General features: G+C 41.3%; 2 protein-coding genes across 7 annotated transcripts in view; both read right to left on the reverse strand.

Moving 5' to 3' along the window:
• Positions 1-11096: 11096 nt before the first annotated feature.
• Positions 11097-110544, reverse strand: LPAR3 (lysophosphatidic acid receptor 3). 2 transcript variants are annotated; one of them, XM_060202267.1, is made up of 3 exons: positions 110386-110544; positions 72384-73140; positions 11097-11476 (listed from the first exon to the last, which is right to left on the reverse strand). In XM_060202267.1, the coding sequence occupies exons 2-3, from the start codon at positions 73117-73119 to the stop codon at positions 11142-11144; spliced, it is 1071 nt and encodes a 356-aa protein (XP_060058250.1). In that variant the 5' UTR covers positions 73120-73140; positions 110386-110544; the 3' UTR covers positions 11097-11141. The 2 variants fall into 2 exon arrangements, with proteins under 2 accessions (XP_060058250.1, XP_060058251.1); XM_060202268.1 differs by having other exon boundaries at positions 110229-110544.
• Positions 110545-140507: 29963 nt separating this feature from the next.
• Positions 140508-144179, reverse strand: part of MCOLN2 (mucolipin TRP cation channel 2) — a 75637-nt gene continuing 71965 nt past the window's right edge. For all 5 annotated transcript variants that reach the window (XM_060202264.1, XM_060202262.1, XM_060202263.1 and 2 more), the window contains one exon: positions 140508-141657. In XM_060202264.1, coding sequence (XP_060058247.1) covers positions 141621-141657 — 37 coding nt within the window. In that variant the 3' untranslated portion in view covers positions 140508-141620. The remainder of the gene's footprint in view (positions 141658-144179) is intronic.

The raw sequence follows: 144179 nt of genomic DNA on the forward strand, positions 1-144179 counted from the left end.
TACCGCAGTAACTTGAGGAGGGCTGAGATTTAAGCAGGTTTGGAGAGAACATGGCTAGAGAGATACTCAAGGAGGTTTTCTGTGTGAGTTTAGTTTCAACAAGATCAAGAGGTCTTGAGTATAGTGTGCATTTGGGAGTTTTTATTATGTAGATAGTATTCAGAGCCATGTGATTGGATAGGAGTTGAAGATGGAAAAAAAGAGCAGAGCCTTCCAGCACTAGAAGTAAATAAGAAGAGCAAAACCAGAGAGACTAAGAAAGGGCCAGTCAAGAGAATGTGGTGGGGCTGGGTGGTGGTGCACCTGGTTGAGCGCAAATGTTACAATGCTGAAGACCCGAGTTCGAGCCCCTGGTCCCCACCTGCAGGGAGAAAACTTTGTGAGTGATGAAGCAGGGCTTCAGGTGTCTCTATGTCTCTCTCCCTCTCTATCTCCCCCATACCCTCTCAATTTCTGACTGTCTCTATCCAATAAATAAAGATAATAAAAAAGAAATTAAAGAGAGAGAGAGAGAGAGAGAGAGAGAGAGAATGTGGTATCCCTGAAGCCAGAGTTATATCCTCCATGTTGCTGAAGCCAGTGCATTGAACACTAGGAATATCCCCTGTGTGATGACAGTGAGTTCTCAGTAGCTCAGCTTTCCCTTGACATAGCCCTCCCACTGTACCCTTGGTCTTTGGCTAAAAATCTTTTGCCTTCTGTATAGACTTGGGCATGGGAACGCATGACTTTGAGTGACTTAAAGATAGTAAAAGAGGGGCCAGATGGTGGTGCACCTGGTTGACTGCACAAGGACCCAGATTCAAGCCCCCGGTCTCCACTTGTAAGGGGGTAGGGCGAGGCAGACTTCACCAGTGGTGAAGTAGTGTTGCAAGTGTCTCACTTTCTCCTACCTCTCTCCCACTCAGTTTCTCTTTGTCTCTATCCGAAATCAGTTGATCAATAAAAATACTTTCAAAAAATAATTGCTGTAGTTCCTGATTATTAAACAATCTGGTCTGCTTTATATCTTTTTAAAAATTTTATTTATTTATTCCCTTTTGTTGCCCTTGTTTTATTGTTGTAGTCGTTATTGTTGTTGTTGGATAGAACAGAAAGAAATGGAGAGAGGTGGGGAAGACAGAGAGGGGGAGAGAAAGATAGACACCTGCAGACCTGCTTCACCTTCACCGTTTGTGAAGCGACCCCCCTTCAGGTGGAGATCCGGGCCTAACAGGGATCCTTACGCAGGTCCTTGCACTTTGTGCCATGTGCTCTTAACCCGCTGTGCTACTGTGAGACTCCCTGATTTATATCTAAATGCTTCTCAGTCACCAAGTTGCAGATATGACAGTGACGCCAACCTGACTTCCCTGGGCAGACAATCTCACCAAGGTGTCCTGGGACCTCATCTCTCCAGATCCTTACCCAGCTAGGGAAAGATGAGAACAGGCCGGAGGTATGGATCAGCTTGTCAACGGCCATGTTTAGCGGAGAAGCAATCATAGAAGCCAGACTTTCCACCCTCCTGCACTCCATAAAGTTCTTTGGTCCATACTTCTAGAAGGATAAAGAATAGGGAAACTTCCAATGGAAGGGATGGGACACGGAACTCTGCTGGTGGGAATGTATGGAATTGTACCCTCCCTCTTGTCCCACAGTCTTGTCTATCATTACTTACTAACTAAGAAAAAACAGCAACAGGTAATAGAAATCAAGAAATACACTTCAAGATTACAATCATAATCTTGCAAAAAATTATCTCTGTAAATCACCTACTTTACATAAAATCTGTGCATAGCTAGGTGGTGAAGCAGGCCTGAAGGTGTCTATCTTTCTCTCCCTTTCTCTGTCTTCCCCTCCTCTCTCCATTTCTCTCTGTCCTATCCAACAATGACAACATCAATAACAGCAACAATAATAATAACTACAACAATAAAACAACAAGGGCCGTAAAAAGGAAAATAAATGAATATTTATAAAAAAATAATAGAGGGAGTCGGGCGGTAGCACAGCGGGTTAAGCACACATGGCACTAAGTACAAGGACCTGTGTAAGGATCCTGGTTCAAGCCCCCTTCTCCCCACCTGCAGGGGAGACATTTCACAGGCAGTGAAGCAGGTCTGCAGGTGTCTGTTTTTCTCTCCCCCTCTCTGTCTTCCCCTCCTCTCTCCATTTCTCTCTGTCCTATCTAATAACAATGACATCAGCAACAACAATAATGACTACAACTATAAAAAAACAAGGGCAACAAAAGGGAAAATAAATAAATTAAAAAAAAAAACATCAAAAAAAAGAAATTGCAGTCAAATGCTCTACCACTGGGGAAAAAAAAGAAATTTCCTTCTGTTTTTTTAATTTATTGCATACGTTTAATTAATCCTCCTTTCTCAACATACTCAGAAGTGTGTGTGTTTCTCACCCCAGAGCAAGCAAAATACGACCTGATTTAAACCTCATTTATTTGCCAAAGGAACAGGCAAGCAGAGAAAGGGAGAGATTCAAACTTTCTAATCAGTGGCACTCTGAAGGACAGAAGCTATTTTATTTCCTGTAGCTCTGTTTTTTTTTTTCCTGCTATCACTTCAGGATTATGAATTTTCTATCTTCTCAATGTAAAGAAGAAAAATCCGTGCAGAGGGAAACGAGCCAATCCCATCACTGAGTGTGCCACACTGGAGTGTCAGAGAAGCTGTATCACTGGCCAAAGAGAAATAAAGTAGAGTCACTCTTGAAAACTAATCCAAAGGACCATTTCCATGAGACGTCACCTTATTAGATGTGCAATCAGCAGTCTACCTGGGGCCTCTTTCTGTGGGAGAAGTGGGAGAGATAAAGACTCATTTTGTCAGTGTGTTCTAGTTTTTCATATGATTCTTTGCTGTCTCCAGAATTTTTTTTTCAGCACTCAAACAGACGCTATAAAATTGATTGGCTTGAAAGCCAAATAAAATAAAACACAGTAGCCTACTTTATCATTTACTACCAGCTATTTATTATGAGCAGTGCTGTGCTGGGATATCGACCCCGAGATTAAAGCAGGAGAAATATAGATTCTGAGATTCTGTAGACACATAAAGCTCCCCAGCCACGGTGACAGATGATAATGAAATTATACTCAGAGGCCATCTTTTATCTCAGTGGAGCCCAACAGCTATCATTTTTTAAAAATAATGAATTGTACAAACAGTGCAGGGAGCATTTGCTTAGCAGTTCTGCAATGCAGCTTCCTTGGCCCCAAGTACATTGGCAGGCTGCCCAGCTGTCTGGTCATTGAGGACAAACACTCCTCAATTCATTTATTTGTTGGTTGATTGGTTGAATCACTCATTCCTTTATTTACTTCAGCTCACCTGGCCGTGGGACTTGTCCTTCTCCCCAGGTACTCCCTGTATTCATTTTGTTCCATGCCTCCCTCCCCCAGCCAGTATCTTACCTCCCAAGCTGGAAAGCTCTTTTGCATCTCCAAAAGCAAAATCTCAGTCCTTCTTCTGCACACAGCTCAAACCTCACATCTCTCACAAAATCTTAAGCCAAAACTTGTGAGGAAATTGGCCAGGATCCAAATCCTGGCTTTATTCCTTAATAGCAGTAAAGCTGAAATCCCACTTGACCTCACCTGAGTTTGAATTTATTTACTATTAAGTGAGGCTAAAATAATTCTCTCCAAGTTTCTTAGCTCATCCAGGGACTAAGGACATAAAGTGCACAGCACAATTCTGAAATCATACTACGCTCTCTCAGTGAATAGTGAGTCTCTCTCTCTCTCTTTTTTGATATTTATTTCCTTTTTTTTTGCCCTTTTTATTGTTGTAGTTATTATTATTGTTGTATAGGACAGAGAAAAATGGAGAGAGGAGGGGAAGACAGAGAGCAAGAGAGAAAGATAGACACCTGCAGACCTGCTTCACTACCTGTGAAGTGACTCTCCTGCAGGTGGGGCAGCGGGGGCTCGAACTGGGATCTTTATGTGGGTCCTTGCACTTTGTGCCATGTGTGCTTAACCCGCTGTGCTACCTCCCGGCTCCCTGAGTCTCTCTTTATTGACTCCTCAGTTAAATTCACAGCTTGCCTCTTAGTAATTAAATAGAGAGTGAGGGCTGGAAAGCTAGCAGCATAATGGTTATGCAAAAAACAAAACAAAACCTTTCAAACCTGAGGCACCAAAAGGTCCAGGTTCAATTCCCAGCCCCACCATAAGCCAGAGTTGAGCAGTGCTCTGATAAACAATAAGTAAATAAATAAATATTTAGTTTTTCACAGCTGAATTCTCAGAATCTCAGACTCCTGGGTTTCCTTCTTCTTGCTTTAACTCACAGTGTTTAACCCTGGTGGTAGGGAGTGTGGTCACCACTGTGATATCTACCTCCAACTCCCCATGGCTCCCTGCTGCAGATGTGGAATGCTTACTGATAAGAGGAAAATAATAAACATACCCCCCTTTGTATATCTTGCAGTGCCCCATACACACCCCTCCTGCCCTCCTGTTGCTAAGGATGGTCTGTCCCTGTTGCTATGGCCCTTCACTCACACCCTGCAGCCCATTCCTTCCAGCAACCATCACTTATCTCCTCTCTACTGGATCATTCCCACAAGCAACGAATAGACTGCAATACCTCCTATCTTGAAATTACCCCCAGGCCCTTGACCTCACATGCCCCTCCAGCTACAGTTCCATTTCTCTAGCCCCCCTTTAGGGAAAGAAACCCAAGGAGCACTTTAAAATGGCCTTCATTGTCTCCAGTCCTCTCCTGACCTCCCTTAAACCCCCTCCAGTCAGGCATTATTCCCACCACTACACTAAACCGGCTTTGTCAAGGTCACCAAAAACCTCTAAGACTAAATCAACCGTCAAATTCTCAGGCTTCAAATTGCAGTGTATGTCACAGTGAATACTGCTGTCTCCCCTGGCCCTTGGTTTTGCTCTGTCAGTCTTTTCAACTGATTCTTCATTACTCCTTCGAACACTGCAGATCTCTAGGGTTCAGGTCTTGCTGACATTTTCTCTATCTGAGCTCTTTGTCCATATGATTTAGTTTAGTCTTATGACATTAGATATCATTAATATATTCACAACTTCAAGATTAATCTCTCTCTCTCTCTCCCTGCCCCCCTCTCCCCGCCTCCAGAGTTATTGCTTGGGCTAGGTACCAACACGACAAATGCAACCTTTTTTTTTTTTTTAATTAGATAGGACAGAAATTGAGAGAGGGAAGAAAGACAAGATTCCTGCAGGCCTGCTTCACTGCTCACTCGTGAAGCGCCCCCTTACAGGTGCAGGTGGGGAGCGGGGACTTGAACCTAGATCCTTGCACATAGTACTGTGTGCACCTAACCAGGTGAAACACTTCCTGCTACCCCAAGATTAATAATAGCTCTAGCCTCAGATTTACCCTCTGAACTACAGATCTGTTATCTAGATTCACTCCCAACATCTGTATCAGGTTGTGTTTGGAACACAAAAACCGACTTCTTGATTCCCACACACCCAGAGATCTGTTTCTACTGTCTTCTCTAGCTTGCTAATAATAAATTTCACTTTGGGGCGGGGGGAGGACAGAGAAATAGCTCACTAGAGTGGAGTGCCTACCTTGCCAGGCAAGCAAAGCTGGTTTTAGTCATGGTACACCATATGGGGAGTGTGAGACTGGCAGAGGGTGGGGGTATAGTGATATGCTGTCTCTCACATAGGTGTGTGTGCATGTGCGTGAGCGTGTGTGTGTGTGTGTGTGTGTGTGTGCGTGTTCGTGTGTGTGTGTGTGTGTGTGTGTGTAAGTCAGCCTGGTGTGGTGAATTTGTAACCATGCATGAGGCCCTATGTAACAAAAACAACAAAACAAAACAAAGCAAACAACCCTCTAGAAAGTCATCTTAAGATACATTTCAGGTTGTCTGGGAGGTCGCACAGTGGATAAAGCATTGGACTCTGAAGTGTGAGGTCCTAAGTTCAGTCCTCCGCAGCACATGTACCAGAGTGATGTCTGGTTCTTGCTCTCCTCCAAATTTCTCATTCATAAATAAAATCTTTAAAAAAAAAAGAGATACATTTCAGGATACCACATCCAGCCCATTAGCAAATCTACATCATGTGTATGTGTAAATTTTCAATATTATTAGGCTATGTATACTCCTAATTTTAAATTGTTAAATAAAATTCTGTCACTAACTACACAATCCCATTGCCCAGTACTGTTCTAAGTGTTTGACAGATAACTTACTTAACCTCCACAACAAGCTTAGATGAGGTAAGTAAAATTGTTACTCCCATTTTTTTTTTTTAGCTAAAAAACTTAAGCCCTTTGAAGAACTTGCTCTGAGTTAGATTGCCTGTAAGTGAAAGGAAATAGTGAAGCTATATATCTAGGTGATTTTGTTCCAAAGCCCCTGTGTTTTACACTTCTCTTTTGCTTGAATGTTAACACTGTTTAGAAAACTTTAGTGTTTGTTTTGACATTTGTGTATAAATCTTTTCCCTAATGTAGACAGAAATATTTCTCTAGCTTGTGTTCTCAGAAGTTGAATTATTCAACGAGCATAACCATTCCTAATCCTTAAGACGGTTCATCTGTTACTGTATTAGCAAATGCTGGTTCTTGGAAATCTGTAGTTACATTCCCTTTTTGAGAAAAGTGATAAACAGAAGCGTTTTTTTTTTTTTTCTTCTAAATTTCTTTACTGGGGTATTAATGGTTTAAGTTGACAGTAAAATACAATAGTCTGTATGTGCATAACATTTCCCTGTTTTCCATATATAAATACAAATATAACAATACAGCCCCCACTAGGTCCTCCTCTGCCATCATGCTCTAGGAACTGAATGCTCCCCTGCCCATCCCGCCCCAGGGTCTTTGACTTTGGTGCAATACAGCAACTCCAATACAAGTTCTGCTTCGTGTTTTCTCTTCTGATCTTATTTTTCAACTTCTGCCTATGAATGAGATCATCCCATATTCATCCTTCTTTTTCTGACTTAACTCACTTAACATGATTCCTTCAAGCTCTATCCAAGATGGAGTAAAGAAGGTGAATTTACTATTTTTCATAACTGAGTAGGGTTCCATTGTTTATATAGACCACAACTTGCTCAGCCACTCATCTGTTGTTGGACATCTGGGTTGCTTCCAGGTTTTGGCTATTACAAATTTTGTGCTGCTATGAACATAGGTATACACAAATCTTTTGGGATGGGTGTGTTGGGTTCATTAGGATATATCCCCAGGAGAGGAATTGCAGGATCATAGGGTAGGTGCATTTCTAGCCTTCTGAGAGTTCTCCAGACTGTTCTCCACAGAGAATTGGTTGGACCAATTGACATTCCCACCAGCAATGTAGGAGGGTTCCTTTGATCCCACAACCTCTCCAGCATTTGCTGCTGTTACCTTTTCTGATGTATGATATTCTCACAGGAGTGAAGTGGTATCTCATTGTTGTATTTATTTGCATTTCTCTGACAATCAGAGACTTGGAGCATTTTTTCATGTTTCTCTCGGCTTTTTAGATCTCTTCTGTGGTGAATACTCTGTCCATTTCCTCTCCCCTTTTTTGGATGGGGTCATTTGTTTTCTTGTTGTTGAGTTTGGTGAGCTCTTTATGTATTTTGTTTATTAGCCTCTTGTCTGATGTATGACATGTAAAGATCTTCTCTCATTCTGTGGGAGTTCTCTTTGTTTGGGTAGTAGTTTCTTTTGCTGTGCAGAAGCTTTTTTTTTTAATTTCTTTATTGGGGAATTAATATTTTACATTCGACAGTAAATACAATAGTTTGTACATGCATAACACTTCCTAGTTTTCTATATAACAATACAACACCCACTAGGTCCTCTTTCTGGACCTGTATTCTTCCCCCATCCCACCCCAGAGTCCTTTACTTTGGTACAACATGCCAATTCCAGTTCAGGTTCTACTTGTGTTTTCTCTTCTGATCTTGTTTTTCAACTTCTTCCTGAGAGTGAGATCATCCCATACTCATCCTTTGTGCAGTAGCTTTTTGATTTGATGTAGTCCCACTGGATAGACAGAAGATTAAAGAACTCATATAGCTAATAAATCTGATCCTTGATTTAGTGTCTTAAATACTCATTCACTGATGTAGTCTTCAGTTTCCTCCTCATACAAGCCAGGTAAACTCCACATTATGGTTTGTTTAAAAAAATTTTGTGTGTGTGTGTGTGTGTGTGCGTGTGTGTGTGTGTGTGTGTGTGTGTGTGTGTGTGTGTGTGTGTGATTAATAGCAGATTACAAGATTGCAAGATTACAATGTATAATTCCATTACCCACCCACCACCAAGTTCTCTATCCCCACTCTCCTTCCTCCCAAAGATAACCATTTTAATTTTCACAAAGCTTAGAAACAGTTTGCTTGCTTCTATTTCTTTTTTCAAGTGCATGTGTATCAGATCTCTAGACTTCACATTCAAGTGAAATCATCAGGTAAGTTGTCTTACATCTCTTTAACCATTTTGCAAAAACACAGTCACCTCCAGTTTTATTCATTTTGTCCCACAGGACAATTTCTATGGCAATTCTTGGCCTTCTGTTGTTTCACACAAATATTTGGACCAGTTGGTCAATTTGCTTAAAAAAAATGCCATTGGAATTTTTATAGAAGTTGCATTGAAATTGCAGGTAGCTTTTGATAGAATGGCCATTCTAATAATGTTTATTCTTCCAATGCAGGAACAAGAAATGTTCTTCCACTTCTGTGTGTCCTTCTCTATTTCTAGTAATGTCCTAATAGTTTTCATTGTAAAGGTCCTTTACCTCCTTTGTGAGATTTACGCCAAGGTATTTCAATGGTTTATTTCAAACAATTCTCTCTAAACAAGCAATCTCCACATAGAACTGAATTCTCCCACCAAATCAGTTTATCAGAACATTTCAAAGTATGTTACAAAGCTAAAAAATTAAATTGTGTTTGACTAGAGGTCAGAGATGGTCTGAAAACACAAAATTTGTAAAAGTCATTATCTCAATAATAATTTCAGAATTCTAGGATTCGAGAAGAGACTTTTTCCCTTCCAATTAAGATGGACTTCTATATCCTGGGTGAGTTTGTGACTGCTGAAATGTGTCACTTCTGAATATACAGAATGTCTGCCTTCACACCATCACTGAAGTGTGTGTGTGTGTGTGTGTGTGTGTGTGTGCATAAAAACAATACATTTCCACCCGAGTTTCCACACTTGGATTCCCTCCAGATACCATTCCAAATATGAAGCCCTGCTGCAGGGTACTAAAAATGGTGCTTTCCTCAAAATAAAAATCCCTTAGTAGCTATTTGGGGATTGGAATTCAATTTCAATTCCCCACCCTTTGGCCAGCTGTAGATTCAAAATGCTTACAGAAAACGTTAAGAGCATGTACTTCATGGCAAATCTTATTTTTCTTCTACAGTAAAAGTGTGTGCTATAGTTACCACAAGCTATACTTTTTATTTAGAAAATACACAAAGCAATAATGCATCTCAGCAAGAGACCAGATTTTTTTTTAAAAAAATTTATTGTATAGGTAGTTTTGATATAAGCTTAAGCAAGACCAACTATTACATAAGAGTTTTTGATATTTACACTTTCAAATCATAATACTTCTATTTAGGCCATTATATCTAAAAGCATAACTTATAAAATTTTCATATCACAAGTAGTTCTTGCACATAAATGTTATACAATAGCAAAAAAATGTAAACGCCTTTTGCAAACTACATAAATACCATATATTTATCTTGAAGTTATTCTTGTATTAAAGTTAGAATATACTCTAAATATTTTATGGAGAGAATGTTGGTCAGCAGCCTATGTATATGAAACATTTTTTTTTTTTTACTTTTGTCTTTCATGTTGCCTACTCAAGGTTTTGAAGGAGAAATGTCTTTTTCTTTTATTTCTTTAAAGATTTTATTATTTATTAATGTGAGAGAGAAAGAGAGAGACAGAGAGAGAAGACACCAGAGCATCACTCTGGCATATGCACTACTCGGAATCCTACTCAGTATTCCACATTGTGCAAGTTCTGTGCTGCTAAAAGAGAAAAAAATATTAATAGAACCCAGCTCAAAATTTAGTCTGTAAGTAAGATCAAGTAGCATAGGTATATCAGTAACCAAGGACGACACATGAGAGCTGGCAGCCTAGGAGCTGACTCAGCACTGGACTTGCAAGCATGAGGTCCTGAGTTCTAATCCCAACTTCACATATATTCCAGAGTAACACTCTGGTTCTCTTCTCCTCTTTCATATCAACCAATAAATAAATCTTCCAAAATACTTTAAACATATTTGATGTGAACAAATCGGACAAACCCCCCGTAATATGGAGGTAACTAAAAATGAAGACTTGAGTGAAGTTCATATATTACCCCATATGGAAGGAAGTTAGTGTACTTTCACCAGATTTTTTACTTCACTAATATCTTTTTTTTTTTTAATCATCTCGTGTGTGTGTGTGTGTGTGTGTGTGTATGTGTATGTGTTTGTGTGTGTACACGCACAGAGACTATATATACAGTTTGAGTCCTGGAATAGCAATTTATTTCACCATCACTGTTACTGGTGTCTTTAAAAGCAAAATGGAAATGTACATATGCAGACACAGGCACACAAGGAACTCTCTCTCTCTTATTTTGTGGTTCAGAGTAAGTTTTTGATGTTTACCTTACTTTAAATTCTTTTCCTCAGAATGCTGTCTCTGTCAAACATCTAGTTTCATTTGCAGTCCTCATGGATCTGTTATTCTGAGATTCCACCTAACTACTGGCCATGGCTTCTTTGAGTACAAAAATATCATTGCTGAAGCATCTAGCAAAAAAAAAAAATTAAATGAACGTAGAAAGAACAACACAGGCTTTCCAAGCAGCTACATAAAGTGGCTCAAGTAACATTGTTATTTATTCTGTTTGGCCTCAGGACTTTAACATCCTTGTAAAGCAGGAATCTCCTGTCCTGCTCATTCTCTTTAAACGCATTGCGATGTATTCCCTTCACTGCATACACTTTTAAATCATGTAAAACTTAAAAACAAAAATCTAGCATTGACGAATTCAGATGTCAAGTAACACTGTATGTGGGCTTTGTTAGAGGCAGGTAACCATTCTTAAAAGCTCTTTTTTTCTCTTCCTTCCTTTCTTCCTTTCTTTCTTTCAGAGCAGGCTAGAAGGGACGCCACAGTTCAGGAACCATTCGGGCTCTTGTTACAGCTCACGCCTTGGGAGATACTATCCTCCATATACTGGCTGCCAGTGTCGCTCCTGCTAAGGACTGTGGAGGGGATGCCGGAGGAGCGCCTCTCTGGGTTCTTCTCCTGAGAGAAGCAGCAAACCATCTTCTTCATCGTGCTGTACATGTCCTCATCCTTGTAGGAATAGATGATGGGGTTCATGACAGAATTGAACAGCGCCAGCAGCAGGAACCACCGTTTCACGTGCTGCACGCCGCACTGCTTGCAGTTCAGTCCATCCAGCAGCAGCACCACCAGGCCAGGGGTCCAGCACACGACAAAGGCTCCTGGAAAAAAAAACAAAGAAGGTACTCAGACTCCGGCTGCTTATTTATTTAGTTTTCTTCTACCTTTCCTCTTGTTAGTGGCATCTGAGGAGCTTAAAGATCTGGTTTTTTTTTTTTACAAGCTTTTTTAAAAAACATATTTATTTATTCCCTTCTATTGCCCTTGTTTTATTGTTGTAGTTATTGTTGTTGTTGTTGTTGGATAGGACAGAGAGAAATGGAGAGAGGAGGGGAAGACAGAGAGAAGGAGAGAAAGATAGACATCTGCAGACCTGCCTCACCGCTTGTGAAGCAACCCCCCGCAAGTAGGGAGCCTGGGGCTCAAACTGGGAGCCTCATGCTGGCCCTTGTGCTTTGCACCACCTGCACTTAACCTGCTGTGCTACCGCTGGACTCCCAGGATCTGTTTTGACAAATAAAAAGCCAACTTCCACCTTTCATCTGAGCATGTGATATCTGGGCTTGTTAGGGGGCAAATTGTTGATGGCTTCCTTGATCATTATCTACATACTACTGCACCTGCCTATATGCTTGCCCAGGTCTCCTAATTAGGGGCTTACCTTCACCTCCTGCTTATTAAGCACCACAGTTAGCTCCACTTCAGTTAGTTTTCCAGATCCCAGTAGGAGGCTGCTGTGGTCATTGTCTACAATTATTCCTCCAAAAACCCAGGCCTAATTCCAGTGACATATGTGGGGAGGCCTTCAGTACTTAACGCTGCCCTCTGCCATTCTCTTAATCAGACTTTCTAAATACTTCCTGAAAAATAAACCACTTTGCATCTATGGAATTCTAGTCTTTTCACTAAATCATCTGGTCAAAAGTGTTACTCAGTATAAATTCATATTGATGTTTAGTAAATATTAAATTCATTTTGACATATTTATTCATAGATCATCTGCTTAGCAGTCTGTTTTAGATTTAGGCTATTATTTTTGGTGCAGTTTAATGGTTTTGGACAGTCTTTTTTTTTTTTCCTTGTCTTTATTTTAGCAAATGAATAGAATGAAACTGAATAGCTAAGGGAAATCCTGTTTTGTGAACATTTTGTTTCCATTTTACCTACTGTATCTTTGTGTATGTTGACATATGCATGAAGTAAAATATTTCTCACTATAGGACTTAGTTAAAAAGTTTAAGAATTAATAGTTTAGGTAATCTCAAACACTCTACCCAACTCCAGTATTCTGTAGTTCCTATAATATTAACACCTTTGTCCTCTCTGGTATTCCCAGGGCATGGTTGTTGTCAAGAAAGAACTAAAAAAACCAGGAAGTCAGGTGGTAGCGCAACGGGATAAGTGCATGTGACGCAAAGCACAAGGACCAGCGCAAGGATCCCACTTTGAGCCCCGGCTCCCCACCTGCAGGGGGATTGCTTCACAAGCGGTGAAGCAGGTCTGTAGGTGTCTATCTTTCTCTCCCCCTTTTTGTCTTCCCCTCCTCTCTCCATTTCTTTGTCCTATACAACAACAACAACAATAACTACAACTAGGGCAACAAAAGAGAATAAATAAATATTAAAAAAAGAAGAAGAAAAAGGGGACCTTCCATACGACCCAGTAATTTTTCTCCTAGGGATATATCCTAAAGATTCCATAACACTGAACCAAAAAAAAAAAAAAAAGATAGAACTAGACAAATCAGACATCAAAAGCTTTAGCTACCAACTTTGATGTGAAGAGTTTTTTGGTGTGGAATTATTTAATTCCAGGCGTGCCTCAAGGTACTTGTGCCAATGGGAAGGGGGGGAGATATTGATCAACTTTACATTTTGTTAAACACACACACGTCACAATTTTATAGAATATTTAAATTCTTCAATCTCCAGAAAGAGAAATCATGGATCTGAGGGAAGGAATAAAATGAAAAGAAAAGGAGGACCTCTTCAAAGTGAAACTTAAAAAAAGTGGAGCAAGTAAAAAACAACATAAGATGCTACAAATGAATCCAAATATGCTGATAATCAAGCTGATGCTAATGTAGTCGTGTTTTTTGAATAAACAGGCAAATCTAAAGATTTGAGATTTAACAATACATTATATGTAACAAACTGTGAAGGTGACTATCATGAAAAGTATTAGATAACTATTTTTGAAAGAGAAAGGTTACTGGAATAGGGTACAAAGTAGATTACAAGGTATAGGTGGGGGGCAGGTGGTAGCACACCGGGTTAAGTGCACATAGTGTGAAGCACAAGGACCTGTTCAGGGATCCCGGTTCAAACCCCCAGCTCCCCACCTGCAGGTGGGGTTACTTCACAAGCAGTGAGGCAGGTCTGCAGGTGTCTATCTTTCTCTCCCCCTCTCTGTCTTCCCCTCCTCTCTCCATTTCTCTTTGTCCTATCCAACAACAGCAACAACAACAGAGAAAAAAAAATGACTGCCAGGAGCAGTGGATTTGTAGTGTAGGCGTCAAGCCCCAGCAACAATCTTGGAGGAGGGAAATATATATAAAGTCCTATGAAACTGGGTGAGAATGCAGGCAAGATAGTCACCAGATTAGTATGCTAGCTTTGTCATATAAGTGGCCTAGGTTCAAGCCTGGTCCTGATAAACTGGGCAGCAAGTTCACAAGTATCATTTTACTTTAAATTTTATTCTTTAAATTCCACATATATCTTGGGAGCTGGGGAGACAGTATAGCAGTTATACAAAAATGACTTTCATGTCTGAGGGTCCAAGATCCCAGGTTCAATCCCTAGCACCACCACCATAAGCCAGAGCAGTGCTCTGGAAAAAAATAAGACCCACATATATCTTAATTTTGTTTGAATATATATATTATATATAATATATATGTGTGAAGACAAGATTAGAATAAATGCTAAATATCTTCCTTAAAAATTCTTCTTAAAAGTAGAATATTATTTTATCATTAAAAAGAATAGCCAATGTAAAATTTTAGTTTGGTTTGGTAAGGAAACTTAAAGATTCTAGAGAAATATTTGAATTGGTGTTCTGTTTTTTAAAATGAAGTCATTTGTACATATTTCCCCTTTGCTCAGATTTACATAAAATAATCCATTCAGTCAACATTGCTCAGTTGATTATGTGCCAGGTGTTTTTCTAAACATTTTATGTGTCTTAGTCATTTAATCTGCATAGCAATTCTTTTTCATATAAATTTTTAAGTGATTTAATACTGATTTACAGAATTATGAGATAACAGGGATGTAATTCCACATTGTTCCCATTACCAGAGTTCTGTATCCCTACCCCCTTCATTGGAAACTGCAGTAGTTCTCCCAAGGCTACAGATATGGGTTGACTATTATTTCTATAACTATCTATCTGTCTGTCTGTCTGTCTGTCTATCTATCTATATATGAAATGGCCAAGCCATTTTTTTTTCCTATAGTACTGCCTTCTCTTCCTAAGTCACACCCACCCCTGCACCCCTGTTACTTCAGAATCTCATTATTTTTTTCCTCATCTCTCTCTGGGTCTTGATGGAATTGGAGTTCAGAGATCTCTGGTCACCTTTCCCTAACATTTCTTCCGCTCTGAGAGTATGGGCCAAAATTCTTTTCAGGGAGCGGAAGGTGGAAGGTTTGACAGAAATTGCTTCTCTGCTGAATATGGACATTGGCAGGTTTATCCCAGCCTGTTTCTATCTTTCCCTAGTAGGGTAGGGCCCTGGAGTGGTGAGGTTTCAGGACACATCAGTGTGGTCATCTGCCCACAGAGGTTAGGATGGACCCATAGTAGCATCTGAAAGGCAGTAAGATAAAAAGCAGAACAATATGATTAATAAACAAGAACCAAATGGGAGAAATAGAGCCAGATGAGAATAAGGATCTTAGGGTGGAAAGAAGCTAGGAAGTCTGTGTTAGGTATGTTCCAAGAGGCCGATGTCTTTAGTATAATTTTCGCTTGAGTTTGACAGGTAACTGCATAGCAATTCTTGGCATGAAGTACAACTACTACCATCATTTTAAAAGAAACTGGAATGCAGAGAACTTAAGGTAACGTGCTCTGAGCGCCACAACTGATTAAGTAGAAGAGCCAGGTTTGGAACTTAGGCAGGATATCCACTTGCTACATTGCTGGTTATTAGTGACCCGAAAAGATCTTTATTACCAAAGTGAGTGATGGGGAAAGGGGGTACTGGTTTTTAGAGTCTTCTTCATAGTATGCTATATACACTTTTGAAGTCTCAAATATTGTAATTAAGTCATATTTTTTATTTTTCTAGCAGAAAGATTTTCCATCTAGCAAAGGAAGGAAGGAAGGAAAGATAGACTAGAAAAGGAAGTAAGGGAAAGGGATGAAAGGAAAAGGAAAACAAACAAGGAAAACATGACTGGCCAAGGGGGTGAGCAAAGCAACATGCATCTGATGACCTTATCTTTATACTGTTTCCAAGAACAACAAATGACAAGTCTTCTTTGATAGAGCTGCCCACACACATTATGCAGTTAAACTAGAGAAGGTTGCTTAGTTGATACTGTGTAAGGTAATGATCACACCAGGGCAGTAACACTGGGGAACATCCTTCATAGAACTCTACACATGACCAAGTTCTCCCTCAAACTCTCCTCAGAGAGGATGCAATGTGTCAAACAGTTCATTCTTGGGAGGTAGGAGTTACTGTGTGTTAACTCCCTAGACATGAGGTCCTAAAATATGCTGTAACAGGAATATGTCAGGAACAGTTTTGGCCTTGGGAACTAGTATCATGGAGAATTCTTTTGAGACTGTGGGAGATGTCAGACACATTGCAAAACAGAGGAGCAGATAACGAGCCCTGAGAAATAAGTAGTCTGTTCCCTATACATTTCTAGGAAAAAAAAATAAATACCAAGCCCTAAGATGTGTTTTGAGTAATTAGACCTAATGCTCAGACTTTGACATATAGTAACAAGCAGAATGTTTAGAGTTCAAGACACCCTGAATCATTATTTTTTTCCCTCCTTTTAGAGCAGGCACAGTGACCATTCCCTTCTCTGAAGCCTGTGGCATTTTCCACTTGGAACACCCACATGCGTGGGTATGTTCTCTGATGAATTCCACTCTGACATCTCATGAGAGCCCTGGGGCAAACTGGGCACCTCTTAATTCAAACCAGTACCCAGGCAGGGGCCATTCTTTGTTGTTGTTGTTGCCACTGGGACTTCATTACTCCATGCTGAGTTTTTCAGATAGCAAGGCAGAAACAGAGACAGAGAGAAAGATGCCACAGCACCAATATATCTTCAGTGTGGTTAGGGGGCTGGGCTCACATCTAAGCTGTGTATATGACAAAGCAATTGCACTAAGTGCGCTCTCTTGTTGGCCTGAAGTGCTACTCTTAATTGTCACCCCACTTTTACACATGACAGCTCACAGGCATTCTAGTGAAGCTTTGGCATAGCCCCTCAAGCCAAAAAATTCAAGAGTTCTAACCTGGCAGCAGGCCCAACTGTACCATACAAACTCTTAAGCATGGTGTTCTACAGAGGCCAGTTTTAAATCTTATTTATTTTCATTTTTTATTCTGAAGTATACTTGCTTCTATTTTTCTTTTGAACAGTTTTAATTCTTTAAAATTTTTTTTTGTGATTAATATTAGGTTAAGACCCAGAGAGACACCTGTAGGCCTGCTTCACCACTCCTGAAACTTTCTCCCCTACAGGCAGGGACCATGGGCTTGAACCTTGGTCCTTGTGCACTATAGTGTGTGTGCTTAACCAGACACAATATCATCTATTTTGACTTCAGAGTAGTAGTCTATGGAATATACACTCCATAAGTTTTTAGCCAGTGACTGTAGAGATTCCTTAAATCTAAAAAATTGAACCTACCATATGATCTAGTTATTCTTCTCATAATTATCTATACACACTTCCAAATAGATCTAGTTCTTCACATCATGGTCATGGCAGTGCTATTTGTAATAACTCCAATTTGGAAGTAATTCTAATGTCCAAGGACAGATGAGAGGTTAAGGAAGCATACACACACAGCTACGCAGCAGTAAAATTTTTTTAAAATTATATTTATTTATTTATTTATTTATTATTTTTAAAATTATCTTTATTTATTTATTAGATAGAGACAGCCAGAGACCCAGAGGAAAGGAGAGGATAAAGAGGAAGAGAGACAGAGAGACACCTGATGCACTGCCTCACCACTCATGAAGCTTTCCCCTTGCAAGTGGGGACTGGGGACTCAAACCTGGATCCTTGTGCATTGTAACATGTGCGCTCAACCAGGTGTGCTATCACCTGGCCCCATGAAGTCTTCTCTTTAGCTACTACTTGGATGGAACTTGAAGGAATTGTTGTCTATTGCAGCAAACCAAAAGACTTTCAAAGAAAGATGTGGAAAACATTGAAAAATGGGATGGGGACCCAGTGTCCTATAATGAGGAATTGAGAAGCTGATGAAAGGTGTGGTGTGCTTAGACCTATCATCGGGAGATGTGAAATTGTACACATTTGACAACAATCTTATAAATCAACACCTTCACAATAAGGTGACCTGTTTTTTTTTTTTTTTTTTTTAACTAATGCTTTAGAACAGTGGCTATTTTAAGATTAAAATATATTATATGAGCAAGAGAAAGAAAAATACTACTCTGCTTTGGCATGTGGTACCAGGAATCAAACCCATGATTCTCCTGTTTGTTAGTCCTATACCCTATCTGTTTAGCCACACTCTCATCTTCACTTTGAAGACTTACTCGGGGACTTGTGTAAGTCTACTGTTTCAGCAAGAAGCTTTGAGTGATCAAATACCTCTAGTATTTGAAGTTTGAAATGTTTCCACATACATAGAAATCTACTGGGGTGATGGTGGTGGGGAGACAGCATAATGGTTATGCACAAAAACCTCTCATACCTAAGTTAGGTCCCAGGTTCTATCCTTAGCACCACCATAAGCCAGAGATGAGTGATATTCTGGTTTCTCTCTCTCTCTCTGTGTGTCTTTCTTTCATAAATAACTAAAATATTGAAAGAAATGTCTTCGGTGGAAAAATTTGGGGGCCAGGTGGTAGTCTGCCTGGCTGAGTACACACATTACAGTGCAAGAGGACCCTGGTTCAAGCCCCTGGCCCAACCTACAGGAGGGAAGCTTCACAAGTAGTGAAGCAGGGCTACAGGTGTCTCTCTTTCTCTCTCCTTATCTCTCCATCCTTTCTCAACTTCTGTCTTGATCCCCTCCCAAGAATAATTTAAGAAAACTTTTAATAATAAAAAAAGAAATCTCCTAGGGTGCCTGATTAAAATTTGGGATTCCACCTACATCTGCCAGATAAGAAACTGATGAAGGATATGGACATATTGAGGTATTTATTGGACTATTATTAGAGACATCAGAAGAATGTTTTAGTAAAACGTGAGAACCACTGGCTTAGACAGAGGAACTCATCCAAGATCTGGAAATGTGGGTCAGACTCTGATAGCTCCAAACTGAAATATTGGCTTGGGAGTCATCAACATTAAGTGAGAATTGAAGCCATATGCCTTCCATAAAGAGATATTTACTAAGCAATCACATACCATGTGTCAGCTATGAATTTCTTACTGGTGCATATGTTTGAACACTCCTAACTTCTTTTCATTGTCAAGTGACAGGCTAGTTATGTCTTTGGGAAGGTGGGGCCACAGAACGTTGATGGTGGGCACAATGTAGAACTACACCCTGTAATCCTACAATCTTGTAAGTCACCGCGAATCACAAATAGAGTTTTAAAATAAGTCATCTTCTATGTTCTTTCACTACATGTTTAAGAAACTCAGAAACAGTCTAATTAAGGTATAACTGAATTTTTCCCCTAGAAATTAAATGAATTGGAGTATTACACCAAAGTAAAAGACTCTGGGGTGGGTGGGTGGGTGGGGAGAATACAGGTCCATGAAAGATGATGAATGACCTGGTGGGGGTTGTATTGTTAAATGGGAATCTGGGGAATGTTATGCATGTACAAACTATTGTATTTACTGTTGAATGTAAAACATTAATTCCCCAATAAAGAAATAAATTATAAATTATATAAAAAAAAAGAGATAGGAGAGAAAGAGAACCAGGCACAGCTCTGGTACATGCACTGCGAGGGATCAAACTCCAGACCTCATGCTTGAGAGTCCAATATTTTATCCACTGTTCCACCTCCTAGACTGCTTTAAGATTTATTATTATTGGAGATGGGTGGTAATGTGTGCACTCGGTTGAGTACACAGATTACCATGTATAAGGACCTGGGTTCAAGTCCCTGGTCCCCACCTGTAGGGGGCACATTTCACAATCAATAATGCTACAAGTAATTTTTTTTTCTTCCCTCTCTTCCTATCTCCCTTCCCTCAATTTCCCTGTCCTATCCAAAATAGATGTTCTTTAAAAGATTATTTATAAAAAAAAAAGAAATTAAATGAACTAGTTTTAGTACTACATTCAAAACCAATATCATGAGCTCAGTGTTAATTTTAAAGTACAGTGAATTATATATGAGAATATTCAATTACAGTGCTGAAATGATTTTAATGACTGCAATTTAAGGTAATCAGAACCCTCAAATTAAGCAATGTTTAGTACTTTGGAAGATGTAATTACAAATGAAAATATTTGTGACAAGTAAAATAAAACTCTTTCAAGGTCCCTAACAGACATTTTGTTTAAACACTTCATATAACAGCTCTCCCCACTTATTTAGAAATCTTCAGGATATCTTAAATAATAGTCTAGTAAATACCTCATATCCACATTGTAGGAAATTAGAAAGGAGAATAGGTGTGCATCTATAAGAAGGACCCTTCATTGGAATGCATGTTAAGTAGTTTAGTATTTGAATGGGAAGGATTTCCAACCAATAATACTGTACCCAGCTAGAGGTGCACTCGCATTTGAAGAAGCATGGCTTTTCAGACTGACAGACAGACAGAAGTTAATGAAATTCATCTCATTAAACTGATCTTACAAAAATTTATATATACTACAGATACTTTCATAAAATGAAAATAATTCCCACTTGGGAGCAGCAGGTACCAAAAATTTAAGTGTAGAGGGAAGAAAGTAATAATGGGATTTTTACAATGGGTTTAAGATTAACTTGCTTTCAATACCTTGTAAAGTATAAGCATATAATCCCAGATGTAGATTTCATGTGAACACAGATGTAACCTCAAAACAAAAATACTTAGAAGAAGCAGTGTAGCATTCTTGAGGTTTTTGGAGACAGACAGGATGTGTAGATGATTGAGACTTCAAGTTGCTTGAAATATGCTCTTCAGAACACATTTCTATTCTATTGAGTTAGACTTGTAGCCATATTTTGTCCATTTTAAAATTTACATATGCAATTAAAAATCTTGACATGTGAATGGTACATAAATAAAACTTCTAAAACAATAAAAGCAATTTCTCACACAGAAAAGTCTCATGCTGGCACACTGACTACTCATTTTATCAAACAGGAGCCTATATTTTAACTATGTTCCATCTATGATTCTTTGCTTTTAGTCCAGGAAAAAGTGGCAGGGCACAAGCAATAATACTAACCTAGTCAGCCACAGTACCGTCTGAAATAGAAAATTTTAACTCCACATAAAAGTCAGGTTTTGAACCTCATCTTAGGGAAGCTCTCTTTTTATTTGAAAAGAAAAAACCTAAGTGAGGGAAGATGGTGAACTGAGAATCTGCTAGTGGCTTGAGTTCTGACCACATCTTCTAGAAATGGTAGGATTTTCTGCCTTTAGTAGGCCAGTCAATAAGGGGTCCTAGCAGTGACACCAAAGAGATGACTATAACTTAATTTGGGTTAAAAAAAAAGAGTAGAAAAAAAGGGGAAAATTTTTTCTTTCTTTTAAATTATTAAGCACACCTTCTTCCCCTTACCCTCCATAACCAGTCCCTGGGGACCAGCTCCTAGCAGGCTCCCCTGCTAATTATTAAGCACACCTTCTTCCCCTTACCCTCCATAACCAGTCCCTGGGGACCAGCTCCTAGCAGGCTCCCCTGCTGAGCCTCTTTCTTTACCAAGATTCCTGTCCCACCAGGGAGTATCATTCATTCTAAGTCTATACCCTTCTGAAACCTCTGGCCTTTTAGACTTAGAATGAATGATACTCCCTGGTGGGACAGGAATCTTGGTAAAGAAAGAGGCTCAGCAGGGGAGCCTGCTAGGAGCTGGTCCCCAGGGTAGTGGGCATCTTATCTATTGTGGGAGGAACTTACTCCTACCTCCTCTACAGGCTCTCCTCTCCCTCCTCCTCCTAGCTAATTAAAAAAATTAAATTAAATTAAATGAAAAATAAAGTAATAAAAAAACTTTCCTTTCACTGCTCTTTAATTACAGCTCTTTTTCTTATCTTTCCTCTTTTCTCTCTCTTGTTTCTTTTTTCTTTTTTTTTTTTTATCTTGTCATACACTTCTTCCTTCCTTTTTCTTTGCCTTTCTGAATTTGTGAATTATTTTGGGGAAGAAATCTGACTCAGAGTGGACTCTCTATGTGTGTATCTCTGCTCTACTTCCTTTTCCCCTCTTGTTACCCCTAGAATATACAGTGGATAGTAGATTCGCATAACTGTCTATTCTTGCTATCGCTTCTTTCTTTTCTCTTTCTTATTCACTGGGATTTGGTTACTATTTTTTCATGGGCTGGAGAAATTGTTTGGCTAACTGGTAGTGATTAAACTGCTTCAATACTTGTTTCAGTTGCTATTTTAATTCCTGAGGTTGGTGAGTGCAATTATCATAAAGGTATTTAGTGCAGTGTTGCTTGTGCTCAAGACACAACAACTGAGGAACAACAGAGCATAAAAAAAAGAAACACATAAATCAAAAAAATGGGTAGATCAAAAACAAATAAAACTGCTACTCCAATGAATGAAGACAAGAGCCCAGAAGAAACTACAAATCAGCCAGAAGTAACCATAGATAAGAAAAGTATGCAAGCAATAATAAACTTATTAATCACAGAAATGAAAACAACATTGGAGGAAAGGAATGGCAGTATTAGGGAAATAACAGTTGAGACCCCCAAGGAAAATACTGATTATCTTGAGGCAATTAGAGAACTGAAAGCTGAAATAGCTATAATGAAGAAAGAAGCTGAGGCAAGGGAAAGCAGACTAACAGAAGCAGAAAACAGAATTAGCTAGACAGAGGATGAGCTAGAGTAAACTAAGAAAGAAGTGAAAGAGCTTAAAAAGAGATTGACAGATACTGAAAACAACAACAGAGACATATGGGATGATCTCAAAAAAAGTAACATTCGCATAATTGGCCTGCCAGAGGAAGAAAGAGAGGAAGGGGAAGCAAACATTCTAGAGGAAATAATAAAAGAAAACTTCCCAGACCTGAATAACAGAAAGGACATCAAGATTCAAGAGGCCCAGAGAGTACCAAACAGAATCAACCCAAATCTGAAGACACCAAGACACATCATAGTCACAATGAGAAGAAGTAAGGATAAAGAAAGGATCCTAAAGGCTGCAAGAGAGAAACAAAAAGTCACATACAAGGGAAAATCCATAAGATTATCTGCAGACTTCTCCACTCAAACTCTAAAAGCCAGAAGAGAATGGCAAGATATCTATCGAGCCCTGAATGAAAAAGGGTTTCAACCAAGGATAATATATCTTGCTAGACTTTCATTCAAACTAGATGGAGGGATCAACAACAGTTAAAGGAGGCAACCATCACCAAACCGGCCCTGAAAGAGGTTCTAAGAGACCTCTTATAAACAAGAACATCACTATAATACTGGCAACATATCAGAGCAAACAACAACGAAAAATTTTTTTTGAACAATGGCACTACAATACATTAAATCCATAATATCAATAAATGTCAATGGCTTAAACTCACCCATCAAAAGGCACAGAGTTGGGGGATGGATCAGAAAACATAATCCAACCATATGCTGCTTGCAAGAATCCCATCTGTCACAACAAGATAAACACAGACTTAAAGTGAAAGGATGGAAAAATATCATACAGGCTAACGGACCACAAAAAAGGGTAAGAACAGCCATTCTCATCTCAGACACAATAGATTGTAAGTTAAATAAAGTAATAAAAGATAGGCAAGGACATTACATAATGATTAGAGGATCAATCAGCCAAGAAGACTTAACAATCATTAACATCTATGCACCCAATGAGGGACCATCTAAATACATCAAGCACTTACTGAAAGAATTTCAAAAATACATCAATAGTAATACAATAATTGTGGGAGACTTCATTTCCCCACTCTCACACTTAGACAGATCAACAAAGCAGAGACCCAACAAAGATACAAGAGAACTGAATGAAGAGATTGACAGACTAGACCACTTGGACATTTTCAGAGTCCTTCACCCCAAAAAACTGGAATACATCTTCTTTTCAAATCCACATAACTCATACTCAAGGTTAGACCACATGTTAGGCCACAAAGACAGCATCAATAAATTCAAGAGCATTGAAATCATCCCAAGTATCTTCTCAGAACACAGTGGAGTAAAACTAACATTTAACAACAAACAGAAAACTATTACAAGTCACAGAATTTGGAAACTAAACAACATACTCCTTAAGAACCACTGGGTCAGAGATTCACTCAAGCAGGAAATGCAAATGTTCCTGGAAACAAATGAAAATGAAGACACAACCTATCAAAATATTTGGGACACAGCTAAAGCAGTACTGAGAGGGAAACTGATAGCCATGCAATCACATATTAAACAACAAGAAGAAGCTCAAATGAACGACCTTGCTGCACACCTCAGGACTTAGAGGAAGAGGAACAAAGGAACCCTAAAGCAACCAAAAGGACAGAAATCACTAAAGTTAGAGCAGAAATAAACAACATTGAAAATAAAAGAACTATACAAAAGATCAATGAAGCCAAATGTTGGTTCTTTGAAAGATTAAACAAAATTGACAAACCCCTAGCCAGACTCACCAAACAAGAGAGAAGACTCAAATTAATAGAATTGTAAATGAGGGAGGAGATATCACAACTGACACCACAGAAATCCAGAGAATCCTGCAAAACTTCTTTAAAGAACTATACGCCACCAAGCTAGAGAATCTGGAAGAAACAGAACAATTCCTAGAAGCATATGCCCTTCCAAAACTGAACCAAGAAGAACTACAAAATCTGAATGCATCAATTATGGACAAAGAAATTGAAACCGTTATTAAGAACCTCCCCAACAAGAAAAGTCCTGGACCAGATGGCTTCACAAATGAATTCTACAAAACTTTCAGGAAAAGCTAGTACCCATACTTCTTAAGCTTTTACATAAGATTGAAGAAACAGGAATACTCCCTTCTACCTTCTATGAAGCCAACATCACGCTGATACCAAAAGCTGACAAGGACAGAACAAAAAAGGAAAACTACAGACCAATATCTCTGATGAACATAGATGCCAAAATATTAAACAAGATCTTGGCCAACCGGATACAGCAACATATCAAAAAGATTGTTCATCACGACCAAGTGGGATTCATCTCAGGAATGCAAGGCTGGTTCAACATCCATAAGTCAATCAATGTCATTCACCACATCAATAAAAGCAAAGCCAAAAACCACATGATTATCTCAATAGATGCAGAGAAAGCCTTTGACAAAATCCAACACCCATTCATGCTCAAAACTCTACAAAAAATGGGAATAGATGGGAAATTCCTCAAGAGAGTGGAGTCTATATATAGCAAACCTATAGCCAACATCATACTCAATGGACAGAAGCTGAAAGCATTCCCCCTCAGATCGGGGACTAGACAGGGCTGTCCACTGTCACCATTACTCTTCAACATAGTATTGGAAGTTCTTGCCATAGCAATCAGGCAAGAGAAAGGAATCAAAGGAATACAGATTGGAAGGGAAGAAGTTAAGCTCTCACTATTTGCAGATGATATGAAAGTATACATAGAAAAACCTAAAGAATCCAGCAGAAAACTACTGGAAGTTATTAGGCAATATAGCAAGGTATCAGGCTACAAAATCAATGTACAAAAATCAGTGGCATTTCTTTATGCAAACACTAAATCTGAAGAAGAAGACATCCAGAAATCACTCCCATTTACTGTTTCAGCAAAATCAGTCAAATACCTAGGAATAAAGTTTACCAAAGAAGTGAAATACTTATATACTGAAAACTGTGAGTCGCTACTCAAGGAAATAGAAACTGATACCAAGAAGTGGAAAGATATCCCATGCTCATGGATTGGAAGAATAAATATCATCAAAATGAATATTCTCCCCAGAGCCATATACAAATTTAATGCAATACCCATCAAAGTTCCACCAAGCTTCTTTAAGAGAATAGAACAAACACTACAATCATTTATCTGGAACCTGAAAACACCTAGAATTGCCAAAACTATCTTAAGGAAAAGAAACAGAAATGGAGGCATCACACTCCCAGACCTTAAACTATATTATAAAGCCATCATCATCAAAACAGCATGGTACTGGAACAAAAATAGGCACACAGACCAGTGGAACAGAATTGAAAGCCCAGAACTAAATCTCCACACCTATGGACATCTAATCTTTGATAAGGGGGCCCAAAGGATTAAATGGAAAAAAGAGGCTCTCTTCAATAAATGTTGCTGGGAAACCTGGGTTCATGCAGAAGAATGAAATTGAACCGCTTTATCTCACCAGAAACAAAAAATCAACTCCAAATGGATCAAAGACCTAGATGTCAGACCAGAAACAATCAAATACTTAGAGGAAAACATTGGTAAAACACTTTCCCACCTACACCTCAAGGACATCTTTGATGAATCAAATCCAATTGCAAGGAAGACTAAAGCAGAAACAAACCAGTGGGACTACATCAAATTGAAACGCTTATGCACATCCAAATAAACTATTAAACAAACAAAGAGACCCCTCACAGAATGGGAGAAGATCTTCACATGCCATACATCATGTGAAGACAAGAAACTAATCACGAAAATATATAAAGAGCTCAGCAAACTTAGCACCAAAAAAGCAAATGACCCCATCCTAAAATGGGCAGAGGATATGAACAAAACATTCACTACAGAGGAGATCCAAAAGGCTAACAAACATATGAAAAACTGCTCTAGGTCACTGATTGTCAGAGAAATGCAAATTAAGACAACACTAAGATACCACCTCACTCCTGTAAGAATGGCATACATCAAAAAGGACAGCAGCAACAAATGCTGGAGAGGTTGTGGGCACAGAGGAACCCTTTTACATTGCTGGTGGGAATGTAAATTGGTACAGCCTCTGTGGAGAGCAGTCTGGAAAACTCTCAGAAGGCTAGACATGGACCTTCCATATGATCCAGTAATTCCTCTCCTGGGGTTATACCCCAAGGACTCCTTAACACCCAACCAAAAAGAGGAGTGTACTCCTATGTTCATAGCAGCACAATTCATAATACCTAAATCCTGGAAGCAACCCAGGTGCCCAACAACAGATGAGTGACTGAGAAAGCTGTGGTATATATACACAATGGAATACTATGCAGCTATCAAGAACAATGAACCCACCTTCTCTGACCCATCTTGGACAGAGCTAGAAGGAATTATGTTAAGTGAGCTAAGTCAGAAAGATAAAGATGAGTATGGGATGATCCCACTCATAAACAGAAGTTGAAGAAGAAGATCTGAAAGGGAAACTAAAAGCAGGACCTGACCAAATTGTAAGTAGGGCACCAAAGTAAAAACCCTGTGGTGAGGGGTAGACATGCAGCTTCCTGGGCCAGTGGGGGGTGGGAGTGGGTGGGAGGGATGGGTCACAGTCTTTTGGTGGTGGGAATGGTGTTTATGTACACTCCTAGTGAAATGTAGTCATATAAATCACTAGTTAATTAATATGAGAGGGGGAAAATTAATTGTATATCTCGAAGTTTTTCAAAACACAAACTGAATCTTTTTAATATATAGGCTGTGTAATTGATATGCAGACTCTCTCAAAAGCCTAGACCAAGTAGATCAGAAGCAACCAATAGCACAGCTATATACAGGATACTGGGTACTGTAGAGCAAACCCTAACAAAAGGACTTTTCAAAGTTAACCCAATTACCAAATAATCTGACAATAACATTAACTATCGATTGTCTTTTTGAACCCTACGACAGCAGGAACCTCACTTCTCCAGTATAGAGCCTCTACTTCCTCCATTCCTGGAACCATTGGATAGGGCCCACTTTCCTGTATGCCTCTCCCAATCCATATCAAATAATATTGCATCTGCCGATCACAACCTAACCAACACAATGATTGCCACCTCAACATGCTTCACTTCAGACTGTGTCCAGAGACTTCACATGTGGAATGACAACCCTTCAGCTTCATTACTCGGGTGAGACCTTTCCTTTCATAGTATACTCAAATTTCATCTCAGGTGGTTCACTTTCTAACAAAGTCCCAAAACCTAGATATACACCAGTTTCTGTGAGAGAGAGCATATGTTCACATGTATCTGTAAACTACTGCAAAATATATACCTGAAAGCAGAAGTACACTATAGTTTGCAGTGAGTACCCCCCTAACACTTCCTCTCCACTATTCCAAGCTTTGGGTCCATGATTGCTCAACAATTTGTTTGGCTTTGTATGTTAACTCTCTTTTCAGTCACCAGGTTCCAGATGTCATCAGGATGCCGGCCATGCTTCCCTAGACTGAAGACCCCACCAATGTGTCCTGGAGCTCAGCTTCCCCAGAGTCCCACCCTACTAAGGAAAGAGAGAGGCAGACTGGGAGTATGGACTGACCAGTCAACGCCCATATTCAGTGGGGAAGCAATTACAGAAGCCAGACCTTCTACCTTCTGCACCCCACAATGACCCTGGGTCCATGCTCCCAGAGGGCTAGAGAATGGGAAAGCTATCAGGGGAGGGGGTGGGATATGGAGATTGGGTGGTGGGAATTGTGTGGAATTGTACCCCTCCTACCCTATGGTTTTGTTAATTAATCCTTTCTTAAATAAAAAAGAAAAAAAAAAACCTAAGTGAAAAAACATTTTACTTGTTGCTGTAGACATCTTCAACCCATCTCTTGGGCTTCACACTTGCAGGATTTCATTGCTCATGGTAGTAGTCTCTCTCTCTCTCTCTCTCTTGATAGTAAGAGATAGAGAAAGAAAGACAACATTATCCCTGCTGCATTGCTTGCAAAGCTTCCCCTTTGTGTGATCCTCCCTTGTGGTGGCCGGGGGCTTGAACTTGGGTCCTTGCACATGACAAAGTGTACATTCTACCAGATGAGGTATTTATTAACCCCCTAAGTAAAAATTTTAAGTCACTTAAGTTATTCTTGATTAGAAGCATGTCTAAGTCAACAGACTACTAAAGTGAAAATACTCTTACAATATTAGAGAAAGCACTCAACAAGTTAAATACAACACTTCCAGATGTGGTTTACATTCATATTCATTTACCCACAGTATTTTAGTAATCTGGTAATACAGAAAATACACCATCACATTTGTGACAGGAATGAAAATACAGTTAACTTAGTTTGTATTTGATTTCTTTTCATGGCAGACATTAAGAAAACACTATGGTACTTCAAATAGATGCTGAGCAGTTAAATAGTCCACAGATGATTTTTACTACTATGGAATCTCTTGTCTCTGTACTGGTTTTAGACACTTGTTTCAAATTTGTGACCAGCTTTGGGAACTTGAAAATCTTGGTGCAAAGGGATTCTAAGATAAAATTTAAACAGAGGCCTGCCAGCTAGAACCACAGCCCAAACTTAATTCTAGTGTTGGACTCTGGCTAACAGCTGGAAGTCATAAACGGCATAAATAAGAAAACACCATCTCCACCCCCAGATTCTTCTTGCAGCCTTCTATCTACAGACAACACCACCACCTCAGTACCTCACTATTACATCAGGGGCTTTGTATTTTTGTTTTGTCACTAGGGTTATCGCTGAAGTCCAGTGCCTGTACAACAACTCCACCATTCCTGGTGGCCACTTCTTTCCCATGTTTCTCTGTTTCCTTTTTCTCCTTTTCCGACAGTGACAGAAATAAAGAAGGAGAGGGAGACAGCTGGAGTACTGTTCCACAGCTCACAAAGCTTTTCCTCTTCAGTTGGGGTGAGGGGGTGAGCCTACATCAGTTGCTACAGTACTGTATGTGCTCCACACAAGGCTTCTCTAGCATCTAAGGAATAGTTTTAAGTGTATGAATTGGTGTCTAGCTGAATCTTACAAGCCTTTTAAAGAGGACTCTTTTCTTCTTTTCTGGTGATGTGAAGCCCACTGATGACACCTTTGCTTTCTGTTGGTAACTGTCTTCACCCTGAGATTCCGCTCCACCAGAATGGGTGACTTCACAGGCCAGCTGCCTCTCACTGGAACTGTCTTTATGAAGGCCACCAGCTACCTATAGTCCACAGTCCCTGTCCTCTAACAAGCTCTTCTGCCCATCAGTTCACTGCTTTTCGTGTGGGCTTAGAGAGCAAACGACCACGTTCAATAAAAACCACAGTTGAATAAATTCAATAGAGTTCTGGGAAATGGACATTAATAAGCTTACAAACAACTATTTTGTGTTCATGGGACATCTTTTGAGGTAGGTGCTAGGATTTTATTTTATTTTATTATTTTATTTGCTTCCAGGGTTATCACTGGGCCTCAGTGTCTGCACTATGAATTCCCTGGTCCTGGCTGTAATTTTTTTTTTCTAAAAAATTTTTTCCCAAAAAATTGTGGGGACTCAACCCAGATCCTTGCACTTGGGACTATGTGTGCTTAACCAGGTGTGCCACCACCACCTGGTCCCCAGTGGTAGGGATTATTTTTTAAAGATTAAATGAATTTAGAGACTCCAATAAAACATAGTTTTTTTCATTTTAAGAATTTTTCTCTTTCCCATCATACATGAAAATTAGCTCTCCTATCAAGGGAGGGGATTGGATATGGAGCTCTGGAGGTGGGCATTGTGTAGAAATGTACCCCTCTTCTATAGTCTTGTCAATATTTCCATTTTATAAATAAATAAAAGAAAATTAGCTCTCCACCACTATTTTTTTTAAGCAAGCAAGCAAACAAAATATAACTTAGCAAGCTTAGTTTCAAAGTTTCATCTGGAAATTAACACCAGGACATAGGAAAAGAGATTCACCCACCCCCATCCCAAGGTTTCATGATGAAAGCAGACTAAGTACTTATTGGTCATATATATGCAGACAAAGAGCTACTGTATGTGACTACTTCTTAAATAGCCAGCTTCTCCAGTAATGCAAAAGTATTTTGCAAATGCAAAATGATTTTCATTTGCAAAAAACTGCAAAGTAATGGGCCTGCTTTGCATTTTTTTTTATAATCCTTTCTGCTGACAAGAGGGGCAAAAAGGGAGAGGAAAAGGAACATCTGTAGTTTTTTTTTTTAAGTTTTTAAAAAAAATTTTTTTTATTCCCTTTTGTTGCCCTTGTTGTTTTATTGTTGTAGTTATTATTGATGTCATTGTTGTTGGATAGGACAGAGAGAAATGGAGAGAGGAGGGGAAGACAGAGAGGGAGAGAGAAAGACAGACACCTGCAGACCTGCTTCACCGCCTGTGAAGGGACCTGCCTGCACGTGGGGAGCCGGGGGCTCAAACCGGGATCCTGACGCCGGTCCTTGAGCTTAGCGCCACCTGCGATTAACCCGCTGCGCTACAGCCCGACTCCCCGAACATCTGTAGTTTTAACTTGACAAGAATAAGGTTCAGAGCACCACTCAAATTCTGTTGAAATACCTTACACTTAATTACTTCTAATTTGATATAACCTTTACGAAGTTGTTAGAATTGATATTTATGCTATTCTGTCTAAAGTGACACCATCTTTGTTTTCTAAAGGCATTTAAAAAGTTTGTGAGGAAAGTCATGGCCCCTTAGAATATGTCTAAAACAGACAGACTTCCTAGCTTCTCCCAGCATGAAGATCCCCAAATCCCACCTGTTAGATTCTTATCTTTAGGTTCCTGATTATTAAGCAATTGGTTCTGCTTTATATCTTTTTAAAACAAGTTCTTCATTGGGGGATCAGTGGTTTATAGTTGACAGTAGAATACAATAGTTTGTACATGCACAACATTTCCTAATTTCCCACATAACAATTCAAACCCCCCCCCCCATTAGTTCCTCCTCTGCCATCATGGTCCAGGACCTGAATACCAACACCCCCCTACACACACACCCCAGGGCCTTTTACTTTGGTGCAATACATCTACTCCAGTCCAAGTTCTGCTTAGTGTTTTCCCTTCTAATCTTGTTTTTCAACTTCTGTCTATGAGTGAGATCATCTCATATTTATTATTTTGTTTCTGACTTCTTTCACTTATCATGATTTCTTCTAAGTTCATAGCAGCACAAAACCTGGAAGCTTACAGCCAAAACCTGGAAGCAACCCAGGTGTCCAACAACAGATGAATGACTCAGTTGTGGTATATCTATATCTATATTTATATATCTCAACAGATGAGTGACTAGATTGTGATATATCTAGCTATCCATATCTATATCTATCTATCTATCTATCTATCTATCTATCTATCTCAACAGAGGAGTGACTAAGTTGTGGTATATATATATCTATATATATATCAACAGATGAATATATATATATATATATATACATATACATATACACACATACGTCAGGTTTTTTAAAATGGTAAATTCACCATCTACTTTATATCTTAATGCTTTTACCACCAAGTTGCAGATGTTACATGGTGCTTCCTGGGGCAGATGACCTCACCAATGTGTCCTGGAACCCCACCTCCCCAGAACCCTGCCCAACTAGGGGAAGATAGAAACAGGCTGGGGGTATGGATTGAACTGCCAATGCCCATGTTCAATGAAGAAGCAATTACAGAAGCCAGACCTCCCACTTTCTGCACCCCATAAAGATCTTTGGTCCATACTCCCAGAGAGATAAATAATAGAGAATCTTCCAATGGAGAGGATGGGATACAGAATTCTAGTGGTGGGAATTACATGGACTTGCACCCATCTTATCCTAAAATCTTGTTGGTCATTATTAAATCTCTAATAAAAATATGTTTGCTTTGTAATATATAAACCAATGCCAGTATGAGCATACTACTTATGAACCAAGATTATAGCAATAATTAATGACTATTATTTTATTTTTGCCACCAGGATCATTGCTGGGGCTTGGTCACCACACAACTCCACTGCTCCCAGCAGCCATTTTTTGTATTCTTTCTTTACTGATATAAACGGAGAGAAATGGTGAGAGAGGGTGAAGGAAACAGGAGAAGAGACACCTGCAGCACTGCTCCACTGCCTGTGGGACTTCCCCTACAGGTGGGAACTGGGGCTCTATTGCATAGTAGCATGTGTACTCCACCACTTACATTACCACCTGACCCCAGTGACCAGCCTTTTAATAATCAGTATATTGAGTGTAGAGGCTCAGTCAAGAAGTTGTTCTCTTACTCTCTCTTTAAAAAAAAAAATTCTTCTTTTCTATCTTTAGTTATTTATTGGGTAGAGACAGAAATCCAGAGGGAAAGGGGAGACAGGGAGAGAGACAGAGATATACTTGTAGCCCTGCTTCACCACTCACAAATCTTTCCCCCTGTAGCTGGGGGCCAGGGGCTTGAACTCAGATATTACACATTATAACATATGTGCTCAACTAGGTGTGCCACCACCCGGCCCTGCTTTCGCATTTTCTTCATTCCTCAACTTCTTACCTGCCCCACTGCCATGTCTCTTTCCTCTCCACCTAACTTGGTAGCCATGTCAAACTTAAACAGCACTTATATGCCTAATCTTATTCAGGTTCAAGGAAAGACACTTCTGCCCCAGGACATCATGTACCATCCACCAAGTATGTACTGAGCCCCTGTGCAGGGCCAATGATAGTGCCGCAGAGGACAGTGAGGTAAACAAAACACGAGTTATTTCCCAGTTCCTGTCTTCACCAACTCCTTCCAATCATTTAGGTCTTAGATCCAAAAGTGTTCATCGCACACGTGTGTTCATTGACCAACCCAGCCATTCCCTAAAATACTCTGCTTGACTTCCTTGTCACATTTGTTTTGTTGGTGGTTGGTTAGTTGACTGACTAGTTGATTCACTTATTGTCCGTCGCCTGGGCTCTAGACCAGCTTTTGGAATTACAACCTCCACAAAAGAAGTAGAAAGCATTGTACACATGCAAGGCGTCTGCAGGTGAAATAAATACACGAAATGCCACCCAGCGTTTACTTTTTTTTTTAACCCATGCATACATGATCTCACCATTCCTGAACCAGCTTTTTCATGCAGATAAAGTTAGAAAAACAGAAGAGACACCACAGTACTTTCCCCCAGTGTCATGATAGTAGCATGTGGTTTTGGGTTCTACCTAGGCAAATGCTTGGAAAGATACGTGCCCCTAGAAATAGGGGGCTATTTCTCCAGAGAGAAGGGGTAGGAATGGGGGCAAACTAATCTTTTTATTGCTTTATTCTCATTATTGAAAGCCGGTTGATTTGTTACTTCCTCTGGGACTCTTCTCCAGGTGGAGACTCCCTCCAAGATAGGCTCAAATGTTTCTTTTTCATTTCCAACCGACACTCTTCATACTGTTATTGCCAATTCAGACACAATCAGTGGACTATCACTCTGTCAAGAGCACTAAACAGAGAGGGCAGAAATGAAGTCATGTTTACCTTGAATTCTCAACATCTTATTGGGATTGGGTGCTTAGTAGATGCCCAATTTCAAGAGAACAAGACAAGAAATTTGGAATGTCACAGACAGCAGGTCCAAAGGTAGAAAAATAAATGTGTCCCCTCTCAGATTTAATTTCGCACGATCATTTCAATGCCCTGGCTTCAGACAATATTTCTAGAACAACTGGTCCTGATTATTTTCCTATGAAATCAAGGTAATTAACAGTTCACAAACTTTGCAAGCTAGTTGGTTGGAATTCAAAATATACTTTGTTGTAAGCACAACTAACGCATGTATTTCATACCTCTCTCACAGATATATGTGGTTCATAAGCCTCCCCCCTTCCCCAGATAGTTAATTACTTTAAAAAGGAGTTCTGGACTAACAGCAATTAGATTTGCAGTGATTTTGTACAGAGGTATTCATGGCCAGTAGACCCTTCTGATCTTGTTAACTGTTGAAAGGATTTCTAGCAGTCTCCCTCCAAACTGTGAGCATCACCTTGTACAATTCCCTACCAGTTCCTGTAAGAGGTGGTATTTCTTCTAGATCCCTCTGTCACTTCCCACAACTCTACATAGCACTTACACCTCTATATTTGAAAATAAAGTAAATTAGAGGCTAGGGAGGTAGCTTACTGGCACAGAACACAGGGCTGGCATGTACCCGAGGTTCTAAGTTTGAGCCCTGTCATCACATGCACTGAGGTAGTGCATTGGCTCCCCTGCCCTAGTTGAATTCTGTCTTATATGGAAAACACAAAAATAATACTTAAAAAAGAAGCTAAATCAAATCTTAAAACACACAAGCAAATATTCCATTTATCTAGTACAACACCACCTGTGTGCAAACATAAATGTACATTTAAGATATTTACTTGCTTTATACTGTATGTAAATATTTAAGTCAAAGTCGATAACAAGGAATATTGGTTTAAAAAATCATTTAGAAGAAGTCGGGCGGTAGCCAGTGGGTTAAGCGCATGTGGTGCAAAGCCCAAGGACCGGTAAGGATCCTGGTTCAAGCCCCCGACTCCCCACCTTCAGGGGAGTTGCTTCCCAGGCGGTGAAGCAGGTCTACAGGTGTCTGTCTTTCTCTCCCCCTCTCTGTCTTTTCCTCCTCTCTCCATTTCTGTCTGTCCTATCCAACAACAACGACATCAATAACAACAATAATAACTACAAGAACAATAAAAAAGGGCAACAAAAGGGAAAAATAAGAAAACAATCATTTAGAGACAAATTGAATATTCCAGACCCTTGAGTGAGAACATCCCTTTTAAGACATTGCGTCTATGGAAAGTCAGACTATATTTAGACCCATCACTTTGTCCTGGAAAGCATGTGTCCAGTTTAACTATGAGGGCTACCGTGGTAACAGGGCTGTATTGTCCAGCATTCACTCCTTTCATGGGTAAGTATGGTCATAGTTTCAGCCTGTGCTGTCATCATAAATATGCACCCTCTCTAAGAACTCTGATACAAAAAATTAATGTTCTTTTTTGTTGTTTGTTCCCAAAATTATCAACACATTGACTAATCTTTGTAATAAATGTTAAGAAAACAAGACAGTTGAAAAGGCAATTATTGTCGTCAAGGTAGGGCAAGATGGAGTATACAAGGAAGTAACTATAACTATGGTACTGTATGGACTACAGTGATGGAATAAAACCCCATCAAGATAGGCTTTGAGCAGGCTCACGGGGGAAATATAGAAATCGAATTAGCAGGGAGAAAGAATACACCACTTATCCCCCAATCCAATGACTAAATGAATAACAAAGAAATAAGCCAAACAGTTTTGTGGTCAAACATCATGTCTTGGTACTGTCACTAGAGCTAGGATATTTTAATTCAGAGCAAATGTAAACCATGTTCTCTCTTTCTTTCTCTCTCTCTCTTTCTTTCTTTCTTTCTTTCTTTCTTTCTTTCTTTCTTTCTTTCTTTCTTTCTTTCTTTCTTTCTTTCTTTCTTTCTTCTTACAGGCACCCAAGAAGCCTCCTCTTGTGATTTAAAATGAAATATTGTAATCTGGGACAGAAGCGTAGGAAGTTCTTATTATAATCCACTTCTTTCCGCACTTGGGTTTTATAAAACATTTAAGCCACATTACATCATAGTTTGCAACAATGCTCTGTTTAAAAGTTATTTGTATATACAAGTACTCAAATGAGATTCGTAAGATAAAATGTGTAAACAACAATAAATAATTTGTAAATTGTTATTCATTGAAGAAGAAACATCTAAGTCAAATAAATTTAAACATTGAGAAAGTTCCTTCAGAATTGAAAAGAGTTAACTTTGAATTAGAGACCACCTACCTACCATTCAGGATAGAGGTAGGAAAATTAGCCTAAGATCAATAAACAGCAAACAACACCAACAAAGCCGGAGATATATGTCAACTACATTGAGGAACTAAAGGCAGTGCCATACTCAAAAACAAACAACCAAAAAAGCAAACAAAAAAACTAATCTTTTCATCCCTTAGGCCCTCCCCAACCCCCAACAGGAAAACATTAAATATTTCCTTTTTCAAAACACAGCTTTTTAATTTTCTTGTAGCAAATGTGTTTACTGTTTCGTAAATGACTAATTAACTCAATGATATACATATACTGAAGGATTTACGAGTTAGGTAAACTTAGGTCACTGACCTAAACTCTCAAAGCCATATGTTTTCATCTGTAAAACACAATAAAACGTACCTCTTGCGATTGGTGAGGCCCAAGCGGGAAAACAGTGCAGGGTTAGCATAGAGTCACCATCATCATCCTGTCCTTTCGTGATCTGATGCTAAGAAAACTTAAAAGGGCACTTGGGAGAATGGCACAGTGACACAATGTTTCAACAACAGTTTAACCTGTAGAACTAGACTACTGGGTTCCAATCCCAGGTCTCCCATTTGCTTTTGGGTTCCTGCATCATTTACCCATTTGAAACATGCCACATTCTGCCATACCATAGCTATGTCCATTTATACTCCATCTTGCCCTATTAGGAGATCAGCACCTCGGGGACAAGAACTGCCTCTTAAACGGTCCTGTTTTCCTAGAATATTCATAATCTTCCACAAAGTGTTCATAAAGGGATTTATAATTCTAAAATTCAAAATTGACTATATTTTTTCTTTTCTTTTCTTTCTTTTTTTTTTTTTTTGAGAGAGGAGGGGGAGATAAAGAGGACAATAGAAGGACACCAGCAGACCTGCTTCACCTGCTTCACTGATCTGACTCCCCGTGAGGGCTTGAGCCGAGAACCTGGTGTGAGACTTTGCACTTCATATGTGAACTTAACCTCAGTGCGCTATCACCTGTCCCCTGGTCACCATATTTTTAAAAAGTATATACACTGCCGGGCTGTAGTGCAGCGGGTTAAGCGCAGGTGGCGCAAAGCACAAGGACTGGCATAAGGATCCCGGTTCGAACCCCAGCTCCCCACCTGCAGGGGAGTCGCTTCACAGGCGGTGAAGCAGGTCCTCAGGTGTCTATCTTTCTCTCCTCCTCTCTGTCTTCCCCTCCTCTCTCCATTTCTCTCTGTCCTATCCAACAACAACAACAATAAAACAAGGGCAACAAAAGGGAATAAATAAATAAAATAAATATTTAAAAAAAAAAAAAGTATATACACTGCCTTCTGTGCTCTGGGGATGATTACTAACATTTCATTTTCAGGCAACTATACTAGCACAGTAGCCTGTTTCTGGGTTTACAGAGTTAATTTAGAAAATTAGAACAATTTTAAAATCATAGGTCTGGATTCTGCAGAATGAAGGTCACCAAAGGGTGAAATAAAGACAAAGAAAGATACAAGAATGGGCGACATCCAGAAATTTGATGGATGGAGGGGAACACCCTCACGTAGGTACAATCAACAAGTAATATTGAGCCAATAACCTTAATAATTCTATAACCTATTTCTGTCTTTCTAACCACCCTATAACTCCTCCGATCAGCTCGTCATCATCACTAGTCTGTGTAATTTAATAGCTTCCCAAATGGCTTCCTGCCTCACTCTCATGCACACTCTAAAGTGTGATCAGTGATCTCCAAATAAGGCAAGTCTGATGATGCTGCCTCCCAGTTTTAATGTCTTCAGGGCAAGGTCCAAAGACTGCAGACAGACAGGCAGACCCTTCATGACTGACCTGTCAGCTTCTTTGTTCTTTGTCTTCTCTGTTATCTGAAATACCTGCAGTGCCAAGGTATTTTGTCTTGCTTACCTTTCTCCTCTCCTCTCCTCTCCTCTCCTCTCCTCTCCTCTCCTCTCCTCTCCTCTCCTCTCCTCTCCTCTCCTCTCCTCTCCTCTCCTCTCCTCTCCTCTCCTCTCCTCTCCTCTCCCCTCCCCTCCCCTCCCCTCCCCTCCCCTCTCCCCTCTCCTCCCCTCTCCCCTCCCCTCCCCTCTCCCCTCTCCTCTCCCCTCCCCTCTTCCCTTCCCTCTCTTCTCCCCTCCCCCTCCCCTCCCCTCTCCTCTCTCCTCCCCTCCCCTCTCCTCTCCTCTCCCCTCCCCTCTTCCCTTCCCTCTCTTCTCCCCTCCCCCTCCCCTCCCCTCTCCTCTCTCCTCCCCTCCCCTCTCCTCTCCTCTCCCCTCCCCTCTCCTCCCCTCTCCTCTCCCCTCCCCTCCCCTCCCCTCCCCTCCCCTCCCCTGTCCCCTCCCCTCCCCTTCTCTGGTTTCTTTTTCTTTTTTCTTTCTTCTCCCTTTCCTTTTCCTCTTCCCTTTCATTTTTTTCTTCCTTTCATTCATTAATTTTGTATATAGATACTGAAAGGAAAGGGAAAAATAAAGAAGGGGGGATCAGGTGGTACCACACCCAAGAGTTCACATGGTACCATGTGCAAGGACCTGGGTTCAAGCTCTTGGTCCCCACCCGCAAAAGGAAAGCTTCACAAGGTAAAACTGTGTTGCAGGGGTCCCTCTTTGTCTCTCCATCTCATCTCCCCCTTTCCTCGCAACATCTTTCTCTGTCCATCAAGGGAATAAAAATATGTTTTAAAAGAGAGAAAGTTAGAGACAATTGTAGCACTACTTCACTGCTTCTGAAGTTTCCTCCCCTCAGAAAGATCAAGAGCTTGAATCCAAGTCCTTGTGCATTGCAACACGTTTGCTCTTCTGGGGTACATCACCACCACCACCACCACCACCACCACCACCACCACCCCCAGGGTGTCTTCTTTGCTGGGTCTTTGTCTCTGCCTCCAACAAGCTTTATGAATTCACAGCCCAGCTCCTTACACAACTCCACAGCTTCCAGCTCTTGGTTAAATAACAATAGCAGCTGACATTTAATATAAGTGTTCTTTTATGTATTCAGTCACTTAATTCTTATCATTTAATTCTTCTACCAGCCCACGGAAGGAGGCAGCATTATGTCCCTCTTTTCCAGATGAGCTTGTAGGATTCCCCAAAGCTGGGTTCTATGCTTTTTTTAAGTGCTTCTGATTTATTATAAAAGTCACAATGTTCTGTTTTCCGAATCCTATGTTCTATAGAATGTAGGTCCTGAAGAGGAAAGACATATCTGACTTTTGGTAGTTTTCTAAAGGAAGCACAATGTTTGTGGAAGAAATAAATGGTGACAGAATTCTACAATGTAGCAGGAGAATTAGGAGTTTGCCTTAGAGAACCAATCTGCTTGCATTCAAGTCTCAGCTCTTTCTAACTGTGTGACCTTGAGCAAGTGATTTAGCTCCTAGTGGGGTTGAGGATTATACATGCTTTATGTAGGAGTTCAATCAGTTAGTATCTGTAGAGAGCTCTGATGAGTTTCTGGTACAGATAAGGACTAAGTGTTTGCTATTATTAGCACTAGTGTTAATGAAGATACTAAAAGTACTTATAAAAGGCAATGAATATCATTATCTCAATGTTCCAGGCAAGAGAAACTAAGATAAAGTGATAATCCTCAAACATATGCTGGTCCTAGAAGTTAATATCATTGTTGAAAAAGTTGATGCAAAGCAATAAATAAATAACTTGAGGGTTTCTTTTTAAATATAAATTTCCTTTATTTATTTGTTATCCATTTATTTTATTTTATTTTATTTTATTTAACCAGAGCACTGTTTAAAATAAGCTTTAGCTTATGGTGGTATGAGGGATTGAACCTGGAATTTTGGAACCTCAGGCATGAGAGTCTGTTTGCATAGTCATTATGCTGTCTACCCTCTGCGGAGGGTTCCTTTTATAATATCCTACCCTGGGGGTCGGGCGGTAGTGCAACAGGTTAAGCATATGTGGTGTGATGTTAAGCATATGTGGTGTGAAGCCCAAGGACTGGCATAAGGATCTCGGTTCGAGTCCCCACCTGCAGGGGAGTCACTTCACAAGCAGTGAAGCAGGTCTGCAGGTATCTATCTTTCTCTCCCCCTGTCTTTCCCTCCTCTCTCTATTTCTCTCTGTCCTATCTAACAACGATGACATCAAAAACAACAACAATAATAACTACAATGACAATAAAACAAGGGGGAAAATAAAATAGAATAAAATAATAAAATATTCTACCCTTAGAGATTTAAACCAAACAGGGGTGCCTAGGTAGCGGCAAACCTGGCTGAGTGCACATGTTATCATGCACAAGGATACAGGTTTAGGTTCCCACTCCCTACCTGCAGGAAAGAGGGGTGAAGCAGGTGTGCGGTTGTCTCTCTGTCTCTCTTCTTTTTTTAATTTATTTTATTTATTTATTCCCTTTTGTTGCCCTTGTTGTTTTATTGTTGTAGTTATTATTGTTGTTGTCGTTGTTGGATAGGACAGAGAGAAATGGAGAGAGGAGGGGAAGACAGAGAGGAGGACAGAAAGATAGACACCTGCAGACCTGCTTCACCGCCTGTGAAGCGACTCCCCTGCAGGTGGGGAGCTGGGGTTCGAACCGGGATCCTTATGCCGGTCCTTGTGCTTTGCGCCCTGTCTCTCTTCTTTATCTTCACATCCTCTCTCAATTTATCTCTGTCCCATCAAATAAACAAACAAAAAAACCCACATTTTTTTTAAAGGTCAATAGGCCACAGGAAGTGGTGGATTTCTGGTGCAGGCACCAAGCCCCAACGATAATCCCAGTGGAGAATAAGACATGTGAAACAGTAGAGAAATGAGTAGGGTCTCTACCATCTATAAGAACAAATGATCCAGAAAGTTCAGAGCACGCTACCTATTCTACTTACTTGAAGGATAGACTTTTATACAGGAGAATCAAATCTGTAGTGAAAGTTACAAGGAACTGTTTCCAAAGACCAACAAGTCAGCTTTGGATTTGAAAGAATGTTTAGGCTCAAAAAATTTCATTTTAGGGGGCCAGGTAGTGACACACCTGGTTGAGCACATATGTTAGAATGCACAAGTCCTCACCTGCGGGGGTTGGGGGTGGGGAAGCTTCACAAGTGGCGAAGCAGGTCTGCAGGTGTCTTTCTCCACTCTCTGTCTCCCCTTCCCTCTCAAGCTTTGGCTATCTCTGTCCAATAACTCAATGAAAATAATTTAACAAATATAAGAAATTTTATAAGGAAAATTTTATTTTATAAGGAAATTTTATTCTATTTTCTAAGGAAAATTTCCTAAACTATTTACTTAATGAGGGTGAAAGAAATTGTACTCTTACACTTCAACAAGGGAGTCAGTTACATGATTCTAAAAAGCACAGTGGCTGTTTTACTAAACTAACATCATTGTTTAAGAAAAATACAATCAAGGCATGAACTCTACACTAGGATTTTGTGGTGTAATTAAATACCGCACCCCTCACTAGGAAGACTGACTTCAGCTCAGAGAATATTGGAATGGAGATACCATCTGCTGAAAGTGATAACTGGTTTTCACCAAAGGACCCACAAAAACAGAAAAGTCTCATTCAGTGTTGACCCTCTATTGAGCAGTTCAAAGCCTTGGTTTCCACACCTGTGACCTATTTTACTGTTCACTGGAATTCCCAGTGTGAAAGAAAACAGCAATCAGACTTTTCTTTTGCCTCTTTCTCTTCATTCCTTCTCTTCTGCTTAGCTCTCCTTCCTACTCCCTCCTTTTCTTTTTCTTCTTTCTCCCTCCCTCCTCCTCCTTTCCCCCCTTTTCTCCTTCCTCCTCTTCCTCCTTCTTCCTGTCTGTCTTTTTTCCAGGGTTTACCCTGGAGCAAGGTGACTGCACTACTCCTGGAGGCATTTTTTCCCTTCATTATTTTGGCAGACACTGAGAGAAACCGGAGAGGAGAAGGAGAGAGAGGGAGAGAGAGACAAAGACACCTGAAGCATTGCTTCAACACTTGTAGAATTTCTCATTCCCTCAGAGGGGGGCTGGGGGCTTGAACCTGGATCCTTGAATGCTGTAACATGTGTGCTCTACTGGTCACACCACTGCCCAGTCCCAATTGATCTGTATTTTTAAGAAACACACACACACACACACAGAGAGAGAGAGAGAGAGAGAGACCAGAGTGTCAGAGAGACCAGAGTGTCAGCTGGCTCTGGCCTATGTGGTATCAGGGAATGAAGTTGGAACCTAATGTCAGTTAGTCCTGTTCTCTGCCAACAACTATTTCTGTCATTCTGTGATAGACTGAATTCTACTTAAAATCCAGGGTAATGACAGAAATAGTTGTAAAGACAAAAATAGTTGCAAAGACAGCCAATGTCTCCCTACAGTAATAATGTTTATTTCAGTTACTAATTGATAAAACAAAACCCCATTACAACAACAACAACAAAAAAAAAACCTAGAAACGCCTTGAATTTCACTGATGTGGAGTTTGTACTTTGCAAAGGAAAAATCAGTCAAGGCCCCACAGAGGCCTAGGAAGTCTTCACTGTTCCTGTCATTCCTCCGGCACCCACCTCTACACTGCAGCCATTTGATGTGACTTCCTGTGTGGGGGTTAAAATCTCAAAACTTCCATCTTCTCTGGTGACTCCTTCTATCTGCACACGTTCTCTTCAAGTCTCTTTTGTCTCTCATCTCTCTTTCAGATCTGGAGACATTATATATTGCATCCTTGTGTCTAACTTATCTCTGGTTCTCATTCTTTATTTTTTTATTAACATTATTTATTTATTTATTGGATAGAGATAGCCAGAAATCAAGAGGGAAGGGGGGGATAGAGAGGAAGAGAGATAGAAAGACACCTGAAGCTCTGTTTCACCACTCGTGAAGTTTTCCCTCTGCAGGTGGGAATCGGGGACTCAAACCTGGGTCCTGGCGCATTGTAACATGTGTGTTCAACCAGGTGCGTCACCACCCAGCCTCCCCCCCCCGTTCTCATTTTCTTTCTCCCTTTCTCTATCTATCTATCTATCTATCTATCTATCTATCTATCTATCTATCTATCTATCTATCTATCCGTCTATCTCTCTGGTCTCTGGAGCTATTGCTGAGACTCGGTGCCTACACCACGAATCCACTGCTCCTGGAGCCCATTTTTTCCTATTTGTTGCCATTGTTGTTGTTGAATAGGACAGAGAAAAATTGAGAGAGGAGGGGAAGGCAGAGAAGGGGAGAGAAAGACAAGCACCTGCAGACCTGCTTCACCTCCAAGAAGCAACCCCCCTGCAGGTGGGGAGCCGGGGCCTCCAACCAGGATCCTTGAGCCCCTTGCATTTTGCGCCATATGCGCTTAACCTGCTTCACTACCACACCACACCACACCACACCACACCACACCACACCACACCACACCACACCACACCACACCACGCCACACCACACCCCCTTCTTCCTTCCTTCCTTTTTTCTTCCCCCCCCCCCCTGGTTTTTATTTTCTCCTTTCTTTTCTTCGTTTCTTTTCTTTTTCTTTTTCCCCGAAGGCTATTGCTGGGCTTGGTGCCTGCATGACAGGAACCCATTGCTCTTGGTAATCATTTTTTTCTTTCCTTTTTTCTTTTATTCTCATAGAGACAGAGAGAGCTGGGGGAAAGAAGGGGATAGTGAAGGAGAGAGAGAGAGAGACCCGCAGCACTGCTTCACCACTCTTCACCCACCTACACACACACAGGTGGGGACCAGGGACTTGAACTCAGGTTCTTGCATATGCTAACTTCTGCACTTTACCAGTGTGCCACTGTCCAGCCCCACTTTCATTTTCTTTCTGTCTGTCTCACACACATTTTCTAGCTACATACACAGCTGAGCCACCTGGCACGCCTGAGTCTACACTTAACCGAATTAAAAGTTTTTTTTTTTTTTTAATATATATACCTGGCCTACACAGGTTCAATCAAACTCCCCTCTCCAGACCCTAACCTCTTACCAAATATGAATGGGTTGAGGGTTGATGTCTTACTACAATATGAGTCAGTGGAGTCCTTTTGAGAGGATTTGCAAGCGAGAAAAATGAAAAAGGCAGAAAGAGAGAACTTTGATATATGCACATAGGAACTACTGGCTCGTATTTTACATAATATAAACAGGAGTAACAGAGGAAAATAAAGCAGTTTGCACAAGGAGACAAGATTAAGCATTTGAAGAGAAATGCTACAGAGAGCTGAATAAAATTTGATGGATAACAAAAGACTTTCCAATGCCTGGCTCCAGGCTGTTCCTTGGGCTGGTCCTCCCCTCCCCCCGCTCCAGAGTTATCACTGGGGTTCAGCAATCCATTGTTCCTGGCAGATATTTTTTCCATTTTATTGGGTTTGACAGAGAGAAATTGAGAGTGGAGAATAGAGAGGAAGATAGACACCTGCTGACTTGCTTCTCCCCTTGTGTAGCATCCCTGCTGAAGGTGTATATGGAGAGGAGGGCTCGAACCCACATCTTTGCTTGGGTCCTTGCGCTTAGTACTATGTGCGCTTAACCAGGTGTGCCACCACCCGGTCCCCTGTTCCTCTCATTTTTAAGATGTCATGAGCTGGTTGCTTTGTTTTCAATCAAAAGCATAGTTAGTACATGAATGGAAGTCTAAAAGTAAGTATAAGGACAGAAGCTTTAAATGTATATATATTTTTCCAGATGTATAATCTTTCTCCAGATCTGTCATCACATCACCACTCCTATCAGAACAACGATTTGTTGTAATTTTAGAGCCACAGACAAAAGTTCAGCCATGTGTCAAAAGAAAAGAAAAACTCCTTAATGTATGACTATAAAATTGATTCTAGTGATGTAGATGAATGAACAGACTCATTTTCTTTACATTTCACTTACTTTCATAAAGTTAGATCCTTGAAGAGGTATGGTCATCAGAGGGCCAGGCAGTGGTGCACCTGGTTAAGAGCTCACATTACAGTGTACAAGATCTGGGTTCAAGCCCTTGGTCCTCACCTGCAGGGGGAAAGCTTCACAAGTGGTGAAGCAGAGCTGCAGGTATCTCTCTGTCTCTTTCCCTCTCAATCTTTCCCTCCCTTCTCAGTTTCTCTCTGTCTCTATCTAATACATAAATCAATGAGAGATGTAGTCACCTAGGTATTGATCAAGGCCACTTTTAATTTTGATAAAATAAAAAAAAAGTCTTAATACAGTTTTAAAGCGCATCGTAGCACTTTTTAGAAATGGTCATGCAAAATTTTATCTTTTATAGTACTTATGAGTAAGCACTTTATTTTTTTTATGTAGGTAAATGAGAGTAGTAGACTTGGGAGTTTCCTGAAGAGAATTACGATTATAACAAAAGTCCTATGTTTGAAGTTCAAGTTGAGTATCACATTTGGCATGAATTTCAAAGTCATCCGGGGGTGCTGTTTTGTTCACAAGGAGGTTTTTCTTGTTTGAACCCTCTTGCATAAGACTCTTGGAGGAGAGCAAGAAAAAAAATAGGCTCAGTACATGTTGAGACATGGAGGGATTAATGTGCAAGGAACTATAAACAAATCAGTGAGTAAGCAAGGGAAATCCATCCTTAAAAAAATATAATAATGAGAGATGTGTTCCTCTCCTCTCCTCTCTTCTCCTCTCCTCTCCTCGCCTCTCCTCTCCCGGATCAACTAGGAATACCAAAAGAGACCACCAGGGACCAAAACAAGACAGGACTAGAATGACTTCAGGAACCCACCAAATCACCAGTGAGTGCAAACACGTGTGGCTGGTGGACAGAGAGGAGCCTAGGGAGAGATTAAGTGGCTGGTAATAGTCCAGAAATTTATCAGTTCAGACACCACCTCCAGTCAGTAACACCAATAAGGGGACAGCTGAAGGGAGGAGAGGACTCCCCTGAGATTCACCAAGTGAAATTCAGAGTCTCCATTGCTACTGCCCTCAGAATCTGGAGCAGCGGCAGGGAGGCACCAGAGGACAGACACCAGAGGACAGAGAACTAACCAGGAAACTCAGGAGAAGACCTATACCTCGGTAGCATAGCAGTGGGGCTGTGAAAATCTTTTTGCATAACCACTAGATTATCTCTGACAACCCTGCTTTGTCTCTTGGTCAGGAGTCAGTGATTAAGCTAAGAAGCCTACTTATAGTTTAAAAGCCCTCAGGCTCCTATACCCTATAGGGAATAAAAAGCATAAAAGAGGTTTTTAAGCCACTGAGCTCCAAATCAGGGATTAAAATACTATTGAAACAACTGTTAACTTCCACAACTGTGAACCCTTTAATTACCTTACTTAGACACAAGTCAATCCAGGCAAGAGTGATCAGGAATTTGAAAAGTACTGAGAGAGGGACCTCATAACATAATATATAAAATGGTTAAACCAACATGAAGAAATATTGGAGAAATGAACCAGGACAAGAGGCCAGCTAAAGCCCCCCAAAAGGTGAAGTACAAATAATGAGGTCAACATCCAAACACCAGTTAAGGGAATAATCACAGGAGTAAGTAAAGAGTTTGAAAGAATTGTCATCAGAAATGCAGAAACAACAAATGAGAGTCTGGAAGAAAACACTAATTATCTCAAGGTTATTAGAGAACTGAAAGCTGAAATAGCTGAGCTAAGAACACAACTAGTTGCACAAGCTAAAACAGTATCAGAAAAGGGGACTAAATAGATGAACTCTAGAAAACAGCAGAGGGGAGAGAGAATAGAATCAATGAGGCTGAAGACAGAATTAGCAAGATTGAGGATGAATCAGAGACAAATAAAAAAGAAGTAAGTGATCTCAAAAAGAGATTAAGAGATACTGAAAACAACAACGGAAACCTATGGGATGACTTCAAAAGAAACAATATATACATTATTGGTTTACCAGAGGAAGAAAGAGAGGGAGAGGAAGAAAGCATTCTTTAGGACATAATAACTGAGAACTTCTCTATTCTAGACAACATCAAAGACATAATGGTTCAAGAAGCACAGAGGGTCCCAAACAGAATTAACTCAGACTTAAGGACACCAAGACACATCATATTGAGAATAGAAAAATCTACAAGAATGGTGTCAAAATATCTTCAATCTTTGATATCAATAAATGTCAATGGCCTGAATTCACCTACTAAAATGCATAGAGTAGGAAGATGGATCAGAAAACACAACCCAACAATATGCTGTCTACAGGAAGTCCACCTAACTCAACAAGACAAACCCAGACACAAAGTGAAAGGATGGAAAACTATCATACAGGCCAATGGCCCACATAAAAGGTAGGAAAAACTATTCTCATATCTGACACGATAGACTTTAAAATAGATAAGATTAAAAAAAGGTAGGAATGGACACTACTTAATGCTCACAGGGTCAGTCAATCTAGAGGACTTAACAATTATTAACATCTATGTACCCAATGAAAAGCCATCTAAATACATCAAATGTCTACTGAAAGAGCTACAGCAATATATTAATAGCATCACAGTCATAGTAGGGGACTCCAACACCCCACTCTCTCAACTTGACAGATCATCCAGGCAGAACATCAATAAAGACATAAGTGAGCTAAATGAGGAGATAGAAAAACTAGAACTATTGGGCATTTTCAGAGTTATTTCTCTCAAAAAACTGGAATACACATTCTACTCAAGTCCACATGGGTCATTCGCAAGGATAGACCATATTAGGCCAAAAAGACAGCATCAGCAAACTCAAGTGCACTGAAATCATCCCAAGCACCTTCTCAGACCACAGTGGAATGAAAATAACACTTAACAATCAACAAAAGATTAGTAATAGTCCCCAGATGTGGAAGCTCAACAGTACACTCCTTAACAACTACTGCGTCAAAGAGGAAATAAAGGAAGAAATCAAAATGTTTTCAGAGTCCAATGAAAATGAAGACACAAGCTGTCAAAATATTTGGGACACAGCTAAGGCAGTACTGAGAGGGAAGTTCATAGCCATACAAACACACATTAGTAAACAAGAAAAAGCACAAATAAACAGCCTGATTGCACATCCTAAAGACCTACAAGAAGAAGAACAAAGGAACCCTAAAGCAACCAGAAGGACAGAAGTCACTAAAGTTAGGGCAGAAATCAATGACATTGAAAATAAAAAAACCAAACAAAAGATCAATGAAAGTAAATGTTGGTTCTTTGAAAGAGTGAATAAAATAGACAAACATTTAGTCAGACTTACAAAACAAAAAAGGAAGAAGACCAAATAAATCAGATAGTAAATGAAAGAGGAGACATCACAACAGAAACTGCAGAAATTCAACATATCATGCGAGGCTTCTATGAACAACTATATGCCACCAAGTTAGAGAACCTGGAAGAAAGGGATGATTTCCTAGATTCCTACGAACTTCCAAAATTTAGTAAAGAGGAACTAGATAATATGAACCGACCCATCACCGCTAATGAAGTTGAAACAGTTAACAAAAATCTTCCCAAAAATAAATGTCCTGGACCAGATGGTTTTACAGATGAATTTTACAAAACCTTCAATGAAGAACTAATGCCTCTACTTTTAAAAGTCTTCCAGATGACTGAAGACACTGGAGTACTCCCTCCCAGCTTCTATAAAGCCAATATCACTTTGATACCAAAAGCAGACAGGGACACAACCAAAAAAGAAAACTACAGACCAATATCTCTGATGAACATAGATGCGAAAATATTGAACAAAATTCTAGCTAACTGGATACAGCAGTATATTAAAAAGATTGTTTATCATGACAAAGTGGGGTTTATCCCAGGGATGCAAGGTTGGTTTAATATATGTAAATCAGTCAGCGTGATCCACCACATCAATAAAAGCAAAACCAAAAACCACATGGTCATATCAATAGATGCAGAGAAAGCCTTTGACAAAATACAACATCCCTTTATGATCAAAACACTGCAAAAAATGGGAATGGATGGAAAATTCCTCAAGATCGTGGAGTCTATATATAGCAAACCTACAGCCAACATCATACTCAATGGTGGAAAACTGGAAGCATTTCCCCTGAGATCAGGTACTAGACAGGGCTGCCCACTATCACCATTACTATTCAACATAGTGTTGGAAGTTCTTGTCATAGCAATCCAGCAGGAGCAAGGAATTAAAGGGATTCAGATTGGAAGAGAAGAAGTCAAACTCTCCCTATTTGCAGATGACATGATAGCATACATAGAAAAACCTAAGGAATCCAGCAAGAAGCTTTTGGAAATCATCAGGCAATACAGTATGGTGTCAGGCTACAAAATTAACATTCAAAAGTCAGTGGCATTCTTCTGTGCAAACACTAAGTTAGAAGAAGTTGAAATCCAGAAAGCAATTCCTTTTACTATAGCAACAAAAACAATAAAATATCTAGGAATAAGCCTAACGAAAGAAGTGAAAGACATGTATACTGAAAATTATGAGTCACTACTCAAGGAAATTGAAAAAGACACAAAGAAGTGGAGATATATTCCATGTTCATGGCTTGGAAGAATTAACATCATCAAAATGAATATACTACCCAGAGCCATATACAAATTTACTGCTATCCCCATCAAGATCCCAAGCACATTTTTTAGGAGAATAGAACAACTGCTACCAATGTTTATCTGGAACCAGAAAAGACCTAGAATTGCCAAAACAATCTTGGGAAGAAAGAACAGAACCGGAGGCATCACACTCCCAGATCTCAAATTGTATTATAGGGCCATTGTCATCAAAACTGCTTGGTACTGAAACATGAATAGGCAAACTGACCAGTGGAATAGAATTGAGAGCCCAGAAGTAAGCCCCCACACCTATGGACATCTAACCTTTGACAAAGGTGCCTAGACTATTAAATGGGGAAAGCAGTCTCTTCAACAAATGGTGTTGGAAACAATGGGTTGAAACATGCAGAAGAATGAAACTGAACCGCTGTATTTCACCAAATACAAAAGTAAATTCAAGCAGATCGAGGACTTGGATATTAGACCAGAAACTATCAGATACTTAGAGGAAAATATTGGAAGAACTCTTTTCCACATAAATTTTAAAGACATCTTCAACGAAACGAATCCAATTACAAAGAAGACTAAGGCAAGCATAAACCTGTGGGACTACATCAAATTAAAAAGCTTCTGCACAGCAAAAGAAACTACTACCCAAACCAAGAGACCCCTCACAGAATGGGAGAAGATCTTTACATGCCATATATCAGACAAGAGGCTAATAACCAGAATAAATAAAGAGCTTGCCAAACTCAACAACAAGACAACAAATAACCCCATCCAAAAATGGGGGGAGGACATGGACAGAATATTCACCACAGAAGAGATCCAAAAGGCTGAGAAACACATGAAAAAATGCTCCAAGTCTCTGATTGTCAGAGAAATGCAAATCAAGACAATAATGAGATACCACTTCACTCCTGTGAGAATGTCATACATCAGAAAAGGTAACAGCAACAAATGCTGGAGAGGTTGTGGGGTTAAAGGAACCCTCCTGCGCTGCTGGTGGGAATGTAAATTGGTCCAGTCTCTGTGGAGAACAGTCTGGAGAACTCTCAGAAGGTTAGAAATGGACCTACCCTATGATCCTGCAATTCTACTCCTGGGAATATATCCTAATGAACCCAAACACACCCAACCAAAAAAAATCTGTGTACACATATGTTCTTAGCAGCACAATTTGTAATAGCCCAAACCTGGAAGCAACCCAGGTGTCCAACAACAGATGAGTGGCTGAGCAAGTTGTGGTCTATATACACAATGGAATAGTACACAGCTATTAACAACAGTGACTTCGCCGTTTTCAGCCCATCTTGGATGGAGCTTGAAGAAATCATGTTAAGTAAAATAAGTCAGAAACAGAAGGATGAATATGGGATGATCTCACTCTCAGGCAGAAGTTGAAAAACAAGATCAGAAAAGAAAACAGAAGTAGGACCTGAACTGGAGTTGATGTATTACACCAAAGTAAAAAACTTTGGGGTGGGTGGGTGGGGAGAATATAGATCCAAGAAGGATGACAGAGGACCTAGTGGGGGTTGTATTGTTATACGGAAAACTGGGAAACGTTATGCATGTACAAACTATTGTATTTACCGTTGAATGTAAAACATTAATCCCCAATAAAGAAATTAAATAATAATAATAATAATATCTGAAAGGAGGAGACAAGGAGCAGAAGAGAAAACAGACTCTTGCCTTTCTCTTTACATGGCTATGAGAAAGTCAAATCTGGGATACAATTAAAATAGGCCTACTAGCTATCTACAAAACCCAGACCCCTCAAATCTCTATCCGCTCTATTCCAGCCTATAGGTTCATGATTAGTCAACGATTTGTTTGGTTTTATAAGTTAACTCTTCTTTCAGCCACCAGGTTCCAGATGCTAGCATGATGCCAACCAGACTTCCCTGGGCAGATGACCCCACCTATATGTCCTGGAGCCCCACTTCCACAGAGCACCACCCCATTAGGGAAAGAGAGAGACAGGCTGGGAGTATGGATTGACTTGCCAACACCCATGTTCAGCGGGGAAGCAATTACAGAAACCAGACCTTCCACCTTCTGCATCTCATAATGACCCTGGGTCCATGCTCCCAGAGGGATAAAGAATAGGGAAGCTATCAGGGGAGGGGATATGGAGTTCTGGTTCTGGTGGTGAGAATTATATAGAGCTGTATCCCTCTTATCCTATTATTTTTGGCAGTGTTTCCTTTTTGTAAATAAAAATTAAAATAAATAAAGCCAAATCTGGGTTGCTGACAAAATACAGCCCAAAGTCTGGTGCCTGTGGAAATTCTAACTCCTGTTTCTATTCACATTTCAGGCTTTCGTCACATCCATGTTTCTGCTCCACACAGCTCTCCATTATCCTCACTGCTGCTGCTCTCAGCCTGTGCTAAACAGAGCCCCTAAGTCAGGAGACCAGCTGGGCAATAACAAAGGAGTAATTTCCCAGGTCTGATGAGTAGAAGCTGCTGTTCCCACCTTCCCACAAGCTTCATTACCAATTGTAATTTAGTCTTGCCAATTGTGGTAAACATATTTAATAATGAGCTGGTGTCTTTGTTCACTTGTTTACTTACTGAATGGAGACAGAGATTAATTGAGAGGGACAGTCCTCTCAGTCAATAGAGAAGAAGAGAGATAGAGATAGATAGATAGATAGATAGATAGATAGATAGATAGATAGATAGAGAGACCTACAGCATCCTGACACCATTGTGAAGCTTCTCCCCTGCAGGTGAAGACCAGAGGCTTGAATCCAGATCCTTGAACATTGTAACATGTGTGCACCACTGGGTGCTTAACCTCCCATCCCTCGTGAGCTGACTTCTTCGGATGTGGAAATGAAGACCAGATAGTCACAAGAGTGTGCTGGTCTGATTTTCTCCATTCTGGAGGTTCAGTGTATGTGTGTCTGTATGTGTGCGGGTTGGTGGGGGGCTGTGTTTTTGCACTGTAATAAGTTCTTTTAGTTTTGCCACCAGAGTTTTTGCTGGGGCTCTAAGAATATGTGAGTCCTCTGCTCCTATAAGATTCTCTCTCAGTTTTTCTTTTAGAGATTGAGAGAAAGAAAAGGAGAGTTGGGAGAAAGAGAGAGAGAGAGAGAGAGAGAGGAGGGAGCCCAGCAATGTTGCAAAGTATGTAAAACACCCCCTGTGTGGATACTCCCATGTGGTGGCCAGGGGCTCAAACCAGGATGCTGGCACATGGTAGTGTACACTCAACCAGGTGAGCTATCTTCTAGGCCCCTCTAATAAGTTGAAATATAGACAAGTGCGATTTTATTGTAAGGAAGAGAGAAGGTGTATGGAATCTCCATCTGCTGGACATTGGCAGACCCTCACCAATGGATTGAGAGGCTAAAGTCCTACTCGACACTACTAGCAATGTTCTTCTAAACAGACACTGCATTTTACAGGTTCATTCACCTGAAGCTGGATAGTCCTTCAATTATGCTTTTCTGGCAGATCAAAAGTCAGGAAAGTTTTGGGGCTATTTCAGGAAACCACCAAATTGCTCCTTTCTTGGGGTGCTGGCTCTTGCTCTAGGTAGGTGGATCTCTCCCCTGGCATTGCTGGGCTCAGCCTTCACTGAATGTGGGCTTCCATGAGGGCTCTTGGTAGCAAAGAATCTCACAGGACCCCCTCAATCAGAAGCCGCCTTCCTTTCCCTTGCTTTGCTCTGCCAGTCTTTATCCCTATCTCTGCTTTGTTTTTCATCACAGATCGTAACTTTACTTGACATTAAATTCAAATTTGTGTATGATTTGCCTGCAGAAAAGTGTAAGCTTATTTATCACTCTATTTCTAGTGCCCTTATAGGCCTAGTTCCTATAGGGAATGAAGAGGCAGAGAAGCAAGTATCTCCATTTCTAGTTTAACGTGTGCTCACCTACCTGTCAGTTTTAATATGGTAGTCTATGCTTTTTACGTTTGGCTTCCTTTCAGGGTTTGCCAGATGGGGTGGTTCTCACACTTTACAGTGTCTGATACTAAGGCAGAAATGCTTCATCTAAAGGCACATGAATTATAAAAAACCAGGTGTTTATGGTGATCACAAAGAGAAAGTGTCTACTGCACTCTCTGTGAAGTATGGGTTAAGATAACCCGTTGGAGGAAAAAGATAGAACCAGCTAATAAAAACTGTTGTGGACACCATTGTGAACTACTAATTCCCCATAAACTTAGCCCCAAGAAAATAGGACATCTTCTACAGGAAATAGGATAGATTCCATAATCCTAAAAGTTATCCCTAGAAACATGTCAAAGAAGAGGACTCACTTCTAGGTGGGTGGACTCTGACTCCCACTGCTTCAAGCAAGCATATTTTAAGTCAATATTACAAAGTTTTATCAAGTTTCCAACACCGTGGGTCTGATGTAGTAATAAAAAAATTCAAGATAGGGGGCTGGAAGGTGGTGCACCAGATTAAGCAAACACATTACAGTGCACAAGGACCCAAGTTCTAAGCCTCTGGTCCCCACCTGAAGGGGAAAGCTTCATGAGTGGTGAAGCAGGTCTGCAGGTATCTCCCTGTCCCATCCCTCTCTAACTCATCTCCTCTCTCAGTTTCTGTCTCTATCCAGTAATAGCAAATAAAAGGATTAAAAAAATTCAAGATGGTGGGGGCACTAATTATAAAAGAGAGTCAAAAAAACCTTCCCAGATGTATTTTCCTAAGTATTAAATAAGGCATCTTAAAGACCCTTAAGCTTTACTAACTGAAACAGAAACAACAGACATCTAATAATTACATTGCCCTAGACATTATTTTCAAAAGATATTTATTATCCTCTCACCTTTGAAGGTACCATCCACAGATGCTTCTTGGTAAGTACAGACTGCTTACCAAAAGATTTTGCTTAGACACTGAATTAAAATGTCTTTCCTTTTTTATTTTATTTTATTTTATTTTATTTTATTTTATTTTATTTTATTTTTATGATAGAGGCAGAGAGCAAGAAGGAGAGAGTGAAAGAGACCATAGCGGGGAAGCTCCCGTCAGTATGGTGGGGGTTAGGCTCGAACCTGGGCCGTGTACATGGCAAAGCAGAACACTCCTCAAATCAGCTTTCTCATCGGCATTCAACCAAGATTTCTGGAACCCAACTCTGAGCAGAGCACTGTGTGACAGAAAAGATGAACGTATCTTAAAAGCGACTTAACCTACCACAGAGAAAGGAGGACAGAAATGCTATGCTAAATTCATATATCCCTGGAAGTTTCAATTCTACTTGAAGATCTCAAACACAATATTGCAGAACTAGTGGCAATTTTCATTTTCAAGATGCCATCACCATCAGCTTTTGTGCCCACAGACACACAGGTGTGGAAGACACACCGCCCCAAACTGGTAAACTGTGTCCCCTGTGTCAGTGTAGGAAGTCTTTCTTGCCTTCTCGTTTATGTTTATCTCCTTTTCATGACCTATCCACACAAACCATTTTTTTAAAGATGATTTTATTTATTTGAAAGGTAGGAGGAGAGAGAGAGAAAGAACCAGACATCAATCTGGTACATGTGCTGCCGGGCATCAAACTCGGGACTTCATACATGAGAGTCTAGTGCCTTAGCCACTGCGCCACCTCCCGGACCACTGAACCATTTTTCTAAAATGTTTTTGGACAAGATTTCATTTGAGTTTCCTCAGGGTGCAATAATTGTGGAAGTGAATTTGCAGGCCTGCATGGGAGGTCAGGTAGCAGTGCCCTGGTGTTAACAGTTTGGGAAATATTGTCTTCTTCATTAAATTCCTTTGGACTACCCGCAAATGGACTATTGGTGTCAGAGCAAAAATGATCTCATACAAATTCAAACTGGCTAATTTCAGCCTTGCTGAGTAGCTTATTCCTATCAACTAAAAGAACAAAGCCACTGAGTTAAAAAAAAAAGATTATTTAAATTACTCAAGAATATAATAAACATTTCATAACTATTTTGGAAAGCCTATTATAGAAAAACTGCTTTAAAAATCACCTAAATATTCTATGAAATGGATATTAATGTAAATAGAAACAAGACAAGTCACTATGTTGTACAGTCCTTCCAACTTCATATAGCTATGATGTCTTTCACTCATCTCTTAGACTTTCATCTCTGCAGAGAATAGTAAGTGTGGAGGAAGGGGTTCAGAAAGACAGGAGTGAAAAGAGAGGTAGATGGGAGTCGGGCAGTAGTGCAGCGGGTTAAGTGCACATGGCACAAAGCGCAAGAACGGGCATAAGGATCCTGGTTCGAGCTCCCAGTTCCCCACCTGCAGGGGAGTCACTTCACAGGCAGTGAAGCAGGTCTGCAGGTGTCTATCTTTCTCTCCTCTTCTCTGTCTTCCCCTCCTCTCTCCATTGCTCTCTGTCCTATCCAACATAACTACAACAATAAAAAAAAACACAAGTGCAACAAAAAGGGGATAAATAAATATTAAAAAAAGAAAAAAGAAAGAAAAGAGAGGTAGAGAAAATAAATAGGCAAAGGAGAGCAATAAAGAAAAAAGGACAGAACGTGAGGATTAGAGAACTTTCTATAAAGTTCAACACCATGTGCTTTTAATAGATAAAAGGTTTAAAGTAAAAATTCATGAAAGTTCTCTATACCTATTGATCTGTCAGAGATTAAGGGTGGGGGATGAAGACAGTGATTGTAGAACAGAATCTTGATCCATCAAAAGAGTGCCCAAGTCAATTTCACAAAGAACATATTACATAAAGCCAGTTCAAAAAGCATCTTTCCCCCTATGGTTCCACACTGCCATTAATTCAGTAGAAGTTCACTGGGTATTCACTAGTTGTAAGATACAGGGTTTATATGAATATGATACATATACGAAGATGGCTGTAACAGGAAGCCTGTCTTTCTGAATATTATGTCTGTATCTTCAACTATCATTTAAAATAGATTTTAAATGTAATTTTGTAAAAGGACAGAGTCTCATTTCCCCTGGTTCTCATCAGTTCCCTGTAATGTTTCCTTTTCCAAACAGTACTGTCTCATGGCCCAAGAGTTGGTGCTGTGGATAACATGTTGGATTTTAAAACATGAAGTCCTCGGTCCAGTCCCTGGCATCACATGTGCTAGAGTGATGCTCTGGCTCCTTTTTTTCATATAGATGAATAAATACATAAGTATTCAAAATGGAAAAAAAGAACAAGACAATGACAAGAATTTGTAAAGTCATTTTGTGATCAACAAGCAGAAGAGAAGCTATGCATTAAACAGATGGATCGTATCAGAGCTATTATGTAACTTCAGTGTTCTAGTTAAAAATTTTTGAGGGGGTGTACCCTATAATTTATTCTTCCAGAGACTCAATTTGCAGGATACTGTTTTAAGAAATTATATCTAATATTCTGGGGTTTTTTATTTGTTTTTTTGTTTTTGCCTCCAGGGTTATCACTGAGGCTTGATACCTGCACTACAAATCCACTGCTCCTGAAGGCCATTTTTTCCATTTTGTTTTCCATTTTGTTGTTTTTGGATAGGACAGAGAGAAATTGAGAGAGGAGGGGAAGATAGAGGAGGGAGAGAAAGACAGATATCTTCAGACCTGCTTCACTGCTTGCAAATCGACCCTCCTGCAGGTGGGGAGCTGGGGGCTCAAACCAGGGTCCTTGCTCTGGTCCTTGTGCTTTGTACTTGGTGCATTTAACTCAGTGCACTATAGCCCAGCCCCCAATATCTTATATTATTTAAGAATATCTGAGAAAGTCTTTGATAAGTAAATGGTCTAATACAATAAGTGGACATTTGTCAAATACATTACAATAGGATGAAGTATAGTTACACTTGTAAATATCATGTAACTGAAGCACTGGATAATTAGCTCCGCCTGACAGAGTCAGAAAACAGCCCAGGAAAAGGTCTTGACAGATGGATAAGAATTTACCAAGCTAAGATAAACCAAGAAGAGTATCAAATACTCTCTCCCTCTCCCTCTCCCTCTCCCTCTCCCTCTCCCTCTCCCTCTCCCTCTCCCTCTCCCTCTCCCTCTCCCTCTCCCTCTCCCTCTCTCTCTCTGCCTCCAGGGTTATTGCTGGGGCTCAGTGCCAGTACTACAAATCCACTGCTCCTGGCAGCCATTTCTTCCATTTTATTGGATAGGACAGAAAGAAATTAATAAAAGAGGGGGAGATAGAGAGAGGAAAAGAAAGATAGATACCTGCAGACCTGTATCACCACTCAAACAATCTCTGCACACCTGAAGAATGATGAGAAGCTTGACAAGACAAACACATGGGCAACAGGGGGGATGGGAGCCCTCACTCCACCCCTGCAGGGGGCAGATTTATGAGCAGGTCTACAAATTCAAGCAGGTCTCCAGGACTCTCTCTCTCTCTCTCTCTCTCTCTCTATATATATATATATATATATTTGTTAGTTATTTAATATTGATTTACAAAATTACAAGATAACAGAGGTACAACTCCACTCCATTCCCACAGCCAGAGTTCTGGATGCCCACTCCCTCCATTAGAAGCTACAGCAGTTCTCTGAAGGTTGAAGATAGGGGGTTAACTACTATTTCTATAACTATCTGTCTATATTTCTATATATTTTCCCCACAGTCCCATCTTCTCTCCCTTTCCAAGTTACACCTACACCTATTACTACATCCAAATGTCCCTCCCTTTTTCCTCTTCTTCTCTCCAAGACCTGATGGAGTTGGAGTTCAGAGCCCTCTTGTTATCTCTGCCCTATCAATCCCCCCCACTGGAGTATGGCCCCAAACTCTTTCTGGGGTGCAGAAGGTGGGAGTTCTGGCTTCTGTAATTGCTTCTCCACAGGACATGGGTGTTGGCAGGTGGATCCATACCGCAGTCTATTTCTATCTTTCCCTAGTGGGGTAGGAGGCTCTCTCCTTCCCTACCCCTTTCCTCTCAATTTCTATCTATTCTATCCAAAGGGTGGCAGGGGAAGCAGGCTTCTGTTATACAGAAGTCCACAAAAGCTGAGGACACATGATTCAGAACTTCTGGGGGTTTTGGTCTAGCTTCTCTTGACTCTTGGTTAGTGTCACTGTCGGATGCATTGGATCGACCTTCTCGTGGTGCATCCCGTGAGTACCCATTCATTGGGGAAACTGACGATCCTTCCTAGCCGACTGAGTCCACATGGATCCCAGTCACTTTCAAAGCCAGCAACAAGCAGCTCCTGACAGCTTTCAACCTGACCTGTTGACTGGCTACGGAAGAAGGGCAAACGCTAGAAGAAGTGTCACTGTGTGTTTATTCTCCCATTTTTTTTTTCTGGTTGAACAAGGAAATTGCACTGCTGAAGCTCACTAACAATGTAAACAGGCCTGATTTTTGGTACCATTTTTTTTCAACAGGGAAATTGCTGGGTCCTAGTAAAGATGATACTAGAATATAACTGACTGAAAATCTAGTAGGATTTGTTAGCAAGGTGGACAGTTTCCTCTGAGAAATATCCTATAGACTTACATATAATACTATTAACACATAACACTGGTTGAGTGCACACATTACAGCGCACAAGGACTCAGGCTTAAGCCCCTGCTCCCCAACTACATGGAGGATGCATCATGAGCAGTGAAGCAGGTCTGAAAGTGTCTCTCTTTCTCCATCTCTACTTCTCCTACCCTCTAAATATTTCTTTGTCCTATCAAATAAAATAGAAAAGGAAAAAACAGCCACCAGGAGTGGTGGCTTTATAGTGCCAGCACTGAGCCCCAGTGGCAATAGTATAATAATAATAATGATGATGATGATGGTGATGATGATGGTCCTGCATTATGAGATTCTTAGAGAACATTTGATAGTCAGTTATGCTGTTTTGTTCGTAAATGTTGCAAATGTGAAATAAATTATTAATATAAAAAAAACCCATCTGCCAGACAGGAATCACTAACAAAACATCACAGGATGGGGGCATTTATAAACAATGAAGTGCCAAGTTTCTCAATTTTTGTGGAGAGTATGTACGGGGCTGGGTGTCCAGGAACTGCACTGGCACCATCTGCAGCCTCCTCGAAGTCAGTCAGCTTCCACCTGGTATTTGGCTTCATTGCAAAGCCTGCCGCTGTAATAGCCTCAACAGTTGGCCTCTCGTGTTGGTCTCCACTGGAGAAGTAACTAGGAGTAAAAGAGTAATGCAAGGGCTAGGGAGAGAGTATAGAGGTTCTATAAAAACAAAAACAAAAAAAAGCCTTTTCTTTCTGGTGCTTAGAGGTCTCAAGTTCAAGCCCCTGCACTGTCGTATGCTTTACATTGGTTTGTTCTAGCCCTCCCCCGCCAAGAGAATTGGATGAGTCCTGTTAATTTCGCGGGCCTGCTTGGCCCCGCCCCAAGGAACCCCGGGAGAGGGTTCCTGAGTTCCTGAGAGTTGGAGAGTTCCTGAGTTCCTGAGTTCCGGAGTTCGAGAGTAAGGGAGAGAGTTCCTGAGTTCCTGAGTTCGAGAGTGCCAGAGTTTTCAGAGGGTGCCCCAGTACGAGAGTTCCAGAGTTCCAGAGTGGGAGAGGGTTCCTGAGTTCGAGAGTGCCAGAGTTCCTGAGTTCCTGAGTTCGAGAGTTTCAGGGTTACAGAGTAAGAGAGAGTTCCAGTGTGTCAGAGTTTCAGAGGGTTCCCCAGTTGGAGAGTTCCAGAGTTCCAGAGTTGGAGAGTTCCTGAGTTAGAGAGTAAGAGAGTGCTTGTGCCGCCGCAAAGAGACAGCGGAGTTCTGTTTGGTGATTAGTTTGTCTTAGTTTATGAATCGTTGTTCCTGAATAAAGAAATACGGCTTCCCTGCCCAGCCGTTGTCTCCGCGTCTCTGTTACCCGCCCGTGAAGCTAGACCGGCCAACAAGAGCCTCCGAAATTTTAACAACACTGCACCACCATATACTAGAGCTAAGCAGTATTCTGGTCTCTCTCTCTCACTCTCTCTTCCTCCCCTCCCCACCACTCTTTCCCTCTGTAACTCTCATTAAAAATAATTTTAAAAGTTGGGAGTTGGGTGGTAGTGCAGCAGGTTAAATGCAGGTGGCTCATAGTGTAAGGACCAGCTAAGAATCCTGGTTCAAGCCCCCGGCTCCCCACCTGCAGGGGAGTCGCTTCACAGGCGGTGAAGCAGGTCTGCAGGTGTCTTTTTCTCCCCTTCTCTGTCTTCCCCCCCTCTTTCCATTTCTCTCTGTACTATCCAACAATGACAACATCAATAACAACAACAATAATAATAACTACAACAATAAAACAATAAGGACAGCAAAAAGGAAAATAAATGAATACTTACAAAGAAATAATAATAATAGAGGGAGTCGGGTGGTAGCACAGCGGGTTAAGTGCACATGGCGCAAAGCACAAGGACCTGCATAAGGATCCCGGTTCAAGCCCCCGGCACCCCACCTGCAGGGGAGTTGCTTCACAAGCGGTGAAGCAGGTCTTCAGGTGTCTACCTTTCTCTTCTCTTCTCTGTCTTCCCCTCCTCTCTCCATTTCTCTCTGTCCTATCCAACAACAACAACATCAATAAAAACTACAACAATAAAAAACAACAAGGACAACAAAAGGGAATAAATAAATATTTAAAAATTAAAAAATAATAATAATAAATACTTAAAATAATAATAATAACTAAAAGACACTGCACTTTAAAACAGTAAGGCCCTTCAAATAGGAGTAGCAGCTAATACTTAATACTTAAAATGTGCCAAGCACTAAGATAAATGCTACATGAGCATTCTCTCACTGTAGCTTCAACAATTTCGGCATGACATCTTACAGATAGGGAAACTAAGTGACAGAAAAGTTAGGTACTCTGTTTAGGGTCACACAACTTGGAAGCAAAAAAGTTGGGATTTAAATTTGATTCCGTCTCTAGTCCAAGATCTCTAATGTTGCCACATATGCTAAGAATCATAGTTTGGCAAATGTGTGGAGGTTTCATTTCCCTCGGGGATATCGCCTTAAATATCACACTGAGCAAATCAAGAGCAAACGGCTGGAGGATTAAGTGATTTACAGAAATGAACCAAACTAGAAACCAAGAGGTTATATATTTCATTATCTGGGCCACAGTCCCTCCAGCCCTGTCAGTTACTGTTAAACTAAGCTTGAAAAGTAGAGGGGCCCTCGAGCCAGTTTTCATGGGTTTAAATCTCAGCTCTGCTGAGTATGGCACTAAACCCCTTCCCCATTTCAACTTCCCCATCAGTGCATTCTATCTCCCTACACAACTGTCATGAAGGTAAAATAAAGTAAAACATAACATGTTCATGGGCCGGGGGGGGGGGGGTGGCTAATCTGGCAGAGTGTACACATTACCATGCATGAGGACCTGGGATCAAGTACTGCTCTCTGGCTCTGAGTGTGGGGGGAAAGCTTCACAGGGGTGAAGCAGTGTTGCATGTTGGTCCCTCTGCATCTCCCCCTCGCTGCCCCTTCCCTCTCCCTCTCCCTCTCCCTCTCCCTCTTCCTCTCCCTCTCCCCCTCTCTATGTATACACAGCAAAGGTCACTGCCTCTCCCATTACCCCCCCCCCCATATATATATATATACAGGAAAGGTCACTGGAAGCAGTGGAGCCATGGAGGCACCAATCCTCATGATAATCCTAGCGGGTAAAAAGCTACCATATAACATGCTCAGCATCATGAGTCACTGTATATAACGAACACTTATTACTGCTCGTGTCAGGATGGGTCTGTAAGTAAGATGCTTGATTCTACTCTTCTCTATAAAATACATCGACAGAGGGGGGCTACACGAAATAAAACCCTAAAAGCCTATTACTCACAACATATACACTGGACTTCATCTTCCGAAGATAGCACTATCACCCTAGCCCCAGTCTTTAGTATTACAGAATGAGATGCCTGGAATTGTGGGTAGTTTGCCCGGGAAGGTAGGTACCTGTTTTGCTATGTGTGCAAGCCAGGTTTGAGCCCCTGGCTTAACAAGTGAGATACTTCTCTCCTGCCCTGCCTTCACCCACCTCACAGACCTGGCAGATCAGAGTCATCCAAAGACAAGGCGGCGAGGAGGAAACCTGGGTTCAGTTTTTGAAAAGCCACTTAAGTTCCCTAAACCGTGATTTCCCAATTTATTCATTCTGTTGCTATCTCAACGAGGGTGTGCCTGACAGCGTGCTATGCATCACACATGCGAAGACAAATGAATAAGGCACCGACTCAGGCTTCAAAGATTGCACAGCTCTAGCTTAAAGACAAACATGAAAGCAATTAAACACATTAATTGAGGGTATGTACAAGAAAGGGGGTAGCCCAAAGGAGCTAGGAATCTGGTACACTTAGGTAGGGCAAGAAAAGATTCAGAAAGGACAGGTCTTTGGGTTGTGACCTACAAGATAAATGGGAGTTTCCCAGGTAGAACAAGAGGAAAGAGATTACAGTGTCTGTAAAGATTTAGAGGTGCAAAACCAGAAGCCTTAAGTAATTATAGCTGAGTACAGGGTGCATCTAAGGGAGTGGCAGGAAAATGGGAGAATAGTACCTCCCAGCTTACTGGGAAGGACCTTCTTGAGAAGGAATGAAAACAGTGCATTGAAACACTGCAAAGTGTTGTAGGAACTGCCTGTGTGCTTGCTAGTACTTTAGTACGTAAGGCTCAGTGTGGTGCTTATCTTCAACCTTCTCCTCCTAGCACAGAACCTCATGTTTCTTCTCTTAGCACCACTCAGCTCCCTTTTTCTCTCCCTGGGAAAAGGCGGGGGGGGGGGGTTTAGCATTGATCTCAGATGGAGAGAAAAACAAGGCACCCAACAAGCAGCTCTTTTCTTCATTTCCATGACATATTCAAAGACCCGTAACTATAATGACTTGGATTTTTAAGAGATCTGTCCTTACTGGTCAAAATAAAAACTGTCTTTAGGACCATGGATTTTTAAATTATCTTGACTATAACCCATAGTAAGAACTAGTTTGTACCATAGTCCAGCATACACAAAAAGTTATGAAATAGTTATCCCCACTACATGCCAGAAACCCTGTTCTTTCATTTGCTTTTCTATGCCATGCCACTAAGAGCAGTCTCAAGTTACAGTCTCCTACTTGGTCTCATTACTTGATACAGGACCACAAGTATTCTTCACAAATCTCTCCAACTTCTTCTTTTTTATCGTGTTTCAATATGGTACATAATAGATGATGGTCCAGCCCATTTTTCTGGGAAACAGAATATTCTTGTGTACACACATCACTTAATGTGTTGTTTGACAGTAAAGGAGTGCTTTGCTTTTTGTTTTTTCTGTTTTGTCGCTGTAGAACACGTTGACTAGAATTTCCAAATACAGGTCACTCTCTCAGACAGGACTTTAGTGGAATGGAGGTTTGCATGTCCCCAGTGTCTTTTCGGTGAGCACAATCAATAAGCAGCTACTTTCTTGTAAATGGCCTTACACACACCATAACCCACAAATGAGCAAACATTCTGCCTCGGGCCTGCAGAAATGGGAACACACTGCCTAGATGCCTTTCCAGTCATGCAAGAATTTAAAATTCACACCAACTCCACCTCCCCCAACAAGAATCTGCTTCCCATCCAGCTGTGTATGTTATTATGATAAGCCAAAATCTCAAAGCTGGAAACACAAAGTTTGCCTAATCTACTTCTCTCCTTCCAAAAAAAGATGGTCAAATAAATGTTGCTGGCTCATCGAGTTATTCTCTTGTGACCATAATATGCATCTGTGTTCTGTGGGGCTTTCCATGTGATACTATGGTACAAACTTTTTCTGTTTCTATTGCCATACTTTGGATTATGCTGTTTCTTCTAGATTGTCTTTCCCTTCTGTCCATACAAATCACATTCATCCTTTTATGAAATCACATTGCAAATCCTTTGAGAAATTGTCCTTAAACTCTATAGCCTCTGTCTACCCCATTTTCCCTTTTCTAACTTAATTCATGTCTGGGTTCCAGGCGATGGCACACTCAGTTAAGTGCACATAGTACTGAGCTCAAGGATCTGTGCAAGGACACAAGTTCAAGCTCCTGCTCCTTATCTGCAGGGGGAATGCTTCATGAGTGCTGAAACAAGTCTGCAGGTGTCTCTCTCTCTCCCTCCCTTCCTCCCCCTCCTCTTTCAGTTTCTCTCTGTCCTGTCTAACAAAATGGAAAAAAAAAAAGGGCCACCAGGAGCAGTGGATTTGTAGTGCCAGCATCAAGCCCCAGTGACTAAAGGCAAAGAAAAGAAAAATAAATTAATTCATGTTACCCACTGCTTCTTAGATGCTGTATAACAGGCAGGATGTATATATATATATATATATATATGAGACTTGCTTGCTGGTTTGAAAGGTGTGGTTTATATGAAACTAAAGTTAATCTTTTCATATATATATCAAAGACTAAATAGAAAAGTTTGGTGGCACAGCTATATACAAGATGCTGGGTACTATGCAGCAAACCCTAACAAAAGGATTTTTCAAAGTTAACCCAATTACCAAATAATGTGATGATAACATTAACTATCCATTGTCTTCTTGAACCCTAAGACAGTGGGAACCTCACATTTCCACTATAGAGCCTCTGCTTCCCCCAGTCCTGGAACCTTAGGGTGGGGCCCACTTTCCTGCATGCTTCTCTCAATCCATATCAAATAATATTGCATCCGCCGATGACAACCTAATCAACGCAACGAGTGCCACCTCACCATGCTCACTTCAGACTGTCCAGAGACTTCAGGTGTGGAATGACAACCTTTCAGCTTCATTACTCAGGTGAGACCTTTCCTTTCATAGTATTCTCTAATTCCATTCCAGGAGGTTCACTTCCTAACAAAGTCCTGAAACCTAGATATAGACCAGGTCCCGTGAGACAGAGCATATGTTCACACATATCCATAAACTAGGGCAAAATATATACCTGAAAGCAAAAGTACACAATAGTCTGCAATGAGTACCTCCCAACACTTCATCTGCACTATTCCAGCCTTTAGGTCCATAATTGTTCAACAATTTGTTTGGCTTTGTATGTTAACTCTCTTTTCAGCCACCAGGTTCCAGATGCCAGCATGATGCCGACCAGACTTCCTTGGACAGACTACCCCACCAATATGTCCTGGAGCTCCCTTCCCCAGAGCCCCACCCTACTAGGGAAAGAGAGAGGCAGACTGGGAGTATGGATTGACTAGTCAACGCCCATGTTCAGTGGGGAAGCAATTACAGAAGCCAGACCTTCCGCCTTCTGCAACCCACAATGACCTTGGGTCCATACTCCCAGAACGTTAAAGAATAAGAAGGCTATCAGCAGAGGGGATGGGATACAGAGTTCTGGTGGTGGGAATTATGTGGAGTTGTACCCTTCTTATCCTATGGTTTTGTTAATGTCTCCTTTTTTAAATTAATTAATTTTTTAAAAGTTTGGCATTTTGGGGGGAAGATAGTTAAGTCATGTAATCATTACAAGTTATCTACTAAGCTTTTAACATCTACACCTGATCTCAGAAGCTAAGGCTGTTGATTTGTCTAAGATATTGTCATTTGTGGGAAAATTTTTACCTGTGTCAGAAAAAGTGACTGGGGAGGGGAGGCATGTGCAAGGACAATGGTTTGAGCTCCTGCTCCCCTCCAGCAATGGTGGGGAGGGGGTCACTTTCTTTCTATCTTCCCCCTCTCCTCCCAATGTCTATCTCTTCTATCTAGTAAGAAAAAAAAAAATTAATGAAAAGATGGCCGCCAGGAGCACGGGATTTGTAGTGCCAGCTCTAAGCCCCAGTGGTAATCCCGGTGGCAAAATAAATAAATATCAAGTAACTGAGGGAGGAAGGGTTCCTCCCTAGGAAGTTACTGTAGTAGAGACACTACTTTGACACACTGCTAGCACACAGAACATGCATCCTCCCTCCCGACACACCTACCTCTGTTTCTTTTTATTTTGGTTACTTACTGTTATAATAGGATAGGATCACTGATCTTTATAACTCGGAACAAATTTAAAGATTATCAATTTTACCTCAGATGAAAGAATTTAACCGAGATTAACTAATATGATCCAAATCACTTTTGTAGACAATAAAACAGTCTGGGCTAAAGTTCTTATCTTCTATTATCTAAGAGTCAGGGACTGAAAGGCTAAAAACCTCAAGCCAGACCATCTTTAGTTTCACTTCCCCAACCTCCAAACTTCCCGTCTTCCACCAGATGCCTCAGTCTCGCCACTGAGGAACTTCCTCAGGTCCCCAGCACCAAACCATCTTCCTGCCATTAACCAACTCCCCCGTGCTGTTCCATCTCAACACCACGACTTCTCTTACCCTACACGGCAACGTCGTGGTTTATGGCAGCCTTTCCTTTACCCAGCACCACATGTGCCCACACTGCACAGCTCCTTCATATTGAGCCCTTCCATAACTGCTCCCAGTTACAGTCTTGCTGAAGCTAATAACCAGCAGCGCCTCACAGATTCCTGTTCTCTCCACTTAGAAGTGCAGAAAGCTCTTCTATTTCAAGCTGTATGCGGTAAACATTGAGCTGAAAGTAAAGAAAACTTCTCCTTTAATCAGACAGCTAATATCTCAAGGAATAACAGTCAAACTGACTAGTATGCTTGTAAATTCGAGAGAGAGAGAAGGAAAATAAATACCAAACTTTACTCTTTATCAAAAACATCACTGTCACCTCACCAGTGTGTCCTGGAACCCCAGCTCTCCAGAGCCCTACTGCACTAGGGAAAGGCTGGGAGTATGGCTGTCAATGCCTGTGTCCACTGGAGAAGCAATTACAGAAGCCAGACCTTCCAACTTCTGCACCATATAATGATCCTGGGTCCATACTCCCAGAGGGACACAGAATTGGAAAGCTTCCAATAGAGGGGATGAGATATAGAACTCTGGTTGTGGGAACTGTGTGGATTTGTACCCCTTTTATCCTACAGTCTTGTTCATCATTATTAAATCAATAAAAAGAAAAGAAAGAAGAAAACAGCAATATCCTCTCTTGCTAAGGAATGGCAAAACCAATCAATGTCGCCTCTCCTATACTTTTAAAAAATATATCTCTTGGGAGTCAGGCAGTAGCGCAGTGGGTTAAGCACAGGTGGTGCAAAGCGCAAGGACCGGCGTAAAGATCCCGGTTTGAGCCCCCGGCTCCCCACCTGCAGGGGAGTTGCTTCATAAGCGGTGAAGCAGGTCTGCAGGTGTCTATCTTTCTCTCCCCCTCTCTGTCTTCCCCTTTTCTCTCCATTTCTCTCTGTCCTATCCAACAACAACAACAACAATAACTACAATAAAAATATACATATATCTTATTTACTGGATAAAGACTTATAAAGGGAAATTGATAGATATGGGAAAGAGACAGGGAGAAAGAGAGACACCTGAAGGAACCAGGAATTTAAACCCCAGTTCTTGCTTATTGTAACATATGCACTCTACTGGGTGGGCCACCGCCTTCTCCTTCTCATATTATTGTTTGTATTGTCGTCAAGGTGCAAAAAGAAGAATGCAGGAGGCAACACAGAAGGTAGGACAAAAAGGGGCCTCGTAAAAAGACAAAGCAAAGAAAAAGCAGCTAGGACTTCTCTTCATTTGCTAAACAGAAATGATAATGCATTGGCTTCACAAGATTGCCATGAGGACTAAACAAGTTAACATTTGTAAAATGCCTAGGATAACACTTGGCACATAGTAAACACGACAGCAATATTTGTTCACTGAGACAAATCCTCAGTTTGCAATTACCTGAGTTAGCATAGTATGTGCCTGCTGAGTCCCAAGATTTACTATCAGCTTCAGGTCCTAGGAACAATGAGGGGGCTCCCATATCACGAACACCTTAAATAATTTCATTAGTGTGCAATTCGTTTACATTGAGACTGGAGAGGAATTAGCTCCTGACTCTCTCTCTCTCTCTCTCTTTCTCTCTCTATCAATCACTCTCAGTAGCCAACCCCATTGCTGGGTTACTCACTATTATAATAGGATAGGACCACTGAGCTTCATAACTTAGAATGAATTCAATGCTACCACACCCGGTGAAAAGGGAGCTCTCTAATGTAGAAGATAAGGCTTGTGGAACTTCAAAAATTATTGTACCAAGTTTGTCTATAATTCAAGACTGGAAATGGGGGGTGCAACAGACCATCTACTATAGAGAAAAATGAGTGGTCGGACAGGGGGCCTAGTGCATAAAGTATTGGTCTCTCAAGCATGAGGTCCTGAGTTCAATTCCCGATAGCACATGTACCAGAGTGATGTCTGCTTCTTCCTTTCTTCTCCTATCTTTCTCATTAATAAATAAGTCTCTTACTCTTTCACCCTCTCTATCTCCCCCTTCCCTCTCCATTTTTCTCTCTTCCTATCCGATAATAAATAAATAAAAATGTTTTTTTTTTTAAATAATCGATTAGATAATTTTTTTTTTTGCCTCCAGGGTTATTGCTGGGATTCGGTGCTGGCACTGCGAATCCACTGCTCCTGGAGGCTATTTCCTCCCACCCCCATTTTTATTGCCCTTGTTGCTCTTGTTGTTGTTATTATTGTTATTGATGCCCTTGGTGGGATGCATTGGATTGACCTTCTCGTGGTGCATCCCGTGAGTACCCATTCATTGGGGAAACTGACGATCCTTCCTAGCCGACTGAATCCACATGGATCCCAGTCACTTTCAAAGCCAGCAACAAGCAGCTCCTGACAGCTTTCAACCTGATGCTGTTGACTGGTTACGGAAGAAGGGCAAACGCTAGAAGAAGAAGATGCCCTTGGTGTTGGATAGGACAGAGAGAAATGGAGAGAGGAAGGGAAGACAAAGAGGGGGAGAGAAAGATAGACACCTGCAGACCTGCTTCACTGCTTGTGAAGCGACTCCCCTGCAGGTGGGGAGCGAGGGGCTTGAACCGGGATCCTTATGCAGGTCCTTGTGCTTCTCGCCATGTGCACTTAACCCACTGCGCTACTGCCCGACTCCCTCTATTATTATTACTTTTTATAAACATTTATTGATTTTTTTGCCATCCTTGTTGTAGTTATTATTATTGTTGTTGTTGATGTTGTCATTGTTGGATAGGACAGAGAGAAATGGAGAGAGGAGGGGAAGACAGAGAAGGGGACAGAAAGACACCTACAGACCTGCTTCACCATCTGTGAAGCAACTCCCCTGCAGGTGGGGAGCCGGGGCTCAAACCAGGATCCTTAGCCGGTCCCTGCGCTTTACGCCAGCTGTGCTTAACCCACTGCGCTACTGCCCGACCTCCAATAATTAATCTTTTAGATTAAGAGGAGAGAAAGAAACACCAGAGCACCGCTTGGCCAGGGATTGAACCCATGACACCTCTGGGTGACTCAGACATGAAAGATGTGCTTTCAAAGGCCTGAGTCATATTTAGATTTCTTTCTTAATTAACCAGAGCACTGTTATGCTGTCTACTTGGCTCAACACTTGTAACACAGACACTCTCATTTAAGATAGATTATTTATTTATTTATTTATCTAGTTGTCTTAGGAGAAAAAAATAAACAAAGGAAGGGAGAACCAGGGTATCACTTTGGTATATACATTGCCAGGGATCAAACTCAGGACCTCATGGTTGAGAGTCAGAGATTTTTAATCTACTGTGTTACTTCTAAGGCAGCTTCGTTTCTTTTTTCTTATTTATAAAAAGGAAATGCTGACAAAGCCATAGGATAAGAGGGGTACAACTCCACACAGTTCCCACCACCAGAACTCCGTATCCCATCCCTTCCGTTGATAGCTTTCCTATTCTTTAGCCCTCTGGGAGTATGGACCAGTTTCTAATCCACTCCTTCCTTGACTTCCCTCTCTTGGCTTCTCTGCAACAGTCCCCTCCTGGGTTTTGTGGGTACTTCTTCTGAGGTTCCTTTCTTTGCTGCTCCTTGCCATCCTACTGCCCTCACACAGGAGATGCTCATTCATGGTTCTCTTATGTCTCCCATCTATATCCACCTCTATGGTGAACTTGTCCAACTTGGGTGTTTTATGTTTGTTTGTTTTCGTTTTTGCTTTTTACCAGACCATTGATCAGTTCTGGCTTATGGTGGTGCAGAGGACTGAACCTGGGACTTTGGAGGTGCATGCATGAGAGTCTCTTTGCATTAGCCACTAAGCTATCTACCCCCGCCCCTTACTGGGGGTTTTAAATACTATTTCTCCTACCAATGACTCTCAAACGTATCTCCCATCTGGAGGTAAGTTCCAAACTTTTGATTCATTACATCCACTTGTCTAGTTAGTGACTCACCAGATGTATAATAGGATCTTATACTTTTAAAACCAGAGTCCCAGTCTTCCCTCCACATCTCCTTTTTAGTCTTCCTCCTCTCAGGAAAGACACTTATCTTTCCCTCTCTTATCAATCAGCAGACCCAACTGACTCTATCTGTGAAAAAAATTTAAGAAAACTCAGAAACCTCATCACCTCCCTACTTCCCTGTGGTCCAAGTCACTATCATCTCTCCTGAGCCCTGAGCTACCCTCTTCAGTGATTTTCTTGCTTCTATTCTTGCCTACATACAGTATTTTTCAAAGTTTCCAGAAAGCTGCCATGAAAAATATAAATTCCATCAGGTCACTCCCTTTGTTAAAAAGCTTCCAGTGGTTTCTCACCTCACTCAGAAAAATCAAAGTCTTTAACCTGGAGACCTACATAAAATGAGTCCAACACGTGGACCCCCACAACTTCTCTAACCTTTCTTGACCTTTTTTCTCCTTCCTGACCACCTTGGCTTCCTTGCTGTTCAGGGCTTCTAAACTTATAATATTTCCTGCTAGAATACTCTTCCCCAGACACCACCACCTTCCTTTCTGTACTTAAAAGTCACCTAGACAGTGGTCCAGGAGGTGGCGCAGTGGCTAAGGCACTGGACGCTCAAGCATGAGGTCCTGAGTTCAATCCCTGGCGGCACATGTGCCAGAGTGATGTCTGGTTCTTTCTCTCTCTCCCCTATCTTTCTCATAAATAAGTAAACAAAATCTTTAAAAAAAAAAAAAGTCACCTAGACAAAGCTGTTCTTCACAATGTTTTTTTCTTTTTTAAAATTAGTTTATTATGGAAATAATTTTTGAATTGAAAACTCTACTGGCCTAGCACTCATTATCTCCCTTCTGTAATTTATTTCCCCCCTGTAAGATTCTTTAGTTTATTTTATAATGAAACTTATTATAATTTTTAATCCTTTCATTTATTGATTATTGGATGGGGCAGAGAGAAATTTACAGGGGAGGAGGAGATAGAGAGGGAGAGGAGGGAAAGAGACACCTACAGCCCTGCTTCACCACTTGTGAAATTTTCCCCTTGCAGATGAGGACCAGGGACTTGAACCCAGGTCCCACTATAATGTGTGCACTTAACCAAATGTGCCACCTCCTGGCCCCCATGTTATTTAATCCTCATTAGAATACTTATTTTGTTTTCCCCTATTAGAGTCTAAAGTCCAGGCAGGTGGGGGATTTTTTTTTTCTTTTTGCTTTTATAACTCAGCTCTGGATTATGGTGGTGCAGGGGATTATACCTAGGACTCTGGAGTCTCAAGCATGAAAATCTCTTTGCATACCACTATACTATCTCCCTTGCCCCTGCAGGTGAGAATTTAGGCCCATTTTTGGTAAATGGTGTGTTCTCATAACTTAATAAGTCACTTAGTGACTAGTAAGTGCTGGATGAACATTTACTGAGTGAATGAGAAAAGTGGCTTGTAAGGTTCCTCTTACCTAAGACAGTCATCACTGTCTTCATCAGCTTCATAGGCGTTTTCCGGCGCCTCATGGAACCACTTGTATGTGGAGACAAGACATTGGTTTTCCTCTTGACATACATATAGATCCGCAGGTAAACCACCACCATGATAAAGAAGGCCACAAGATTGGACACAGTCCAGAAAATGAGGTAACTCCTGCTATAAATGGGGGCCAAGGAAGAGCAGGAAGAGATATCACAGAGACAATTCCAGCCCAGGGTGGGCACGGCCCCCATAAAGATTGCAATGGCCCAGATGAACAAAATGAGAAGTGTCACCCTCTTTTTGGTCAAGTTGCTGTGAACCCGCATTCTCATGATTGACATGTGCCTCTCCACGGCGATAACCAGCAAGTTGGTCAGGGAGGCAGTTAAGCTAGTGTCCAGCAGACCCTGGCGAAGAAACCAGCGGTTGACGGTCAATGTTTTTGAAACTGGACCGGTGTTAAACATCAGAAATACGTAGGCAATCCCGGCAAAGAAATCTGCAGCAGCTAGGTTAGCCAGCAGGTAGTAGAAGGGAAAATGAAATTTTTTGTTTTTGATCACTGCTGCAATAACCAGAGAATTAGAAAAGAAAATAAACAGGCAGAAAAACGTCCCAAAACATAAGACAATCACGAGCTTTGTTCCTGTCCACTCGTCAGCTGTGTCTGTGTTGCTTCTGTTGTAAAAAAAGTCCATGTGCTTATCATAGTGACACTCATTCATTGTGGAGAAGGGTTGAACATCCTAGAAAGAAGTTCAGAGAAAAAAAAAAACATTATCACTCATTGCAAAAATCAATCACTAAGCTACTCATTGTCATTGCTAAACCTCCTGTTCTGGTCAACTCCTGTTTTGTTTTGTTGTGTTTTGTTTTTTTCTCAAGTTTGCTTGAGGGAGAGAGAGAAAGATACACAGATGACCTTACCCATGCTTCCTGGAACCTTGTTGTTTTCGACGGGCTGGCTTCATGGGTGGGTAACAGACGACCAGGGACTCATGGTTGAGCTGTACGCAGTATCTCTTTATTCATGCAGAACGCAGCGCAATCTAAGCCGAGCTAGACTAAAACTAACACAACTACCAACTAACTAAAATGAACAATGTTGTCCTTACATACTTTCCAAGTAGGGTGTAAACAAGATGTGACATACAGAGGGTGGAGAGAAAAGTGACTGGTGAAAATCAGGGTGTGACAAGGAGAGGGGGCGGAGCAGGCAAGAATTCTACCACTGAACCACCAATGCCCTGGAGGGAGGGTGGTGCTTTATGTAAATGTAAAAGTGATTTATGTAAATAAACCGCAGCTGTGGTTATGTAAATAGAATACAGTAGTTATGTAAATAGAATACAATGTTAAGCAGGGGGTATTAAACTAATGAAACAGAAGGGGTTTTTAGAAGCATACCAACAATTCCCCCTTTCTTTTGAACTAATGGCCATAGTATCGGGATTGCGGGGCACTTTGTGAGGCAGGGAGACTGATAAGAGGCATACCTTTTGGGGTTCTACTGTCCCTCCTTGCTCAACCTCTCCGTGGCGAGAGAGACTAACAGGATTGACACACCCCTCAAGCTCAAGCCCTTCCAAGCTCAACCACATCCTCACAATTCCCCAACATCTCCCTCTTACTTTATGGCCATATATAACTGGGTCAATGTCTGTAAAAGGCTTCATCCCTGTCAGGGGAATAGCAGTGTAGGGGTGAACATATAGTGATATAGGTGAAACCTATATCATACAGGCATTTTCTAAAGAACTGGCATAAGACATGGAAAACAAAATAGGAGAGCAGCAAGAACCAGTGTGATGCCAAGGGGAGCGTTTCTTGCCTCAAAGGGCAAGGCCTAGCAGGCGAAAGGGCATTTCTTGCCTCTGGGGTCATCTATTGCCTCTGGGGGTGCTTCATGCCTCTGTGGACATCTAACAGAACCTCACCTCTCCAGAGCACTACCTGACTAAGGAAAGATAGAATGTTATTTTTAAGAAATGTTTTACTAGGAGAATTGCAGAAAATTGTCATCCTGATATAGTTAGCTGCCAGCACATAAGATTTTAGAGTTACATGAAGTCTTATATAGAAAATCATTTTATTTTCATTATCACTGAAAAACTAACATTCTATAACTCCAAAAATGAGTAAGTGGAAGTTTTGTGACTTAGCACTCATGATCTTTCCCCCTTCTGCTGTATGCCTCCAAACTTACTGAAAGATTCTAGTATATACTTTAAATAGAGGGCTTTTTTAAGCTGCAAATTATCAAAAATATTTATTAAGTTTATAACAAGTAACTGATGTGTTGTTACTTGATATCTCTCAAACCTGTAAATGTCATTCAATGATCCTAACCTAAATATCCCCTCCAGAGAGACACCTGCCCTGACCATTCCAAATAATCCCACAGCTCTAACTACCAGAAAGCCACATTCTACTTCAATTAGAACAGTGATTTTTTTTAAATAAACTGTTCATTCCTCCAGGGGCCTTGCCATTTATGTCCAAATCTATAACATCGGCATTTGTGGAAAGAATGGGGTCTTTTTCCTATACAATTTCTTCCACTGCTAACGTTAAAATATCTCTTAGAATGCCTTTGCTGGTTTATAAATCCCCTGCCAGCTATTGTTGTTTTCGACAGGCTGGCTTCATGGGCGGGTAACAGATGACCCGGGACTCATGGCTGGGTTGTACGCAGTATCTCTTTATTCATGCAGGACACAGCGCAATCTATACCAAGCTAAGCTAAACTAAACTAAAAACTACAATCTTGTCCTTATAAATATACTAGCCCAGTAGGGTGGGAACAGGATGCAATGCAGAGAGGGTGGAGAGAAAAGTGACTGGTGAAAATCAGGGTATGAGAAGGAGAGGGGGCGGAGCAGGTGAGAATTCTACCACTAAACCACCAATGCCCTGGAGGGAGGGTGGTGCTTGTTAACAGAGGTTATGTAAATAGAATAGTGTTAAGCAGGGGGGATTAAACTAATGAAACAGAAGGGGTTTTTAGAAGCATACCAACAATTCCCCCTTTCTTTTTAACTAATGGCCATAGTATCAGGATTGTGGGGTGAACAGAATCCTATATCGTACAGGCGTTTTCAAAAGAGCTGGCATAAGACATGGAAAACAAAATAGGTGAGGAGCAATAACCAGTGTGATGCCAAGGGGAACGTTTCTTGCCTCAAAGGGCAAGGCCTAGCAGGCTAAAGGGCATTTCTTGCCTCTGGGAGTGCTTCATGCCTCTGGGGGCATCTCTTGCCTCAAAGGGCGTTTCCTGCCTCTGTGGGCATAACCTAATAAGGAGGGGGAGTTTTCTGTCTCGGGGGACAGAGCCTGCAGGCGAGGGGACATGGTCTATAACGTCTCAAGGCAATTGACTGAAGTTAGTCTTTGAGAAACACAGCAGTGTGTACCAGTAAGTCCGATGGAGGTGTCAGTCCAAAGTAGCTGACCACAGAAGAAAATGCCAGGGGATGAAATGCTGCATGTCTGTCTCGATGGGGAATGTCGGCCACCAGAATTCTGCTTTTCTGTAGAGAGTGATCTTTGGAGTCTGTGAATCTGTTTCTTCAGGTCGTGCCAGGTCACATCATTGGTTTCCGGGGGGTGTGTTGTAGTCATTCCATCTTGTGGGCAATATCAGAGAACAGGATCCAAATGGATTTCCAGGAATTCCATTTGAGTAGATGCTTTTTCATGTGAAGACTTGACAGCTGAAAGTCACTTACTTGTCAAACAAAACTTGTAGCAGATTAGAAGTTTACTATAACTGATAACTCCATTATAATTGGAAGTCCTTTTTAGTATGATTTTAAGGTTTGTTTAAACAGTTTAAACTGAATAAAATGTGGAAAGGTAAACAGAAGAACCACAGTAGAAGCCTCAGGCATGAGAATAATTAACATAATCATTGCACTATCTGCCCCACCCATAACTCATACTGTTTTCAGAATTAAACGTTTCAGATTATGCCAACACATAAAAAAGGAAATCAAAGGAGGAAAAAACAATTTTTTGGATTGTTTCTGGTTGTCTCTAGAAATCATGGCTACATCTAGCATTTTTTTTAAGTCAATGTCAAACAAAAATTCAGTCATTCAAACCACTCTCTTACGAAACAGATCTCCCCATGTAGTATCATGAGTCACTGGAGGGCGTCCTAGTCCAAAACGCTCTTCAAAATTCCATTTAGGGTGCTTCTGGCTGTTCCTGCTGTATTGCTTCAGGCACCCATTTTTAAAAGCGTCTTCCCATCGAAGAAAGAATCCAATCAGGAGAGTAGAACTAACCACTTGTCTCCATTCTTGGGGACTGCCAGGGTACTGGAGAATGCTCCTCAAATTAGAGTAGTCCTTCTCCATGGGAAACATGCGAGAAGAAGTCCAGAAAGTCCCAGTGGAAATCCCCATGCATATCCCAAGGTCTACGATCACGTTCATAAAGAACAAAATTGTGGCTGGGAGCAAAATGTAGTCCTTTTCCTCGGGAAACATGGGAGAGGGAATCCAGAAAGTCCAAGGAGAAATCTCCGTGCATCTCCCAAGCTCTATGACTAGGGTCACAAGAAACCAAAGTTCCCGGTCAGGGAAACAAAGTGTGGCCCAGAGCAAAATGTTCCAGAGACAGAGTAACTGTCTCATGATGAAACAGTAGAGGCTTTGGCAAACCTCTTCGTAAGCAGAAGAGAAGACCATAGTGCATAGGTAGGCAAAATCTTCACTTATCTGGGAGTTGCGCAGGTACAGCCCCACGTTGGGCGCCATATGTTGTTTTCGTTCAGGAGCTCCAGCAGGCCGGGCTAGCTTCATGGCGGTGAACAGACGACCAGGGACTCATGGTTGAGCTGTACACAGTATCTCTTTATTCATGCAGGACACAGCGCAATCTATACCAAGCTAAGCTAAACTAAACTAAAAACTACAATCTTGTCCTTATAAATATACTAGCCCAGTAGGGTGGGAACAGAATGCGACGCAGAGAGGGTGGAGAGAAAAGTGACTGGTGAAAATCAGGGTATGAGAAGGAGAGGGGGCGGAGCAGGTGAGAATTCTACCACTAAACCACCAATGCCCTGGAGGGAGGGTGGTGCTTATTAACAGAGGTTATGTAAATAGAATGAAGTGGTTATGTAAATAGAATAGTATTAAGCAGGGGGGATTAAACTAATGAAACAGAAGGGGTTTTTAGAAGCATACCAACAAGCTATGACAGAAAATTCTGTCACTTATTAACTATGGGTTCTTGGGTAAGTCACTTAATATCTCCACTTCCATATAGTGATCTTGAACTATTAATTTTTGAGTGACAACTTTGTAGCAGGTACTGAAGTTAGAATGTGACTGGGGTCATCTCATTTAATCATAACAACCAAGACGTTGACACTAGGATGGAGCTCCTTTTGCAGCTGAGGACACTGAAGAATCTTTGCATCAGGTCACACAACCAGTAAGTGAAAGAGTCTGTTTAGCTAGAAGGACTCCCGTCAGATGACCCATAGCACTATACTTTCTTTCCACAGGCAAACCAAACATTAGGCAGGACCAAAGCAACAACACTTATGACAACTACAGAAGTTACAGAACCAACGTAGACTGACCCAATCAAACCAGTTTTTTTTTAAAGTGATTAACAAAATTACAAAAAAACAGGGGCATAAGTCCACAGCCTTCCCACCACCAGAGTTTTGTGTCCCCATTCCCTTCATTGGAAATTGTAGTGGTCCTCCCAAGGTCATAGATCTGGGTTGACTACTATTATTTTTTTTAATATTTATTTATTCCCTTTTGTTGCCCTTGTTGTTTTATTGTTGTAGTTATTACTGTTGTTGATATTGATGTCGTCGTTGTTGGATCAGACAGAGAGAAATGGAGAGAGGAGGGGAAGACAGAGACAGGGAGCGAAAGACACCTGCAGACCTGCTTCACCACTTGTGAAGCTACTCCCCTGCAGGTGGGGAGCCAGGGGCTTGAACCGGGATCCTTACACTGGTCCTTGTGCTTCACACTACATGGGCTTAGCCCGCTGTTACCACCTGACTCCGGAATATTCACCCATTTTCTATAGTCCTGCCTCTCTTCTTTTTAAATCACACAAACATCTACTACTACTACTTATTTTTTTATTTTTTTATTATCTTTATTTATTTATTGGACAGAGACAGTCAGAAATGGAGAGGGGGGAGAGAGTTAGACACCTGCCATCCTGCTTCATCACTTGTGAAGCTTTCCCCCTGCAGGTGGGGACCGGGACTCAAACCAGGGACCATGGGCACTGTAACACGTGCGCTCAACCGGTTGTGTCACCACCCAGCCTCCTCCTCCTCCTACTTCTTTTCTTTTTTTAATTAATTAATTTCCTTTTATTGTCCTTGTTGTTTGATTGTTGTACTTATTATTGTCGTTGTTGGATAGGACAGAGAGAAATGGAGAGAGGAGGGGCAGACAGAGAGGGAGAGAAAGATAGACACCTGCAGACCTGCTTCACCGCCTGTGAAGCGACTCCCCTGCAGGTGGGGAGCCGGGGGCTCGAACCGGGATCCTTACGCCGTCCCTGCGCTTTGCGCCACATGCGCTTAACCTGCTGCGCTACAGCCTGACTCCCCTACTACTACTTCATAATGTCTTCCTTTTTTCCTTTTCTCCCTCTAGATCCTGATGGAATTGGGTTTCAAAGCCCTCTGGTCATCTTCCCCTAGCATTTTTCCCTCAATCAAACCACTTTCAAAGACTGTCTTGCTAAAAAAAAAAAAAAAAAAAAAAAAAGATGGGGGGGAGGGAGGAATAAAACAGAAAAAAAAAAAGAAAAACAAAAGGGACATTGTAAATAACCTTTTGCTTTTTGGCTTTAGCCTGTGTTTTAATAGCTCTGAGATGTATTAAAAAAAAAAAAGCACTTTTCCGAAAAAGTGTTTTCAAATTTCATGGCAAATAAGCCACAATACAGCCAATTTCAAGACTAGTTTAACATGCTAAGTGTTGATTCTGCCAAATCCCAAGTTGGTTAATTTTTTCTATCCTTTTAATCTTTCTTTTTTTTTATACAAAAGGTTCAGAGGGTTTAAATAGTTCTGACACAGAAACAAAAGATGCTAAACTTTGGAGATATTACCACAACTTCAAACTTCAGTAATTTAAGACTTTAGAAAGTGATGGTTTAGAAAGACTATATGTGGAATCGAAATGAAAACTTGTGAGCAAAAAGCTTTCATTTAGACTCTCCCAAACTTGATTCTCTGAAGAAGAAAAAAAAAAGTCTAGCCAACCCATAATGTGGAAACAATTATGAAAATTAGGACATCTAAAAACCACCCAAGCAGCTTTTATTTCCAGTTACATCTAACAAGACAAGTTGCTACTGGCCTTTCGGCTGGCTTTCAACAGCACCCTCCTCTCACGCTTAGAAGAATAAAGTTGCATCCCAAATAAAGTCAAATTGTCTTGGGTGTTTTTGTCTGTTCGTTTTTGTTTTTTTTCCTACAGTCCATAAATGTAGAGAGACATCTCCTCTCCAGAAATCTCAGCCAAATGGGAGCTGGAGGTCCAATGTAGGTGGGGACCAGGAGCTTGAACCCGGGTCCTTGAGTACTGTAGTGTGTGCGCTTAACCAGGTGTGCCACCATCTGGCCCCCAAGCTAGAATAATTTGAGCAGCAACGTTAATGTCATTGGACTACAACTCAAAATATACAGTGAATGTCCACAGTTAACACTGATGTAAATAGATGGCTGAATAAAATAACAAAAGAAAAGAGACAGATCTCCCATGCAGACGAATTCTAAACTAATTATACGGCTACTTCTTCCTGCAGGAGAGGAGGAGCACTCACCACTCCACAAGTGTGGACTGTGTATGCAGTTAGTTGCTATGTTAACGACCAGAGAAGAGTCCACTCCTGCACAATCAATCTCTCATGTCTGCTCATTGGTTTTCTCCTCTCCTCTCCTCTCCTCTCCTCTCCTCTCCTCTCCTCTCCTCTCCTCTCCTCTCCTCTCCTCTCCTCTCCTCTCCTCTCCTCTCCCCTCCCCTCCCCTCCCCTCCCCTCCCCTCCCCTCCCCTCCCCTCTCCCCTCCCTTCTCCTCCCCTGTCCTCTCCCCTGTCCTCTCCTCTCCCCTCCCCTCCCCTCTCCCCTCCCCTCCCCTCTCCCCTCCCCTCCCCTCCCCTCTCCCCTCCCTTCTCCTCCCCTGTCCTCTCCCCTGTCCTCTCCTCTCCCCTCCCCTCCCCTCTCCCCTCCCCTCCCCTCTCCCCTCCCCTCCCCTCTCCCCTCCCCTCCCCTGCACTCCCTTCTCCTCTCCTTTTCCCTCCCCTCCCCTCTCCCCTCCCCTCCCCTCTCCCTACCCTTCCCTCTCCCCTCCCCTCCCCTCTCCTCTCCCCTGTCCTCTCCTCTCCCTTCTCCCCTCTCCTCTCCTCTCCCTTCTCCCCTCTCCTCCCCTCCCCTCCCCTCTTCTCTCCCCTCTTCTATCCTCTCCAACCTCCTCTCCTTTCCTCCTCTCCTCTGCTTCTCTTTTCCTTTCCTCCCCTCTCCTCCTCTCCTCTCCTCTGCTTCTCCTCCCCTCTTCTCTGCTTTTCCTCTCCTCTCCTTTCCTCTCCTCTCCCCTCACCTCTCCCCTCTCCCGTCCCCTCTCCTCTCCTTTCCCCCCTCCCCTCCTCTCACCTTCCCTCTCCTCTCTTTTTGCCACTGGGGCTTGACTGAGACTTCAGACTTCCATCATTACTGGAATTTCTCTCTCTCTCTCTCTCTCTCTCTCTCCCTTTCTTCCTTTCTTCTTTCCCTCCTTCTTCCCTTTCTCCCTTTCTTTCTTTCTCTTTCTTTTCTTTTCCTTCCTTTTTTCTTATCTTTCTTTCTTTCCCAGATAGAGGATGAGAGACAGATAGGGAAAGAGACACAGAGAAAGAGCAACAGCAAAGCACCACTTAACTATTCACGAAACTTCTCCTTCAAAGAGAGCTCCCATGTGGTGGTGGTCAGGGCTTGAACCCAGGTCCTGGAGCACAGTACATGTACTCCACTGGGAAAGCTATCTCTTAGCCCCCTTCTGAATTATTTTTAATGATTCATGCTAGTGGAAAAATCAGGATAGCACAGAGGAATGAAATCCATACATAACCAGAGAAGTTCCTACTAACTAGTAGTTTCAAGACCTCTTTGCTTGAAGAGGTTTGCTATTCTTCTGCCCAGAGAGAAACCTCTTCCCCCAGACGCCACATGACTCCTTCCTGCTCTGATGTCACCTCATCAGAGGAGACCCCTTCCCTCCTGCTCTCTGAAAAAGCACCTCACCCCGCTGCACTTTCACCTGCTTTGTTTCTCTTCACAGCGTTTCCCAATACTTGACTTGATCTGCTTGGGTTTATGGTCTGCGAGTGCAGGCCCTTAGAGAGAGGTCTTCATGTCATTAAGGCCAGTCTCCATTGCCTGGAACAATGCAAAGTACCCAGAAGGCACTCTGGAAGTACTTGTGCAATGTAGAATTAAGTGAATTCTCTTTGTGAGTAGATGCCCTCACACACCCTGATCTTTTACCCACACTGAGCAGTACTACTTTCCTCTTTTGCATGCTCTCTAATTCAATCTTACAACACTTTCATTTCCTTTACGAAACTGGCCCTAAGCCCTACTGAGTGACAGCAGTGAGGAGTGGTGTTTCTACTCTTGAAAACTCTCACCAATGCAAGAAATTCAAGGTGGTCTGAAAGGCAATCCACCATGGACACTAGGAAATATGACTTTCTCTTGAATATGACAGAGAAAGAGAAAGAAAGAGAGAGAGAGAGAATACCAGTGACCAAAGCTAGAAATTTTTTTTTTAATTTTGGGTAGAGACAGAGAGAAATCCAGAGAGGAAGGGGAGATAGAAAGGGAGAGAGGCAGAGAGACACCTGCAGTTCTACTTCACCACTCATGGAGTTTCCCCCTGTAGGTGGGGACCAGGAGCTTGAACCCGGGTCCTTGAGTACTGTAGTGTGTGCGCTTAACCAGGTGTGCCACCATCTGGCCCCCAAGATAGAATAATTTGAGCAACAACATTAATGTCATTGGACTACAACTCAAAATATACAGTGAATGTCCACAGTTAACACTGATGTAAATAGATGGCTGAATAAAATAACAAAAGAAAAGAGACAGATCTCCCATGCAGACGAATTCTAAACTAATTATACGGCTACTTCTTCCTGCAGGAGAGGAGGAGCACTCGCCACTCCACAAGTGTGGACTGTGTATGCATAGTGACTTCCCTCCAAAGAGGACAATGTGAAAAGCAAGGGTAAAGTCACTTCCCAGTGTAGACACTTGACAAACTCGACTTCAAGTTCAATCTCAACAATGATAAGTCGTATTATTGCCTATGGTCTTTCTCCCAGAACCCATAAGACCAGTCTAATCATGAGAATAAGAAATTTCAGTGTCTGAGAGGTGGAGACTCTACAAAATTCCTGACCAGGATGTCTCAGGACCAGAAAAGTCACCAAAAGGAAGGGAACTCTGAAGAATTGTCACAATGAAAAGGAATCTAAGGAGACATAGCATCTAAATATAAGATTTACCCTCGTTAGAATCCTGGGACAGAACAAGACATTGATCAAATATTAAGAAATTCTGTATAAAATACGGATTTTTAGTTAACTATAGATCCATATCATGAATAATATTAAATGTTAGCAAAAGGGCAAACAGGAAGAGAGGAGGCATAGTACAGATACTCTCTATACTACCTGCTTAAGTTTCTTTGTAAATATAAAATGCTTGTCTAAATAAATATTTTAAATGAATTCAAGGTAGGGAAAAAGATGTTATTAACGGGGGGTGGGGGGTCGGCGGTGGTGCACTGGGTTAAATGCACATAGTATGAAACACTAAGATAGGTGCAAGGATCCCGGTTTGAGCCCTTGGCTCCCCACCTGCAGGGGGGTTGCTTGGTGGTGAAGTAGGTCTGTAGGTGTCTATATTTCTCTCGCCCTCTCTATCATCCCCTCCCCTCTCAATTTCTCTCTGTCCTATCTAATAACATGGAAAAAGTTGGCTCCCAGGAGCAGTAGATTCATAATGCACCAACAATAATCCTGGAGGCTAAAAAAATGTCATTAAGTCTACTTTAGTAATTACCAAATAAGTCTTTTTTTTGTTTCTTTTTTATTATCATCTTTATTTATTGGACAGAGACAGCCAGAAATTGAGAGATTAGCAGGAGATAGACACCTGCAGCACTGCTTCACCGCTGGAAAAGTTTCCCCCACTGTAGGTGGGGCTGGGGTGCTTGGACCTGCATCCTTGAGCATTGTAACACGTGCACTCAACCAGATGCACCACCACCTGGTCCCCAAAGTAGAAATAGTCAATCTTTCATAAGTGATTCCTCTTTGCTATGGCAAACAACACAGAGGAGGAGCAATTGGTCAGAGATTCGATTTGAACAAGATATTGTCTGTAAGAGCATATGAGAAGCTTCTGGCATTGAATAAAGCTAATAGATTGACTTTAAAGATGGTCTACAAAGTACAGAACAGTTACAGATCTGGCACTAGATAGTTCGCTCCCGAGAAAACTGAACTCAACTTTGCTAAAAACAATTTGTTATTCTAGCAAAGAGAAGAAAGACAGCTACCAGGTGATCTCAGTCATATGTGAAATCTAGAAGTCTGGTATACTTGAACTTGCCAAAAACAAACAAACAAAAATCCAAATAAAACTAAAGCCAACTGTAATACTTATAAAAACTATAGTGGTTTTCTCTGGGAGGTGGGAGGATGAGGATACAGAACTTTGGTGATGGGTGTGAAGCTATACACTGTAATCTAAATCTTGTCACAAACTATTAAGAACAAATAAAACTTAAATTTTTTGTTATTCTGTTTCTTTTTTTCCCCATTATTGTTATTGTTGATGCTGTTGTTGTTAGAGAAGACAGAGAGGTTGAGAGAGGAAGGGAAGACAGAGACGGGGAGAGAAAGACACCTGTAGACCTGCTTCACCTCTTGCAGAGTGACCCCTATGCAGGTGAGGAGCCGGGGACTTGAACTGGGATCCCTGCACTTCACACAATGTGTGCTTAACCCTGTGTGCTACCACTCACTCCACCCCATCCCCGTTATTCTGTTTCTAAAAAAAAAAAAATGCTAAACCCAGGTACAGAAAATCATTCTGATAGAAATTCTCTGTGTAGCAAGGTACCTCAAGTCCCCCACCCCATGCCTCTAGATAGTAGTAAAAGTCCCAAATCAGTAGTCACACAGTGGGTGTGCTTGTGGAATGAGAAACTTCCAGGCTTGTGGAATGAGAAAGTTTCCTCTGTGCCACCAACTTCAGCTCAGAGATGGTGACACAGAGGAAAGCTGCAGTTCCAACTCAGCAGAGTAAACAGGTTACTGACTCCATGCACATTTCTAAGTTAGCCAGGGAGGGCTGCCTGCCTGCTGTTAGCTGATTTAGCTACAACTTTCTCTTCACTGAGTGGGTGGGTTTGCAGGAGGCCACAGTATAGACATTCAGCTTCCATCCCAGGGCTTGTTTAATAAACAGCTGCCAGAAAGTGGATTGTTCCCCGGATGTCACTGATGACTGAGACACGACTTAAACCTCTTGATTAAACAGGAAAGCAAACTCGAAAACACACAGAGATCAACCAAATCAAAGAGGTGAAATATGTATTTTATCTGATCAGCAAACTCCCTGACTCTGTTTATCAGAATGTCATGGAAATCTTGCTTTGTCGATTCTGCCATTTAATCTCACTCCATTGATGAAGCTGGAAGGATAGCCAGAAATGTTCTGTCCTCTGGCCCTCATCAAAGTTGAATGGCTGAGAAAAATACAAGAACTATAACATTTATAAGTGACATAATGCCATATGCAAATAGTTTGAGGGAGATAAACGAACATTTAAAGTGTGACTATGTATGGGCTCAGAGATATCGTTCCTGGACAAAGAACTTTGTCACTCTGTCAAAACTTAGTTTGAAAACTTCAGAGTTCTTCTTCACAGCAAACAACTTCCTATAACTAAGATATCAGATTTCTTTATATTATAAAAAATTGCAACAGGACACAATTTGGTGCAAACTACAGTTTAACCAAACCTAACCTAACTAGGGAATTACTACACTTCCTTTCTCAGTCCATTACATGTCTCGAGCTGACACCATCAGTCTTGAGAAAGGCAGTCTCCTGTTCTACCCAGTTTGTTCCAAACAGCCCACACACACACACACACACACACACACACTTACCAGCAACAGGCCAACAGCACGCTACAGCAACCCCTACATGCTCCTTGAGACCCTACCAACCTTGGTCAGTGCCTGATAAAATGCTAACTCTAAAAAGAAAATACTGAGAGCTAGGCAATGGTGCACCTGGCTGAGTGCACATGTTATAATATGCAAGGACATGAGTTCAAGCCCCCAGTACCCACCTACAGGAAGGAAGCTTCACAAGTATTGAAGCAGTGCTGCAGGTGTCTCTCTCTCCTTCCTCCCTCAATTTCTCTCTGTTTCTACGAACAAAAAATAAGAAATAAATTTAAAAAGGAAGAAAATCTTATTTTCATAGCATGTGATTATAGTTAAACCCTCCATCAAGTCTTCTAAAAATCCAAAGGAGATCACTGATAATCATTACTAAACAGAGGATCTTGGACAGGAATCCTGTGCTTTGTTCAGGAAATTGGGTTTATCACTAAAACAGGAAGCATCTGACCCTCTCCATGCTGCTACCCTCTCCTACTCCATGTCTAGCTGGTAGTACAACACTGCACTTACCAAGTAGTAAGGCTGTGGGCATGCATACAAAAAGCAGTTGAATTCTGTGTCCGATCTCTCCTTTCACCCACTCTAGTTGCTCCCTCTCCAACTTTCTCCACTTAATCTTTTTTTTGACAGTTTATTTATTTAGGTAGAGACAAAGAGAAATCAAGAGGAGATTAGGGAGAGAGAGAGAGAGAGAGAGCGAGGGAGAGAAAAAGAGAGGCCTGCAGCACTTATACAATACTTGTGAAGCTTTGCACTAGCAGGTGGGGACTAGGGGCTTGAACCTAGGTCCTTGTGAACTGTAGCATGTGTGCTCAACCAGATGCACCTGGCCTCTCTCCACCTACTCTGTCTCTTGCAAGGCTGGTCCTATGCAGATTTCCTTGCCCTCTAGGTCCAGACAATGAGAGATACAGCAAATAATGATGAGGAAGGAGAGGCAGAGATACTAATCCTCCCTATTCTCTCTCAGTCAGGCTGATGTGAGTCATCTGGCTTGGATATGGGAGACTCTAAATACATGTAATCCCGTCCCCCTCTCCTCACCTGCTTTCAGGTTGAGGGCTACTGCTGTCTCTGGGGGTGGACACTATTGCAGGAAACCAACTCCACAATGCGGAAGTCAGCCCCTACAAATTTCCAAAGGAGGGGAAGGAATTGGAAACAATCTGAAGCAAGGAACCTTGGAACCATTCAGGGAGTGGAACACTGAACACATTTATTGGGACATATTTATACATCAAATTTTAGTAAACTTCCCCATGAATCTGGATCCTTCACCCAGTTGTGTAACTATGTGTTTTATGTATTTGAAACATTCTGTCACTCTCTAATCTAGTCTGGGAGAAAGTCAAGAGACAGTGATGTCCTTTACAGCACGTACCACAGAGAACTACTTTTCAGCACGTTATAACGTGGAGGTTTTGCCTCTGAAGCTGACTGACAGCACATGGCACAGAGGTTTTCCTCTTAGCTGTACAGTATGTTACACTGAGGTTTGTGTCAGAAAAGGTTTTCCACCAGCTCTAGTCCTCTACGCACCATCCCCTCTTGGTGCTTTGGTTCCTTAGTTCCCATGAACTCGGTCCTTTCTCTATGAAGTAGCATTCTCTAAAAGTTAACACATTACCCTCCCCCTTCGGATGACCAGCTTAATGTATCAACTATTCTCTGTGGATGCTGGCTAATGAAGATGTTCTTTAAAGTACCTGGATACAACAGAACTGGCTACCTGAAAGTTTATTCATATGTTAGGAATTTTCTTAAATCATTTAGTGAGATGTATTATCCATAATATTTCCCTATTCTACATGTGACAGAGACCTGAGTCACGGTATTTCTAAATTCCTTTGTGGATCACAAGTGATTCCCTAAATGAGTGATTTACCCATAGTTATAGGGGTTATATAAAGCAAGGATCACTAGCTTTGGCCCCAACAGACTGTACTGAAGTTTAACTCAAAGAAGTTCTTCAGTGTACTCCAGAATCAGTTCCAACTCCAGTTTCTGTTTTTTAAGTCATGGAAAGAAATGACATGGACTTAAGGGGTTAATTAGGGTCTAAAATTAGTCAGGTTTGAAAGCAGACATGGCAGCAAAGGAAGTATTAGACTCTCCCTTACAATGCCAGTAAGAAGTAAAAGAGACAAAAACAAAACAAACAAACAAACAAACCACCTGATCACAACCCCACCTACAGGGGAGTCGCTTCACAGGTGGTGAAGCAGGTCTGCAGGTATCTTTCTCTCCCCCTCTCTGTCTTCCCCTCCTCTCTCCATTTCTCTCTGTCCTATCCAACAATGACAACATCAATAACAACAATAATTACAACAATGAAAAACAACAAAGGCAACAAAAGGGAAAATAAATAAATAAATAAATATTAAAAAAAAACAAAAAAAAAACCCTGATCACATCATCTTGAATGATTGGAAGACACAGAAGTAGGAAGAACATTTCTTGTAAGTGTTTTGGGAGACTGGATAGGGGTGCACGTGGTTGAGCCCATGTGTTATAATATGCAAGGACCCAGGTTCCATCTCCCAGTCCACACATGCAATGGGGAAGCTTCATGAGAGGTGGAACTGTGCTACGACTCTCTCTTGCTCTCTCTCTCCTCCTTTCCCTCCCTCCATTCTTCCCTCTCAATTACTCTCTCCCTCTCTCTCCATCTCTTTCCCTTTCTCTTCATCTCCACACCTCTCCATTCCTTCTCAATTTCTGTCTCTAGCCAATAAAAGATAGTATTTTCTTTAAAAAATAAATTTGTCTGGGGAATACCTGGGCTCTCTAAATACTTTATTTAATATTTACTTTTCCTCAGACTCACGTATGTCTGTTAGGAGCAGAACTAGTATACTTCTGTCTCCCTGTTCTTAGAAGCACAAACACAGAGAAGCATGTTTATGCTGGTACAAAGTAAACATGCTCACTTTGATGGAATAATTCCCAAATATTCTGTTTCCAGTCCTCCTTTTCTTTGGTTTCATTGTGGAAATCAACAAAGAGGCAAGTCCTTCTTGAAACTCCCGTGTAGTGGGCCTCTCCCTGTTCTTGTCCCACTAGCCTTAATATTTATCCGTTCCTTATAGGTATGAAGTACACAAACTCTGAGCTCGACTCTCAGCCTCATCTCCATTGCCCTTTCAACTTTCTTTCACCAGAACTACTATTGTTTAAATTATTCCCTCTATTTGGATGACTCCCAAATAGTTACCTCAGTCCTTACACATCTCATACCCCCTCTCACTCATTATAAGCCCCCAGATTGCCTTCAAGATAAATCAGAGGAATGTTGTCATGATGCATGTTATGTATGTTGGACTTTTTGTTTTGTTTTTGCCCATAGGAACCTCACACCTTTGTGATTCCACTGCTCCAGCAGACTTTGATTTCCTTTTAATTTGCAGAAGTGGTGAGGGGGAGCCACAATACTGCAGATCATTTATTGAAATTCCTTGATACTCCAGGACTTGGAACATGGAAAAGGAAGTAACTTCCCTCAGGAAAGCTCTGGGAGATGATGAGGGAAGAAAGAAAGAAAGAAAGAAAGAAAGAAAGAAAGAAAGAAAGAAAGAAAGAAAGAAAGGGAAAGGAAGAGATAGAAAGGAAGGAAGGAAGGAAGGAAGGAAGGAAGGAAGGAAGTTATTTACAAAAAGGAAACACTGACAAAAACCATAAGATAAGAGGGGTACAACTCCACACAATTACCACCACCAGAACTCCGTATCCCATCCTCTCCCCTGATAGCTTTCCTATTCTTTAACCCTCTGGGAGTATGGACCCAGAGTCATTGTGGGATGCAGAAGGTTGAAGGTCTGGCTTCTGTAATTACTTCCCTACTGAACATGGGCGTTGACAGGTCAATCCATACTCCCAGCCAAGGACAGAATTTCTAGGGGACAATGTCAATGTCAGGGACTGTGGATGAACTCTCTCAGGGACTAGGTTTTTTTCCCTCTAAGATCAGGAATAACATGAGCATATTCACTCATTTATTTAACATAGTACTGGGTGTCCTAGTAAGAACAATTAGGCAAGGAGTATATTTGAAAGGTATTGAACTCAGAAAGCAAAAAGTAAAATTATGTCTGCTCCCAGATAACATGGTCTTACATATAGAATAGCCTTAACAGTACATAAAACACACCTGTTAGAACCGAAAAATGAACCTGATAAAGTTGAAAATATAAAAGCATTATATGCAAATCAGTTGCACTTCTCTACATGAATAAGGAACAATCCAGAAACGAAATTAAGAAAATAGTACTATTTACAATAACACTGAAAAGTAACAAGATATTTAGGGTTGTTGGGCAGTACGCCAGCTTCCCCCTGCTTATCCCTGCAGTCTATTTACATAACCAGTTACCTAGGAACCGCCCTGCCTGCAGGGCATTGGTTTAATCCCCACTGGTTAACGATGTCTCTTTGCTCCACCCCCTCTCAAAGTCACCCTGATTTCCACCAGTCTCTTTTCGCTCCACCCTCTCTATGTCACATCCTGTTTCCACCCTACTTGCTGAGTATATATACAGCTGCTCTTCTGTTTTAACATACTTGGGATTACCTTCTGGCTCTGAGAGTTCCAGAGTCTGTCTCCTGCGACGCTAGCTCGGCACGAGTTCCTAATCCCTCTCCCACACAGCAGCCTAGGTTGGCTCCAGTTGAGTTCTCCAACCCAGAGAGCACTTGCTCAGGAAGAAGCACCTTCAGGCTATCCTGGCATTGGGTGCCCAGAACAGGGACACATAAGCAGCAGATTTACAAGAAGACGTCCCAAATAATTATATACAATTTGGGTATCTGCAACCTTGTGTTAAGGCACTGTGATTTTTTTTTTCTCTTTTCTTTATTATTTTCCTGAGACATCTCCGCCATCGACGATCTTTTCCAAATCCAATCCTGTACTCTTTTTTCTATATACAATTTTTATATCTGCAATATTTTTCTCGGGGTCACACCATGGATGCTTTTGACCACGGTCGCAGCTTTTAGGGGATATATAGGGCAACCAACCAAAAGGCTAACAGACCTTGAGGCTGAGGTCCAAGAATTAAAGGAAATGGTCATAGCACTTACCCAGCACCATAAATGCTTAAAAGAAGAAACCAAGGCTGTCCCGATCCTGACCCACCCGAAGCCCTCTGCATCTTTCCCCGAGGCTCTTGTTTTGGCAGACACGTGTATGGATTCTCCTGCAGCCTCCACAGCCGCTTCTTTGGCCACCCCCATTTTGACAGACACATGTCCAGATTCTCCTGCGGCCTCCACAGCTGCTTCTTCGGCCACTGCTTATCCAGCGGCTTCCACTTCTGTGACTCCTCCCCCCGCTGCTACACAGCTATCAGAGCAAGTCCACACATTCCCAGTCAATGTTGCCCCCAATAGACAAATACTTCAGGCCTGGTATCCGTATTCTGCCACAGACCTGAAAAAACTATGCCAGGCTATTAAGGATGATGGAATTCATGCTCCATGGACCAGGTCCATTTTACAAGGCCTGCTTCAGAACCTTAATACCCACCAAGATTGGAGGGGCATAACTCGCGCTATGCTCCCAGGCCTCCTCTTCCTGCAATGGGAGTCATTTTTTCATGACGAGTGTTTACAGCAATTGTGGAAAAATAGTCAAAATCAGCCAGAGGGGAATTTTGATGCATTGTTTGGAACGGGTCATTTGGTAACCAGAATTCAACAGGCTGAGGCCAAGTTTCCACCCAGGTATTTTGATCAGGTACGCCTCTGCACATTAAGAGCATGGGAGCGGTTAACACTACCCACGGAGTGGCCTCAGCCCCCATTCTCTCCCTTCAACAAGAACCGGATGAATCCCTGGCTAAATTCATTGTCAGGGTCCAATCGAGTTTGGAAAGGAAGATTTATAATCCTGACGCCCATCTCCTCCTCCTGTGATCCATTGTCTGGGATGGCATACTTCCAGAATTCTGACAGGCATGTATCAGTCTTAAGAACAAACACCCAGATAGCTGGATTTTAGCTACACAGGATCTTAGATCAAGCTCTTGTTGGGCACCTACAATGCAGGCCTATGCAGCTACCCTACATAAGTGAAAAGGGGCTTGTTTTCAGTGTTGTTGCCAAGGGCATTGGCATAACCAATGTCCAGAAAATAGACCGTGACCCCGCCTCCAGTCAGGGCAACACCACATCCAGTCAGGAAACCAGAGACCACAAATGCCTTGTCCCAGATGCCAGAAAGGGTTTCACTGGAGGAGAGATTGTTGGTCAAGGTTCCATAGGAATGGCATGGCCCTGCCAAATGTAAACAGGGATTTAAACTAGGTGTGGGGTGTCCCTAAGCCCCGCCTTCAAGAGGGAATGAAGCAGGTCGTTTGCTAAGTGCCACACCCTTCTTCCATAAACAGAAGCCCAGCTTGGGTCCCAACCCATCGCTAGGCCCACCAGGCCAAGTAACAATAGCAGAGGGTGAGCAGAAGGAGGAGCACGCGGCGTGTGGGAACTTCCAGCATAGAAATAACCAGCTGGAGCATGAGAATGGTTTGGATTAAGAGCCTGAAATTTTGTGGACCACCCCTGTTTTAGAAAGGGGTCACTTCCACCCTACTGGGGAAAGAGAGAGGCAGACTGGGAGTATGGACCAACCAGTCAATGCCCATGTTCAGTGGGGAAGCAATTACAGAAGCCAGACCTTCCACCTTCTGCAACCCACAATGACCCTGGGTCCATGCTCCCAGAGGGATAGAGAGTGGGAAAGCTATCAGGGGAGGGAGTGGGATATGGAGATTGGGTGGTGGGAATTGTGTGGAGTTGTACCCCTCCTACCCTATGGTTTTGTTAATTAATCCTTTATTAAATAAAAAATAAAATAAATACAGTCTTGAAAAAAAAAACAAAGAAAAGAAAAAAAGAAAGGGGTCACCTGACTATGACGATAAGGATTAGTAATATTCCTTTTAAGTGTTTGATTGACACAGAGTCAGATAAGACAATATTAAGATAAGCAGAGGTTCCCCAGAGATGAGAACTCCTCCCAGGACTGTGTTTACATGGTGTTGGGGGTTTGACTCAAGCATTCCTCACACGAGACTACCTTTTGTGGGAAGATCCAGAAGGGACTACCAGATGTGTTTGGCCTTTAATAGCTGATATAAGCACCAGTTTATTGGGGAGAGACTTGCTGGAATCTCTGGATGTAGTTATATCCTCAGACACCTCTGTAGGGCACCACACTCACTCCTGTGAGCCTACTACACCTGACCAGCACCCCAAATACTAACTGCTATTGTTTGTATCAGAACTCCCTGCTTACATTGGCTTTCTAACAAGCCTGTCTGGGTTGAACAGTGGCCTTTGCGTAGGGAGAAGCTAGAAATTTTAAAAGAGCTTGTCTGAGAGCAGTTGTCTTTGGGACACATTTGTCATTCCCAGAGCCCATGGAATACTCCTGTCTTTGTGATTAAAAAGCGCTTGGGAAAATGGCGCCTTTTAGATCTTCATGCAATTAATAAAACCATGCAGGTTTGGGTCTCCCCCAAAAGGGGTTTGCCTCTTGCTTCTGCGATTCCCACAGGAATTCCAGTCATAGCTATTGATATACAGGATTGTTTTTTCTCTATTCCTTTGCACCCACAAGATTGTAAACATTTTGCCTTCTCTGTTCCTTCTATTAATAACGCCAGCCCTGCTGATAGATATGAATGGGTGGTACTGCCCCAGGGCATGGCCAACAGTCCTACAATTTGTCAAGAGGCTGTTAAATCTGCCCTTTTCCCATATATTCATAAGGGCCTTAAAGTTTTTCATTATATAGATGACATGTTAATCTGGGGAGAATTAGATACAGATCTCTGTGCCCTACGTGATTTTCTTATCCCTGCCTTAAAGAAAAGCAGCCTTAATATAGCTCCTGAGAAGATACAGCTAATTCCTCCAATATCTTTCTTAGGCTCAGAGATTCCCCTAATGCAGATTCGTCCTTTAAAACCTTGTGTTACTTTTCCTTCTAATCTCACTCTTGCTTCTTTGCAAAGTTTTCTTGGAAATTTAAATTGGCTTAAGCAGTATCTTTATCTCCCTACTAGCTGCCTGCAACCACTGTTTGATCTGTTAAAAGGAAATAAACAGCCCTCCTCAAAGCGTATGTTAACCCCAGAAACCTCCATGGCACCGTAAAGAGTTAACCAGGCTCTCCAGGACATGCACCTCGTTCGGTTCTCCCCCTCCTCTTCGGTAAATCTTATAATTATTAACTCCACCCCCATGGTAGTGGGGGCACTGTGGCAGAAGCATGGCATTCTAGAATGGCTTCATATGCCAGTAGGAGGAGCTCCAAGACTTCTTACAGAGACTGATGCCTTAGCATTTATGGTTCGCCAAGGAAGAAATAGATCAGTACAGGTCTTAGGAAGGGAACTGGATTCAATCATTCTTCCCGTTTCTCTCCCAGATACAGAGTGGCTCATACACCACCATTCTCATTTTGCTGTAAGTTTAATGGGTTTTCCAGGACAATTAGATAATCATTTTCCTTCTAATAATTTGATAGCTTCTTTACCTCTTTTGCCTCTATTAGTACCTAAACTTTTCTCTTGTGATCCCATCCTCTCTGCTCCTACAGTGTTCACTGATGGTGGAAAAAGGGAGCTGCTGCCCTTATATATTATCCAGACCAGCAATACCCCGAACCTCTCTTTACTGAGCTTCCTGAAAATTCCCCTCAGTACAAAGAACTTTATACTGTTTTCCTTGCATTAAAAGCCATACCAGAATCCTTCAACCTTTTTTTCTGACAGTGTGTATACTATTAACTTACTTCCATGGCTTGCTCAATCTTATGTGAGAATTTATGACAACCCACTCTCTCCTCTCTTAATTCAAATTGCCTCTATGCTCTGTTCTCAAACCCAACCACTGTATGTTCAGCACCTTCGATCCCACAGCCCTCTTCCTGGCCCCCTGTCTGAAGGGAATGCTGCAGCCAACCACCTCACCTCCACAGGAATTCTCCTAGCCTCTGTCTCTAATCCTGCTGACTTTCATTCCCTAACCCATGTTAATCTTAAAGGCCTTTGAGTTCAATTTCCTGATATTCCTCTGGCACAGTTGAGACACATTCTTGCTATGTGCTCCTCCTGTGCAGGTCTAATCAAAACATCTGCTATTCAAACTCTTGGGGTTAACCCCCAAGGCTTAAAAGCCAATGCTCTTTGGCAAATTGATATCACCCACATACCCAACTTTGGCAAACAAAAATATGTGTTTGTATCAATTGATACCTTCTGGAAGTTTATGTGGGCTACAGCTCAGATGGGAGAAAGCTCAAAAAATCTTATAAGCCATACGCTCTCTTGTTTTGTTCTAATGGGCATATACCTCTTCAACTTAAAACTGACAATGGGAATGCTTTTACCAGCAAACAATTCAAAGATTTTTGTTCCCTCAGGAACATTACTCTTACCACAGACATCCCGTATAATCCAAAGGTACAAGGCATTGTCGAGAGGGCCCATCAAACTCTTAAGGCTCAATTAAATAAAAAGGGGAAATGTACCCCCAAATATCCAACTATCAAAAGCCTTAACTACGTTAAATCTCTTTAATATTTACAAAAACTCAGACCAACCTCCTATTATTCTTCATTTGCAAACACCATCCACCCTCCCAGCTATTAAAGTCAAATGGAAAGACCCACTCGATAAAATTTGGAAAGGGCCTGACCCCCTATTGACCATGGGGAGGGGTTTCACATGCGTTTTCCCACAGAATTACTCCAAACCTGCCTGGGTTCCTGCACACCATGTCCATCAATACCCACATGATGGCGCTGATATCACTGAGGAACAAGAAACACTGCAAGAGGACTAGCTGCAGGATGCACCCCAGGATCCATAATATGACATGGAAGAATCTGAATAAACTGATTCACAGAGCTCTCCCCCCCCATGAGTGTCTTATGCTATGACTAGCCAGTTGTATTTTATGAGTGATTGAGTTGAAAAAAAAATTAAGTGAGTTGAGTGACCAAAGTTTTTTGTATGACCCATTTTTGCTCAGAGTACTCTGGAACTTAATTGACCTTATATAAATTTTCTGGACATAGCCATGGTTTCTGGAGATGTCCAGAAACAGTCCAAAAATTGTTTTTCCCTCTTTTTGATTTCTTTTTATGTCTTGGTATAAATATGAAACGTTTAGTCTTAAACTGTGTGAATAAAGGTGGTTCAACTATGACAGTACAGATCTAAATTTGCGTTTGCAATATGTCTTAGTTACAAAAGTTTTTCTCCTCCTGTGTGTTATAAACTACATGTTTAATGTGTGTGTTTCAAGTTTGGTAAACATTAACTTAATGGTTAAAAGTGTAACTTTGAAGCTACATTCTAACCAGGAAAGATAAAATTAATTCACTAAAGTAACTGAGTATTTAAGGTAAAAGTGTAAATATTCAATGTGACAATTAATCATCTCCAAAGTTAAATATGAATTCTTTATACAGGAAATTTTTGGAGGGCCCCCAAATATGCCCTGTAAACGAATCTTGTGGAAATTAATCCACAACAAATCTGGCATCAGTCTAACATTATAAATGTTAAAAAAAAACATTGTCACTAATATGTGAGTTTGTTTAAAAGTCCAATGTAAAAAATAGTTAAAAATCAATATATCTTTTACCTAAATTTGGTCTGAAAATTCTGCTGTACAGAGACTGCTGCATGAGGTCACATAAGATGACCTTTAATATTATAAGATACCTAAACCAGATATAATCATCGAGTTATCAATTATAGTAAAAATTCTAATTTGTTACAAGTTTTTTCTTCATAAGTAATTGACTACAGCTATGTTGAGCCTTCACATGACGAAGCATCTGCTCTTCTGGAATCCCCAGAAATCCATCTTGGACCCCTGTCTTCTGACATTGCCCACAACTACAGATAACCCCCCCCCAAAAAACCCATGATGTGACCTGACACTATCTGGAGAACCTGATTCATGGACTCCAAAGGACAAGACTTTCTTACCACCTTTCTCTCACCTATCACTGTTTGCTCTTCCTGCTTCTGCTACGCCTGTCACGTTTTGGCGGTTCCAGCTCACTCTCTACAGAGAAGAAAAGTTCCAGTGGCTGTCCTCTTCCATCGAGATAGACATGTGACATTTCTTCCCTGGTCGTTGACATTGGACTGACGCTTCTATCAGACTTGCTGGTACACCTTCGAACACTCCCTTTACACTGCTGGACTTCTCGAGGACTGACTGTAGCAGTCCATGGACCTTGCATCCAGCTGTCTCAGGACTTTGCAACACCAGATCACCCCTCTCGCCCCTCGGCTTATCAGGCCCCCACTCCTCCACCCATCAGGCAGCCCTTCTCTCCGCCTACCAGACCTCTCTTCAGTCTCACACTGTCCCTTGCTTCTCTTATCCCTCACTATCTTGTGCTAGTTCTTTTTGAAGACGCTTACATGCTATCATTCAGGTTTCTTCCCAACAGGTTTCTGTTCACCCCTACACTGCTATTCCCCTGACAGAGATGGAGCCTTTTACAGACATTGACCCATTTATATATGGCCATTAAGTAAGAGGGAGATTTTGGAAAATTGTGAGGATGTGGTTGAGCTTGGAAAGATTTGAGCCTGAGGGGTGTGTCAATCCTGTTAGTCTCTCTCTCTACCAGGAGGTTGAGCAAGGAGGGACAGTAGAACCCCAAAGGTGTGCCTCCTATCAGTCTCCCTGCCTCACAAAGTGCCCCACACTTCTGATACTATGGCCATTAGTTAAAAAGAAAGGGGGAGATGTTGGGCAGTATGCCAGCTTTCCCCTGCTTATCCCTGCAGTCTATTTACATAACCAGTTACGCCCTGCCTGCAGGGCATTGGTTTAATCGCCCTGCCTGCAGGGCATTGGTTTAATCCCCACTGGTTAACGATGTCTTTTTGCTCTGCCCCCTCTAATAGTCACCCTGATTTTCACCAGTCTCTTTTCGCTCCACCCTCTCTATGTCACATCCTGTTTCCACCCTACTTGCTGAGTATATATACAGCTGCTCTTCTGTTTTAACACACTTGGGATTACCTTCTGGCTCTGAGAGTTCCAGAGTCTATCTCCTGTGATGCTAGCTCAGCATGAATTCCTGATCCCTCTCCCATGCAGCAGCCTAGGTTGGCTCCAGTTGAGTTCTCTCCAACCCAGAGAGCACTTGCTTGGGAAGAAGCACCCTCAGGCTATCCCGGAATAGGGTGACTGAGGAAGTGCCTTGGGACTTGCAGACATGAGGCCCTGGCTTGATTCCTGATGACATATATTCTAGAGAAGAGTGATATTCTGACCTGCTTTTCTCTGTATGTGTGTAAACATATTTATTTATTTATTTCATATGCAGTTGACAATTTCAAGAAAGAAAGAGAAAGAGGAGGAGTAAGGGAAGGAGGAATCGGAGTCTTCATCAGATTATAGGCACATGCAGCATTGGGGGTCAAATCAATAACCTTACTCATGGAAGTTCAGAGCTTTGTCAGCTGATCTATTTCCCCAGCTGTCAAGCAGTTATTCTTAAAGAAAAGAATAAAATATTTACAAATACATTTAACCAAGGAAAGTAAAGATTTATACACTGAATCAGGCCAGGCAGTAGTATATCTAGTTAAGTGCAAACACTACAGTGCACAAAGACCTAGATTCAAGCCCCTGGTCCCCACCTGCAGGGAGAAAGCTTCATGAGTAATGAGCTTCAGGTGTCTCTCTGTCTCTGTCTCTGTCTCTCTCTCTATCTCCCCCTCCATTTTCTATTTCTGTCTCTAGTCAATAATAAATAAAAATAAAGATCTATACATTAAAAACTATAAAATATTAATAAAAATTAAAGAATATATAAGTAAATGGAAAGATAAAATTCATTTATGGATTGGGAGTCAATAATATTAAAGTGACCATACCATTAAATATCACTTATATTCAGAGCAAGCTCTTTTAAATTCCCAATGGCATAATTTCACAGACAGAAATAAAAGTATATCTTTGTGGTTCTATATCCTAAAAGTATATAGAGCCACAAGGTAATGGAAGCAATCTTGAGAAAAAAACAAAACATGTGGAAACCTCATACTTTTGGATTTTAAAACATACCACAAAACAATAGGAATTAAAACAGTATGGTACACAAAAAGAAATATAAACCAACATAACAGAATGGGCACCCAGAAATAAGCCTTTGCAAAAGAAATCAAGTGATCTTCAACAATGGTGCCAAGAATACACAGTGGGGAAAGGGTAGTCTCTTCATATAGTGCTGTATCCAGTTGGGTAGTATCTTGTTTAATATTTAGCATCTATGTCCATCAGAGATATTGGTCTGTAGTTTTCCCTTTTTGTTGTGTCCCTATCTGCTTTTGGTATCAGGGTGATGTTGGCTTCATAGAAGGTAGAAGGGAGTTTCTTCAATCTTTTGAAAGAGCTTTAAAAGTATAGGCACTCACTGTTTATAGGTATTAACTGTTTCCTGAAGGTTTTGTAGAATTCATTTGTAAAACCATCTGGTCCTGGACTTATGTTGTTGAGATATTTATTTATTTATTTATTTATTAAAAAGAAACACTGACAAAACCATAGGATAAGATGGGCACAACTCCACACAATTCCCACCACCAGAACTTTGTATCTGATCCCCTCCCCTTATAGCTTTCCTATTCTTTATCCCTCTGGGAGTATGGACCCAAGGTCATTATGGGGTGCAGAAGGTGGAAGGTCTGGCTTCTGTAATTGCTTCCCCACTGAACATGGGCATTGACAGGTTGGTCCATATTCCCAGCCTGTCTCTCTCTTTCCCTAGTTGGGTGGGGCTCTGGGGAATCAGGGCTCCAGGACATATTGGTGGGGTTGTCTGTCCAGGGAAGTCCTGTTGTCATCATGGTAAGATTCTTAATAACTGTTTAAGTTTCTTTGTGCTTGGTGCATTTAGGTTCTGTAGTTCTTCCTGGTTCAGTTTTGGAAGGGCATACGTCTCTAGGAATTCTTCCATTTCTTCCAGATTCTCTAGCTTGGTGGCATATAGTTGTTCATAGAAGGGTAATGTCTACAACGAATGGTGGCAGGGACAATGGCCATCCAAAAGTAACAAAGGCATAGCTTCTAGCAGAAGTTGGCCTAAATTTAAAGTCTTACACACCAGCAACTTAGTAGACCTCTTCTGTGGCTTAATTTCCTCCTTTAGAAAAGGGGTAGTGGGACTCCAGCAGTAGCGCAGTGGGTTAAGTGCACGTGGCACCAAGTGCAAGGACCAGCGTAAGGATCCTGGTTCGAGCCCCTGGCTCCCCACCTGCAGGGGAGTCGCTTCACAGGCGGTGAAGCAGGTCTGCAGGTGTCTGTCTTTCTCTCCCCCTCTCTGTCTTCCCCTCCTCTCTCCATTTCTCTCTGTCCTATCCAACAACAACAATAACTACAACAAGGGCAACAAAAAGGAAATAAATAAATTTTTAAAAATACTTTAAAAAAAAGAAAAGAAAAAAGAAAAGGGTTAGTAACTGTACCTTATTCCCATATGCTGGAAGGATGAAGTAGAGGTGCGTAGAGCTACTTCTGACATGTTATTCTCAGTGGGGTCTGCAGAAAGTTACTGAACACTTTTGAGTTACTCTATTATATAAGGGAGATGAGCCCTAATTTGTTGGATTAATGGGTTATTGGAACAAAGAGACTAAGGCAGTCAATGACTAGCTCCCAGTCAGCTGTAAGATCCAGCAGAGTCAGACAAGTCCAGTTAAGTTCAAGCTGTTCTCACTAGGTGAGGAAAAGCAGTCCTAACAGAGGCACCGCAGAGAGAAAGCCTAAAAAGAAAAGTGTTTCCTCAGGGCGGGTGAAGCAGCAGCACGACCACTTTAAAGCGAAAATCCTCTATTTTTACTAACCACTAGCTCAAAAATCACTAACTGGTGTTTGAAAACACTTCATTTTCCCTCAGAAACATTTAGTTCCAGACGAATATGCATAAGTGGGGTTTACTCAGCAGATGGGAAACCAGATGCTTAACCTTCTAACTTATAGGACTGTATTAACTACCACATTCAGGCTACAGTCACTGGCGGACCACTGAACAACTTTTAAGTGGGTCACATCTCTTCTCCACTTGATCCTGGAGAGAGAGGTGTAATATTCTCCATTTCCCAGAGAAGACAACAAAAACAGTGAGACAGACTCACTCTGAGTACTCCTCTCCTGGTACATGACTTTTTTTTTTTTTTTCACCACACTGATCACTGGAATCTCTTTTCAGTAGTTAATTTGCTGTCCCATGAGAAACAAGTTATGCTTATTTGTTCTCCGTAATAGCACTAATGCCTTTTACAAATACTTACTGACTCCAGAGGAAATATAATAAGATTGTGATAAATGTAAAAACAAAAATGTAAGTGCTTCTCCCCTTACAATTTTTGACAAAAGTTTATTGGGCAAAAGTTCAAGTCAAATGAAAATGACATAACAAAACTCTAAAATACAATGGGAGAAAAATCCCTACGGAGGCTGGGAGATAGCATACTGGATAAAGTGCATGCCTCGCCATGGACAAGGGCTCTGGGTTCAAGTCCCTGTATGGCATAGGAGTTCCAAGACACTGGGGAAGTTCCAGTGGTGCAGTATCTCTCTCTTACCCTACCCTTATCAGAAATAAAAAGAATGAAAAAAAAAAAATCAACCTGGGAGTAGTGGAATTACACCTGTGTTGTCTTGCTGCTGCAGAGAAAACAGAACAAAACCAGACCAATGATTTGGTGAGATTGCCTATTTCAAAGCAGCGCTAAGGTGCAAGCAAATATATGTTCCCTACAAGAAAGAAGTATATATATATATTCAGATAAAGAAATAAAAGCATGTTGGTTTACCATCTAGTGTGCTGAAAGATTTAAATTTTGACTTTTTCCATAAACAACATAGAATCTACTTGTTCAATGAAACTATCAATGACAATGATCTGACCATAAGAAACAAGAGTGTGTGTGTGTTGGGAGGGGGGGGGGACAGTAGCACAGTGAGTTAAATGCACATGGTGTGAAGGGCAAGGACTAGAGCAAGGATCCAAGTTCCAGCCCCCGGCTCCCCACCTGCAGGGGGGGGTCCCTTTACAAGCGGTGAAGCAGGTCTGCAGGTGTCTATCTTTCTCTCCCCCTCTCTGTCTTCCCCTCCTCTCTTGATTTCTCTCTGTCCTAACAACAATAGCAATTACAATAACAATAACAACAAGGGCAACACAATAGGAATAGTAGCCTCCAGGAGCTGTGGATTCACAGTGCAAGCACCCAGCCCCAGCAATAGTGCTGGAGGCAAAAAGAAAACAAAACAGAAATGCACTGCAAAAGACTAGCAGTGACCTTGTAGCAGCCTACAGAAACCTAACTGTGTCTTCACTCTCTTTTTTCTTTGAATGTTTATGCACTTTACACATTTGGAGAGTTCATACATGTAATGGGTTAAGTCTATTGGTCCTACTGTAGTAGATCTAACCAACCACTAGTTTCTCTCATCCCTTTCACTGAACAATTCTTTTTTAAAAATATTATTTAAATCCTTTTTTTTTTGCCTCCAGGGTTTTTGCTGGGGCTCGGTGCCAGCACTACATACAAATCCACTGGTCCTGGAGGCCATTTTTCCCCATATTGTTGCCCTTATTGTGGTTGTCATTGTTATTGTTGTTATAGCTGTTGTTGTTGTTGAACAGGACAGAGAGAACTGGAGAGAGGAGGGGAAGACAGAGAGGGGGAGAGAAAGACAGACACCTGTAGACCTGCTTCATCACTTATGAAGCGAGCCCCCCCCCCCTGCAGGTGGGGAGCCAGGGGTTCGAACCGAGATGCTTACGCAGGTCCTTAAGCTTTGCGTCATGTGCACTTAACCCACTGTGCTACCACTCAGCCCCCTATTTATTTTTATTATTGGATAAAGACAGCGAGAAACTGAGAGGAGAGGGGGTGATAGAGAGGGAGAGAGACAGAGAGATGCCTGCAGCCCTGTTTCATCACTCATGAAGCTGTCTACCTGCAGGTGGGGATCAGGGGCTTGAACCTATGTCCTTGTGCACTATAATGTATGTGCTTAACCATGTGTGCCACTGCCTGGCCTCCTGCCCACCATCCACTATTTGCAGGGGAAAGAACATATGTATAAAGATGTAAAATGACTTTAGTGTGTTCAAACTCTATTATCAATGGGTGTGCAGGCAGGGTTAATTCTCTATTCTTGACAGAGAATTAACATACACTTCAAGGCACATGGCAGCTCGCCACAATATAGGATTATCCAGCCCAGTAAATGTTAGTGGTGCCAAGAAGCAAGGATCTTGTGAGATGAGACATATATATATATAATACAGAGTATAACACAGAGTTGAGATGGAATTAGCTATGATAGGAATAAGAGTTGAAGAGCTATTCAGACTGAATTTCATGCACCTGTTAAAACATTGTCGATGTTGGAAAGGGTACAAGGGAAAATGTCTCCCTCAAACCATGTGGGTCATAATATAAATTAATAAAACAACAATGTCACAAAAAGTCTCAGATGTTTTTAAAATATGCATGCTATTTTACTCTTTGCTTTCCTTCCACTCTCTTATTTTTCTTTTCCCTTACTTTCCACCTACAACTGAGAGCTCAGGTTGTGTCTGAGAATGCAGTGTGGTGAGAGGGACTTTGTGGACTTACACAGAGGCAGAGTTGGGAAGCCATGGAGAGCAGAAAGCAGCATAGAAAGATGGACTGATGGGCTTGACAGTCAGGGTGAAAGACAGAAGGAAGGGAGGTAGGCACAGAATAGAGGTGGCAAGATGGCCTTTATTCTGGGCCAATAAGTGAAATGACTGGAGACAACAGGAGTCAACTTTCTAACTGCCACAAAATAAACATTCTCTTATATGAAGAGAAAACCATGAACAGAACCCCAGCCACTGGACTGGAATTACAATCCAGCAGTATAAACTCAAGGTTCTATAACACAAGACCTCCTAGAGAAAACATTTTCAGTGTGTTTGTATTACACATTTAATTTCTAGCATTGTCTTCTGGAAGATGTGAAGCAATGATACCTCAGTAACAATGGATACATTCAACTTCCTTATCTTGATGTCTACACACTGTCTCCTACCAAAAGGGAGGACCAAGTAGGTCAAGGAAAGTACAAGATGAGCCTGCAATATCTCGTGGTGCCAGCAAACAAAAGAAAGGCTCAGTGCATAATAGGAAATATCAAGTGGACACACAAGTCAGTCCAAAGGATACCTACCAGCAGAAGTGAGGGCACCCGAGGCATCGAAATGAACAGTAAGAGAAGCAGATTAAGGTATATTTAATGTAAAAGGAGTATATGAGTAATACTTCTGAGTGTACATGAATGGATATATGGAAGAAATTTCTTTCTTTTATATATATATATATATATATAATATTTATTTAATTTTTTCCCTTTTGTTGCCCTTGTTTTTTATTGTTGTTGTGGTTATTATTGTTGTTGTTATTATTGATGTCATCATTGTTAGATAGGACATGGAAAAATGGAGAGAGGAGGGGAAGATAGAGAAGGGGGAGAGAAAGATAGACACCTGCAAACCTGCTTCACCGCCTGTGAAGCAACTCCTCTGCAGGTGGGGAGCCAGGGGCTCGAACCAGGATCCTTACACTAGTCCCTGTGTTCAGCGCCATATCCGCTTAACCCGCTGAGCTACCACCCAACTCCCAAAAGTTCTTTCTTATAGTGGAATGCCAACTGGCAATGTGGGAGTCATGGAGATATTGCCATCAGCAGTCTCTGCCAAAGTGGCTGATTGAGGCATAGGGCGTCAATGAACAACTCCTGTGCAGGTGGAGTTTAAGAAGGAACAAGCTATTAGTAAAAACTCAGAGACTGTCCCTACAAAAACCAACAAATCTCAAAGGGAAAAATGGTGAATGTAAGAACAGTGGGTGGAGAACTGGCAGACCCAATGTAGCCAGGTGATTGAGGTCACGATTCCAGTTGTGGGATGAGTCAGCATCATACAGCTTCTGATATGACCATGGGAAAAGCACAAATATTCCTACCAAGAACACAGCCTGGTTCTGGCTCTGCAGACAGACACGCTTAGTTTAGGTCAGTGGTCATTTTGTAGAAGGTAAGTGTTGTTTTCGACGGGTTATGTTGTTTTCGCCGGGCTGGCTTCACGGGCGGGTAACAGACGACCAGGGACTCATGGCTGGGTTGTACGCAGTATCTCTTTATTCATGCAGGACACAGCACAATCTAAGACGAGCTAAGCTGAACTCAAGGTACAGTACTGTAAAACTCACAATGCTGTCTTTATATATACTTGCCAAGTAGGGTGGAAACAGGATGTGACATAGAGAGGGTGGAGAGAAAAGTGACTGGTGAAAATCAGACTGTGACAAAGAGGGGGCAGATTAGGCGAGAATCCTATCACTGAACCACAAATGCCCTGGAGGGAGGGTGGAACTTGTTAACAGTGGTTATGTAAATAGAATGAAGTGGTTATGTAAATAGAATAGTGTTAAGCAGGGGGGATTTAAACCAAATGAAACAGAAGGGGTCTCATGCATACCAACAGGTAAGACTGAAAGGGGCAGGGGTGGGGAGGGGTGGGCAGTGGTACACCTGATTAAACACACATAGTGCACGGACCCACTCAAGGATCAGTATTCGAGCCCCGGGCTCCCCACTTACAGGATGGATGGTTCTCAAGTGGAGAAGCAGATAAGCAATCTTTCAATCTCCACCTCTATCTCCCCCTTCTCTCTCAATTTCTTTCTGTCCTATCCAATAAAATGGGTGTGGGGATGGCCATCAGGAGCAGTGGATTTGTAGTGCAGGCACCAAGCCCCAGTGATAACTCTGGAAGCAATAAATAAATAAATAAGACTGGAAAACTATTCTAGATGAAACACTTAGTCTAGGGAAAAGGGCCCCTACTTAGGGACTGTCCTATTAAAAATCAACCAGAGCAAGAGACAAAGGACACCGGAAGGTGTGCCCGATAGCCTCTCCTCTGCACTTGTCTCCCAGCTTTGGTCTTTAATGGCTAGTTCATCCCAATGACTCTGAGCTGTAATTTTAGAATTCTAATGTTTCTTGGAAAGTAAGTACCTCTAACTCCATTGCCCATCTCTGACTTACAGGGTCAGAACCCATCTGGAGGCAGCTGTGCAGTTTCAATAGAAGAGTGGTTTGGAGACAGACCGGCTGAAAGGAGAGACCAGACACTTTGCTTTAAATTGGCTGCATTACAGGAGAAGCTGCAAGACAGCTCATCTGAGTAACCAGATCTGTCTGCACTTAATCCAGGTTTGAGCCTAGACCCCACCGCACAGGGTGGGGGTTTTAGTGCTACGATATCTTTTCTCCTCCTTCTCCTCCTCCTCCTATTCTTTCTCTGTTTCTCTCTAGCTAGAAAAGGCTGGCACAAAGAAGTGATTACCTGGTGACCCAAGAAAATGCACTGTGGGACTTAAGATATAGTTCATCTAGTAGATAACACATCTTACCATGGCCTGGGCCCTGGGTTTGAGTCCCAACATCACATGGGAGCACCACAACTTGCAGAAGGAAGTTCTATGGATGGTGAATCAATGTTATGATGCCTCTCTCTCTTTCTGTATCTCTTTGAGAGAGAGAGGGAGGGAGAGACAGGATGGGAAAGGAGAGAAGAAATGAAAAATTGGGTCTAGGTGTAGTGGAATGACACAGGTACAAGGCTCCAGTTCCGGGTGAGGGCAAGGTGGGGGAGAAGACAGCTCACCTAAGGAGAATGCATGTGGTAGGGCTTTCAGCCCCAGCAATATTATACCTGGAAACACAACAGCACTGGAGAAAGCCCTGGAGCCACAGTCTTGGTTTCCCTCTTTCCACATATAGACAAATATAGATAGATATGAAATTAAAAGGAAAACGTTTTTGCCTGGGAGCGATAAAATGACACATTTTATAAAGTAGAACTTACAAAGTGAGCACATGGCTCTTATTTAGACTGAAGCCTGGAGAGTTTCCAAAGGCTAAAGTGACCTCCCACTAACTCTACCACCTACTGAGCCATCCCTTGATCCCACTCAATGTGTACTTGGCTCAGTCAAGGTCGGGTCGAGCAAAACCTCCGGCTTACTTACTGTCTTGTGGAACAAAGAAGATACAGAACTAGCGGGTGAATAATTATCAGGGCTGATTAACATCCTCAGGGAGTGGTGGGGCAGGCTATACCAGGCAAACTGTTTGCCAGAGTGACACTCATTCCAGCCCAGCCCAGAGTGTATGGATGATTCATGCATGTGAGGATGGAAGGCAAAGCCCATCAGGAGTTCAAGACTATAGACTTGACAGGACAGGGCGGGAGACCTGGGAGGCGGGGATAGCAGAGAACAGTAGGGTAAAAAGGCAGCAGGTCATCAGCCTGGGAAGTCAGAATCCTTCTCTCAGGAACTACCATTTCTACTGGTTCACCAGGTCAGGGAGAAAGCAACACACATTTGTTGGACTGAACAGAATAATTACTGGGTGTCACACACCAGGAAGTTCTGTCTCTTTTAATTCCACCCTCAATCCAGGACAAGAGAAGAGAAATTGTTATCCCTGTTGTACGTATGAGAAGAGTCATTCAAGGGTGACCAGAAAGTTACTCAACAGCTCATGAAAGACAAGTAAAGGGTCAGGATGTGACGCACCTGGTAGAGCGCACATACCACCATGCATAAGAAAGAACCTGTGCTCAAGTCCCTGGTCTCCACTGCAGAGGGAAAGTGTTTGTGAGTGGTGGCGTAATGCAGCAGGTGTCTCTTCTTCTCTGATCTCCCTATTTATCTCTCTGTCTCTCACCTTCTATCAAAAACATAGGGGGAGAAAATGACCACCAGGAATGTTGTTAAGCGCAGATAGTACTCTGCACAAGCACCCAGGGTTGAGCCCCTGCTCCTTACCTACAGTGGGGAAGCTTCTCACAAGTGGTGAAGCAGGTCTGTAGGTGTCGTTCTCTCTCCCTCTCAATTTCTCTCTGTCATATTGAGAAATGATAATAATAAAAAAAGACAAAAATGGCCACCAGGAGTAGTAGAGTCATAGTGCTGGCACCAAGTCGCAGCGACTAGAAGCAAAAAAAAAAAAAAAAAAAAAAAAAGACAGAAAGAAAGAGGAAAGAAAGGAAGAAAAAAGATAAGTAGGACCGGGGTTTGACCCCAGACCCCTATACTTCAGTTGGCTCACACAGCAGTACAGAAGCACAAACTCCGAGAACTTCAAAATATAGCTCCCCATCTCTTTTTACCTCCACTCATTCAGCCCATGGAAGAACTAAGTTCCAGGAGACTGCTACATATATAAATAACATGAGACCAGGAATTGCCAGTCAGAGAGAAGACATATCCTCAGTACCTACAGAAGAGATGATGGAGGAGCAAAAAAGGCAGGGAAGGGGAAAGCAAGGAAGAGAAGTGTGTATAATAACTCTAAGGCACCTATGATTTGGAATTCTATCTTTGTTCATTGATCTAGTACGTTGTACATTTAGCAATGCATATTTATGGAATGCTGCCAGGAATATCAACACTTCAAGTTTTATCTGGAAAAGAAGGTAACAAGCAGTACTTTCTGGGTACCAGAGATGGCTAAGTGTTTTCCTTTTTGATCTTGAGGAATATAGTTTTCATTTTTTACAAATTAGAAAATTAAGGTTTAGAGAGGTAAAGCAATGCATCCAAGGTCATAAAGGCTGGTCTGACTGCAAAGCTCTGATCTTCTCCTTCTGCTGCATTAATAATGCCTTGGGTCTGGGCTCTGCTATTTAGAAGCTTGCAATCAGAGTTAACCACTCTGCTGGGTATAATCACAGACCAGAAATCACTTTGAACTAATGTGTTCTCCAAGGAGAATACCTTATGCATAATGTGAGTTATAGTAATTTCCATTTGAATTACAGTATTTCTTTTTGCCCCAGAACAAAGAAAAAAAAAAGAGCTTTGGCTTAAGTTATAGCTTGCTGATCTTCAACCAGAAGTTGGAAAACTTGGAGTAGACTAATCATTAGGTAAGTGTACAAAAGTCTGAAAGTGTGTGTCTTGGTTGCTACCTAGTTACTATGCCCTATGTACATTTTCTTCCTCTGTGTGTGTGTGTTCTAGAAAAATGAGAAAATTGGCATGTTGGAGATTCTAAAATAGCTCCTAATGAACATACTCAAAGGACAACCACATATTTTGAAGTTTTCTTTTCTTCCCCCCTCCCTATTTTGAAGTTTTCATTCTTCATTCATAGACTATGTCAATTTGTTCTATCAGATATATTGTGAAACAACCAGATAACGAAAATAGCCCAGGTATAGTATCAAGAGTCTGGTAGTTGATGTATGCTCTTGCCAGATTAAAAACATACCACTTTTGGTCTACTCCCTGGATTCTGTTCATACATACAAGTATGCCCAAGGTCTTCTGGGAAGCAGAATTAACAACTATTGGCAGATAATTCACTGGAAAACGCAACTCTCCTTACTATTAGTATTAGTAAAAATGTTGTATACTGCAGAGAATGATCATTTTACTTGCAAAAAAGGTATTGGGTGTTTAGTGGCTGATTTTTATTTTATTCTCTCATTTATAAATAACAAGTGAGAAATGTGAGAAACTGAACAGCCTCTTACTTCTAAAGGAACATTCCAAGATTAGGCAATAACTTACCCTGGACAAGAAAAGAATGAGGAGGGAGAAGACAGTTGCAATGACAATAACAAACTACAGGGGAAATATGTCACAGAGATTATTCAGTTAAAAACTGATTTACAAATGCTTTCGAGAGTCATCTGAATGATTACCTTAATAAGACTAAATTGTTTCCAATACTCACAGTAACTTCTCAAATTACATGCTTGAGAAATTTCTTAGCAACTCTGGTAGTCACAACTTGTTGAAGGGGAGGCAATAAATTAACATCGCTATAAAACAAAGCATTTTTGTCCTCTGGTGGCAAGGAGGATAACGGAGACCTTAATGTCGTTACAAAGCACACCTCCCCCGAGAGTTACTACTTAGTTAACATTAATTTAATCTTTAGCACATTGGATGGTTGGTTTCTAATGTCCCTCTCACACCACATCCTACTGGGCACAACTGAAAGCTGGAAAGTGTTCTATACACATGGCACAACCACAGTTCACCATCATGCCTTAAAACTCCTACAGTTTGGAAAAATAAAAGTTTGGGGGAGGCACCTGTGCAAACGCAGAGCGGAGCCTGTGCAGCGCCCTCCGCGCCTCCCTGCCAGGGGCAGACTTACAGAACTTTATATCCAGATTTAATTGTTCAATATTATTTATTTATTATTGGATAGAGACAGAGAGAAATTGAGAGAGGAGGGAGAGACAGAGGGAGAGAGACAGAGAGACACCTACAGCCCTGCTTCACCACTCGTGAAGCTTTCCCCCTGCAGGTGGGGACCAGGGGGCTTGAACCTGAGTCTTTACGCACTGTAATTCGTGCGCTTAACCAGGTGCGCTACCACCTGCCCCCCATCTCAAAACCCCACCCCCCACACACACTTAATTCTTTGGTTCCTAGAAGAAAAAGTGGGAAAGAGCAAAATACATCCACTCAAGAAAATTTTACCCCGGGAAGTTAGAGGGTCGAGCTGGATGCCTAGCAAGCCCTAAAAGGCTCGCTCTGGACTGGGCAGGGACCCGTGTGGCCGCCGGGGTCTCTCTCCTCGCGCCCCTGCAGGTCCGGGTTCTGGGAGCCCGAGCCCCGAGCCCCGAGCCCCACTCACCGCTCACGCTCGCCCGCGCCGCTGAGCCCAGGAAGCGGGGTCCCCGCTGCTGCCGCATGCCCTCGGACCCAGCAGGACTGGGCGGCCGAGCCGGCGCGGACCGGGGCTGGGCACCAGGAGCAGCGACGGGCCGGCAGCAGTCAGCAGCCAGCAGCCCGCTCGCTTCCTTTCGTCTCCGCGCTGGGGAGCCCCGGCGAGGAAACTTCAGCCGAGGAGGGCGGGGAGCCACTGGGCGGAGGAGCCCAAGCCGGGTCCCCGTCCCCGCCCTGCCCTGCCCCGCCCTGCCCCCGACTTCACCCACTTCTCACTGCAGAGCGCCTCCCACAGGCGAGACGCCTGTAGGTGTGTCTGGGCTTTTCAGCCCAGAATTCATCCGTGGGTTGGGTGTTAAGGGATTGTAAGCGGTGTGACCCCTGGCTTCCACTGACTTTACGACACTATCTATCTCAGAGGCCCAAAGAGCAACACTGTGTCCTTGTCATCCCACTGAGCTGGGACAAGGTTGTGCAAAGTAACTGCTGAGACATACAAACCCCGCCCCTCCACCCCATCACCACCACCACTACCCTGGGAAGCTGGTTCACTGCCAAGTCAAGATCAAAAACACTTAACACTCACTCAAGCATTCAGGTTCCCCCAGGCAGCCAGAAGAGATGAGGATGACATCAGGCCTGGGACACTTCCTAGACACCTTTCTGTAGATACAAAAAGATATTCATTCTTACAGCGAACTTGAAAACAGGTTATTTTGTAATTTTCTGGACTTAAAACAATGCAAAGGATGGGGATTTTGAAAATCCAGATGTGACTACGAATCTAGTCAGAAAATCAAGTCAAAATCTAGTCAGAAAATCCAGTCAGTGTGGCTAGTGATGCAAAAGGGAAAAAGTTATTCTGGATAGTGGCCGTTAACAAATGTGTCAGATCTGAGGTCAGTAGATGATCTAGGGAAACGAGGCAGAGGCAGCATCCAAATTATAACGTTGTGAGCAAGAAAAAGGAAGAAAGAGGACAAGGAGCAAAGGACTAGGAAAAAAGAAGAAGAAAACGAAGGAGGAGGAGGAGCAGAAGATATGCCCATGAATTCCAATTTTTAGAAAAGAGCTCAGAGATTATGTACCAAAACTTCGAATCATACTGGGGTATGTAGTGTCTCACTTCTCTGCTTGGTTGTTATTTATTAGTAAATCCAAATTAAGATAATCATTATAAATGCAAACATGAAGCTTGATGGTATAATTTGCTTTAAAAGTCACTGCTGGGGAAAGTCATTCAAAAACTAAACCAACATTTCTGATCAGCTCTCTGTGCACAAAGTCATTGTACTCGGTGTCCCCAAAGACAAAGATTTATAACATTGTTTCTATAGGAGGAAAAATGGGGCATGTCTCAGTGCTTGATAGAAAAGAACTGTGATGCCTGAAGAGGCAGTTATGACCTTGGAAGAACCTGTGTCAGCCAACATTCACTTGGCAGGAGATAAATGCTGCAGAATAAACAAAAATAACTAAAACCAGGCCTGCCTTCTGCTACAGTGAGAAACAGTGCTGAACTCAGGCAAGACATCTCCCTTAGTGAAGAGAGACGACTTAAGTAAGGTGAGGTTCTGTCGGACATCTCTCAGTTGCATGTGACCGGAAGTGGAAAACAATGAAGAAGATGTCTGGGTGGCGGTATACTAGCTTGAGTTCACATTCTACAGTGTGAAAGGACCTGAATTCAAGCCCCCTGTTCCCAGATGCAAGGGGGAAGCTTCACAAACGGTGAAGCATTGATGCAGGCATCTTTCTTTCTCGTTGCCTCTCTCTTCCTCCCCTTTTAATTTCTCTCTGTATCTAACCAGTAAATTAATGAAATAAATAGAAAAAAAGGAAAAGAAAGCCATGAGAAATCACAGAAAAAGTCTATAAAACTGGGGTATGGATCAACCTATCAACATTCATGATCAATGGAGAAGTAATTACAGAAGCCAGAACTCCCACCTTCTGCACCCCCAAAAAGAATTTTGGTCCATACTTCCAGAGGAGGGGAAATGATAGGGGAAGATGACCAGAGGGCTCTGAACTCCAGTCGCATCAGGACCCAGAGAGAGAAGAGGGGAAAAGGAAGGCCATTTGGAAGTAGTAATGGGTGTAAGTGTGACTTAGAAAGGAAAAGAAGGCAGGACCATAGGGGGAAGGGGGGTCAAATATATATACAGTTACAGAAATAATAGTTAACCCATATCTCTAACCTTGGGAAAACTACTGTAGTTTCCAGTGGAGGGAATGGGGACACAGAACTCTGGTGGTGGGAATAGTGCAGAATTAGACACCTGTTATCTTTTAATTTTGTAAAGCAATATTAAGTCATTAATAAAAAAAGAAAAGAAAAAAGTCTGTAAACACAAAAGAATACTTTTCATTTGAAGTTAGCAAACCATGTGAATCAAAACAGTTCTGGATAGTCATCTCATTATTACTTAATTCCGCACATTTTTATGCTTGAGAAAGGAGTGACCATGGTCCGGGAGGTGGCGTAGTAGATAAAGCACTGGACTCTCAAGCATGAGGTCTTGAGTTCAATCCCTGGCAGCAGAGTGATGTCTAATTCTTTCTCTCTCTCCTCCTATCTTTCTCACTAGTAAATAAATAAAATCTTTAAAAAAAGAAAGAAAGAAAGAAAGGAATGACCAACTTTGAAACCAACCAACCAAGAGGGAACCTGCTTCACCAAAGAAGAAAATACATTATAAAAATCATAATGGCTAGAGTGACCTAGGACTCAGATTTGCATCTGTCTTCTAGACATAATTACCTTATGTAAATTCATCTTATTTTGATTTACTAATTACATAGTAACTTTCATGTATAATTTAAACATGACACTAGTACAAAAATAGAGAAACAAAGAAAGCATTCTACCAGAACAATCATAGCATTACAATCCTAGAGCTAATGGCAGTATTTAATGTTTATATTTGTCAAGTATGAACCTAGCCCTCATGACATTGGAGGAAGCTTCCATGTTGTGGTGTCTTTCCATCTCCATTTCATTGACTTTTGCAGAGAAAAGGGTTAGATACTTGCCAAAGCAATCCTCACGGTGTCATTAAAGTCTGAGTAAGCTCTAGGAAGTATACCAGTGATAAAGTACAGGGTTTGAATGCATAAGGTCCTGAGCTTGGTGTTGGAAATCCATATGCCAAAGTGATACTATGAATTCTCTCTCTCTTTCTCTAATCTCTCTCTCTAATTTTCTCTTATTAAGAGGCATAACCAAACATTTAAACAAAAAAAAATTTAGCTTGTTTAAAAGAAGAAAAGCATAAAGCAATTATAAGAAAGTGAAGATCAGTATTTAGTTCAAGATGGGAAGAATATTTTAAAAACATAAGAACAAGGGATGAAATCATAGAGAAAAGATTAAGGTTGACTGAATGTAATTCAGATACTCTTATACATAATATAAATAATACTATAAGTTTAAATTAAAAATCAAACTAAAAACTAGGGAAGAAAACAATTTACAACCTATAGTGATAACATTCCAATACCCTGACAAACTCCTTACTGAGCAGCAAGTTGCTTTAACCTCTTTGAAAAACTTTTGGGGCACCTGGTTGAGTGCACACATTATAATGTGCACAAGGACCTGAGATCAAGCCCCCAGTTCCCCACATTCAGGGGAAAAGCTTCACAAATGGTGAAGCAGAACTGCAGGTAGTGTCTCTCTGTCTCTCTATCTTGCCTTGCTCTCAATTTCTGGCTGTCTCTATCCAATAAATAAATAGAGATAACAAAAATGAAAAATATCTTTTAAATTTAGTGTGTGGGAGTGTGTGTGTGTGTGTGTGTGTGTGTGTGTGTGTGTGTATGTGTAGACTGGGTCTCCTCTGGGTCACTGTTTCATTCAGAGAGACAGAGATAAGACCTCAGCATTGGAGTTTCTTCTCTTGCTATAGTCCTTCTACTGTGGTGTTAGGACTTGAACCTGGGTTATACACAGGGCAATGCAGGCAAATTACCTGGTAAAATATCTCTCTAGCTCAGCTTTTAACTCGTATTATGTAAAAGTTTAGCAGAAAAGCAGGCTAAGTGTAAGAACAAATAGCAAAAGGGAAAATACGCACAAACAAAACTAGGTGAGAATAAATTTCAATTGATTTCATAGTAAAACAAAAGTAAATTGAAATGAGACACCAGTGGTGTCAGGTTCTTTCTCTCCTCCTATCTTTCTCATTAATAAAGAAATAAAATCTTTAAAAAATAAATAAAAATAAGAAGAAAAATACATGTTTTCTTATAGAGGGGGCCAGGCGGTAGGTAGCACACTGGGTTAAACACACATATTACAAAGCATAAGAATCCCTGTTTGAGCTCCCAGCTCCCCATCTGCAGGGGGAGTCTCTTTGCAAGCAGTGAAGCAGGTCTGCAGGTGTCTATCTTTCTCTCCCTTTCTTTGTCTTCCCCTTCTCTCTCAATTTCTCTCTGTCCTATCCAACAACAGCAGCAGCAAAAACAACAATAGAAAAAAGATGGCCTCCAGGAGCAGTAGATTCATAGTATAGGCACCAAGCCCCAGCAATAAACCTGGAGGGAAAAAAAGAAAGAAAAAGAAAAGCATTGTAGATAATTACTGTATAATTATTATAGGAATGGGAAGACAGGCTTATGCAAATTTTCTTTTTATAATTTTTTTATATTTCAAGTTCTCTGCGATGAAAAGGTATAATATTTTAATCCATTTTTTAAAAATGTATTATATATTTTGTGGTGCTCTGGCCTTGCTTTTTCATAGTTGTTGATTCATTTGAGGAGCACCTGGCACACATACATGATTCTACCATTCCCCAGGCCAATATTTTTTCTTTTTATTTCAGCTATAGAGAGAATAAAAACAGAAAGAGAAGGAGAGATACCACAGCAGTCCTTCACCAAGCAGAGAACTTTCCCATGTTACAGTGTTGCCCTGCGGTGCTCAGACTCAAACCCAGGACCTCTTGTGTGGTAAGGTATGCATTTTGTCAGTGAGTTATCCCCTGATCAATAAAGTTAATATTTTAAGCTGTTAACTCCAGTAGACACTCATGTAGATCACAGGCTTTTAAATACACAAGAATTTATCAAGAAATTGCAATTTTAAGTGTTTGTTAATCTTATTAATTTACATAGTACATAAAAAAACCATAATCTGAGTGGCATCAGATGATAAGCTTCCTGTTTTATTCTTTTTCTGCTTGACTCATTTCACATGGATTCACTTGGCTATTGACTTCGCATGGTTGTTACCTTACCCAACACACTGCCAGGAACAAATATTAACACTCATTAAAGGAAGAGCTGAATGCAAAAGCTAGGAAGCTAGCATTATAATTCCTTTACATTGAGTTTCGGAGATTCTGGGATAGGAACACATACTTCAGATACACACAGAGAATAGCAGCACTTCCCTTCCTCCCCTCAAGCCAGCTTTATCTGAGCAGCAACTTCACTTTCTACTCCACTGTGGTGGAGTCTCAGTTGGAACTTCTGGGCTGATAGTTTTCTCACTGCTGCTTTGCAGGGATCCCTCAGCATGCACTGCTTCTGGGAGCACTGATGAGACAAACAACACGTCTTTAACAGAGAAAAGAAATCGCTTCTCAGCCCCTGGGTTGCTAGATAAATGTTCTTACTACAGGGTTTGTGGTTTGTAAAACATGGATTCTCAGGATGGGCAGATAGCACGAAGATTACACTTGAATCTCTGGGGTCCCAGGTTCAATCCCTAGCACCACCATAAATATAAGAGTAGAGCAGTGTCCAGGTCTCTTGGTGCCCCCACCCTCTTTCTATGTTTATCTCCATTTCCTTAAATAAATAAAATATTCAAAACAAAAAAAAGGATTGTCTTGAATTTCAGAGGTTTACACACACACACACACACACACACACACACACCACACCACACCACACCACACCACAACTGAACATAAACATTTCCCTATAAACAATTCACTAGGAAAAAAACAGATTAAGAACCAGAGCCCCCTCCTTAGTGACTAGATAAGGTTTCCAGAAAAGGGAGGAGAATTTCAGTTGGAGGACAGCAACACTGATAGCCCTAGGCATGAAAAGTCAGACTCTGAGCCATTCTTCAGACTAATTTCTTAGGGAACCATAGAGCCTCCCTTAAGTTAGGAGCCAGGAACAGTGAGGTAGACTGAATTATTTAAAAACATAAGCTGCCCCTCCCTAGGAAAGAATTCTTTTTTTTTTAAATTGGGGGACAGTTTACAGTTGGCAGTAATACAGTAGTTTGTACATGTGTAACATTTCTGTTTTCTACATAACAATTCAACCCCCACTAGGTCCTCCTCTGCCATCATGTTCCAATACCTGAACTCCCCACTCCCACCTCCAGCCAGAGTCTTTTACTTTGGTGCAATACATCAAAACCAGTCTAAGTTCTTCTTGTGTTTCCCCTTCTGTTCTTGTTTTTCAACTTCTGTTTGTGAGTGAGATCACCCCACCTAGGAAAGAAATCTATTTCTCTGCTCTAATGATGTCAGGCTTATCTATTTTTATCTGGATTTTTATATTTTGTGTCACTTTATTTTTTGATAGAGATGAAAAAAAATTGAAAGGCCAAGAGGGGGGAAGAGAGGGAGAGAAGAGACACACTTACAGATTTGCTGCACTACTTCACCACCCAGAAATCTTCCCCCATGCAAGTGGGAACCAGGGGACCAGGTGCTTGGACTGGTGTCCTTGTGCACAGTGATGTGTACATTCTACTGAGTGCATGGCCACATGGCCCCCAGGCTTATCGGCATGACTTGCACTGGCCAATAAAATGTGAGCTGCTCCAGCAGCACAAGATTCCTTCTAGTTTCTTTCTTCCTACCTCACATCATCAGCACTGTCCCAGGCAGAGGTAGCCCTGGAGTGGTGGAGTAAACTATGTATGACAGAAGAATGACATGAAAGGGAAAAGAAACCTTTGTCCTTTCAAGTCATGGAGACGGAGACTTGGGGATCATTTGTCACCACAGTATAACCTAGCCTGGATTAATGCAGATGAAGAACAGTGTGGTTTCCTGCCCCTCGGAGCCTTGAATAGGAAACATTCACTCGAACTTGCCCTGTACCCTGGAGATAGGGGAACACAGCAATCGAGAAACAATGCAGGCAGACACAGGAGGAACTGAATCCATTCTCTTGAGTTCTGTGGGTCCTAGAATGATGCAGAACAGTATCAAAGTTAGGTGTTTTTTAAATTTTTTTTTTATTTTTATGGAAAGTACCGAAAAAGAAATCTCAGCCACAGACGCATCAGAAAGAGACCAACATCCAAAGTCTTGGAGGACTCAGACCTCTCAGAATAATACACTGAGCCAGGTGTTCATCGCCCACTTACTCCACCCCAACACCCAAACCAGTAATGTCCCTTCAGAACCTAGATGATATGGCAGGGAACAATGGGAAGGGCAGGAGCCTAAACTTCAAATGCCCAATACTGCTAACACAGCCTCAAACAACACAAATTAAGACAACAATGAGATAACACTTCACTCCTGTGAGAATGTCATCCATCAGAAAAGGTAGCAACAACAAATGCTGGGAGGTTGTGGGAACAAAGGAACCCTCCTGCACTGCTGGTGGGAATGTCAATTGGTCCAACCCCTGGAGAGAGCAGACTGGAGAACTCTCAGAAACCTAGAAGTGGACCTACTCTATCTATGACCTTGCAATTTCTCTCCTGGGGATATAGCCTAAGGAACCCAACACACTCATCCAAAAGGATCTGTGTTTACCTATTTCATAGCAGCACAATTTGTAACAGCCAAAATCTGGAAGCAACCTAAGTATCTAACAACAAATGAGTGTCTGAGTAAGTTGTGGCATATATACCCACTGGAATACCACTCATCTATTAAAAATGAAAAATTCACATTCTTTACTTTATCATGGATAAGGCGTGAAGGAATCATGTGAAGTGAGATAAGCCAGAAAGAAAAGGAGGAATATGGGGTGATCCCACTCATAGACAGAAGCTGAAAAATCAGAACATAAGGGAAAATACAAAGCAGAACTTGGACTGCACCAAAATAAAGGACTCTGGGGTTGAGGAGGGAAGTGTTCATGATGGTAGAGGAGGAACTGGGGGTTGTTAGATTGCTATGTGGAAAACTGAGAAATGTTACATGTGCACAAACTATTGTATTCTACTGTTGACTATAAACCATTAATCCCCCCAATAAAGAAAAAAAGAATAACACAGATTAATTCTATTAATGTTTTTTAAAAATAGGAAATTCAAAAGAGAGTTTAAATCAGCCTTTAGAGAAAAAACCATACACACACACACACACACACACACACACACACACATATATGTTTGTCTGCCTAAGTTTGCTGCCAAAGAAACTTTAAAAGAGCTTCAAGGAGATTGCATACAATCACCAAGTGTGAAGTTGGTGAAGACACACACTAGCAAAGCTGTGAACAATGATAACATCTTATGTAATAAGGTAACTTCTGCTTCCCAACCCGATACTGGGTGTTTGTCTTGCCTGAAGCAGCCACCCAGAACCCACTACCAGCAACACTTTCAGCTGCACAAATACTTATTCTGGTAAACCTGATAAAAGAGAAGGAAATTGTAAATAAATCTTGCTAGGATTTTCTGCATTCTGTGCACTAAACTTTTGGTTTGCGAAAGAAAGTGTAATAGGAGACCAACATTCTCATCTCTGGAATTGATTTGTCAGTTGGGTTTGATGGATAGCCAGATTAATATTTAATGGTTTGTCTAATTTGAATAATATAGAGTACGCCGAGACACGAATGCTCTATTAAAACAATCTGAACTGTTAACCTTTAGTCCATTTAAAACAGAGAATTGATTTCAGTTTAAATGGAAGGTTAAGTGCTAAGTTTTCAGTCTTCTCTTTACCATACCAAAGTTTGGAACAATCCTATAAAATAAAAGAGAAATCTGAAATTGTATGGAAGAAGCACATTGTAAACATTATATCACAGCTTCACATTTGGTGTAGTGGTTAGAAATATTTTAATCACAAGGAGAACACATTTCCTGATAAATCATCTTGCTATAATAGATGATTTTCTAGGAGACTCAAGTCTCAGCTTTCTTTTAATTACTGGGACATAGTTTACTTTGATTGTCTTGGGTTGTTGTAGAAACAAATCTAGTGAAAGAAGTAACAAAGAGGAGAAATTTTGAGTTTTCTTTAGGAAAATAATGACCCTTGCTTGTAGGAATTAGAAGTGGTAAAAAGCAAAAGGATAAAATTAAAGCATGCTTGAGAAATTTATAATAGAAGACATATATTACTTAAAGTACTTATAATTTCTAAGACTTGTCATCAAGTTCAGAAACTTTTGTGTTGTCTACCTTATTTGCTAGCAAAGAAATTAAAATCCTTGGTCAGTTTCACTGTCCCCACAAAGAGAGATATTTATCTCCAACTTCAGTGAGAATGAAAAGTAGATAAGAGACTATTATAATTTTAAATGAACTTAACAGTATCAAAGAGAGTTATTTAATGATTATAAAGAAGTTAACTCATCAGGGGCCAGGCAGTAGCACAATGGGTTAAGTGCAGGTGGTGCGAAGTGCAAGGACCGGAGTGAGGATCCTGGTTCAAGCCCCTGGTTCCCCACCAGCAAGGGGTCTCTTCACAAACGGTGAAGCAGGTCTGCAGGTATCTATCTTTCTCTCCCCATCTCTGTCCTCCCCTCCTCTCTTGATTTTTCTCTGTCCTATCCAAAAACGACAATAGCAAGAACAACAAGAACAATGATAAACAACAAGGGCAACAAAAGAGAAAAAACAGACTCCAGGAGCAGTGGATTCATAGTGCAGGCACCGAGTCCCAGCGATAAACCCTGGAGGCAAAAAAAATTTAAGTCTTCAAGTAATATAACTGCAAAATATCTGAGCTGAAAATTAAAAAAATGAAAATTAACCGGATGAACTAGCCAAATCCATGCTCATGGGTTGGAGATTTTAACATTTATTTCTCAGTAATTCACAAGGTAGACAAATAATTCATTTGTGTATTATTTGAATAGCACTGCCAACAAACTGACCTTAACTGGAAATTATGACATATGACACACATCAACTATAAAGTGTATATGCTTTTAAGTGCACATGGCTATATTCTGAGTCATGAAACAAGTTTCAATAAATCCAAGAGAACTATACATTATTCTCTCTAGTCAAAAACTATAATTAAACAGAATCCAGAATAAATATATCTAGGGACCAGGTGGTGGTACACATGGTTGAGTGCACATGTTATATAATGTGCAAGCATCCAGGTTCAAGCCCCCAGTCCTCACCTACAATGGCAAAGCTTTGCAAGTGGTAAAGCAGTGCTGTAGATCTCTCTCTCTCTCTCTCTCTCTCTCCCTTCCCTTTCAATTCCTGGCTGTCTCTATCCAATATGTAAATGAAGACGATAAAAAAAGACAACCAGTGAGAAAAGGCAGATTATTTAAACTCATAACAGTTCTCAACCACAGAGTAATAACAACAATCAAAACCAGAATATCACTGCCAAAGCATTAAAAGGAAAATAGTGGGCAACCTCATTTTAAATTTCCAGCTAAAGAATTACTGAAACTTAAGCATGAAATAAAGGTGCTTTCTCATATAAATACTGAGACTCATAAAAAAATTAGAAGGAAATTGAATTTGAGAAAGAAGTGATCTCCAAAAATAATTTTTACTACTGTAGTCTGGTAAGAAAGAAAAAGAAAAAAGACACTTGAGTGAATCTGAATAAGGATTGCCTGTACCAGACAATAAGTAAAATGACGAGTTAAAGAGGGAAGGGAGATGGAAAAAGAAACTAAGTTACTAGACAAGAAAATCATGTGAGAGGGTAAATGGAGAATGAGGGTGGCCTGGGGCAAAAGATCTAATGTTTTAATATTAATGAAGTTATGCTTGAAGGTTTTGATTCACTTTTAGTTTATTGAAGTCAGATAAAAAAAATTAAGAGTAAGCACTAAATGTTTCCCTGCAACTACATCTTGTCTGGGTGTTCTTATTCCAGTTTCTTGCTTCAATAAAGAATTTCATTTGAGGTGCCAGGTGGTGGCACACTTGGCTGAATGCACACATTATAGTGATCGAGGGACCCAGGTTCAAGCCCCTGGTCCCCACCTGCGAGGGGGAAGATCGTGAGTGGTGAAGCAAGGCTGCAGGTGTTTCTCTGTCTCTCTCCCTCTCTATCTTCCCTTCCCCCTCAGTGTCTCTCTGTCTGGATCTAATAGATAGATAGATAAACAAATAAAAAGTAAACTTTTAAAAAAGAAAAAACACCTTTTAAAGATAATTTCATTTAGAAAGAGTAAATGCTAAATGAAAATAAATAGAAAAGCACCTGATTAAGCACACATAGTACTGTGTACAAGGATCTGAGTTTGAACCCCAGGCTCCCTACTTGCAGAGTGGACGCTTCACAAACATCTAAGCAGGTGTGCAGGTGTCAGTCTTTCTCTCTCCTTCTTTATCTCCCCCTCCTCTATCAATTTCTCTCTATCCTCTCCAATAACAAAAAAAAAAAAAGGAAAAATGGCCTCGAGGAACAATGGATTCATAGTGCCTGCACTGAGCCTCAGTGAAAACTCTGGAGGCAAAAATAAATAAATACAGAAGGAAATGAGGGGTAAAAATTCCACTAGTCCAAAAGAAAGAAAGCCAGTGTTTTTGTTTGTTTGTTTGTTTTGTGTGTGTTATGGGGAAGTGTCGAGAAAAATGAACGTGATTTATGAAAAATTACAAATTAGTTTATAGAAATAAGTCCAAACATATTCTCACAATAATATAGACCCAATTCACTTCAAATAGAGAAAACACTGTTTAGTCAACAAATTCATGCTGTACGCTATTCAAATGAGAGGTATTTGCTCCAAGGTGAGAAATGTATACTAAGAAAAAAACTAACCCGAAGAAAACCTGTGTAACTCTGCCAAAATTAAACAAAAGAGAACTTAAAGCCAACATGGGATTTGGGATAAATAAAATCAGCATGAATATAAATGAAATGATTCTCCAAGAAGTGACATTGTTAAAGTTTTGTCTGTCAAAGTGCTTCCTGGCAGACATGTAGCTCAGTGCATGAGTGAATGTTCTTTATGTATGAGGTCCTGGGTTCAGTCCCCAGCATCCACGGACCCCTTACCTCCCAAAATCTGCTTTCTTTCAACTTCCATTGCAACCTTTGGTGATACTCCTACTGGAAAAAAATAATAATAACACTTTCCTAAGACTTGCTAAACTTGTTTTCATTTTCTCTTTTTAATATTATTATCTTTATTTATTTCATAGAGAGAGAGACAACCAGAAATCAAGAGGGAAGGGGGTGATAGAGAGGGAGGGAAATAGACACCTGCAGCCCTGCTTCACCACTCACATAACTTTCCTCCTTCGGGTGGGTACTGGGGGCTTAAACCCGGGTCCTTGAGCACTGTAAAATATGCACTCAACCAAGTGTGTCACCACCCAGTCCCTATTTGTTCCCAATCTCTCACCTTTTTAATTAACCCTGACAAACTAAAAGCTGCCTAAAACTTTTGTCAAAAGAAAAAGATCCCTATTATAGTGTTTAGATTACTCTGATTTCAGAGAGCAGCAAAAAAAATAAAAATAAATAAAAATTATGAATTTAAGTGAGGATTCTCAGGTTGGGAAACACTGACTCAAATATATTAGCAATTATATTAAATATTAAATATAGTAAAGGAAATGAAAATTTCCGGGCAGAGCAGTGGGTAGTTTCAGAAACTGAGTTCCTCGTATGCCAGGTTTCAGATACAGTCCTTTTTAGCTGTTATTTTTATTAATGATCTAATAGTGGCTGTAAGTATAAGATGACAGAGATGTGGTTTCACACTGCTCCCAGTACCAAGGTCCTTTGTCCCTCCTTCTTATAGTGCATTAGTAGTTTCACTCACTTGCTTTCTATATATGTTTTTTGCTTGTGAAATACTACAACTTCTAGTCCTACTTTCCTCCTTCCTTAGGAAAAAAAAAAACATAACTTTGCATTATGCAAAATAGGGATTATCATATTTGCTCTCCCAAGAGTTGAGTAATCAGGAGGATTAAACCAACTAATACATGTGGAAGCCCTGTGTAATGCGTAAATGTGAAATATTATCATGAATCCATGGCCTATAAGGGCTTGTTAAAATGCAAAAGGCTTATGCGTGCTTAGGATGGATTGTCAAAAACTTTTAAGGCTTTATCCACCTGTGTGTTTAAAACACCTGGGAAAATATCGATGATTTTCTATTGTGCTTTGTCTTACCTCAGATGTAAAATGACTACCATTTACATAATTATACAAAATATAAGCCAACCAGTAAAATATCCTTCACCTTTCTTTCACAGGCTAGACACATAAGTTGTCTCTTCCACAGAAATTGCAAACTCAGTTCAGTGTTGAGGGTAAGGAGATGCATTTCTCTTAGTAAGCAATATTGGAGCTCTGAAAACACCATTAGGATGCCTTACTGTGCCTTGTCATAGTTCAATCCATTACTCTTGTCAAATAAACTTGGGTTTTTGAGGTATAGAGCATAAGTCTGGCAAGGAAAGGAAAATGTCATAAAAATAGATAATGGAGGGGCCGTGCGGTAATACACTGGGTTAAATTCACATAGTGCAAATCGCAGGGATGAACTCAAGGATGCCAGTTTGAGCCCCAGCTCCCCATCTACGGGGGGGGGGGGGTCACTTCACAAGCAGTGAAGCAGGTCTGCAGGTGTCTATCTTTCTCTCCCCCTCTCTATCTTCCCCTCCTCTCTCATTTCTCTCTGTCCTATCCAACAACAACAATAACAATAAGAGTGGGGAAAAAATGGCCTCCAGGATTAGTGGATTCATAGTGTGTGTGGGTGCCGAGCCCCAGCGATAACCATGGAGGCAAAAGAAAAAAAAGGAGATAATGGAAAAGAGATGAGGTGGAATACACTGTAAATATGATACAACAGTGTCCATGACTCTGGCCTCCTCCTTCTATTGCACTCATGGAATTATAGAAAAGTACCCGCAGAAAGTATAAGGATTCTGGAAGTAGTCAGGCCTGTAGGAAACCTGAGTTTGTAAAGACAAGTTGCTTCATTCCTCTGGCCTCCATAGTCTTGCCTTTCTTTTTCAATTGAATGCACTCACATTTTTAAAAAAATGAAAATATTTATTAATTGGAATTTCCAAGGCATATATTTTTAGTATACTTTATTATAGTCATTATAAAATGACACAGAAAATTATTACTTCAAGAAATTTCTTACCTTGGTCTCTGACCTGCATTTTCTCATGAATAAAACATCTAGTATTCAGTGTTTTCTGTCTGTTCTTTAGTCTGCTTACCCTTGCACTTTACGAGATCAGGGTAGATGTTTCTTCAAGCTTCTGTGAAACTTCTGGCTCTCACACTTCACCTCCGAGTTCTTCTCACTCTTGGTTGTCGTCATGTGCTGCCGGGTACCCAGCCCATGGCTTGACACATGCAAGGCAGGCATTCTACTGTTGAATCAACCCCTTGGTCCCCCAGATAATATATTGGCCAATTAATCTAACTAAATATTACCTACAGAGGCTAGAAAAATACCACATCTCTGGATACGATATCTAAAGAAGGACACCCCAGTGCTTCTGTTGTATCACTGTAAAAAAATAAGAAGACAAAAAAAAAAAAAAAAAACCCGTGGCCTGCAGTAGCACACCCTGCTGAGCACACGAGTTGCCACATGTTGAAACTCAGTTCAAGCCCCTGGTCCTCACCTGCACGGCAAAGCTTCACTGTGAAGCAGGGCTGCAGGTGTCTCTTTTTCTCTCTTCCTTTCTATATCTCCTCCTTCCCTATTGATTTCTCTCTGTCTCTATCCCATAAGATAATAAAAATGAATAACAAATAGCACTAGTTTTTGAGAAAGGAACTGTTGCTTAAAAAAATGCATGACCTGAATCAAATCATAAGAAGACAGCCATGAATACAAATCAGGGACAATATGTAAAATATGACCAACATTCCTCAAAAAATCTCAATGTCACGAAAGATAAAGCCTGAAGATGTGTTCCAGATTTCAAAGCAAGCAAGCAAGCAAGAAAACTAAGAAGGTATGACCTGGATTGGACCCTTTCCCAGAGAGGAAAGAATGCTGTAAGAACATTATTGAGATACTTGATGGAATAGCATTATGTGCAGGAGATCTGATAAGAAGCATGGAGTCAATGTTAGGACTACCTAAACTTGTTCACTGTGCTATGATTATATGAAAGTATTCACATGTATACTGAAACACAAGGGCATGAAAGGGCATAACATATACAACTTTCTCCCATAAGGCTCAGAAATAAATATATGTTTTTTAAGTATATATATGTTTTTAGATTAGAAGGAGAGAGAGATGAAATGAAGGGTATTTTTCAAAAGGTGCACTGGTTGAAGTGCATGTGCAACTAGTAACTTTGTCAATAATAAAACACCACACTGACATATGAAGAGTGTATGAGCAACATTAACACAAATTAGTAACCCTGTTCTCCTGGCTTTGGGCCAATAAAATGAAAGAAGTGCTGAGTTGAGGTTTTATGGAGTGTCTATCTTTTTTACAGTCACAACTACTTGGTGATTCATTATTGTACATACTAGTAACTCCACCCCAGAAGATGTCATTACATTTGTAAATGAGTTAATTAGATAAGATTCTAATTATGGATTTGTTTACTTTGATCCATTTATCAGAATTGCCATACTGGTTTTCAAAAAGAGGGCAGGAGAGACGATTAGTCTGAGCACATAGATTTTTAAATTTAAGAAATTTAGAAGTAGAGTATGGGTCAAGAAGAATTCAACTAGTCACCTGAGATATCTCCATTCCTCCAATGTATCCAGTTTATCCTTCTACAAGTTCACTTAACATTCATTATCACCTAGACATTACATCAGTCTTGTCAACCATCCAGCTATAAAAGTGGGCTGCTTGGGTCTGAATCTCAACCCTAACAGTTACTGTTGTGTGACCTTGAGCGAGTACCTTAACCTCTCTGTATTCTGACTCTTATTATCCCTGAATTACAGATAAGGATTCTGTGCCTTGGAGTAATTTAACAACTTGGCAATGTAGAACTGAAAACCTTCTGTGGAGCTTTCAACTCCTCCACTCAGATAGCGAGTATCCATTAGTACCAGCATTGTATGAGCTCAAGGAATGTTGCTTAACTGGGTGTTGTTTGGGAAAAAAAAAAAGGCACATTTCTCATTAAGTAGGCTTAACTTTTTTTTTTTATGCTATCCAATTCAACTCAATAAGCATCTGTTTAGAAGGCAGGTAGCAGAAATGGGTGATGGGAGAGGTCTTTGAAAGAAGTTTACTGTATTAAAGCCAAGTTCCACTACCTACTCTGCTCTGGAAATCTTTTAGTTTAATTTTTCAGATAGAGACAGAGGAAGACAGAGTGAAAGAGACCACAATACCAAAGCTTCTTTTAATGTGGTAGGAACCAAGCTAAAGCCTGGCTCCTGCACACAGCGTGGCAAAGCAGCACACTAACTAAGTAAGCAACTTTGTTGACTCATAAAATGGAAATCCTGACACAAAATCTATAAATAATTTCTTGGGATTAGTAACAATAACACATGTGAACAGTAGGCATTCAATCACCTATTACTTAAAAAAATACATTTGTAGTGGTGGCACACCTGGTTGAGTGCATATGTTACAGTGCATAAGGACCCAGGTTCAAGCCCCTGGTCCTCCCTGCAGGGGAAAGCTTCACAAGTGGTGAAGCAGGGCTGCAGGTGTCTCTCTGTCTCCTTCACTCTCTGTCTCCCCCTTCCTCTCAATTTCTGGCTGTCTATCAAATAACTAAAGATCATATATATTTGTTGAGTGCCTGGTACTCACCAGGAACCATGGTAAGTACATGAAAATACAGAGACAAAAAAAATTAAGTCCTTTATGTTGGGAGCCCAGCTTCAAGGAATTTATAATGATTCTTCATCTACATGAAGGAGACTATACCAGTCATATTTCGCAATTGATTTTTTCCCCCAGTGTGTCTTTAAGCTTTTGTTTACATTCTTAATTCTCTAAGCAATTTCTTTTGCATGTACTGAAGATCTATCTGCCTTCTCTAACTTTTCTTTTATGGTTTGTTTGCAACTTTACACTGAAAATCTTCCTTGACTTCTTGGATCAGTATTATTTACTTTCTAGACGTCCCCCCGCCCCCCCCCCCCACAGGTGATTTCACATGTAAATCTATAAACATTCTGGAATTTATTCCATTGTTGTAAGGTTACAGTTTGTTTGTTTTGGTCATTTCCAGGGTTTCACTGCTCCACCCCACTTTTTCTGACAGAGACAAAGACAAAAACGGGGGGGGGGGGGCACCAGGCAGTGGCAGCACACCCAGCCAAAAGCACATATTACCCAGCTCAAGGACCCTGGTTAAAGCCCCCAACCCCCAGCTGCAGGGAGTCTAGTGGTGAAGCAGGTCTGTAGGTGTCTCTCTTTATCTCCCTCTCTCTGTCTCCCAATTTTCTGTCAATTTCTCTCTGTCCTATCTAATAAAAGGGGGTGGAGAATGGCTACCAGGAGCGGTGGGTTCATAGAGGAAAAAAAAAAATAGGGCAAGATACCATGGCAACAAAACTGTCATCCTGTAGTAAGGACAGGCTCAACTCTGAGTCACTCTTTGGCAAAACAAGTGCACTACTTTTTTTTAAGGTTACCTATATTCTTTTTAAAAATTTTTAAAATTATCTTTATTTATTTATTGGATAGAGATAGCCAGAAATTGAGAGGGAAGGGGTAATAGTGAGAAAGAGAGACAGAGTGACACATGCAACACTGCTTCACCACTTGCAAACCTTTCCCCCTGCAGGTGGGGATGAGGGGCTTGAACATGGGCCCTTGCACATTGTAACATGTGTGCTCAACCAGGCACGCAACCACCCGACCCCAGCAACTGCACTATTCAAGCGACTTCTTTTGCAGATCCAGGTGCTAAGTCTTTTTATTTTTTAAATCACTGGGGGGTGTGGGGAGCATTAATGATGCAAATATAAACAAAAACTGCAGTTTTTGTAAAGACTAAAGAAGAAGCAGCAATTCCTATCTGTGGGTCATTGCACTGAGCTACTTATTTTTAGTGTAGAATAACAGGCGTCAGCTTGCATCACAATTATATAACTGTGGAACCTTTGACAGAATAGTTTGTACTGCTAGGCTAATGGCTTAACTTCCCTAAGCCTGGGAAAAATGAGAAAGGTGAAGTCCTATTTTATTAGCCAAAGCCACGCCCAGCACCACTCTTCCCTCAGTGGCCTGTCATTTCCTCCCCTTTACTCATCTTTCCTTTTCCCTCTTTTAAAAAAATATTTATTTATTCCCTTTTGTTGCTCTTGTTTTACTGTTGTTGTTGTTGTTATTGATGTCGTCATTGTTGGATAGGACAGAGAGAAATGGAGAGAGGAGGGGAAGGCAGAGGGGGGGAGAGAAAGATAGACACCTGCAGACCTGCTATGAAGTGACTCACCTGCAGGTGGGAAGCCGGGGGGCTCCAATCGGGATCCTTCTGCCGGTCGGTCCGGTCCTTGAGCTTTGCTTCCTGTGTGCTTAACCTGCTGCGCTACCGCCTGACTCCCTGCTCATCTTTTCTAATCGAGCCCACTTCTACAAAAGAGATGAAAGTCTAGTTAAAAAAATGATCACTGGGGGCCAGTTGGTAGTGTAGCCAGCTGAGCACATTACTGTGCACAAGGACCACGATTCAAGCCTCTGGTTCCTACCTGCAGGGGAGAGGCTTCACAACCGGTAAAGGATTCCTTGTATCTCCCTCTGGAGCTCCCTCTTACCTCTCTATTTCTTTCTCTATTCAAGATAAATAAAAAACAAACTATTAAAATCCAAGATAATAAAAAAATATTTTTAAAAAAGAAAACCTAAATTTGATTCATCCACCTCTTCTGAGTCCCTTACTGTACTTTCTGAAAAGCTATTCCAAGAACTTGACCCTCTCAAAAAAAAAAAAAAAAAAAAGACAGAGAGATGAAGACAATCTCTTTTAATAAAATAAAGTTAGTCTGTCTAGGAGCACAGATGCATTTCCCCCAGAGATCAGGCTAGGGCTGGGCAGCTTCCACTGTCCAGGACTGAACAGAGACTTGATAGTCTTGCTGGTCACCCAGGATCTATACCACTACTGATTAGATCAATTTCAGGTCAGGCCTTGACCTTCTGCTCACCTTAGGAGAGTAAGTCTTAAAGTGCTAAATTCACTGTGTCCCCAGGGCCTAGATAATGGCTTCCCTGCTCTGCAGTCAGTCTACAGACCTTGGAAAGTTCTCTTTCATTATTCATGCCTAGCCTGCCTCCCTGACCTTTTGCTTTTTTTTTTTTTATTTATTTCCCTTTTCATTCAATAGACCAGAGAGAAAATGAAAGGGAAAGGAGAAATATAGAGAAGGCAAGAAACATAGGCACCTGCAGACCTGCTTCGTTGCTCCTGAAGTGTCCCACTGCAGGTGGGGAACGGGGCTCGAATCCGTGTCCTTGTCTGTACATAGTACTATTATGCTTAACCAGGTGCGCCACCACCCAGCCCCTGACCTCTGGCTTTCTAGGTGTGGAGTCACCTAAAGGGATTTTCTTCCACCGCTGCACCCTACTGAATCTCACATCTGAAAGACATACAAAGAGTGGACCATCTCCGATGAATGTGCTGAGTTTGCCAGAGGCAAATATAGCTTGAGACAGCTCTGGGGTTGGTCCCTGTACAGGGCTAGGCTTCTGCAGATGTCAGGCGGGAAGGGGGGGGGGGGGCGTCAGATCAGTTCAACATGCCCTGAGGCATTTGGACAGCTCCATATTTTCTGATTTGTGAGGTCGGGGACTAGGCTGTCATCTGCCCCAATAACCTACCTCCCCTTGGTCTAGGAATATCCCTCCAATATGAACACATTGACTACTAGCTTCCAGATCAAGGCAACAGGAGTTAAGTCCAATACAGTCCTTTTCCACAGTCTTTTTATTTAAAAAGTACTGATATATATATATATATATTTTATTTTTTATTTTTACCAGAGCACTGCTTAGTGCTGATTTAAGATTTTTCTGGGATTGAACCCAAGAGCTCAGAGCCTCAGGCATGAAAGTCATGTGCACAACAGTTAATTGTGCTATTACCAAGGCCCTCTCAGAGTCCTTCCATCAATCATTTCACTGATTTTTTTCCTTCACCCCAACCTGAAAAAAAAAAAAAGCTATTCCATGGTATACTCTGTCTCTGTGGCCTTGTCTGGTCTCTGCTTTAGTTTTGTCTTCTAATACTCTTCAGTCTTACAGTCTGACAGTTCCATTTTCCCCCAGCAAATCAAATTGTCTGCCGGATGTCCAAGTATTACGCCGTACATTTTTTTCTTTATCCAGAAAGTCTTATCACTACCCCACACCAAGGCCATCTAGTTGGATACAGTGTTGTGTTTATTTATTTGCAGAAGCACTGCTCAGTTCTGGTTTAAGGTAGTACCAGGGGATTGAACCTAGGACCTCAGAGCCTCAGGCATACAAGTAATTTACTTAACCTTTATACTATCTCCTCAGCTGAATATAATGTATTATTTGAGTCTCAGTTCTAACATTAGCTAGCTCTCCTCAAGATGATACCTAAATTTGTACCTCAGGCAGCAGGCAGGAACTGTGAGCATTCTATTCTTAGTACCTTGGTTGACCTTACATTATCCTGTATATTACATGGTTCTCTAATTAGACATCAAACTTCTAGAGAGAAAGAATCACATCATTCACTTCTTACCATTTGTACCTAGCTCACTATTGAAAATCACTGAGGCAACCAAGAACTTAGAGGCAACTCACTGTCCTGTTACCTTAGGTCCAAAAGGCATTATTACTACCTACTTCTCTATAGACCTAGCATGCTAGGCTCACAAGTGACGACGACGTAATTTCAGTTTGTCAGAACAAACATTCCTTTGGGGACTATCAGCTCAACCTCTAGTAGAGAGTAATGACCGCAGCCCACAGACAGTAGGGGGTTGAGTATTGACTGCTGCTAGGCAATTAGTGTGGCTAGGAAAAAAAATGCTTTCATTTAAAATTCTCTTTAAACCATATGTATCATGGCTCATGGGATAATTTATGTATCATTAGAAACTCAGGAACACACATCACACTAATAAATTGTCTCTCCCATTCACCGCCACCAATGGCTCTCACGGGTCTTTAGGAAGTCAGAGTTTTGCCGTCCTTGTTATGTAAGGTGGTGGGGAGATGTGCATATGAAACCCATTCAGCCTCTCAGTCACTCCCTGGTTCTCTGGCAGAGACAGATGGCGAGAGACTATTTGCTGTCACTTCCATCCACTGATGGGCAGCATTTGCCAATCATCCAAATGATGGGATGTTTGCTGTAAATGAGCTCATGGTAGAATAGCCACAAATCGTACTGTTTCCCCTAATGTCTGTATTCAAATTAGGTCCATCTTGAAGCTTTTCCAGTGCCAATATGTATCATGCCCATCATGTTAAATAATTCCACACGCTCCCATTCAAAGACAGGTCCTTTACACAAAAGGCAAATGTCTTTATTTTTTATTTATTTATTGTTATTGGATAGAGACAGAGAGAAATTGAGAGAGAAGAGGGAGATAGAGAGGAAGAGAGACAGAGAGATACCTGCAGACCTGCTTCACCTCTTGTGAAGCGACTCTCCTGCAGGTGAGGAGCCAGGGGCTCGAACCACGATCCTAACTGGTCCTTGCGCTTTGCGCCATGTGTGCTTAACCCACTGTGCTACTGCCTGACTCCCGGCAAATATCTTTAAGGAGCTGGGAGGCTGTGCTGGAACATCCAAGGTACAGAACAAATGTTAAAGGACTTTACTGTGCAAGGTAGGAGGTCATTTAGCAACTGAGCAAACATGGGCTTTGAAGATGAACTTCCTTCCATAAATCATTCTCTGACATATGGAAAAACGCCAACTGGAAAGCAAGAAAATGATCTCTTCATTGATGGAGGGTGGGGCATAGGAGGCGAGATGAGCAGCCCAGGTTCCACCAGGGAAACAAGGGAACACTGAGCAAGATGACAACTGCAGTTTACTCCCTCTGTGCAATGAGAAGCTTCAACACACTTACTTGTAAAGACAGAGATGACAACTGCAGTTTACTCCCTCTGTGCAATGAGAAGCTTCAACACACTTACTTGTAAAAAGACAGAGACTGAGAAAAAAAATACTCATATGACTCTTGAAAACTTTCTTTTATATAGATAGTATAAAGAAACACAACAGGGTGGAGGGTAGATAGCATAATGGTTTTGCAAAGAAACTCTCTTGCCTGAGGCTCCAAAGCCTCAGGTTCAATTCCCCACACCACTATAAGCCAGAGCTGAATAGTGCTCTGGTTAAAAAAAAAAAGAGAGAGAGAGAAAGGAAAAGAAAAAAAGAAACCCAACAGATGAACAAAATAAATGAATAAAACAAAAGCTGGGGAGGGAAGCAGTCCCAAGTTCAATCCCTGTCACCACCAAGGGACATAAAGGAGTAGTGTTCTGATAGGTACACAGATAAATGATTAAATAAACAAACAAAAACAAACTTTCAGACTATAAGAGCAAAACAGTGGCTACCAGAAGAGAGGGATGGATGACAGTGGGTAAATCAGACAAAAGGGGTCAACTGTATGGTGGTGTTTGGGAACTAGAGTTCTGGTGATGAACCTAAAGTAGTTTAGAACAACTTCAAAGGCTGTACGTGGCTGAGCGGTGGCACATCCAGCTGAGGATACAGGTTGCCATATATATAGGGACCTGAGTTCAAACCCCCAGTCCCCACCTGTAGAAAAGAGGTTTTATGAGCGATACAGCAGTGCTGCATCTCTCTCTCTTTCACTCTCTCTCTCTTTCTCTATTTTCCTTTCCCTCTAAATTTCTCTCCACCCTATCAGATGAAATAAATAAAGATTTAAAATTAATAAACTATTTTAATATACAATACTATATAAGCAAAACTTATATGAAGTTTAAACCAGTTTCCCTCCAATAAGGACAAATAAATGAAACAACAGTGAAAATTAAAGCAAGAAAAAAAATGATGCCAACTCCTAATCACTCTTCCCTTATTAAATCTATTTTTTTAAAAATACAGTATTGAGGGAGCTGGGCGGTAGCGCAGTGGGTTAAGTGCAGGTGGCGCAAAGCGCAAGGCCCGGCGTGAGGATCCCAGTTCAAGCCCCAGGCTCCCCACCTGCAGGGGAGTTGTTTCACAAGCAGTGAAGCAGGCCTGCAAGTGTCTATCTTTCTCTCCGCCCTCTGTCTTCTCCTCCTCTCTCCATTTCTGTCCTATCCAACAACAACAACACCAATAACAACAACAATAAAAAAACAAGAGCAACAAAAGGAAACAAATTTTGTTTAAGTTTTTAAATACAATACTGAATTTCTAGTCTTTTCATCAGAGGCCAGGACTTAATCATTGAGTTATATACAGTTATATAATAAGAATTTGTTAGGTAGTTAGTATGCCCTTGTTTAAAAAAAATAGCGCTAAGAATTACACAGCTATGATGGTTGAGCATAAACCAAATGGGTCCTCCTTTGTGGATACACAGGCCACACAGCCAGAAGGCTGCATATTATCAATGTCAAGAGCCTAGAGACACCTCAAGTAGAAAAAAATAAAAGAAAAGAAGGTAAAATAAAGGGGTGGAGGCACACCTGATTGACTGTACATGTTACAGTGTGCAAAGACCCAGGTTCAAGCCCCCAAAACCCTACCTGCAGGGAGAAAGTTTTGTGAGTGGTGAAGCAGGGTTGCAGATGTCTGTCTCTCTCCCTCTCTATATCCTCCCTTCCTTTTGATTCCTGGCTGTCTCTATCCAATAAAGAAATACAAAAAATAATAATAATTAAATAATATGATATAAATTCAAGGGCTGGGGGAACAGAGGTGTTCAGCACTTGTTCTCATAGATGGTGCCACTAGTTTTATATGCACTCACAGCTTCCTCTAAATGCCTCAGGTATGAATACTGTGGTTAGGGTTTCACCCTTGAAACACTGTCACTCATCTTGTCACACAAAAGCTACTCAGATGCTTCACAAGTGTGTTCGTAATCCTAAACATGGAAAATGAATAGGGCTAGTGTGACTGGGTGAACGGACCAATTCCAAGTCAGGAAAAGTAAAATAAAACCTATTCAAGTTACATGAAGATAAAAGTATAAATTATTTCAGAAGGGGCTGGGTGGTAGCACACCTGGTGGAGAGCACATGTTATAGTGCTCAAGGACCCAGGTTCGAACCCCTGGTCCCCAACTGCAGGGGGAAAGCTTTGTGAGTGGAGAAGCAGGGCTGCAGGTGTCTGTCTCTCTGCCTCTGTCTTTCCTCCTTCTATCTCAATTTCTGATTGGCTCTATCCAATACATACAGATAATAATAAAATAACTAAAATTGCCCTCATGCAGAGTAGATTGACCCGGCCTGCACATGAGGATCATTCTCAAGTTTGTGAAGCCTCCCATAGTTTTTAAATAAACATTTAAAAGTAGGTGAAATGGGGTCAAATCACCCAATGTCACTTGAACAAGTGTCAGCCACTAGTTAAATGTTCAGATATCTGGAACCATGTTTCATGGCTTTTACTAATTAATCCATTATTTTTATTTTACCAGAGCACTTTTCAGCTCTGGCTTATGGTGTTGTGGGCAACTGAACCTGGAACTTCACAGCCTCAGACATGAAATTCCTTTGCATAACCATTATGCTCTCTCCCCCACCCTGGAACCATATTTCTAAGCACCACAATTCTTCTTATTAGCAGTCCATGAGCTAACCACAGGAGCAGTCTAGGGAGCAGACTTTCTCAATAAGGGCTCTCTGAACAGTAACCACAGGTTAGGGTAACTTTTAAAGACTTTATTATAGCGTTTTGGATTTTATTTTGTACTTTCAAGATTTTTGGTTTTTTTTACTATGAGAGAAAAAGACAGACGAGAGTAGCACTTCATTGTTTATGACATCCAATTTTTTTTTTGGCCTCCAGGGTTATTGGTGGGGCTCAGTGCCTGCACCACAAATCCACTGCTCCTGGAGGCTTTTTTTTCCCTTTTGTTGCCCTTCTTGTTATGGTTATTATTATTGTTGTTACTGATACTATTGTTGCTGGATAGGACAGAGAGAAATGGAGAGAGGAGGGGAAGACAGAGAGGGGGAGAGAAAGACACCTGCAGACCTGCTTCATCACTCTTGAAGCGACCCCCTCCCCCAGCAGGTGGGGAACTGGGGGCTCAAATCGGGTTCCTTGCACCGGTCCTTGCACTTTGTAATCATGTGCGCTTAATCCACTGTGCTACTGCCCGACCCCCCAATTTTTTTTTATCTTCCTTGTTTTATATGTGTACTAGTGATAGAGTCCAGGGCCTCACACATACAAGGTATGCACCCTAGCACTAAACTGCTTTCTTGGCATCATACAGCAGGGCTAATTTTATAGAGAGGCACTCAGAAATAAGCCAAAGGACCTACATACGTATCAGGGTTCGAGCCCCCGGCTCCCCACATGCAAGGGGGACACGTCACAAGCAGTGAAGCAAGTCTGCAGGTATCTCTCCATCTCTTTTCCTCTCTATCTTCCCCCTCCTCTCTCAGTTTCTCTCTGTCCTATTCAATAAAATGGGGTGGGGGGGAATGGCTGCCAGGAGCAGTGGATTTGTAGTGTTAGCACCTAGCCCCAGTGACAATCCTCGAGGCAGGAAAAAAAAAAAAGAAAGAGAGATGCTCAGCACCAAAAGATGACTGACTCTTTGTGTCTAAGGACAAAACTGCTATGTCCTCCACATTCTGAGATTCTGAGTCTAGTTCTAATCTGAAGCAGTACTTAGTTCACATATATATATTTGGTTGGGTGGGTGGAACAGTAACTGAAACTTGCCTAAAATACCTACCTTCTGCATTTATCAGATCAGCAAGTGGTCAAGAAGTAAGCTGGTCTCCATTTCATACCATTTTGCTAAAGGCAGTGAGGCTAGGAGCAGATACTACTTTGAGTGGATAGCCCTACTCAGGGAAAAAGCTGGTGGGGAGGGAGGTGTCCTATGACAGCAGGGCCATTTTGGCTTCTGGTCTCTGCCAATCCTCCACAATTAAGTGTGAACTTCAGACAGCAGAATGTACTGCTGCTTACAGAACAGGACTGGGTATTTGTTTTTTGCACACGGAAATTCCTAACTGGAACACAATCCACCAAAAGTACGTGGTGAGCTGATTAAAAAATTAAGATCATCCTGGCTGATCCAAGTGAGAGACTGGCACTTTTGCAGGTCACAGAGAAAAGCTTTTTGAAAATCTAACATTTATTGAGCATTTATAACTCATATCAGGGTTCCATGCACATATGTTTCAGCATCTTATCCCTACAGCCCCATTTTACAAAGAAGAGGCCCTCCTACCCAAGATAGGAGGAGGAGGATGGAAACCCAGATAGACATGCTGCAGATGAAAAGTCTTCTTGGGGGTTAGGCAGTGGCACACCCGGATAAGCACACATCGTATCAGTACAAGGACCCGAGTAAGGATCTAGGTTCAAGCCCCTTACTCCCATCTGCAGGCCATTTCACAAGCCACTAAGCAAGTCTGCAGGTGTCTTTCTTTCTTCCTCCCTATCTCCCTCTCCCTTCTCATTTTCTCTCTGTCCTATCCAATAAAATGGAAAGAAAAAAAAAAACGGGCCAGGCTGTGGTGCCCCTGGTTAAGCATACACACTACAGTGCTCAGGGAATCCGGGTTCAAGCCCCTGGTCTCCACCTGCAGGGAGAAAGCTTCACCAGTAAGGCTGTATATGTCTGTCTCTTTCCCTTTCTACACCCCCACCCCTCTCAATTTCTGTTTCTTTTCAATAATACAATTAAAAATAAATAAAAACAAATAACTAAATAAAATGGAAAAATGTGGTCACCAGAAGCAGTGAATTTCTAGTGCTAGAACTGAGCCCTAGGGGGAAAAAAAAGTCTTAGCTTCTTCACTATTCCCTGGTTCCATGGTGCCTACCACAGCAGTGAATCAAAAGCAGAGAGAATCTCAGGTTTTAATTCAGTGCCAAACTTTAAATGAGATGTTTGACATAAATCCTATAGCTTACTTACCATCATCCCCCTTTGATGCAGAAAGTAACTTCCCAGAGTCACATAGTCACCAGGTAAACTATGTAAAGATAGTTATCATGTTAATGTTCTTTCCTGCAACCCCAGGTCTACAAGCCTAAGGAATGCTGCATTGGTGTTTAATGATGTCACTGCTAGCTTGGGAGGTATGGTCTACAAGAGCTAGACATCCCAGAATGAATACACCAGGCAGAAAGGACATGTGTGAACTCTCCAAGTAGAGGCATGGGGGTAGCAGAAAAATCATTTGTCTTTATAATAACAACATTGTTCAGTAAAATCCAAATAGATGGGAGTCCAGCAGTAGCACAGGAGGTTAAGCACATGTGGCACAAAGCACAAGGATTGGTCTAAGGATCCTGGTTCGAGACCCCTGCTCCCCACCTGCAGGGGAGTCGCTTCACAAGTGGTGAAACAGGGCTGCAGTTGTCTCTCTGTCTCTCTTCTGCACTATATCCCCCTCACCTCACAATTTCTCTGTCTCTATTCAAAATAAATAAAGATTTCAAAAAATAAAAGAAAAAATAAAAAGAAAAAATCCAAATAGATAATACAGTTGGTAAAGTGACATTTGTTTAAAATATATTGAAAGCAAACAATGTTTTCTCTGATACCTTGGGGAAAAAACAAGATTTTCTTGAAACTGTTTTGTCCAGCTGGAGGCAAAAGAAATAAAGGGAAACATGAAAGCTAGTAATAATTTATTTTGTTAAATATTTATTTACTTATTTATTCCCTTTTGTTGCTCTTGTTGTTTTATTGTTGTAGTTATTATTATTGTTCTTGATGTCGTCATTGTTGGATAGGACAGAGAGAAATGGAGAGAGGAAGGGAAGACAGAGAGGGGGAGAGAAAGATAGACACCTGAAGAGTTGCTGTGAAGTGACTCCCCTACAGGTGGGGAGCCAGGGGCTCAAACCGGGATCTTTAGGCCGGTCCTTGAGCTTTGCGCCACGTGCACTTAACCCGCTGTGCTACCGACCAGTTCCCAGTAATAATTTTTTTAAAAGCAAGATCTTGGAAGACCATCATTAATCTTTTTATTTATTTTTATTTTTTGTTATCTTTATGCATTGGCTAGAGACAGCTAGAAATCAAGAGGGAAGGGGGATATAGAAAGGGAGAGAGGATACCTGCAGCCCTCCTGCTTCACCATTTGTGAAGCTTCCCCCTGAATGTGGGGTTTGGGGCTTGAACCTGGGTTCTTGCTCACTGTAATGTGTGCACTCAACTAGGTGTACCACTACCCGACCCCATATTAATCTTATGTTCAAATAGCTGTCACAGCTGCAGATTATGCCAGAGATCCTAACAGATTTTAAAAGTTGGGGGTATAGTCAGTAGTGAAGAAGTTATCTAACTGCATAGAAGATTCTGGAATCATGCAAGTAACCCTAGAATTACCATCAGCTAAACGGTTTTTAGTTTAAACGTCAAGGATGACGTGACTTTTTTGGTAAGAAAAATGTCAACTAAAAATATCATTTTTAGCAAAACATTCTATGGATGATAGTCTAGGTATAGAAGCAGAAGTAAAAAAAAATCTGGTAGGAGGTTGGAAGAGGGAAAAGAGGGGGGTCTTAGAAGGAGGGTCCAGCTTAATTTAAATTCTACTCTTTCCCAGTTAATTTGAGACGGTTGACCCCATCAGCCCAGGTATGACAAATACAGGTGCATAAAGAGATTGTAGCTCCTAAATCATTATCATAAATATTTACTTAGTGACTTCTTTTTTTTTTAACAATGGTAAGGCCAATTTTATTTATTTATTTTTTTAATTTTTTATTTAAGAAAGGATTAGTGAACAAAAGCATAAGGTAGGAGGGGTACAACTCCACACAATTCCCAACGCCCATGTTCAGCGGGGAAGCAATTACAGAAGCCAGACCTTCTACCTTCTGCAACCCTCAATGACCCTGGGTCCATGCTCCCAGAGGGATACTTAGTGACTTCTATCAGTAATAGCCAGTATGTCTTTTGTGGCTTTTAGGAAAGAAGGAAATCCCTTTTGGAGACCAGATAGTAAGAAAGCTATGATCTGAATATTTCACTCATTGCATATTAAAATGTGCTACACTGGGTGGGGCAGAGGGTGGTACACTGGGCTAAGTTCACATATTGCCCTGTGCGAAGACCCAGGTTCAAACCTCCACTTGTGTGGGGAGGGGAGAAGCTTCAAGAGTGTTGAAACAAATACTGCAGGTGTCTCTGTCTCTCACCCCCGCCCTTTTAAAAAGTATCTTCATTTATTGGATAGTCAGGAATTGAGAGGGTAGGGGGAAATAGAGAGAAAGAGCGACAGAGAGAGAGAGAGAGAGAGAGAGATCTGCAGCACTGATTCACCACTTGCAAAGCTTTCCCCCTTCAGGTGGGGATCAGAGGCTTAATCCTGGGTCCTTGCACATTATAACATGTGCATTCAACCAAATGTGCCACCACCCAACCTCCCTATTTCTCTCCCTCTCTATCTCCCCATCCCCTCTCAATTTCTCTTTGCCCTGTCAAGTAAAGAAAGAACAAAAGAAGAAAGAAAGAAAGAAAGAAAGAAAGAAAGAAAGAAAGAAAGAAAGAAAGAAAGAAAGAGAAAGAAAAATGGACACCAGGAGCAATGGATTCATAGTACAGGCACTGAGTCCCAGTGATCACGCTGGTGGCAAACAAACTACAACAACAAAAAGGAAGAAAGAGAAAAAGAGAAAGAGAGAGAATGCAGCATTAAAAAACAAAACAAAACAAAACAAAAAAAACTACAGGGGTTTGTGGCGGCAACTTAGCATGCTTTTTATGGGTGTGGATGTGTGAGGCCCTGGACTTGACCCATGGCAATGCACTAAAACAAGAAAGAGAAAATCACTAATGGTGGAACAATGGTCTATCTCATCCTCTCTCACATAACAAAATTTTAATAGAAAAAAAAGTAGGAACTTTATATGTTATAATAAAAAATAAATTTATTGATACTTGGGAAAAATAGCGTATTTCCTTGCCTGACAAGGGTAAATCCCTACTATAGTGTATTTCAACTAAAGTGAATCACCACCACTACAGTTTATTCACACACCCATGTGTGTACAGTCAATTATTAGTGCAAGCAATAAGGAATCTCGATGACACTGTTTCCTGTTGGTCCACTGACTAGGCCAACAGTTGCTTCATGTTACACTGAAGAAGAAAAACCTTGGGAAAATAGGTCAAGAAATATCCACTGCAAGAGGTCTTTCTTTTGCTGATTTAGGTATGCTCTTCCAATGACTTTGTAGTTCTGCTTGAGTCTCTAATTTGGAATCACGATCGACTTGGCTTGTTTTTTTTTTCCTTTATTCCCTTTTGTTGCCCTTGTTGTTTTATTGTTGTTTTTTATTGTTGTTTTATTATTGGACAGGACAGAGAGAAATGGAGAGAGGAGAGGAAGCCAGAGAAGGGAAGAGAAAGAAAGACACCTGCAGACCTGCTTCACCACTTGGGAAGCAACTCCCCTGCAGGTGGGGAGCCCCGGGCTCAAACAGGGATCCTTTGCTGGTCCTTGTGCTTTGCGTGACCTGCACTTAACCCGCTGCGCTACCAACCGGCTCCCTCGACCTTGTTTCTGTGAAGATCATGGATTAGTAAACACATGCCTGGCAACTCAAGACTAACCTGAAAAAGCAACTCCTTTGATGACAAATACACAGCTTGAAATGCATGGCCATAAGCAGCAATGTTTTGCACAAGCCAAAATGTGCTATTTTTCCATCACAAAATTGTCATGTCATAAATGAAAATATAGCATTTCACTATCACTTCTCTATTGCACCAATGCCCAGTAATTGACTATGGCTTTTGCTTCATCAGTTAAATTTTGAATAAGAAAGAAAAAGAGAGAGAAAGAGAACTTTGGAGTTAGTTTCAAGTCAGCCATCTGACAGTCCCTTTCCCCACTCCACAATGAAATAAGTCAGTATTTTTGAAGTATTTTTGAAAACAGGGATCTGAACTGTTTGGGTCCATGTGGATTGTTACATTGGTTAAGGAGACTTGAAACTTAATTGTCCTTGGAAGGATTTTAGCTGACAAGTGCCAAGTGGTCATCACTTCTTTCCCTGAAATGAAAAGGAGGAGAGAAAAAAGAGAGAGAATAATGATTTTTAAAACTTTGACATAGAGCAGGCAGCCTCCACATTCCAGACATCCTGAGTACAATTTGTAAAAGGGAAAAAAAAAAAACAAAAACTTGAGAAGGCACAACGTACATTATTTTTATTTTGAATAGAAGCTTTTGGCAACATGGAGGAGTTAGACACCTCTTTTTATGATTTTCCCCATTACTGGGGGAGGATTAATGGTTTAAGGTTGACTGTAAAATACAGTAGTTGGCACATGTGTAACATTTCTTAGTTTTCTGCATAACACTCTAGCCCCCACCCAGGTCCTCCTCCCTGAACACAAGCCCCCCCACTCCCCAGAGTCTCCTGCGCTTTGGTGCAATACACCAAATCCAGTCCGAGTTCTGATTTGTATTTTCCCTTCTTTTGTGATTTTTCAACTTCTGTCTATAAATGGGATCATTTCATATTCATCCTTTTCTTTCTGGCTTACCTTGCTTAACATGATTCCTTCAAGATCCTTCTATATAGAACCTTTCAATTCCCTTCTTTGAAAAAATCTATTTAAAAACTGGAAGAACAGACTTTCTTCTATCATTGTGGCAGGAAAAGGCTGTGACTCTGTTAAACTAAGAATATCTTTCTTACGCCAGTTCTTGCGCTTTGTGCCAACCAAGACTATCTTTCTAAAGAACCCCACTGCATCAGAACTGAAAGAAGTTTCTGAGCACAGCTGCTCCACAAGAGGACTAGAAGACACACTAGCTAACTGGCAGTGTCCAAAAGAAAAGCAGATGTTCTGGAGGCCAGGTGTGGCACACCGAGTTAAGCACACATAGGACGAAGCCCAAAGACCAGCTCAAGGATCCCAGTTCAAGCCCCTGGCTCCCCACCTGTGGCGGGGGGGTGTTGGTCACTTCACAAGTGCTGAATCAAGTCTGCAGATGTCTCTCTCCCTCACCCACTCTCAATTTCTCTCTGTACTATCCAATAAAATGGGGGCAAAATGGCCTCCAGGAGCAGTGGATTCATAGTGCCAGCACTGAGCCCCAGCTATAACCCTGGAGACAAAAAAAAAAAGGAAAGAAAAGAAGAAAAAAAAGCAGGTGTTCCAACAGTCAGGCTAGCAGCTCTAGACATCAGCACTTTTGAGGGGAAACAACCAGTATTGTTGCTGGACCACTGTGTTGAAAGAGTGATCCATCCTTGGCAAGAGGTGATGCTGTGGTGGTGGCCGTGGGCATTGGAGAGCAGAGCCAGAAACTACCATTTGCAGTGACTTTATTCCTCAGAAACCCCCCCAGAGAGGTGTGTCTCCATAATTTGGTAAGAATTGTTTCTTTGAAATATTTCATTTGTTCCTTAATGTGAGAGATAGGAGGAGAAAGAAAGAGAACCAAACATCATAGGTGCTGCTGAGAATGGAATTCACAGGAGTCCATCTCTGGAAGTCCAAGGCTTTATCTATTCCACCACTCCCAAGGCCATGATATATATATATATAGATAGATAGATAGATAGATAGATAGATGTGTAGATATATAGATATATATATAGATAGATATAGATAGATATAGAAAGAGATAGAGATATAGATAGATATAGATAGATAGATAGATAGATGTATAGTGTGTGTATTTATTTACTTATTTACTTATTTTTTCTACCCTCACTTCAAACCCTTCAATATCCGAGTCCTATAGTTGATTTCCTCAGAATTTCTTACTCCGCTGAAATCTCTCCTTTCATTATTCAAGATGGGTGGACGTTTCTCCACACCAGACACCTTCTCAGACAATCTGGGTGAGCTGTCTGCTGATATTGGTCCCTTCTCACTACTCAAGCACAGTTTCATCAATGAGTCTTCTAGTCCACTTCTTAAATATTTTACTTGCTCCATATGACTATAAAAGAAACCAATTAAGAATCTCCTTGGTCTTTTATGGTACAAGTCAAACTCAAAAAAAAAAAAAAAAGAAAAGAAAAATCAAACACCTAAAATCTATTGATTACTTTCCAGAATTGACAAGTACATTCTCTGATCAATACGTTTTTCTTTTTCTTTTTGCATCCAGGGTTTTTGCTGGGGCTTGTTTCATTAAATAGGACAAAGAGAAAGAAGAATTTGGGAGGGGATGGGAAGATAGAGATGGGGAGAGAAAAACAGACACCTGCAGACCTGCTTCACCACTTGTGAAGCCAACCCCTTGCAGACAGGAAACCAGTATCCTTACACTATGCATACTTAACCCAGTGCCCTACCACCTGGCCTGCTACCACCTGGCCCCTCAGCACAGTTGTTTTTTGGTTTTTTTACAACTAGCTGTGTACTAGAAAAAGCACCTTTTTATCACTATCTATATTTATTGGATAGAGACAGCCAGAAATCAAGAGGAATTAGGAGACAGAGAGGGAGAGAGAGACACCTGCAACCTTACTTCATCATTCATGAAACTTTCCCCCTGCAGGTGGAGACCAGGGACCTGAACTTGGGACCTTGCACGTTGTAACGTGCACTC

Source organism: Erinaceus europaeus, chromosome 11, assembly GCF_950295315.1.
Source record: "Erinaceus europaeus chromosome 11, mEriEur2.1, whole genome shotgun sequence".
NCBI lineage: Eukaryota > Metazoa > Chordata > Mammalia > Eulipotyphla > Erinaceidae > Erinaceus > Erinaceus europaeus.

What these genes read in the sequence shown, in the direction of transcription:
- LPAR3 (XM_060202267.1), bottom strand. Translation starts at nt 73,119, where the DNA reads ATGAATGAGTGTCACTATGATAAGCACATGGACTTTTTTTACAACAGA. An exon ending in GACAGTGATGACTGTCTTAG is followed by an intron (nt 11,477 to 72,383) that starts GTAAGAGGAACC and finishes TTTTTTTTCCAG; the next exon opens with GAGCCTTTGTCGTGTGCTGG.